The 130,387-nt window shown below is 36.4% G+C and overlaps 1 protein-coding gene and 2 long non-coding RNA genes across 6 annotated transcripts; 2 read left to right on the forward strand and 1 right to left on the reverse strand.

The window, feature by feature from the left end:
- Positions 1 to 2,436: 2,436 nt before the first annotated feature.
- Positions 2,437 to 75,917, reverse strand: LOC145678831 (chorion peroxidase-like). Of its 4 annotated transcripts, none has more exons than XM_081749377.1 (14): positions 75,782 to 75,917; positions 52,040 to 52,298; positions 43,945 to 44,203; positions 35,311 to 35,522; positions 33,236 to 33,409; positions 28,799 to 28,992; positions 26,350 to 26,542; positions 21,355 to 21,552; positions 20,637 to 20,781; positions 17,133 to 17,304; positions 14,516 to 14,686; positions 11,294 to 11,492; positions 6,618 to 6,732; positions 2,437 to 2,639 (listed from the first exon to the last, which is right to left on the reverse strand). In XM_081749377.1, exons 1-14 carry the CDS (start codon positions 75,881 to 75,883, stop codon positions 2,570 to 2,572), a joined length of 2,463 nt encoding a protein of 820 aa, XP_081605503.1. In that variant the 5' UTR covers positions 75,884 to 75,917; the 3' UTR covers positions 2,437 to 2,569. The 4 variants fall into 4 exon arrangements, with proteins under 4 accessions (XP_081605503.1, XP_081605505.1, XP_081605506.1 ...); XM_081749379.1 differs by lacking the exon at positions 75,782 to 75,917 and adding an exon at positions 66,467 to 66,609; XM_081749380.1 differs by lacking the exon at positions 75,782 to 75,917 and adding an exon at positions 66,441 to 66,579.
- A 17,084-nt stretch (positions 75,918 to 93,001) lies between these two features.
- LOC145679894 (uncharacterized) lies at positions 93,002 to 109,040 on the forward strand. Its single transcript, XR_014130601.1, has 3 exons — positions 93,002 to 93,148; positions 96,537 to 96,648; positions 108,936 to 109,040. It is a non-coding gene; the product is annotated as an uncharacterized LOC145679894 (long non-coding RNA).
- Positions 109,041 to 118,393: 9,353 nt separating this feature from the next.
- Positions 118,394 to 129,963, forward strand: LOC145679895 (uncharacterized). Its single transcript, XR_014130602.1, has 3 exons — positions 118,394 to 118,487; positions 127,189 to 127,321; positions 129,875 to 129,963. It is a non-coding gene; the product is annotated as an uncharacterized LOC145679895 (long non-coding RNA).
- Positions 129,964 to 130,387: the final 424 nt, after the last annotated feature.

The raw sequence follows: 130,387 nt of genomic DNA on the forward strand, positions 1-130,387 counted from the left end.
TCTCAGTGCTGAAGATATGTTGGGGTTCTTTAATTTCTGATTTACCAGAAAAACCACTTACGTTCACTAAACAAAAATAACAGTCGTCCAGATGATTGCGGGGTTCCCTCCATACCATAAGAACAGCAAAAGGCATTACTTTATGCATACCCTTTAACCAGCCTAACTAGGTCCTTTAACAGGAACTACAGCTAATTTTATGTGACCAAAGTTTGTCGTGACCACCCACATTACAGCCAAAGTAAAGCTCATATGCTTTCTTCATGAGTGGTGACAATGGCTTCCGTTGAGTTTTAAGAGTCAATTCGCCACAGATATAACAAAAACTGATTTGTTACAACACATACGAAGCATGATTGAAGTTACCAAAACACATCTTCGATTCTGATCGTTCACATTGATAAAATTCGTAACATGTCTTATATAAATCTATTTGTGACAAATCAGCAAGAGATACTGAAATTACTCTTATTTGTCTTCTCTTTTCATTAGTTTCACAAAATTGCAATGCGGAAGTTTCACTACGTAATGCATTATATTAAACTCAATGCAAACTTTCATTCCTTGAGATATGAGACTGAATAAAAATAAATTTCAACATTTATGTGCAGCGCCATCTATTGACAATATTTGAGTTCCCATGAAAACTGGTCAGCATCCTTGAAACTTTAGAAACTTTTTATCACAGGGAGGAAATCCGTGCAGAACAGTGTTATGGTTTATACTTACTATATGCACTCCCTAAAGAAAGTGGTCATTTATATAAAATTCCATCTCCCTTAACTTCTGGCCATAACTGTCTGATATTAAACTAAATATTTCATTTAATTTCATTTATATAAATTCTCATGAAATGCTCAACTTTAATACTTCAAATATTTAAAGCAAATTTTCAATGTGTGCAAATTCTTATGCAAATAGATGTGAACTCAGGTCCTCTAAGCAGTCCTTGTCGATTGCTGTGAAGAACCCCCCCCCCACACACACTGGCTGCTCAAACTTTCATTCACAGATAAGGTAAGGATGTTAATTTGTCTCTCCACCAGGTCCGTAGCCAACCCAAAAAATTAGCGGGGGCGACCCAATCATACTTCATATTATAGTTAATTTGCAAGCCTACCGCGAAACATAGGGGCCAGCCAAAGTGTAGGGGTGCCCCCGAGCCCCCGTGGATACGGGCCTGCTCTCCACTACACAATCAACTTTACTCTCAATTGCTCAATAATCAAATTGTTAGTGTGAACGTCTCCGTTACAAACTTAGATGTGCTTTAAAAGTTCTCCAGAAAGAATAGTCCGATAAGTATCTTGTACAGTATATTTACAAGATTAGACCCGAAAAAGCCAGAGAAATATGGTCTTATAAAAATTTATGGCCCGAGCCCGGAGTGATTTATGCTTTGTAAGCTTAAGGACTTGCAGACCTACCTCAAACAGAACTGAAGACCTCAAGTGATCTTCAAACTCGAGAAATAAATAACCTGATAAATGTCACGAAAATCGCCACACAACATCATGCTACAACAGTGATCCTAAAGTCAAATTTCTATTCAAAAATACATAGTACTACAAACATGTCACCAAATTTAAATCCACCTTGTTGAAATCATTACGGATAAATTTAGTCAACTGTTAAAAAAGGGAAGAAAAAAGTTTATAGTTTTTACAAACATTTATTGAATCTTTCCACTGTTCAATATTCTTAGAGTCGCTAAATGCTTTTACGGTTAAGAAAATAACATTGTTTCCAGTTTGCTGCTCCGTATAATTTCATTTCTTACGCAATTGTCAAATTTTTAGTCATCCTATTTTGCCTAGCCTCTAAAGAAAACGAAGTATAGAATTAGTGTACCGAATTCTAGGTACACTCATGTCCAAAATTATTGTCGCATGTCTATAACTGTCTTCTTGTAAGAATATAATTTGATAATGATTTTGCGGGGTACTTTTAATACTGATACTATGTGTATAATCGGAAAATGTATATTTGTGGTAAATTTCATAGGAAAAGAATTATAAATACGAAAATTAGAGTGAGTAAAACAAAATGTTGCTAAATGGACAAGAAAGTTTTATTTTCGTTTTATTGTTCTTATTTACTGCTCTTTTGACATGAAATTTACCACATACATGTCTTTGCTGATTATACACGTACTAACATTATAAGAAATACCGGGAGAATTCGTTATCAAATTATATTCCTACAACAACATATTTATAGACATGCGACAATAATTTTGGACATGAGTGTACATCCACCATAAATGCTGGAATATAGTAGACATTATCCACCAAAATAGTTGGGATCGATCCAGAGACCTTGCAAGAACGGCAAAATCTATTGGTAGGAACCGAAAGTCCTGAAAAATTTAAGACTTGCGCAATATTTTAACATTATAAAGAAATCTTGGGGAAAATTTTCGACCTAAACAAAGGGTTGAGTTTGTAAATATTTTATTTCAATATTCAAAAAGCAGAAATATTTACAACATTTAGTACAAAACATTTCAATATTCAAAACATTTCAACATTAATTCGACAATATTTTACAATTAAATAATGCTACTGGTTTACATTTCTTTCCAATGTATTAGATTCATCTTAGGAATGTGTGGATTGTCGCATTCAAAGACCATATTCCTGTAAAAGAATGTAGGAATTTTTAATAGATAGTTACAGATTAATAGGTTTTGAAAAGTACAGGTAAAATGTTTATTCACAAAGTAAGACTAGGTAATGTTTAAGGGTTTTTCTTATGAGGGCGAACCTGTAGCCTAAGTCATATATTAAGGTAAGTAAAGAACAAGGATGTTATAAATATAAAGGATCTGCCTATACAACAATCTTGAAACCATACGTCATGTTCACCATCCCCACTCCATCCAATAAAGATCGCAATGTTTTGAGGCAATATTCATGCCAGACTAGAGTAGCCAATCAGTTGTGCCGATACTTTGTTGTTTTTAGGCTTCCTTGACGTAATAGGATGAAGATACATATGGACAGATCGTCTATTTTTATAATATCCTTGGTAAAGACTAGCATTAAGCAACAGTCTAATCAAGTACATGATACCGTACTAATATGGAGTTAAGCTTTTAGTGAGCGACACTTGAGCACAGCTTAAGTATTTCTTGCACTTTTTGGCATGTAAGCAGGGACGTAGTGTCCATTAAGGCTATAAGGCTTAGCCTATCCATTTATTTATACATCAGCCTTAAATGTTGCTTTTGGATATTAATACAATTAATTTTATTAAAATGGATTTATTTTATAATACGCTATTTAAACATCAAGCGAGTTGAAGCGAAGCTTCTGCAAGAATGCATTGAAGGCTATCGGTGGCTAGCCTTTCGCTTCTCCCATGGAATTAGGAGAATGGGCGGTGACAATCACTTTCCCGCCACCCCCAGCAGACGAAAACTTCTTGAGCTATACACAAATTCAACATGATGCAACGAAAGTGGACGAATACTCACGAAGATGAATAAAGGCTAGCCTTTCGGATGTTTGGCGAAACAAAAGCGGCAGGATGCGGTCTTGTAAGAAAGTTTAGACCAGAGACTATGAAAAATTTAGAAGCTCACATTCAGTAACGAGTTTTGACCAAGAAAGAAAAAAAGAGACAGAGAGAATAAAAATGTTATGTTATTATGAATAGTATTAATACATCAGGGACCTTATTGCGTACAGGTTTGCGTTATCATAGCGTAAAGTTTACATTTTAGTTTTCGATAATTGACAGTAGTTATAATGGCTTGTATTTTTTTTTTTTTTTTTTTTTTTGCGTTGCTTTGCTATCCGCAAGTTTTTCGAAAATCAATACTGAAGGAGCCCTTAGTTGAGGTATGGTTTCTTTTTCTTCATACTTTCAATCTAAAAATAGCTTTTTCTGTAAAAATCATCAATTGACTGTGAGCTACTGCTCCACTGTTTTCCATTAGTATGCTGATTATGTGTTGTTGTGGGTGAAGTGCTTAAGTTTGTCTATGATTTCGGGAAGTTACAATTAAGATCGTCCTATAGCTATCCGTTTTTATTTGTTTCTTTGAAACAGAAATACAGTGTATGTGTGATATGCGAGTATCGCATATGTAAGGAAACTGCATATGTAAGGGAAATATGAAGCAAAACCACTCTTATACTTTTTCTTGCATTGTATGGAATTAGCATAAAATGAATTAGCATTTTTCTATCAAGCATTACAGCGTAGTTAGAACACTAAGACGTGATCGTTTAAATAAGGACGGGATAGTTTTTTTTTTGAAGGGGGGTAACTTAAATTCACTTTACACTCATATATACATACAGCAAAAAAATGCAAGTTTCAGGGGATTGGGCCCCTCCTAGCCACCCTCTAGCTACGAATCTAATTTCAGCCTACCCATTTCAAAACTTCTCGCTACGTCACTGCATGTAAGTTAACGCAGTTTGTAGAGAGATTCCGAGAAATATGAATAGGTGTTACGAGGATGAATTGAACTTTTGAACTACAGTAAAACCTTATCGGCAGAAGTAGATGACGCGGCAACCACGAATTGCAAAACAAACATGATTTTTTTTTCTATTATATTTACAGAGAATACATATATGCCTACAATTTTAAGTTTATAAACAGTTTCCTGTACTGCCAAATCTTTGGATTAAAAAAAAAAAATCGTGTAACCTCCTCCCCTAATTTTGTGATTGAAGTTTATACCATGCCGTAATCTCTAGTCAGAAAGAAGACTACAGATAATCCGTAAAACGAATAATTGAGAGTAGTGTAATTCTCTTGGTACTCAACTTTTACTTGAGTCAGATATGTGGATATGCTCTAACAAAGTGCACAAGTTACAGTGGCGTAGCACACTTTTGCAGGCCCCCCCGCAAAGTATAGAGAAGGGGCCCTAGTTGTGAAGCCGACAAAAGTAAGGTTGAAGTTTTACTTCTTTAAATCTTTATTCATCGCAAGACTTCGGGGCCCCCCCGCACTGCGGGGGTTGCGGGGGCAGCTGCTACGCCACTGACAAGTTAGCATTCACAGGGGGAAAAACTAGTAAGTATTCAATCAATCGAACTATATTTACTTTATACAGACATTAGCGCTTAAATGAAAGCAAGTATTTTCGTGCTTTTCCTTAGCAAGTGTGGAAACAGAAGAAAATCTTACTACAAACTAATTATCCTCACAAAGCACTAAATATTTCAGGTTTATACCGATGTAATAACTTCTGAAAGTAACTGCTTTTGTAAACATCCACGACTATTTTGATTTTGGAACAGTCTTACTGGTTTACACAATTTCGTAAAGGGGGGGTCCACTCATTTTCTTTTGGAACAAGCGTGATTTTTTACGTCCGTTTAAATGGCCCCCGAACGTGTTCCGAATTTTATTTAAACAGTCTCAAACGTTTGTGCGCGATTGTGCACAAAGCAGATTTTAAGTATTCAAACCCAATATTTCCAAGTGATTAGATTCAATTGCAAACAAGTTTGGGAAGAATTATAATTCAGTAAATGTTGTTAAACACAGTATTCGTTAAGTGCCATCACTTATTTGCAAAGTTGAAAAATAATGTAACTAATGTGAAAATAGATGGGAGTGTTACTAATGTATAAAATTTGCACTAAACTTGGACTTTGGGAGGTTGTTTACAGAACTTCTCTTGTTGAATTGTTGCGAGAACGGTCACAAAAGAAACATTTTCCTACCCCGGAAGTTCTGTCTTGTGGTAATGGAACACCTTCGATGAAGCCAAGCAGAAGTCTTCTGTGTCGAAGCTCTTTTGGAAAGGATTCCATGGCTAAAAGTTGACTTTTCGCTGGTTTTATCAACTCAAAAGTTTTATCATGTAGAAAATTCTTGCGTCTGACATTCTCATGTCCTTATTTGCTCTAAATATATTAAGATCATTAACACCAAGTATGTTCATCAATTAGGCATGAAAATAATGCCTTGTGGGCCAAGCCTACGAAAATCTGGTATTTTATTCAAATTGGGTGTTCATGAGTTTCTTGGCGTTATGGAATCTACATACCAGCGAGAAGGTTCTAATTCTTCTTTCTACCGATATAAAACGCACGTATGTCGAGAGAAGGTGGTGTACCAGGACTCATGACTTCAACACTGGCTTGTACTGCAATGTTTTCTTCTTCCGGTACAATGTCTGCTACATCTTCGGTATCACTGCACTCAACTGTTTATTCAACAAAATCTTCGAGATCCTTCATGTCTTCGATCCCAAATACACTTTAACAATCACTTTCTGCCTTCTGGAACCAAAGACGCACCTGTTCTCTGTCATATTCTAATATTTCAAATATATACATGCGTTATTCCGCAAAAATAACGTGAAAATTTAAAACGAAAGAAATCACTAATACGAAACAAACCAGTACATCAATAGTCGCGCGATCTACAATAGTAGAACACTAATGAAATCATGTTAAATCAGAGCAGGTGTAAGAATAAGGGCTGAAGATAGACTGGAATGTACAAAAGGTTGTCAGAGAAAGGTACATAACCGCTCAAGGTCGAGCGTGTTCCCAACTGCTCAGGATTTTAAAAATAAAACACCTGTTCTACAATAGTAGAACGCGCGACCACTGCAGTTATAAGTGGAACTAATTACTTACCCTGGGTGGTCTCTCCTCAAGAAAGCATTAAGTGGTTGTTCCTTCAGCTCAATTTTGTCGCTGTTATCGCAGATAATTCTTGCCAATGTTACTTTCTTGATTTCATGCAGTTGGGCTGCAAAAAAGTTCTACAATTAATGGATATTTATTACTTGTTTGTCAATTAGTATTGTATAATACGAAGTGATCTCTGAAATTTATTACAGACTAATACTCCAATTGTTCCGAAGTTATTGAATGGATCAGACATTCGCAGCAATTTTCGGGGGGGGGGACACCCAAAGCATTTTTGGGGGGGGTCTAAGTTCAATGAGGATAAATTATACATATTTAAATTCATAAAATCACCAATCAAATTAGATCATTTACAGAAAAGTCGGGATTTCGTGGGGACCGGACCCTCCTCCCCACGGCATACCTGCGTACATTCCTGATATGTGTAAGATTCTTACTAGTAGCTGAACACTAATTTGAATATGTGGCGACCTTACAACGATATGTTGTATAATTTTACTTGTAACAATTATTTTACTTGTAATTTTGGGCTATAATGTATTTTAATTATATACTAGGCAGATTCTGCTAAAAGAAACAAAAATATGGTTATAATGTTAATATATAACAATATTAGTCAAATGTTTTTATGTAATCTAATCTGTCTCGTCATGACAACAGGAAATAGAATTCTTGTGAGAGTTAAGCAGACATCTTAAAAAGTTCGTGTAGAAGTAAACTGTACACTTTTCTATCATATTTATTAAACTAAGTGTATAAAAGGTAATGTGTGTGTTTCAAATGGCTCAATATTAACGTTTAAGAACCAGTATCGTTCTAACCTTGGTAGATAACTACCTCAAACTAATTCGTAATTCGGTAGTTTCAGTGCTGTTAAATTTAAAACTAGAAATTCCCGTAAGAAAAGCGGGGGAAAGCACGTATTATAGGAAGTTTGTATGAGTTAGGATTCAACGTCTGTTTCTAGCATCGGATAAGTTGGATGTACTGATAGCTTTCAAAAAAAATTTCAATTACCACCGGGAATCAAACATTCCGTGAAAAGCAAGTATGCTAGTCATCCAGTCACGAGTGAATTCAGGAACGACCTGAACAGTCAACTTCAGAGAAGTGACCGGACTAACCTAAAAGTTAAGTTGAATTAAGCTAATTTAGGCAACTTCAGTAGTTTGCATTCTGTCAATGATTTACATATAGGAACTATCGCACGATAGCACCTAACTTGTCGGACATTCATTACTATTCTCATTGACTAACTGGAAATTTTATCTCCGTATACCCAAGAAGCAACGGCTCGGAAAAAAAAATTAAAAAACTTTCTGAACATTTCAATTTTAATGAAAGAAATCAGTATGTTCCACCCTGTAACATGAAATCTTTTAATTACTGCATTTTGAAGAAAAATAGATAATTATCACTCCATAGAAAACAAATCAGAGGAAGCAATGATTTTTCGTTAGAACAAATCGTAGAGCAATTCAAGTACAGGTTGTAGAGCTATAATCCTAAAGTTTTTGTGAAAATTTAATTTTTGAATAAAACATTGAGACTTACTTTAGCACGTCGAAAAAAAAAAAAAATGCTCTGAACATCGAGGTTTGAAACCTAGAAATGGCCATTTTGGAATGAACATTTTGAAACTAAGACACCCTCACAGTTCTTTGTTTATATCGAGACTAGATTGTAAACAACCTCCCAAACAAGTTTCAGATCTGAACCGTATACTGTTTTTTTTTTTTAAATTTTTAAACTGAGAATTTTCGAAAATCTTATTTTCACGATCAAATATCTCAGGAAGGACAAATGAAAATGCCAAACTTGAACAAAATAGATTATAGTTTTGCAGTAACAAGTGAGTAAAATTGCATCACAGACTATTAGTTTGAGTTATAAGTTGTTGCAGTCATGTGAGATTCACGATTTTAAAAACTGGTCAGATAAGCAGGCTTTGTGTTGATGTATCTCAAGGCATACAATTTATGTCTCATCAGAAGTAATGCTATAAAACAGCAAAGAAATTAGATTTGCTACTTGAAAATACCAGATCATATAAATTTGTACCTCTGACAAAAACAAATCAGATGTTATAAATACTCACGATCAGATGAATTTACTGATTGCTGTACTTCCATAACATAGCATGTTGTCATTTGCACCTAATGATACCGTAGCCTGTATTTATAATGGTGGATTGGGGGAATTTAAGACATCAGTCAGGGAAATAACGATCTTTAATATCTTTTTTCATCCCCATGGCCCAAGAACCTCTTTAACTATGTATGAATAAAAGTGTGGGTGCCTATCACTAAGGTTCGCCGGAAACTCACCCACAGAGTTTCCAACCCTTACAGATCGTACTTTCAATTATCAGTGCCAAACTGTACACAAATTAGTCAACTATTAACCTCACTCATGACAACAGCAGCGCTGTAGGCAGAAAAGAAATAACTTTCGTTTTGTGTACAAGATATGATTCATAAATTATGCATACTTTACCCAGTTAACATTTCTGTCGTGTTATGTTTACTTTTGCTACAAAGTTGATATTCACTCCAATGGGGCTTCATGACATTGAGTTGTAAGGTTTTTCTTCACTGGGACGTAAACTACTAATTTCTGCGATGCAATTTTACCCACTTTACTGCACAACTACCGTCTGTTTTGTACAAATTTGGGAATTTTTACTGCCAGTTCTTCCTGAGATTTGATGAAAATACAAGATTTTCGAAAATTCGCAATATTTAAAAATTTGAAAAAATCAAGTATATAGTTCTCAGATCTCAAACTTGTTCAGGGCGTTGTATATTATCTACTCTATGTAGACAAAATTGAAGGTAAGTCAATTAGTTTCAAAATTTACATTCCGAAATTGCAATTTCTAGGTTTACAACTTCAATGTTCCGAACTTCTTTTCTCGAAGTTCTGAAGCACGTCTCAATGAGCACAGAACATAGAATAATGTCCATTCCATTATCTTTCATATAGTTTGGGTCTGAACTATCTTTAAAATCTAAGTTACAGTGTTTAACAGAATGCACTAAAAAGTTCAAAATGCGCTCAGGCGCCTATACAAAATGGCCGCTACGACAAAACCTGTGCGGCTAAAAAAAAAAATGAATACCCGTTTTCAACTTCCTAAATGTGGTACAAACTTAGGTTTAAAAAAATTAACTAAATTTTGTCAGCAACCATCATTGGTAGATTTCATTTAGATTGACTGAATATATTAACACGATATAAAGAAATAAAGCTAAAATTATACGAGAGATGAGAGGTTAGTGTTAATTTTGCATTTGGTTTCACATACAATATCTGATTCTCAAAGTTTTTCCCGAATGGAGAATGACATTTAAGCGAAATTTTATAGCAAAACTTTGGTTTCTATCAGTTTCTGATAAGTTTGTCTACCAGTGGCTTTAGGCAACCCGTACAACATGTATGACAAAGTAACTTCCACGAACATAAGATTGTTAAGCAACCAACCTGACTTGAGTTATAATTGGACTTCATAACACTTACTAGAAACCAATAAAGCCAGCCAGCCCGAGAAGTGAAAGCTAATCAGTAGTTAATGGTAAACAAGTTTTGTAATGATAGAATCCACTATAAAAAAATGTGATTGTACTTGTACGAGGGAAAGTTAAAAATGTCTAAAAAGTATATTTTGAAGAAACTAATTTTTAAGTTTTTAAATACCTTGTCATTCCTGCAGTTTTAGGTTGAAATTTTAACGGAGGAGATTCCACATGTTCTAAACAACGTTAGTGGTAAATTTCTTTGAAATATTTTCATAAAACAAAATAAACTCTTGCAAGTATCCAGAAAATTCACTTAAAAAAATATATCGATGTCCGTATATTTTCTCTCGCGTCACCTCTATTTTCTTAGAGTTGAAATAGAGTAAACCGAAAGCAGTGAAAGAACGGGTTATCATAAGTTCAACTTTTCAACACTAAACTATATACAGTACTCATGAGTGTTCGGCCCAATGTGGCGGAAGGACAGGCCGGATAAATGAGTTCCATGAACTCATTAAGCATACCCAGAATAATTTACGAATAATTTACAGTTAATAATTAAGGACGAGTGGCAAGCATGCTGTCTTAAGGTCCGTTTACACACTGTCGAAATAAGGAGAACTGTTCTTTCCCTGTCAACTTTTATTTTGCATACGACACGTAGGAGGCTCGTAGCAGACGCCCGCTTCCAATGCCTTGGCAATGTTGCCAATGCAACGCCTTGCCTTCCACATTTAATTACGATAAGACTAGGCCAGATAGTACGGAGGCAGGATAGTCGCGAGCCGGATACTCGGGAGTCTACTGTATATTGCAAGTTGTTCCAGAGGATATTGAAAAAATACTACTAAATTATCAATGTTAGACATCAGGAATATGAATGTTTACATTAGTGTTGAAGGCAGAAACTGCTATGGTTCAATACCGATGCCTTCGAGAGAAAAAAGTGATGTTTCGGCATGTTTCCGTATATATTTTGCTTTCACTGATTTTTTTTTTTTGTTAGTAATCTAATTATGCAAGAAAAAAATATAAAAATATTATTCTACGTTAAGCTGATTTTTGATTTTAATAAAAATGTGGTAAGGAAAACAAATAACAGTTCGATAAAAATTTGGATTTGACTAAAGGAATTAGTCTTACCAGGTGTGAAGGAATGGGGTTGAGCTCCATGTTCGTAGAAGAATCTGTCACCTCGTCTCATTCTAGAGAATTGGTCGCCAATAATGTTGAGAAAAGTTGGTCCAACGATGGCCCCTGGGACATGCCTCTCGCTTAAGCCTCCAACGTAAAGATCTACATCGTCAACATCATCGTACAATTTCTCGAGAATAGCCACTTGCTGTAAAAGGATTTAAGAAATGAATTTATAGATTAAATTTATTAGGATTTTATTACACGAGTACATTGTAATTTAGAAGTCTAGATCTCCATCTAAAGCGTACGTTCTGAAAATATCTACTAATGAATCATGATCTTAACGTACACTCATGTCTAAAATTGTCGCATATGTATGTTGTAGGAATATAATTTGATAACTAGTTCTCCCAGTATTTCTTACAATGTATGTGTAATCGGCAAAGATATGGAAAATTTCATGTCAAAAGAGCAGTAAACAAGAACAGTAAAACAAAATTTTCTTGTCCATTTAGCAAGATTTTGTTTTACTCATTCTAATTTTCGTATTTATAATTCTTTTCCTATGAAATTTACCACAAATATACATTTCTCGATTATATACATAGTATCAGTATTAAAAGTACCCTGCAAAATCATTAGGCCCTATCAAATTATATTCTTACAAGAAGACAGTTATAGATATGAGACCGTGATTTTGGACATTAGTACCTCCGATGGGAATGTAGGGTACCCATTTATAACTAATGAGTCAACATTGTTTATATGCAGCTCCTATTCATAATATTTGTTGTAAGCCCTACGTATGGAATTCTTGTATAATCTTGTTCTGGCTATTGGTTCTGAGGTTACATTACAAATATTTACATGAGTAAGCTTGAGAAAAAGTCATTCCCAGAACTAAAAGAACTATCCTTATGGCAATTGGATTTCGGTACAATTGCTTGGAACTGACATTTAAACTTATGTCCAAAATGATTGTCGCATATCTATAACTGTCTTCTTGTAAGAATATAATTTGATTATGATTTTGCAGGGTACTTTTAATACTGATACTATGTGCATGATCGGGAAATTTACATTCGTGGTAAATTTCATAGGAAAAGAATTAAATACGAAAATTAGAACGAGTAAAACAAAATGTTGCTAAATTGACAAGAAAGTTTTATTTTCGTTATATTGTTTATTAGTCTTTTGACATGAAATTTGCCACATACATGTCTGCCGATTATACACATACTAAATTGTAAAAAATGCCGGGCGAATTAGTTATCAAATTATATTACTACAACATTTATAGACATGCGACAATAATTTTGGACATGAGTGTACATGTAATCATGAGGGAGTATCAATGAGAAGAACCACCCATCAGTGATTATTTGGCCACTACAGGGCCACAAGTCTTGCCCATTGAGAGACAGGAATCACAATACCTAGAATAGATCACGGTTTCAGTCATTCTACACCGAAATCCAGAATAGTTTTTTCGGCTGTTTTCGAAACGTGGCCTTGTAATGGCCAAACTGTCTGATTAGTGGTTGTGTCCATTAAGATTTTCTCGGGAACAATATCTACAACATATCACGGTTTCAAGCAATTCCACGAAAATACAATTTCCGTAAGGATTGTGCGGTCCTTTACTTTTTCTTGGGAAAGACCAAAAAGGTTTATAACCAGCACATACTGATACATTCAGATCTTGGTGCTCTTAACTTCTTTGTGGGGATACATTAAGCAGTAGTGTACAAAACTACAAAGTATGAATCTACGACTATTGAAGATTAAGTACATATTACAATCTCCCAGTTTATTTCCAGTTTATAGATGCGCTCTAGCAGACTAATACCGGTTCATTACTTCTGGACTGTAAAACAGATCTTAGTTTTGTTACAAATAAGATTCAGGTTATATTTTTGGCAGATATTCTGCGTTTTCTGAGTAGTGTTTAGACAGGGCTTTTATCTGCTACAAACTGTTCTGTAGGACCAGGCCCGTAGCCAGACCAAAAATGTAGGGGAGCCTAGGAGAGAGGAGAATTATCTAACCATATAGTTCATTTGCAAGCATACAGGGAAAATTTTAGGAGAAAACTAAGGGGGGCACTCACCCGTGCCTCTGGATATGGGCAAGTGTAGGACAGTATTCCTATATTCAAATATGTTCATTGTTTTTACCTCATATTTGTATATAATTGAATTTCAAGTTATATCTATGCAAATTTTATCCAAAGAAAACTATCACTGTACTTATATAATAATTTATTCCATAGAGTGATTCTTTTAAAACACTGATTTCATTCGGGTTTAGAATTTCTAACTGTGATTTTCATGCTGTTTGTGGAAAGGATCAAGTAAGGATGGGAGATTTATGGGAATTTACTGGTTTAAATTCATCCGGGGTAATATCCGCCACGCCTCAAGAAAAATATTCGCCAGTGTACCTTGCAATTGGAATGAAGTTTTGGATTTTTGAAGTGTTAGTGAGAATACAAATTAAGTGTTAGTGAGAATACAAATTAAGTGTTAGTGAGAATTTCCAAAAATCCCATGTTAAATAGTTTCAGCCGATTTCTTACGACAAAGATTTCTTGGGCGACCTAAGGAGTCTATATGAAGTTTTCCCACAAGAGTTACCTACAGGGTCCGATGCTTCCTTGTCTCACTCAGAAGCGGTCCTGTTTCTTCCAATTTATTCACTCGCGACCATAGGTATGTTACTATCTAGGGTAGAACGTGAGGCAAATTTGTTTCTAAATTACCTTCGCGAAGCAACAACAAATTCAGTTTACCAAAAACTTAATGATAAACTCATGTTGCCCCAAAGAGTACACTATTCTCACTGTCCTGATCATACTTTCACAGTAGTACAGCGCAATTCCCAATACAACGGTCCATTTTCTCATTAACCTTAGCAAGATTTCCATGTACGAAGAAAAATCTTCACAGCGCACCGCACTTGATTCCAATTGTAAGGTACACTAGCGAATGTTTGCGGTTTTTGAGACGTGGGCGATATTGCCTTTGCTGAATTTAAACCATCCTTCCTCTTAAAATTTCCATCCTTCCTTGATCATTTGCCACAAACCGCATGAAAATCTGACTTAGAAATTCTACACTCAAATGAAATCTGAGTTTTAAAAAAATCAACCTGGATAATACAAATTATTCAAGATTGACATTGCACGTACAGTATATTAGAACTTAGAATGAAAAAAAAATATATTACCTTTTGTTCCATAACATCCAAGAAATCGTCAAAATCCTCTGCTCTTTTGAGTCCAATTGCCTCTCTGTAAGTGTTGTAAGATTTAACAGCATGATCTCTGCCTCGAGCTATATTGAAGGATATCAGATCAACGCCAAAGGGATGACCAGCTCGAAACATGTATTTCGTTAACTGCAAGTAAAAAAAAAGATTTTAAATAAATATAAAAAGCACGTAATTTTAGATTGGAAATTAGAAGTGAGAATTTCGACAAAGTCTAGGACTTAAGATATAATTCCAGTATTCGCCTAGTATAATCAAAAAGGGAAGTTGAAGTAAGTTCAGTAGTTTCTAGGAAAATCTTAAGTATTCCGCAGATATTGGCAACAATGTTTCACTTAAAATGATGTCCCCTAGGGAGGAGGCGCGTCAGTGACGATGGGTATGCGCGTAAACTCTTGTAACATTTTAGTAACATTGACATTTTAACGTTCCACAGAATAAGAACGATCATATTCGAAACCACTAACTATTCTCTTCGTTATTTTTTTTTTCAATTTTTGAGTTCTAGGCAAGCACGAAGCCAGGATTTCGTAATAGGGAAGGGGTTTGTGACAAAATACTGTGGTTATCACAGCAGGGGCTCTATCATTCTGAACTATTTTACTAGCAACATATTGGTTCGTTTAGCCAGGATATCGTAATAAGGGGAGTGACATGAAATGCCGTGGTTACAACAGGAGCTCAATCAATCTAAACTATTTTACTGGCAACATACCCATATTGGTTTGTTAGAACAATAAAATGAGGATAGGTTAGTATTTTAATAAACTATGAAATCTCGAGTAAAAGAATATAAAAAGTATTGAAAAAGTCTTCTGGTTCGACCATTTCTTACCTTCGTTTAATACCATTAAGGACAGCAACGAGACCTTTTCAGCAGTAACGACATCTTATAAAATGGATTAGTGTTGCCGCGAAATTGAAAATTTCTTTAACTAAAATCTATGTTGCCAGGCTCAATTAGTGATTGATGGCATTTCTTAAGTTCTACCTGAGAATATCTGTTCGAACCGGTTTATCGATCGTAGTTTTTAGTCCCTATGGATTAGCATGGAGCTCGACGGAATTCGGAAAGCCCCGTTATAATAATATCCATCTAACTTGACCCCCTACCAGTTTCCACAAAGCTCCTCATAAGAGTAACGAAACGCTTGCTGTAGCTTTTTGTTTTCAACGCTGATTATTCTTTTTCTCGTTTGTTTTATCCTTTTTTCATTTCTGGTTCCGAAAGGGAGGTCCGGACCCCCCAGACCCACCCCTTGGCTACGTGCCTGCTTCTAGTCTACAGAATGAAACTAAAAATATTAAGACTTCTATTGGCAAGTAACTGATCTGAAGTATCTGTAGAAGATTTCGAAAGTAGGTCTATGAGCTTAACAGAAAGTGAAAAAAAATAACATTGAATCAGGATAAAGTAAACTCTGAAAGTAGCTTTCGAGGCCAATGCAAGATGGCAGAAACACAAAAGTAAGCTCTCGTCGCTCTAAAATTTATGAAATATTTCTTTTTTTGATTACTTAGGAATTTATTTCTTTCACACATTTTCTTTTGATAAAATTATTGTAGATAAAAGGGTATTGCAATAACTTAGTACATTAGCATCTGTTGCATATCCTAACACGCACATTTTAATGTACTCTGGAAAAAAAACTTAGTTTTGTCACTAATGACTTTCTGTACAAGATTGAACTTAGTTTCGATCAATTCTTGCAATTTACATCTAATTACTTCTGAAACTTCCGGTATAAGCAACTACAACAAACTACTCTTAGGTCCATTTCTTAGAAGATATGTTCGTAAAGGATCCATAAGTATTTATGTACAAAATACAGGTGTAAATGGTAACAAATTCATTAGATTTACAATAGGTCTCATTTCTATTTGCATATATTAGAATCACGCTCGACTAGCCATAGGAGCTAAATACACTGTTTTAATTGCTTGAAGTTATCCCGTTTCTCGTCACATAGTATGCATATAGCACAAATCAAGCTAAGTACTGTAGGTCCTCGTGGCCGAGCATGCTAGCGCAAGAATGAAAGTCTTCTGGTGTGAGTTAAAAACCCGACCAAAGGATTTTTTAAAATTTTAATAACACTTATTAAATAGTCATTTGCCCTTGTACAGTCCGCAGCAGAAATCCTGCAACATGAGCACGTAAGTTTATTGTGGAACTACACCTAACACTCCAAGGAATCAACATAAAGCTAAGTGGGACGAATCACGCCAGGAGAAACCTTCGCGTCCTCAACTGCACACTTATTTTGGATCTAAAGACTTCGTAGTTTCACAAAAATTACTTATCGTTTCTCTTTTACCAAAGGGTTTTTATTGTAACAAATAGGTGAGAATCAAAATTGCAATAATTTGCGAATGCGGTATTTTCCAAGTTATGACTACTTTGGTACAGTGGATGTTATGGAAAATTAAAAAGGTACCAAAATTAAATTCCAAATTCTAAAGAGTATTGCAATATCTTACATTTGACAATTTATTATTCAGCCCCAAAGAAACAATATTAACCATGTGAGAGTGCTTTACCATTTATAAAAATGGAAAAATGTGATTAAATTACCCCTTCGGTGACTGACGTATCAGCATCCTGCATAGGTTGTGTTGTCATACAATTCATAACTCGGTCGTAGAATTGCCTTCGCCGCATACGAGCAGGATTGAACATGATTTCCGGAAGATAAATTATTTCGTCTATGGTGTCTTTCTTGCCAGGATCACCTTTTTCCATTATCCTGAAAAAAAATTTGAAACCAATATATTAGGAAGAACTAAGTACAAAAGCTACGTAAAATATACAAATATTTTGAACTAAAATATGGTAAATAGAATTTCAATTTGAATCCTACTTATCAACTCAAATACAATGGAACCTCTGTGTCCTTTGCGTAACAATTCTCCGACTTCCACAATACTTATATGATTAGTTTCAACATGACAATTATAAGCAGTGTCCAGTTTCTAGAAGTTAATTTAAGCTTTCTGCATTAATATTATATATGAACTACATTGTGTAATGTTGGTTGCTATAGCACGACTAATTCCTTCTCACTGAGGCCATGTTTAGACTAATTGGAAATTTACCGTTAGAATGTTAATATTGCAACTTATTGAGTTGGTGGAATTCAAATGCATAACTGACTTATCACTTTCAAAGATCGAAAAGTTACGAGTACTATATCTGGTGTAGCGAAACTTTTGCGATCAACTAATGTGATGCGAAGTCCTCAACCGTATGTAACCTGGTCATCAAGGAAGTTAATACACTATCGAAATGCTAGAAGAGATGGTAGATCAGGAAAATAACAGTAATAATATTTGCGGGTAGAGGTTTTCGAAAGTGCCCTTAGACGGTAATGATTGTCTCGAGTTTAAATTGATAAAGCAAAAGGCTATTTTTCATAGTGAATTTTATGCAGGAAAAAATTATTCCCTATCCTCATGATGCAGACTGCGATCCTTATTAACAGTTATCCACTCATGTGTCAGCCTATGTAACAACCTTACCAACTGCGCGGAAGCGCAGAAATTCACTGGTGTATTGTATACTTACTGTAATTTACACGAACAAGTGAGGATCCGTTTCCACTTTTTTTCCTAGGAGTTTTTCAGAGCATGTAGGTCTGCGACTGCTGAGATTATCTGCATCATCTGCATGGAATTTCACAAACAAGTGTCTTATCACACGGGGTGCACCCACTCGAGATTTTCACCGTAGTAAACAGTCTAGCTATGAGCTTACGGAAAACCGTACGCGGAAAATTAACATAGGCCACCGATATTTTCCACTGTTGAGGTTACACCTTATCTGATGACTGCTACATGGAAGAGTAACATTTTAATTCTGACGTAGCAATAAGCTTTAATACTGTAATTGTAGTAAGTTTGTATCCATCGTACCACCCAGTATACAGGTCTCAACCAGTGTTCCAATTACTTCCACTTTTACTAAGTCCACCCGCAGTCATTTCCATCGTAGGTGATGCTTCGAGAAAAAAAAATGCAATGTCTGGTTTAAAGTTGTCACAGACTGGAATCACGAACTTTTGGCTGAGGGAAGTCAACGACGAAATTAGCCTGGAGTCTACGATGCGAAAGAGTCTTCAACTACATGTTTCACCACACAATTAAGAAATTTCTTTAAGTGATAAAACTCCGAAGAGGAGGTACTGAGAAATCAGGAAATACCATTAATTTGAAAGGGTTTTATGTGGCAAATCAGTGTGCACCATGTAACAACATTGTCATACATGAAGACCTGTGTTTACCAGTGCCGAATGCTTGCGGGTTAGCTTGCGGTACATTGCATGGAGTTAATCAGCAATGATTATTTCACCTCATGAGTGACATTAATCTCAGCATAGATCGCCGATACCAGCAACACTACTGGATGAAGAGGATTTAGGAAACTAAGTTATTCACTATCCAACTATTATTCTAACCACCGAGGCTTTACAACTATCAGATTACGTACTTTTGTCTCTAGTGACAATCCGATGTAGCAAACATGTTGTCATAACCTCAAAATTGCATATATTCTAACTAGTTAATTTACTTATACATATTTCTTCGTAGCACCGGGATGTTCGGCCTTAGTCCGTCACGTATTAGGGATGTCTTTTCTTCGGCGAACAAACTATCCGGGAAGAGGAAACAAGCTGTCTGGAACTTGCGATCCGTACTATCCGGGCATTTGCCTGGTGAAAGAAAGCCCAGGAAAAAGCTGTCAGCTTCAAAAATTGCTATCGTGGGAAAGTAGTTACTTTTGTGTTTGATAGTGTCCCCCCGTGAATCGAATGGGGGGAAACTATTGTGATTCTTGTTAGCCGATGTGATCACGTATCAGTCTTTCCCCACCTTACTGATTATACAGATCCGCCGAAAGATGTGTTATGCCTAACTCGTATGTACTGCCACGATCGCTTTTGAGGGTCTGCTTTAACGGCGTTCCTAAAGAGTGCATCAGAATATTCTGTGCCCACGGAGCCCCTTCTGTAGCACTCAGTGTAACAAAATTAAGCCAGAAGCAAATTTGAATCATTCGCAATTCCCAGCCTCATACTTTTAACGTTTTGCGGCCTGCTATGAATGAAAAGGAAACCAGAAACAAACTAAGTTATAAAAAAAAGTTTATGGAGCATGTCGTATGGATGTGAGAAACTCTGAAGAGTTAAGACAACGGAAACCTTTGAAATGAGCTATGGGGAAGTAAGTATATGGTTAAGGAATCTAATATTTGAAATGATATGACGAAATGTATACTGAATATTTCAAGAGAAAATGCCTTCACAGCTAAGGGATAGAGGAATCACGCTATTGATTCTGGATAAAATCGAAGGAAAAATCTAAATGACCGGGGCTGAAATATATCAACCAAGATGTAGGGAAGGAAGTGCAATGAAAACTGCGACTTAGGATAAAGAGTGGAAAGATCGCTGGCCCGAGGAAAATTACATTCTTTACACCTCCAAAAAGAAAGTTTTACGTCGTACGGTTATGCCGGCTAGGCTAAAGGAGACATGAGAAATGAATGAAATGGTGGAATGAAAGTGGGTGGAGACAGGAGAACGCTGAGGAAACAAGTACACGGTGTTTGTGCACCATTAAGTTCACTTTGCGGGAGCAAGGTTTGAACCCGGGACCCCATGTACCAGAAGTGCACGCTCTACCACAGCCACCGCGGCCCACTCTTTACACCTACAGTTTGAATATATATTTACTACGTACTGTTGAAGTTTTAGCCTGTAGATATAATCCTCCACACTTATAATATGACAAGTTTCTCACCTTTATTGAAAGACTCACAAAAGACACTGTCTCTGAACTAAGCTATGTTACATTAACGCGCTGCTTTTCAGTAAGATATCAAAGCTACTTTTCTCGTGACGCAACGCAACTAAAATTACACTTAAACTTACTGGATTGGGTGGGTAAGTTTTGCGGGGAAAAGCATAAATTAGTTCTATTTAACACTGGAGAACGGAAACAATCCAATCATTGATTTAATTTTTTTTTTTTTTTTTTTTTTTTTTTTTATAACAAACAAGCCTTTGCCACAAATGCTTACCTCAATCGCCCATCAACAGTGGAATGCCCGAATCTGAAGGCTGCTGCTGCGAATTCGTTTGTTATTGATGGATTCGTGTTCTGATCATAATCAAAGGAGTATTCGTGACGGATATTTAGATCGTAGTCTTCCATCGCTTGGTCACCTGAAGAAAATTTCAAAACTTTTGCTTTGTTTCATGCTTGGGACTAACTTATTAGCTAAATTAACACTTGCAGATTTTTAGCTTCAAGTTTTCACCAAACTTGTTAGGTATTGCCATTAAAAATAATTACGTATAAAAAGTTAGAACAGTTATGATTACTGTTAAATCCTAGTAAGTTGTCAATTACAATCATTCTATTATTTACTCTGTTTATTATCGCAAATAATTTATCCTAATTCTAAATATGGAACAAATTTAACACCTGTAGAAGTGCTATTTAAAGTGAAATACATGTAGACTACACAAGTGTAACAAATTACATTTTTTTATGGCAGTGACTATACTCTAATCTGATTCACTGTTTAAGTCACGACCTCAATTTTTCAAGTAAAGTAAGTTCTGACTTTTCAGTTACTGAATTCTGTGCAGAAAATTCTGCATCAGTCAATATAATTTTGTGCTCAATTTTAGAGTTTACACCCGAAATAGTGTAAGTTATTTAGTTCGCTTTATAAACTACATTTACAGGTCTGTTACAATTCTACTTTTAGTAGATTTGTTACTTTATCTTACCTATCACCAATGGTAAGAATTCGGCGTACGTGATATGCTGGAGAAAGGCGATAATGAGTCTTCTGGTTTCTTGGAACAGCATCTCATCTGTCCAATGAGGATTGATCTTGCTGAGTTCTGTAGCCAATCTATTGTGTTCTCGTAGGAACAGTAGGTGAACCGCAATTAATGTTATCTTCTGATTTGCTCTTGAATCACCTGAAAGATTATTTTACATTATTATAATTTTAAAAACTTTTATGCCATTATTTGTTTCTCTTCAAAAGTGGCCAACTTAGATGAAAGTACATAAGACAGGGCTCTAGCAACTGAATTAAATTCAGATTCCAAGGGGAGAAGAACATTGTCAGCAGCTACTTCAATTAGGACTTAGCACCCTACATTATTTATGGTTTACAATGAGCAAAAAAAAAAAAAAAAAAAAAAAAAAAAAAAAAAAAAAAACAATTAAGTCTGAACTAATTATAATGTTTGCATAATGATACATTTGTGCACGTGTGCGTGTAAGGATAGTCCTTATGAAAAAAAAAACATTTACAGCATGATTACACTGTCACATGAGCATTCTTTTGAGTTCTAATTACCTATTCGCTGGAGAGAGTATAGGGCCGTCGCGTGGATTGTAAGAGCCCGGGGCTAGAATTCCAGGCGCCCCCAGTCCAGCGTGTTATGAAAAACCAGAGTTTATTCTGTACTCCTAGATTTAAATATAGAATGTAAGTTAAATGAAGTTTGTATTATGTAATTTTTTTAAAAAGTGATTGGCTTTTGTAGTTAATGAAAACATGGTTTTGAATTTAAATTAAGTGCTATTCTGGTTTATTTTGAACTTTATACACAAGATAGTAATAGCATAGAATATACAACTAACTATACAAGTATTAAATTCCAAAATAAAAAAAAATCTTCTCGAAGAGGGCTGGTGAGAGTTCCAGTTGATTAATCCTGAACGATTATATTACCGGCAATTTTCAAGCTCAATACTCTATCGGGAGTCCCTCAAGAATCTAATGTAGGTCTGTTTCTTGTTAATGTTTCTCTGTTAAAGCTTAGTTCTTTTTGCCGACGGACTCAAATTATACTCCAAAATAAATTCGATTTTTGTAAAACTTCAACAGGATCTAGACAGAATTCAAATATGGTGTAATAATAAATTAGGCCTAAATGTGTGCAAAATGTAAATTACTTTCACGAGGAAAAAATCCAATTAAATTTACCTATACAATAAGTGCCACTTGCTTATCTACGCCAAATACTATCAAAGACCTAGGAGTTACATTTGACAGTAAATTAACCTTTGCTCAACACGTTGACGCAATAACTACAGGGTGTCCAATATACAATGCAACCCGGAGTTTGGGATAGAACTTTTGAACCTGAAGTGATACACGAATAATGATTATACCAAAATTAAGCCTTGTTCATGCATATATTTTTAAACTAGGCAGTAACGATTGAAGTACAATAGGAACTACAGTGTTGCCAGATGTAACCGAAGGTGTATTTTTTTTTTTTTTTTTTTTTTTGCGAAACATGTAAATTGACCACTCATACGTATGGATGTTCTGTCGTTAGTTTTGTTTTAGTTGGAGTGGCTTTGAAACTTGAGCAGAAAAGAATTTTTCATTTCCACCGATAACTAATTTGATGAGGCCTCTAAGGGGGAACTAGGGAAATCGTAGTTTTCATAAATTAACACACTGAATTGGCAACTTTGCTGATGTTTCAGTGCATCAAAAGGTGTGTTAAGGATCTGTCTACATTCACTTCTTGAAAACAATGAAAAAAATTATGATAAAACGTTTACTTACATGCACCCTGCAACACTGCTATCACAAATGAGTTACCAGCTCTACAGCGGATGCTGCGAGTGTCCCCTGTTATGATTCAAACCCTGGTTCACACGTTTCACCAGGTTGGCAATAACTTTACGAAGATTAGAAGTGTTAATGTTGTCAATGGCACTGCGAATGTTAGTTTCCAGGTCTTGAATAGTTCGAGAATTGTTCTTGGGATCTCTTGCTTTAAATAGCAACAGAAATTAATAGCAGTGTTGCCGGGTGCATGTAAGTAAACATTTTATCATGATAATTTCAAAGTTGTTTTCAGGAATTGCATAATGTAGACAAATCCTTAACACCTTTTAATGCACAGAAATATAAGCAGGGTTGCCAATTCAGAGTTAATTTATGAAAACCACGGTTTCTCTAGTTCCCCTTACAGAGGCTTCATGCGATTAGTTATCGGTGGAAATTTTTTTCTGCTCAATAGTTCCAAGGTACTCCAACTAAAACTGAAAATGAACGACAGAACATCCATACGTATGAGTTACGAGTCAATTTACATGTCTCAAAAAAAAAAAAAAAAAAATGCTTTACACCTTCGGTTACATCTGGCAACACTGGTTCCTAGTGTACTTCAATCGTTGCTTCCTAGTTTAACAATATATGCATGAACAAGGCTTCATTTTGGTATAACCATAATGTGTATCACTTCAGGTTCAAAAGTTATATCCCAAACTCCGAACACCCTGTAGTAGTGCGTATAGAAACTTCTATTTCCTATTTGAGATTTTGTTTGGTTCATTACTTCAGTGAGATTTCGGTGGAAAGATTAAAATGTGCCACACTATAATCCATAAAAAGTTACTCACGTTGCGAAACAACTGAGCGAATGAAGGGGGTAACTATGAAATTACTATGAAAGTATGAAATCTACCCTCACCCGCTTACTTGTGACCAACTTAAAACAGTTTGCTAAGGTAGCGCGTAAAAAACGCGCGTTTCATAGTCTTACGTTACATGTGTAAATTTTTGGCATTCCATATTACGGGTAAGAAAGTTGAAATTTAGCCACAATTATATGCAGTCCTCCAGAGGCTTAAACTCAATCAGTTTGAAACCAATCTGTTAGAATTAATGGCGTCCAATACAGGGACTAGAAGCAAGTTTATGAACTTCTTACATTTATTTCACAGATCTTTATCGGTGAAGCAAATGGAGCAAGGGATAAGAACTGGGAAGTTCAGGACAAGATTTGAATGAATTTGGAGTAGAATGCTACATTTTCCAGTCAATTACATGACATACCAAGTTAAAAATTCTAAAAATTTGATCGATTCCTTAAAATTAATCTAGTAATGGCAGACTGGTAGTTTTAGCTACATACATCTAATAGCTAGTTTTGAAAAACTTACTTGCGCTAACAACTGAGATTGAATTTGCATATACGAGGGTAGTCCCTAAAGTATTCGATCTAAAAGCAAACAAAAAATCTGGGGAAATTTCAATAGTTTCCTTTTAGTTCCATACTCTTTTTTTTAACTGTTCAATAGCCTCGATGTTCTGTTTATAGTGAGACCTATCGAGGTTCTCAAAAAAAGCCTCTTCATTGTTACTATGTCTTACCCAGGGGTGCCCACAAGGGGGGACTGACGCAAACTGCGTCATGAAATATTTGGGAGGGTTAAAATCTATATAAATATGTTTGAGGGGGTGTAAAAATTAATCGAAAATATTTTTTTTTTCATGGAACACCTACGGATAGGCAATTGAAGGGGGGTGCGTCATGTCCATGAGGGGGTGGGCACCACTGTCTTACCACAGCCATTTTTCCAAGTTCGAAAAGAAAACCCAAGGGGGCTAAATCTGGCTAATAGGTTGCGTGGGGAAGGAATTCGAACTAACTGATTTCGGCCATCGTGATAACTGGTAAGTTAACTCTTGTATTGTCTATGAAACTTCTTCGCCACAAGCGGCCCTTTTTATTTCACCACTCAAACGATGTATAATAGCCGCCGTTCATTGTTTTTTAATTTAAGATAAATTCCATTTGCATCCTAAAGACTTGACGCCATGATTGACAGATGGCATTGTCTCCTCCTTTGGAGCCGATTCGTCCCTTTCAGGCCATTGTTTTGACTTCATCTCAGGTATGAAGTTATGGACACATGTTTCATCCATGGTTATGAATCTACGCTGGAAATTCTTTATTGCTGTGAAGCTTCAAACACTATCGAAATATCCTCACGACGATGGAATATCGCTGTTTTTGTTCCATTGTGAGGAAACACTCATCTCACGCCCAGCTTTCTCATTTCGAAATTCTCACTCAATATGAGATATACAACACTTTTTGAACTGCCTACCATGTGTGGTAGCTCCTACATTTTCAACTGATGGTCATCCAATACCATTTTGTGAATTTTCTTCAAATTTTGCGTGGTATACCTAATTTGGTCGACCACTGAGATGTTTGTTTTTGCAGCTCGTAGGTCTGGTTTAAACTTTGCCATACAATATTCTACTGTTGTAAACTGTTGAGAAGACTTCTAGAATAGAATCTAGCTTTGCTTTGATACCGATTGGATGGAAGTCTCAAATGAAAGTCGCATAGCGATGACCCATTTTTACAAATTCACTGAAAGTTTAATATTGATGGCTACCAAACAAATGCTATACAACCTAAGAGTCTTTAAACGTAAGCTTTGTAAGGTTAGTACTTTCAAATAGTTTTTCAAACTATAGCCACCATCTATACGTCAGATCGGGTGCTTCTGGGACTACACACATTTCAAAGCTGTTGAAACTTAAAATTGCCTTTCAAAAACAAATTGCAAAGGATCTGATAAGCATTGACTTTTTCAAACTAATAATCATTACTTTAATGCGCAATTTGAAAATTTTGCCTCAGAATCTGACCACTGCTAAACTGCAACCAGAACTATGTAGGCCTACTAATTTAATCAATAAAAGTGAGATGCAAACTATGACGTATTAGTTGCAAGCACCATCAACAGATAAAGATAGAGGAACTAATTTTTAAGTTAAAGAATTTCCTTTTCTTGCTATCAGCTAAAGTACCATCGAGACATTTCTTGAAATTAGTTACAGTAATAATCTCCAACTTAATTCTTTTATACCTGAGATTATATCCTTTATGCGATAATTTCGATAATTAGGTTAAGTTTCAAAAGGCGCTCCTGACAAATTTTACCTGCAAAGAAACATGCTGATCCTTTCTCCATTGTGAGGCAGGCATGCTTATCTGGACTCAGAGGGAGCAACTCTCGTCCGTAATCCGTGAACACTCGCATTTTTCCACCGACGTGAGTGCGAAGGGTATTTGTAGTTTCCACGTCAGATCCATAGATCGCAGAACCATCCAGGAAATGAGTGACTTGATTCATCTGAAAGAAATCGAATTTAGGTACAATTTATTCATTTAGTGTAGAGCTCCAAGTCATACAACTAAACCTTTTATACAGTATAAATCCTATATAATGTAGTCAGAGATTTTCTTATCACCAGATGTCTGGAGTAGGGATCTGCATGGTAACGTAGCGACAAAACAAAAAGACATCTGCAGACAAAACATTTTGAACGTAAGAATAGTCTCAGCTCAGTTACAAAATACAAACTTCGTTGGGAGTCCAGTGAATGAGAGATTGAGAAAAGTTTGATACCTGCATTTTTTCAACAGCTCTATGGGGAACTGTCCTCTAATATTAACTGGAATTAAAATAGTTCGATTTTACCGATTTGCCCAGTACCATTTTAAGGTGTAATTTAGTTTCACGATCGCAAGACTTAACTATTTGGGTGCAGAAAGGTGCTTCAGAAAGGTTTGTTGAATAGCATTTTTTTTCCAAAGTCTACTCTAAGAAAAAAAAAGTTATTTCTAGGCTTGTGAAATCTTACAACTGCTACGTCCATCGCATAGTCCGCCCATTAAGAGGGTTAAAAGGAAGCTGTTATCCGGAACGGATTCAGCGTACCAAAAACTTTTCCCCTATTTCCTTAATACTTTATTGAAACGGGAAGTCCTAAAATTCTACAAATTTTCAGTTTCAACACAGTATAAAGTGATTGTCAGATTTAAAGAATTTGTTTTCCCACTTTCAAACTGTGTTGCTTAAAGTCTTATAGAATTATGTATGTCGACAGATATCAAGGAGATTGAGAAGCAGTTTCTTGCAACTTAATATGAATTTCCATTAACCCACTATTCAAACAGAACTGGTAGAAAACTATTTCTAGTTTTCTTGTTTATTACCAGATCGTGACATGCATTTCCCTTCTACTCAGCATCTTAAGACTACATACTATTATCACCTACAACACTATCAAATCCAGGATTAGTTACATTTTACTAGAACTTCCAGTTTCGATACTTATTTCCTCTTGCCAAAAAAAAAAAAAAAAAAAAAAAAAAAAAAAAAAAACTCCAGATTCAGCGTTTCGAGTGAGTTGTCGAGAGTAACTTTTCAAACTGGAGGTGGAGAACATTACGATTTTCGGCTACAACACCGATCGCATAATGAATAAAATAGATAGCGACAAGCCCTTTTTAAAAATATAGAATTCAGTACCGCAAGAATAGCTCATTTTATTCCTATTGTAATGAAAGTGAAACTTCTATTACCATTTCCGGTTCCAAAATTAATCTAGATTGAGCAAAATCAGTGAAAGCAGGCAATAACATTCATCATCCGAGGAAGAAGTTCTGATTTTATTCTCTATTAGAACCAGTAGTTAGATGTATTACTAAACGTGAGTTTGGAAGTCTATCCCGTAGTTTCACACGGAAACTTTTGTTTATACGGATGCAGTCACGAAAAATAAAAGGTTCTATTTCCGGCCTTAAAAAAAAACTGAAAGCTGTAAAATACTGAACTTCCATACTTTGATAGTCTACAATAGTTTCATATTACAAAACTAATTTTTATCGGAATATTACAGCTATAGTGTATCTCAAACTACGTAGGTTGTAAATTAGATTTAATTTAGATTGTTTACTTTGACAATACTGTGAGGTTCCGCATGTCTTAATATCGTGAGAACGTGTTCACAGTAAACAAATATAACGCAGACGACAGCACCGAAGAGGAGTCTCCCACAATCGCCAGCAGTCGGCAGGACGGAGATCACCGAAGGTAGCCAACATTTTAGGATAAAAGACAGGAGCACGCCTCAACAAGCATCAATCTATCCAGGTTGATCAAACCACCTAAAGCCCTAAGGCGCCAGGCCATTGGATTTACCTTACCCTGTCACGACGCTTGGTTAATTGAGAGATATCTATCCTTAAGCCCTAAGGCGCCCGACAATTGGGTTCCCTATTCTCACGACGCCCGGTCACCGAGAGACCTAATCGCACAAAACTTATCCCCTCTCACGACGCCCGGTCAAAGAGGGACCTCACCTGCAAAAGCCCTACGACGCCTGGTCATTGGGTTCCTTTCACTTTCTTACCTATAATTGTTAGAGGAACTACTTATTGTAATATATTTCTGTATTTAAGATCTTTTATAATAAAAGGTGACTGGAAAGAATTTCCGTGTACGATAATTGCTCTACCTTACATGAACAGAATTTTACAATCTTTAATGAAGAAACAATAGTTTTAAATAACAGCTACAGAAGTAATTAGATAATTAGGTTACCTGCTCAGCATATCCCATAGAACAGTCATATCGCGGAGTAACACTGGATCGAACAAAGTTCATACAAAGCTGATGAAATGGTTTGAAGAACTCGTCCTCATTAGGAACATCGATTGGGTAACAGGCAAAATGGTGCACTTCTGTTGGCAGTTGCTTTCCATCCTTAGTACAGCAGGATATTCCAGTCCCATCACCTGTAAGTATTTTTAATTCTTTAAGATCAGGAAACCTCGTAGCTGATGTGAACAGATTTAGAATTAGTGAAGAAATCAGTATAATAGACTAATTTTGGATAAAATTTTATTAAAGCTAGAGAAACTTATGTATTAGAAGGAATAATTCCTCTATGGAAAGTACTTTATGAACAATGATTAGCAAAATTATCTATAGACAATTTAAAACTAGGTTTGAAGCTCACATTAACAGCTTTACATATGTATTCTATGAAATACTGGCTAATACCAGGAAGCAAAATTTCAAAGTCAGACGCACTCGCCAATCCAAAAATTATTGTCGCCAGTATCTCACGTACAAATGAGAAGTCTTCCCCACTCCACCAGGGCTTTTTTTTTTTTTTTTTAAAAAAAGTAAAACTCAAGATTACATCAGGGCATAAAATTTCAAAGCCAGACAATTCGATTCAGGATTATCAATTTTGAACTGCACAATTCATACACATTATAAAATAATGTACCTTTTAAGACTGACTGTGACTGTTCTCTCTCTCTCTTCTGAAGTACGAGCTGTCTATTGCAGTTTTCGGATCAAAGTTCTTAAGTGAAGGGCCATTGATGGAAATTGTCAGCAAATCCTTAGTATAGGTCAGTCTTCAGTGAATTCCTGTAGGCAGTCTTAACTTTGTTGCGACTGTCGAAGCCTCTCTCATATGAAGCAGTACCCACAGGTTAAGTTGAACAAAATGTGACAATTGGAAGCAAATTTGGGAATCTCATAATAAAGTTTTCACTGTAAATCTTTTTCAGTGTGATTCAACGTCAATGAAGAAAAACTTATATTCTGCGTTTTCCACGTCCGTTGTGAAGACTTTACATTCCATTGTGAAGATTCATTCTCACTCAGTGATAGTTATTTTCGTGCGAAACAAACTGCGCAGTCCTGAGAGTTCACGCAGAAACCATTCCTATTGAACATTGGTAGCCAGCTCTAAATTTCTAGTCGCCTATGGCGACCGAAAATTTTGCGCCCTGCTAGTACTATTTACTTCCAGATAGTACACTGGAGATTATGGTGGCTGACGGGTAGAGCGCTTATCTCTTGTGCTCAGCTGGCGTCAATTTAGTTGTGGATGAAACCATGTGCGTGATTTCTTAGGACTCTCGTTCTACATTTCATTAATTTGTTCATCCATCCAGTCAGCTTCAAACTATAAGCTCTGGACGTTAAACAAGACACTGGTGGATGGTTATTACACTATACAGATTCGAATGGAATTCTCAGCATAGAATTATGTAAAATTAGCGTGTTATCTAGTTTCAAGGTACTTGACAAGGTATAGAGCGCACGTTGACTGTACGACGCATTCTGCAACTAGTTTCCAGATAATCCAAAAACGCGGAAATTGTGAGCCAATATCCCATCCTTCCACTTCTAGAACTAGATACCAAGAGACAAGGATAAACTAAGAAGCATTTTTGGAATAAGGTGTTGTAATGAAATCAAACTGCGAAGCAGTGGGGAAAAAGTTGTCTGAAAAATGGTTGTGAAAAGGCACTTAGATCATCCAGCAGTGGACTGAGGATGGCTTTTTGAATGTGTATGTTGCTCGGGAAGATATGACCTAGGCTCCAGTTAATATTAGGGGTCATAGTAGCAAAATATATAAATTTGCTTAAATATTTTGCCCTTAAAATATGTAGGCTCTATGGCGACTTTACGCCCGGACCTCAAGTGTACGTTGACTGTCCTGGTGATTCCTTCCCCAAACTAATCTTCCGGATCCGCTAGTGGTTAAGATTCGATTAAGTAAGTAGTGGTAATCTTCAGTCTACAATTACGTTCTCCAACACTTTCCTTATGGCGACACTAAGTACACAATTTTACAAGAGCAGTATTCGCTATTCATTTTTTAAAACTGGAGGATATCCTTCAGCGCTACAATATGAAATTTATTTTCAACAGTTTCCCTTACACAGTTTCGAGTTTACAACATTACGACATCTAGTATTGAATGTTATACGCATAAAACTGCAGACTAATACAGTTAATGTGCTGAACGAAAATTAGCAACACCTTGATGCTATCGCACGACAATCCATGGTGTAGAGACCCAATAGGAAATCTGTCACTGTTAGACTTTCTTGGAGAGAGTTTACTGTCGCGTATGGATCTTGGATTCGGTTAAAACTTGGAAAAGGTAGTTACCAAGGCTTAAACTTTATCAAAAACTAGGTGGATACCCCAATGGGGTTCGGGGGTACCATGGGGTACCTAATTTTTTCATTTTTAAATATCTAAACCTATGCCTGAAATGCAAAGAACATTACGGATACCTGTTTACCGAGAACCGCAACTCTGTACACATGGCTACCGAAATGTGAGGAAAGATACCATAGAGGTGTGGGGTTTGTATGCTACAATCTCGAAAAAATTGCCGAGGCTTCATAACCTCGAAAGTAGTTTCAAACCAAAACATTCCTATGAGGTTTGGGGTGCCAAGGGGTTCGAAAAATTTCCCTTTGTAAACAATACCGACACACATTCACCGAGGTCTAACAAAAACACTCACTCCAAACAAAATTTATACCCTATTGGAGTTTGGATGTACCATGGGGTACACGTACAACTCCCAATTTATACATATTTCCAAAACATATCTTAAAGTTTCGAAGAACGCTGCCGACATACCCAACGAAAACTAGAACTTGATATGTCTAACTGCCATGATATTCAAGAGAAGCACCTTAGGTTTTTGTATTAGATAGGAAAATTTCCAAGAGTTTTACAAATTTGTTTACCGAACACTGAGTTGGTACAACTAATTGCTGAACAGAATCGTGAAAGAAAGGCGTATTCGAGTTTCTGAAACAATTTTACAGCCCCACAGAAAAATCTGTAGACCAGACCCCAGGGCATGGATTCTATGGATTTTGTTAAGCAGAATCCAAATTTAGAAAGACAATCGAACATTTCGTTATGGCAAAAAAAAAAAAAAAAAAAAAAAACAGCGAATTTTGGTACGTAAGGCAGGTGTTTTGCCCTAAAACCAAACTGAAAAAGGTCAATCGTCCTGGGATTTCGAAATTTGGAATCTGTGTACCAAAATACATCGAATCCATACAATAGATACACTGCACAATTTGTATGGCTGTTACGTGTATCCCCTATCTAAAATCGCTAGTTTTTAGTAAAAAAAAAAAAAAAGGGCCGATCGATCGTCCTGGGGCTCGAAGTTTGGATTCTGTGTAACAAAAATCCAATCCATATCCTGATATTCGGTGCAAAGAACTTTTTTCATGTGGCTATGATTGATGCCTAACAAAAATATTGTACCCTATGGGTTAACCCTCAGTACCTTTTCGAAATTCACAGTTCTACCCGAAACTCAAAGACCAAACCCGACCATATACTCCTTTTATGCAAGTTTCTTGCAGAGTTCTCAAAAAAATTTATGATTAAAGTATCAAACAAGTTTTTCCTACGGTCCACTACTTTGCTGTTAAACATATATTTTGAGCTCTAAACGCTGGGCATATCTAATCCATTTCAATGCAGTGATCAGCTAGCTATTTCTGGATCTTTGGGGGGGGGGGAATTTTCATATGAATATTAGATAACGACAAAGTTGGCGCAATGTTGTGTTTCCTTAATCCTAAACATTTTGAATGCTTTTAAGACTGAATATCATTAATATACGTAACGAAAACTAAGCTTCATTTTACTTTTTACTGTGCCCTTATTGTGACAGTGGAAGGGCATATTGAGTAAGGAGAGAACGAACTGGCAATTAGCTCTTGCTTGGATTTGCCAGTGCCCAAAATTCATTAAATCTAACATACAAAGTATATATTACTTGTTCATAGCTGACATGTTCACTTGGGTTTTAATTCATAGCTTTTTATATTGGGTTATTCCGTAATTGGATACACTTCAGGCGTTAATTTTTCACGCAAATTGAATTGTAATGCCCCTGAAGAACAAGAACATTTGTAACAAAAACTCAATTACATCCTTCAATAAGAAAAATAAAATAACGCCAAGGTATAAATTTAAAAAGACTAGTCTAAAATTATTGAGGAGACAAGGTTGTTTCTAGTCCAGGTCCTTGAGCTCAATTTCTCTCAGTAGTAACATATCAAACTAGTTATTTCACATTGGGAACTATTCCATACTATGTATCCTATTTATATGAATTTACGAAAGTTTTACTACCAATCTCCTACCCTTATGTACGCTAATTAATACATTTTTAGTACTTACCATAGTTAAATGATGGAGCATTTGATATGTCGTGAGTAATGAACTGTCCAAACTGCATCAGCATTAGATTTAAGTGTTTGTGGGGTTTATTCTCATCAGGAAACATCTTTGTACTTATTAATCGTGGACTGGGGAGCTCTGTTCCTTTCTGAGACAGTCTTGGACCCCAAACTCCTATAAAAAGGAAAGTTCATGAAGTAACATTACAAGCTAAACAAAAATAGTAATTTTCAAATCACTACAGAGCGGGTAAAAGGTAACTAATATTTTATAAAAATTTCTTCTTTCATGTTGCCATAATATAAAATACTAAAAGTTCACACTGCCTGCTTCACTTAATTCAATCCTTGATCTCGGGAAGCAGCACGCCAATGTACCCGTAAATCATGGCAGGCCGCTGATCTGTTGAGAACTTTTATTACTGCGGGTTAAGTGTGGAAATCTCCCGTTTTAGTGTAGAGATTGTGGCATACAATGAATAGTGAATGCTACAATTCGTCCAGAGATATAGAGCTGCATTTTTGCCTATGGAAACCCATAGAAGCACAAATTCAAGACCTTTGCCTACATTCTCATTTACTTTTAGGAAAGAATTGTATCTTGGTCGTTTGAGAAGTTGGTTAAGATGTGTCTGCGTTGAGATTGATTTATTCTTTTTGTTTTCTTATATAACTAAGGACGCGTAAATGTTTTCCAAATAAGAATATTACACTACCGGTAAGTTCTTTAATAATTTGTTCTTTTTCAGCAGTACTTATAAATAGTATTTCTTCTGAAAAAATTTTCATAAAATTAATATAGCATGATTTACTAAGATCAAATTATGAACGTAAGTGTAAACTTAAAGTTTAAATTTACTGATTATGACAGGTTCAAACCAGCGATTCAGTACCATCTGCAATTATGTTCTCTACCATCTGGTAACATCATTAGCAAGCAAATTTAGGTAAGAGCAAATTTTGAAGGTTTCACGCGTTTTGAAATAGCATTTTGTTCAGTCATTTTACTTGTTATACTAATTTAAGATCTTATAGGGAAGAAAGCAATTTTGTTTCTATTATACACATGTTCCTTTGGTTGATTTCAAGTGTGATTTGCCGATAAAACTACATTTTATAAAATATTTACAGAATTCAGAACTGCTCATAGAACTTATAGGATACGTTGTGTAAAACAGCGTACAAATAATATACCTCCCCCTTCCCTGTTAAGAATCTAATATTACGCTGCAAAAGTAACGAACAGACCAAGTCAACAATAGAAAACCAATACGGAATTATCAAACGAATTATGGTAGACTATAGTGCCTACTTGTAACAATATAATTATAGAAATAAGTTTCTTACACAAACTCGCTTCAGATTTAATGCTTTCGAGTAAAATGCCTTAATGTAATGTTACACATGTTCTTCATTGTGTTCGCACAATCACAATTTATAGCTTTCCCACTAAATCTTAACAGTAAGGTAGAGATCGAAGACTTGAATGAGCTAGTGTTTCCCATAAGAATTTCTTTCGTCTCAAACATATTTCTAGTGGTCGGCACAAAAACCGGTTTTCGGTTTCCGGTTTTTAGAAAAACCGAAACCGGTTTTGAAAATTAAAAAACCGGTTTCGGTTTTCTTCAAACCGGTTTTCTTCAAAACTGGTTTTGGTTTTCTCCGAAACCCGTTGGGCTTTTCACCTGATCCGGTTTTCTTCAAAACAGATTCGGTTTTTTCCAAAATTTGTTCTATTTCTGACCAGAATGGGGTTTCGTTCTTCGGAAACCGAATCCATTTCCACAAATAGTGTGTGTTTTCGAAAAGTTTTCACCGAAACCAGTTTCCGTGAAAACCGAACCGGTTTCGGAGAAAACCGAAACAGGTTTCGGTAAAAAAAAAAAACTAACCGGTTTTTGGAGAAAACCGAAATGTCGGTTTTTATAGAAACCGGTTTTGCCCATCCCTAATTTCTACCTCGTTACGAATTGAAAAGGTAACTTACTCCCGCCTAGTTTTTGAGTCTAGACTAAAAATTTTTCGTTACATTAAAAACTAATTACTGCTTAAGCCCATATTGCTTTGTTTACTTACCGTCGCTGTACGCTGGTGGTAGAATCCTCTGCAGTGGAGCTCTTACCATTCCCCAACGGGGAGACCTCACGTTGTTGCAGGAACCGTCAATACTTCTGTAAATAGAGTCGTGGTTGCACGGAGGATCTGGTGGACATGTATCATCCATTATTGTAGACTTCAACTCGTAGCCATCCAAACCAATTTCAAGGTCTTCTTTAGTCAAACCAAGTCTACAGAAAAAAAAATAGTACTGTAGTTAAGGCATTGTTTATTATGCATTATTCATAATATCACTGCAAATTTTCAAAATTTCTTTGAAAGCTTTTCTTGGATAAGCATGAATCAAAGATTGTACTCGAGCTGGTCTATAATTAGGCGGCAGAATTATCTAACATTTATTAAACTATGTATAATGGCACTAAACTGATATATAAACAGTGTTATCTCCAGTTTTGGTAAACCAAACTCAACGCTTTCGCATGATACCATATGTAGGCCTAAGTGCATTTCATGGTTTACAAATTCCGGAAATTAAATGCCACTCGTGCCGCTTCTAGTGGACCCGCCAGGATAAAATATACCTGCATTAAATGAATTTAAACCTTAATACACATTCTAGGCTCTTGTTGAGTTTTATGGATGTTCGGTTAGTAAGTCTGAATAAGGTTTCTCAAAGGCAAATTTAAGAAATAAATTTTCCTATGTAAAATTGTAGCCCGGAAGATTAATTGCATAACACGCACAAATCGATTAGAGCCACATTACCAATTGAATAACCTTATACCAATCAGATGTTGCCGCTCAGTTTTAGAATTATATACTCCCGTATACAGAAGTCTTGTCGCACGATATTAATGTCAGTTATTAGGATTTATTCTGCGAGTAGAAGTTTTAAGATTTCAAATTTCAAAATTTGTAACTTATTTCGCATAAAACTATTTTCTTTGTAATAAGAGTGTCAAAATTACAATGAGTGTAGAGTCTGCATAATTCAAAAGTTTCATCGTTAGTTTGACATAATTGGTTAACAGAATCTCTATAATTTCCGAAAACAGCTGTAAGACCTACTGTAGAAAGTTACTATAGAACCTAGCTACTTCAGAAAATCTTCGTTAACAGTTAAGTTTAACGTCCCTTTCAGCAGCGAGTCTATATGAGAGACCTAGTGATTAACGTGGAATCCGAACCACACGAGCTCTCGCCGGGAATCAAACTCTGATCTTCCATGCCAAAGACGCGTACGCTAACCGCTTAGCCATGAAGGAGCTCCTTCATAAGAAGAGTTAGGATAAGTATGGATATGGTATGCAGTAGATTTGAAATTCTGCAGACATTTAGGACTTAGTAAAGGGTTGCTGGGCACGCTGGAATCTCAGAAGCACAGTAGTTACAGGGACATTTTTGAAAACATGCCATATTTATCCAGAAAGCAAAATTAATATTGGCGCAGATCGACCAGGTGATTTAAAGCAATTTTTCTGTTGCTAATTCTGATGTAAATAGAATTAACTATAATTAACCCAGATTACAATTTAGAGTAGGAAATTTTATGGATGCGCTAGCAACAAGACCTATTTGTCCCTTCAAGACAAAATCTAACAAGAAATGATCTGAAAAATTAAAGTTCAGAACAGGGCAGCATGAACACACCGAAACTGGAAAACTATGGACAAATGTCACAGCATGTAGCAGAAGGTAGAAAGACAATTCAGATCAAATACACCAACAGCGGATCGGATGTTAAAATCATGAATCTTTGCTGGTGTGGTACTGCTCGTAGAGATTAATGTGGATTTAGCTTTGATTAGTAGAAATAAAACTGAAAAAAGTACTAAAGGTAATTAAATGCGAAACATTAAAGGCAAAATTAATCAAACAGCAATAAAACTAATACCGGCAGTTAAAAATAGTAAGGTAATGAAAGTACGAGTAAGGACGTCCATGTACAAAAATTAAAGCTCATCCAAATCTGATGTGCTGCAAGACTCAATAAAATGTGGGTTATCGCAGGCAGTAATCTCAGGTCCAATGTGATGTTATGATAATCCAAGCTGAGCCAAAGCGGAGCAATCGACAAGAATAATATTGACAAGAATGAATCAGGATTGGGGCTGCAACTCAATGCAAAAAGAAGGATGTACGAGATTGCTATGTCCAATATGCAAGAGAGTTCAGTCTTCCTCGACGAGACTGTCGAAAACAAACACCTGAATGAGGTTTAATGGTACACAATTTATGTGAACGTCCCAATCAGGGTTGGACTAGCTACTAGCTGGCCCCGGTGGCTGATATTGTGTTTGCCCCGAATTCTTAATCCCCCAACTACCACTACCCAAACTGCCCACTGTTTCCCCACAAACTCTCACTATATTGTCTTAGATAAAGCACATTTCTTTAGTAGCCACACCGTACTAATATAATCAATATAGATCATAATATAGAATCAGGGTATATTTTATCTAACAATATTTGAGAACACAGTAATCATTAGATTAACTTTTTTCATCTTTCCTTGGGATTGCCGAGATTTGTAAATAGTTTAGAGAGAACTATGGTCAAATTAATTTAAAGTCTGCACTGGTGGTTTCAGTATTCGTGAACAAGGGATACGATAAACTGTAAAACAGCGGCCCTTGCACGTAACCCCAAAATATATTTCGGGAGGATATATCCTCCGGAACAAGCACGACAAAGTATTCTCATAAGGACATTATCAGTAAGCACTTGTGGTACACGAACTATGTCAAGTACCCAGATTGGGTGTATTTGCAAGTCGTGTGCACATATAGGTCTACGGGCTGGTCGTAATGGAATTACCTAATATAGTTGCGACATGATAAAGTATCAGGAAAGAAATTATCAATAGTAAATCTTAATATTGCTACCAGAAAGTGGTGTTAATACATTTTCCATTTCGATTTACGTAATTTTATTTCAGATTTTTGTGTACTCATGTCTTACAGTAACCCGGATTCAACAGCAGCCACAGTTTTACTTGAACACCTACATAGAAAGAATTTAGTAATTTTTCAGTTATCAATGCTGTAGATTCAAGAAGTCAATTTATAAGCCACTCGTTACAATAATACTAACCTCAGTTCCCATGGTGATTTTCAAAACTGTGATAATGACATACATTACCTCACAGTGACTGAATAACTGACCGTGCCTAGACTTCCTGGCTGATAAAATTGGCAACTACTGAAATATGAAAGAAAACGCTTATGAATGATTCAATGCCAAAACCACGGGACCCTGTTAAAAAGGCGACGATGGGATGCCGTGATATTACAAGTGACCACAGATCTCTTTCTGTTGAGTTTCAAATTGTTATTTTTCCTAGGCCAAGAAAACTAAACAAGAATTGTCTTGTCACCCCAGTATACTTTCGGTTTCCTTTTATATTCTGCGATAGGAAGCGTGATCATTTCACTAACGTTTTTGTTTGAACCGACATGACTGAAGCTGGCATGACCCATTCTATTTTAAAGGGGATGTGAGCTGCAAAGAAATTTTAATGAAACTCGAAGAGCTTGATGTATGCTGATTGCCGCCGTGGCTGTTCAGAATAGTTATCCCAAAGTTTTTCTATTCCTCCTGACCTCTCGTTAAAATTTTTATTTGCCCCCCTATGGGCGGCAATCGCCGCCTAGGCACCTGGGCCCACTGGCGCAAATCCCGGGGGACGAGGGGGACATGTCCCCCACCAATAATCAGACTTAAAAAGTGCTTTTTGGGATAAGTGATGATGTGTCCGACTGCCACAAAGGAATGTAAGATGAAATTCATTTCTCTTGGCTTTTCCATTTTTTTTTTTTTTTTTTTTTTTTTTTTTAAAGAAAGAATCTTATTCTGTAGTATTTCAAACTGAACTTCGAGTTGTAGTGCGTTTATTAGTCTCATCAATATGTATTAATTCCACTTCCGCTATTTGGGCAGAAATTGCAATAAATGCCAAAGGAAGATGTGCCCCTCTCCCCATGCTGGAAAGTTGTCTCAGCTGTAGGCACGGGCACAAATTCCGGGGAAATGGGGTGACATGTCCCCCCCAACATTGGAACTTGAAGCTCTCCCAATAATCTGATTTGAAAAGTGCTTTTTGCAGATAAGTGTGATTTGTGTCCAACTACCACAAAGGAAAGTGAGATGAAATTGGTTTCTCTTGACTTTTCCATTCTTAGTGAAAATGAAGGCTTGCGACTGTGCGTGATGTAACCTGATATGAAATCTTATCTCCTCCTCTCCTCTAGGCCCTAGCACACGAAGATTAGATAGAGCTCCTCCGTGGCTAAGCGGTTAGCGTACGCGCCTTTGGCGCAGGAGACCCGGGTTCAATTAACGGCGGGAACTCATGTGGTTCGGATTCCAAGTTAATCGGTAGGTCCACGTCTCATATAGCCTCGCTGCTGAAAGGGACGATAAACTGAAATTCAACTCAACGAAGATTATATAGACTATTCAATGTCAGTAGAACCCATCTTTTCAGTAAATGCGCATTTCATCTATTTGTAGTATCAGCCTAGGCATCTACTCATGCTTCGAAAGCTAAGACTGTAGCCTATGAAACCTGGAGCTTCAATGCCGCGTACACAAAAACTCTGCACTGACTTCTATCCTTAGCCACGTGGATCCAGTTTCTACTTTGTATTCCTATTTTTGCAAGATCCATCTTAATATTGTCTTCCCATCTGCCCCTAGGTCTTTCTAATGGTCGTTTTCGGATTGGTCTTACCGCTAACCTTGAAGGCGTTCCTACTTTCTTCCATCCTGGCTGTATGTCCTGGCCACCTAAGCCTCCTAGACTTGATGACCCTAACAATATTTGGTAAGCCATATAATTTACGTAGTTCCTCGTTATGAAGTTTCCGCAATTTCCCATTCCAGTTTCTCTTGGGTCCGAATATTCGTCTGAGCATCTTGTTCTCAAATACTTTCAGTCTATGTTCTTCCCTCAGAGTAAGCTATCATGTTTCGCAACCACACAGAACAACAGGTATGATTATCGTCTTTTATATTTTAAGCTTCAAATTCCTCGACAGAATTCGCGACAACAAGAGATTTTGAACTGAATGATAACACGAATTCCCTGTTTTTAGTCGACATTTAATTTCTTCGTGAATATGATTTTCGTCTGTTAATATTTATCCTAGATATTTGAAACTATCCACTTCATCAAAAGTGTTATTTAATATTTTAACGCATTCATAATTTGCCACATTACGGTCCCGACGCACTTCCATGTATTTAGTTTTCTCTGCATTTACTTCTAAACCCTTGTCCCTGCAAGCGTTTAATAAGACTTCTGAATTTCTTTCTATTGTTCTCCTATCATCCCCTATTAAATTTACATCAGCGTACGCATAACCTGGTGAACACCACTCAGCTCTAGGCCCTGGTTGCTATCTGATTTTCCTTACAGCATATTTCAGAGCAAAGTTGAATAATAATGGCGACAACGCATCTCCTTGTTTCAGGCCATTCTCGACGTGAAAGCTCGTGGCAAAAAAAAGTTCCTAACCGGACTTTATTTTGGGATTCATTTAAACATACCTTAATTGATCTAATTAGCTTTTTCGGTATTCCAAATTCTGTAAGAATGTTGTGAAAGGTTTCTCTCCTAACCAAGTCGTTAGCCTCTCTAAAATCAATAAATAGTTGATGTACCGGGGTATTGTATTTCCACTTTTTTTTCGAGTATTTGGCGAATGGTAAATATTTGGTCGATAGTTGATCGATTTCGTCTAAATCCACACTGATAATCTCCAATAATTTCATTTGCGTATGGGGTCAATCTTGCTAATAGAATGTTTGAAAGGATTTTATAGGATGCTGACAGAAGAGAGATGCCTCGATAATTATTAGTTTTGTCGCCTTTCTTGTGGATTGGAACAATGAATGATTCTTTCCTCTCTTGTGGCAATTCTTCCTTGTTGTAGATAAGGAGAATGAGTTTGTGTATCTTGTTTCACAATTTTTCGCCTCCAGCTAAAATTAACTCAGCCGGAATTTCGTTTACACCCGGAGATGTGTTTCTTTAATTTCTTTATAGCGATTTCTCTTGTATTCGGTTGGGTTCCTGAATATACGGTTCTGCGGTGTGTATCTCCCTTTCTCCACGCACATTAGGTTTTGGCTGTGTTAAGCAAATCGTCAAAGAAATCTTATCTATTTAAAATGCTATATATATGAGTGAGAACTGTTCCAATCTCGAGGTTGATAGCCTTTCTTAAATTCGTTGAGAAAACTCCTTATACATGTCGCAAATGTTTTTATTTTTTTACTATTATCTTCAAGTTCCTTAATTTTAGCTTTCAAAAAATCGCGTTTCTTTGTTCTAAAAGTTTTGAAAGTTTCCCGCCTGATGTCTACGAAATTGTGTAGTTATTTCATTCGAATTTTGTAGCTAACGTAATTTTGCGTTTTGTCTTCTTTGCTAGTTCGAACCATGGTTTGTTCCGTTTGTTCCTACGTATTTCCGTATTTCCCAAATTTTCTTTTGAGAGAGAATGCTTCGTAAGCAAAAAAAAAATAAATAATAAATAAATAAATAAATAAATAAATAAATAAATAAAAAATATAAAAAATTCAATTGCTGGAATATTTTTCTACATAATCTTAAGGTTACATCTGATAACTAAAGAGTATAAGACATGCGTCAGATTTTTGTAACGATTCCTGTAATGTTATTGAGATTATCATCATTTTGCTCAAAGAGTATTGTTGAGTCATACATAATTGATATTTTTTCTTCATAATTTTCGGGAAGTCATTATTTATATTATAAAACAATTTTAACGTGGATCTCTAATTAGAAACATACCAATTATAAATATGCATGTATTCAGATTTCAGAATGTAATCACGGCAGTGATTTGTAATACTGATATGTACTACTACTTCATCTACATCGCTTAATATATAATATACTCTACAACAGTTGAAACTCGTATTACGGTAGATGAATCTGATCATCTCCCTTCTCTAGAATAAGCTTCAGATCTGCCCACTCCCAATGTTGAAGACAACCAATGGCGTATTTAGAATTTTGTTTCGAGGGGCTATGCCCAACACAAGGAAGGAAGTGGGCAATTGCCCACCTGAGTTTGAAAATTAAATACATTTTAATTTATGCATAAATTGAAGTTATAATGGCAAGAATTGCAAGACTTAAATCACAACTGACAACGGTCGATAAAGTGTGATAGGCGAAATGAAAAAGTAACGCCAAGAAAAAGAAAGAGAAAAGTAGAAAGAACGAAAGAAAGAAAGAACAAAAGGACGCTGTTCTTACACGGAATGAAATTTGACAAATACAGTATTATTTCTGAACAAAGAGCATAAGAAAATGGAAAGTCAATGACATTCTTAGAAATGGTAAGAAGGATTATTGTTGTACGTGGAATGCGAAAAACAAATTTATTTCGGGGGGAGCTTGAGCCCGATAGCCTCCTAAATACACCACTGAAGACAATTCTGCTTCCTTGATCCTTCACAGCATTGTTTTTCAACTTCATAAATATTTTGAACATCGGTTTATATATATATATATATATATATATATATATATATATATATATATATATATATATATATATATATATTATAAAACTAAGATATTAACAAATAGGCATGTTCTTATATTCTTGAACTATATCTATGACGACTTTAATTTTATCGAGTATTTATCTTCATTATTTCGAGTTACATTTTAGTGCCTATTTTACTGTCTATTTTTTTAAATTTCAAGTGCCTATTTGCCTGCCTATTTTCCAGGTTTTTAATGCCTAAACATCCGGTCTCTAATGATCAGAATATGGGCAATAATATGGATAACGTAATCTAAAGCTTGAATGGCAAAGCAGCCAGTGCTGAAGATTGAATTAAAATAAGGGAGACTATCCACTGCGAGCATGGCCAATGAAAAACTAGGAGCCGACAGAGCAATTTTGCTTCGACATAGCTAAATTTCACTGTAGCACTCAACCCACCTCACAAATGTCTTCATAAAGGCGAGCTTGATCGAGATGATTATCTCTGCCAAGGTAAGTAAATACATCAACATCTTAACGGGTTACTGACTTCAGCGGTAGTTATTCATATACTATTTTCTACTATTGAAACGGAAAGTTACGCATTTCTCCGTTAGAAGTTACGCATTTCTCCGTTAGAAGTTACGCATTTCTCCGTTAGAAGTTACGCATTTCTCCGTTAGAAGTTACGCATTTCTCCGTTAGAAGTTACGCATTTCTCCGTTAGAAGTTACGCATTTCTCCGTTAGAAGTTACGCATTTCTCCGTTAGAAGTTACGCATTTCTCCGTTAGAAGTTACGCATTTCTCCGTTAGAAGTTACGCATTTCTCCGTTAGAAGTTACGCATTTCTCCGTTAGAAGTTACGCATTTCTCCGTTAGAAGTTACGCATTTCTCCGTTAGAAGTTACGCATTTCTCCGTTAGAAGTTACGCATTTCTCCGTTAGAAGTTACGCATTTCTCCGTTAGAAGTTACGCATTTCTCCGTTAGAAGTTAAACGCCGAGCTGTTGACATCTACTGGATGAAATTTAAGTTTTAGTGCGTGATCCTTTCTATTGTATAATATTTATTCTCAATTACTGACAGATCCAGAACTAATAGCTAACAGAATGAGTACTCACTTTTCCTTGACAAGTAATGTTGCCAGAACAACTTCCATCGCCTTCATCGCCAGTTCGTTGCTCTCTTTAGACGCATAAGTGTTCCTGAAGTGGCCAAAGCTTGGCGTTCCTTGTTCTACAACATATCCATTTTGATGCATCTTGGATTGGGCCAGAAGTAAATTTTGGATTTGATTCCGGTACATGTTGACAATTTGGTGCAAGTCTACGGATGAGAAACGTGCTCTCGACTTGCATCTTGCCTCTCGAGTTCTTGCATCTGAAAATAACAGTTTATTGGTTAGGAAAGAAATTATGCAGTTAAGTTGTTTAATATAAGTTAAAATTATTTAGTCAAGTATTTTAAGTTTCAATAAATGTCGAAAACAAACTTTTCTGGGAGCTTAGTTAAACTACTTTAGAGCTATATAATTCGAAGTTATTAACCCTTACGATACCAAGGGTGGTTCGTCGAACCTATAATTATATTGTGAATTGTGCTTCCGTGTGGATAAAAAAAAAAAAAATCAGAAATTAACATTATGTAATGGATTGTTAAGAAATCTTGCTTGATTTTGCTCTAAACAGGTTCTCGTTTATTTTGTATTTAGCAATAATGGGAACTGGGTTCAACAAGCCCCCTCCCTGGTAGTGCATGTTACCTTTTTTTTTCGTTCTGACGAGATATCGTTGCAGCTTGGTGTTCTGTGCTACAGAAACACTGGCATATCTGGGCCTGGCAATACTAACGTTTTGCAACACTGATTGGCTTGGCAACACTGATAATCACCTCGTTATTGTTCAACGTGGTCTGATTTTGCAGTACTGAAAATAACTAATATTTTGAACATCCTGCGAGTTAGACGTTTTATAGCATTGCAGTGTTTTCGCAGCTTCAATGCTATTATTCTGAAGTCGAATAGTCTTTCTTTTGTGTGTCGTATCGTGTAATATCAGTGAATTTAACCTATTTGTATAACCTACATGTATAATTTCATTTATAATTATGTGTTTTACCCGAATGTTCCTGGGCGAGACGAACCCATGGTGGTTTGCCATTTCCTTTATGATGTCCAGAGGACGGGACCTATAGTTTAACGTGAGATTCAAACCACTTGTGTTCCCGCTTGTGGAATCGAACCCAGGACCCCTTGATTGCAAGGCTACGACCTTAATCACTCATCCATCCGGACACTCATTTATAACTGATTTAATAAAATCATCTAAGAATTTAATTTGAAAATTATTTTTTCTCTATGGGTTCAACGAGCCCCCCCTTGGTATGCTACGTTATAGAAAACACCTTGATATCGTAAGGGTTAAAATTTGAAGATTAGCCCTGGTTTTGAACTACAACCTTTGAAATTTGTTTTTGCATTGAGTTTGCCACCACAGTTTGAAATACAACAAGAGTATCATTTATCATAATTATATATCTTCACATTATCTGCAATTCTCTTGCATTAACATTATGCGCAATATTGGTCTGATTAGTGTTAATGGGTTTCCTTAAAATTTCCTCTCGACTGAAAATTTTGCTGAGTGCCCAATTCCTATAACAAGTTTCTTGATAAAATTTAGCTATATTAAAAGGAAGTGTCAACCACAATTGTTTTATTCATTTGCTTTTCCTATTATTGTATTATGGTATTATTATTATTATTTACAAAAATCAATACCAGCCAACAATGAGTACAAACAAACTTGCTATTATATTGTATTGGTTTATTTCTGAACAAAAAAAAAAAAAAAGCATTCATATTGGTCAGTCAACGCAAGAATTTGCCTGGATTTTCACGTTTTATCGAAAAAAAATCTCTTCTAAATTTTCCTACGAAATTTCCCTCCAACTACGAATACGGGTCAAGGGTTTTCAGTTCGTGTACGACAATTACATAATTGTGACTAATTGCGTTGCGGTATGCTTTCCTAGAAAGTGTTCTGTCTTCTATAAAATTTGACTAGTATAGGATCAGGACAAAATTTGCTCATTTGCTGCACTGCATGTTTGAATATCAATCCCAGTCTAAATTTGTAATTATGCTAACAGTCTAGTATTCTGCAATAGGAAATAGTTATGCCAGAAGTGAAAAAAGTTGCTACGATTTTATTCATTTCTAATTGGGATTCTGATATTTGGGGAATAGAATGGAACCATTGTTAATTATATGTATGGAACATGAGAACCAAAAAAAATATATATATGTATCTGAAGTAGCGGTCATGACAGTAAATATGTACATGTTTGGATATGTTTTTAATTGCACATTTTGTTATGTTTTGAGGATTCTCAATCAAATTGAGAATTTTAAACATTCATCCATAGGACGCCTAGAAAAGAAATTTAAGATTTATATATAAACATTAAGTTTGAAGTAATTTTTCTCGGGATCCAAAAGATCGAAGTTTGGAAATAAATTTATTGTATTTAGCCCCATCAAGTTAGCATAAAAAGTACAATTAGTTTATCAAAAGTGAGTATTATTAGTATACCTTGATTAGTTCCTTATATTACACTATAAAGTTGATTGATGCTCGTTCCCGAAGATTCAACGCACAACAAAGATTAACTGCAAGCATTATTTCATGCAAACAAACAAATTTACGCTAATTTCATCAAATTATCAATTATTTGGAAATTAGTACTTTTAAACTATGCACGCCCTAGGTTCATAGAAGTAGAAATCGCTATAAAGAAATTTATATATCCGGCTGTGGACGAAATTTCTGCTGAGTTCATTTTAGTTGCAGGCGAAAAATTGTGGAACATACACAAACTTATAGTTATCTGGAACAAAGAGGAATTGCCACAAGAGTGGAAAGAATTGTTCCAATTCACAAAAAATGCGACAGAACATTGTAATAATTTTAGAAGCATTTCTCTATCAACGTCCTCTAAAGTACTTTCAAACATTCTATTAGAAAAATCGACCCCACACTGGAGATTATCAGTGCAGATTTAAACGAAATCTACCAACTATCGACCAAATATTTTTCATTCGGCAAATACTCAAGAAGTGGGAGTATAATATCCCGGTACATCATTTATTGATTTTAGAAAGGCTTACGACTGTTAGAGAAACCTTGTACAACATTCTTACAGAATTTGGAATGAATTCCGATGTAAAGTCCGGGTAGGAGAATCCTTGTCCACGAGCTTTCATGCCGAGAATGTTCTGAAACAAAGAGATGCGTTGTCGCCATTATTATTCAACTTTGTTCTGGAGTACGCTATAAGGAAAATCAAAGATAGCGACCAGAGCCTAGAGTTGAAAGGTGTTCACCAGATTATGGCGTATGGTGATTTATATTTAATAGGTGATGATAGAATAGGAAGAAACGCAGAAGTCTTAAATGTTTGCAGGGGCATGGGTTTAGAAGTAAATGCAAAAGAAAACTAAATACATGGAAGTTCGTCGGAATTGCAATATGGCAAACTAAATGCGTTAAAATATCAAATAATACTTTTGATAAAGTGGATACTTTCAAATATCTAGGATGAATATTAACAGACCAAAACTATATTCACGAAGAAAAATTTATTAAAAGCAGCGAATTCCTGTCGAGGAATTTGAAGCTTAAAATATATAAAACTATAATCATGCCTGTCTTGTATGGTTGCGGAACACTGTCGCTTACTCAGGAAGAACAAAGTGAGAAAATCCTGAGACTAATATTCGGACCCAAGAGGAACAGGAATGGGTAATGGCGGAAACTTCATAACTAGGAATTACATAATTTATACGTTTTACCAAACATTGTTAGGGTCATCAAATCTAGGAGTCTTAGGTGGCAGGTCATGTAGCCAGATTGGAAGAAAGTAGGAACGCTTTGAAAATTAACTGGAAGACTATAATCGGAAAACTACCATTAGGAAGACCTAGGCGCAGATGGGAGGACAATATTAAGGTTGATCACAGAAAGAATATTAAGATTGATTATATTTGGATCGGAGAAATAGGAATCTGAAGTAGAAACTGAATCCAGTTGGCTAAGGATATAAGAGATCCATCTCCAAGTAAATGGATACAACCCTTCCAAATCTAGCATTATTCCCTCCAAAATAAAATGTACAGGAGACTACTTGACTGTACCCTCTGCCGCTTTTAAAACAATCAGAATGTCTTACGCCTCCAACTACATTGTTTTTCTTTTGAGGCTTTAGTTTAACGTCCGACGATTTTGCACTGAGAAATTATAGTGATGCTGGAATGCACTGAGGCTAAGAAATGCTGAAATTAAGAAAGTGGGAAGAAAACACACTGCACCACAATCTCAGTTGTTGCGAGCCGGAATATAACCAGGGACCCCAGGGAGCTCTACAATCAAGCCCCTAAAAAATGTGTTCTTTTGTATGAACTAATTTTTATTCATAGCAAGTGCTACTTTACACAACTGGTCGAGAAATTAGATTGTGCCGTTTTCAATGGAAAATCTCCCAAAAATATATATCATGGTCGCATCCCTGCGGGTACCCCTGTTCTATCCGTAAGTTTTATTAGTGGTAAAGATGTGAATAGTGAAAAGTTATTTCGGAAATGTAATAAAGTTTTCTTCCAGAAAATTGTTTGCAAGTGAAAAATTGAAAGGGATGTAATTAGATGTCATTCGCTACAGGACGTATAATCGCAAGTTACGTTAAACAGGGGAGACTAGGGGCCATATGCATAGTCGACAACGTAGGGGTCCCCTAGACGAACCGTACCTGTGGGCTTCCTCAACCTTCCCCTTGACTGTGCAATGCATAAAGCTTCCAAAGTGATCCCTCAGGTACGGTTAACACAGAGCTGATTGGTCTAGTACACCTCGAGCGAGGCTAAAATTTTGTCAAAAAAAAGTTGAAGGTAGAACTCCGAAACTCAATTCTACTATGATAAAGAATTAACATCGAAGCAGCAACTGCATGGATACAACGTATGCTATATCAAAAAATGAAATAAATGTTCTGAACTTTGTTCTTGCCAAGGCGGAAAAATAATGGTGTAGATTAGGAATACAGTTTTTTTTTTTTTTTTTAATTTTCAGATAAAGTCTGTTAACTTGAAAATAGTTATAAAGTGATATAGAAAAGCGGAAAAATATCGGTGTAGATTAGCAATACATTTCTTTTTTCATTTTCAGGTAAAGTCTGTTAACTCGCAAAAAGAAATATGGATATGTAGCTAGAAAACGTGTGAGGCTGTAGCTTTACAATAGAAATCCCACTAGAAATAAATTACATATACACTAATTTTTTTTTTTTTTTGGACAAAATCAGCCCATAGTATTTTTGTGAATGTATTTTCTAAACAATTTGCCAATAAAAGTTAACCTTAGGAGGGCATAAAAGTTACATCTATAAATACAGTATTTTTGGGAGGATATTCCATGCAAATAGCGTAAAACTTCTTATGTATTTATTCCTAGAGTGTTATCTAATTGCGTACAATTGTATAAGACATACATACATACATACATACATATAGTAAAAGGCAGACGTCTCAAAACCACGCACCAAACTTTGCAAGCTGCTTATTACAAGCAATTTTTGCATCTACTACGGTTTAATGCCAAGGTGAAGCTGGAGGGCTACAGTCGAGGTCCGTCCGTAGGGAACGGGCGAGTTTGCGATGTTGTGTAAACGAATTAGGGGTTCACTCGAGCAGACACTTTTACGAAATAGAAAATTTATAGGTAAAATACGATGTGAAGCCCTACATTTTTCGTGAAGGGATGAAAGAGTAAATATAAGTAATTACCATCAATGGCAGCATATTGAAATGATTTAAGTGATAATGAAAGTATTGTATGTGTAAGTGTGCTCTTCCACTATCCTCGTATATACGTATATCCCCATCGCTGACGCGCCTGCTCCCTATGGACGCACCCGCTCACTATCACTCGGAGCCGCCTGATGCGCTCCTACCATAACTCAGTTAGGTAGCATTCGTGCTTTTAGCCACATAGCACAAATTGATTCGTATCTTATGTAGTTTTTATGTTATACGCCCACACTGTATTTATACTGAGCCCTCCTGAAGTTAATCTGCAAGTAGTAATGGAGCTCTTCATATAAACATACTTTGCTAAAAGAAATAGAAAGCTCTAACCTAACCTGAAAATGTAAGAAATGTGTCAAAATTTGATAGAACTGTCTACTCGAATAATGATCAAATTAGTATAAAAAATATGCATCTATCTGTAGTAGGTGGTCACTAGAACCTAGTTTTCCATTATAATTGCATAATTATGAGCCATACTTCTTAACACTGTTTCCATAATCACGTGAACCGATGCATAATTTGAGCAATTACAGCGCGTCGATAAACAGGAGTTCGATTATGTCCACTTGTCTTTCCTTATACGCATATCACCAACACTAATGTGCCTGCTTCCGCGGACAAAATCATGCGTGATCCCTCAAATTGTGCCCAGCTTGGAATCGGAATAAATGCAAACTTATCCTGTGTTGGGCATGGTTTTTCACATTTATTTATAATATATAAGTTTGCAAGCATATTATAAATGTGTACGCAGCTGGTGGTCAGGTAAGAAACCAAGAATGCAGAAAACATTAGATCATTAGTGAAAAAAAAGGTATGTTAGCGCTCCTCAACTTTACCTATGCTAACCGAGAAATGTAAGAAAACACCAACAGGGAGAAGGATGTAAAACACATTAGAATAACATTTTCACGATGAAATATGTGTAACTATTGAGTCAATTTTTCCCATCAGTGATGATTCCAGTTTTTTTTTTTTTTTTTTTTTTTTTCTCGATTTCAATATACTGCGGATGAAATGTATTAGTAACGAAAATACTGAGAATTCACATTGAGCACGATAGGCTATGTGGTCCTGAGGGAACGTAATGGTTCTCGGGGAGAAATTCTCCCCCCCTCCGGCCGATCCTTGAAATCACCACTGGACCCCTAGAATCAATTCTGAAGCTATTCTACAATCTAATCTAAAATCTACTTCAGTACCAATACTGTAACAACAAGTATCTCTCGCTTATTTTGTTTCAGGTAGAAGTTGTTAGTCCATTCTTTGACCTTGTATTCAATATTTGCACGAGCGGAAGCAAAATATCCTGCAATCTTCTTTCAGGAATTGGTATATATTTTTAAATTGGATGCCATCAATATGTCTATTATCTATCGCTTAATCAGCTCAACGAATTCGGTAAACTCATTAACATATTCAAATATTTTGTCAGCACGGAGCATATGAATTTTATACAACAGAAACTGCTACGGGCTAGCAAAGGGTGCGTTGAAGCACCCCTAGCCATCCCCTTGACTTACGGGAAGGTTGCGGGCTTGTTTGACCCTGCGGGAGAACTCTGCAACGCAAATTATCACGTGTCCCGTACGTAGCCCCTAAGTAACCCGCAGAATAACTATGCATACGGCCCTAGGTCATTTCCGAGGGAGTGACTCCTTTGGAAATGTGCTTTGAGAATTTTTTCCACAATATACACCTAAGTACACAAGGCACCGGTGAACTATGATCATGGAGTGTGAACATGTTATAAACATCTATGTTATACATAAAAATACTTTCCAAATTTGTTTAGAACTAATATTAGCATGAAGACACGAAGTCCACGTGTCGAAAGGAAAAAACAATTTCTAATCTAACACTAATAGTGTCAAACTGGTTTCACTGTTTTTTAAAACAAATTTTTAAAAAAATATTTTCCGAAACAATTTCTAAACCATGGATGCAAATAAGTAAATTTTACTAGCACAAGGAAAGAACTGGCCCACATCCCACAATAGAAATCCTTTCCTTACCTTTGGTATGATATTAAATACTCGTCCGCACCGATGAATCACTCACCCCGGGCGAGTGGCTATTTGCATCCCTGTTCTAAATTAAACTAAATTTTTCATTGTTCTCTTCATGAACTATGAGTCTCTTGTAACTATTGTCTATGGTAGTCTGAAGGCAAAATAAAGCCTTCAACGTGTTGAAAGTATTTGGAAGTTTCTATTTGACCTGGGAAACAATCATTTCTTTATTGAACAGAAAAGAACTTACGATCACTGTAACAAGTAGAATTTAATATTTTATTCATTTACTACTGTACACACGTAAACGTTGAAATTAGAAAGCTAAGCGGTTGAAATTACCTGTATGGTTCTGTCCAGTAATGCAGCAAATTCCCAAACTTCCGCTGTGCAGCACACAGTGTTGTCGCGGCTTAGTTCCTGGACACTGCAATGGAGGTACGCAACGCCCGCTACTGCCATCTTTCATAGTACAATGGTTTGAGTGTTCCGAAGATCGCCCATGGTGTTCGAATTGGGCAAAATTCCTATAATGGATGGACCTCGTACATAGCATCCCATGTACGAGAAACAGAAATAGTAACGCTTTTATCTCCCACATCTAGAATAGAAAACAAGATTATAGTAAATCTAGAAAATAAATGAATACATCTAATAGATTTGTGAGTAGTATTCTGATCTATGGGATGAATACATTACATAAAAGCTATGAATATCTGGAGACTCAAAATTTGAGTGTGAAGAAAATAGAGGATTAAGTGGATGGAACGGATAACAAATTTTAGAGAAAAAACACATTTTAGCAGTAATTAAAAAAAAAATGCAGGTTGGGACATTCAGGAGGAACTGGAATATCAAAAGGTGATTAAAAGCACAATGGAAGGAAAAACGGGGAGAGACGAAGGAATTAACATTATTGGAACAAAACTCTTATATGAAGTTAGCTGAAGGCTGATGCATTGAAGCTTAGTTTTGGCAAGTGACTTACCAACAATGACAAAACATGCCCTTAGGCTAAAAAAAAAAAAAAAAGAAAAAAAAAGAAAGAAACATACTCCACAACCTCTGCAGGCTGATATGAGCTAAGGTTACCTAAAAGGTCCGTATCCTAAAGTCTCTAAGACGCCCTGGCCAGGCACGTAGCCAGGATTTCGTAATAGGGGAAGGGGGGGGGGGTCCGAGACATGAAATACTGTGGTTATCACACCAGAGTTCGATTATTCTAAGCTATTTTACTGTTAACATTTGTTCGTTTAGTCAGGATTTCGTGATGGGGGGGGGGATGTTTGATATGAAATATTGTTACACCAGGGGCTTGATCAATTTTACTAGCAACATATATTCGTTTGTTAAGACTTTAAAATTAGGACGTTAGCAAGGGCGCCGATTTCTCTAAATTTGGGGAGTCCATTCAGATGCAGAAGACAAATTGCATTCAAATTATGCCAATATATTGTATATTCATAAATACAACAATGGGGCCCACATGACCTTTGGGGGATCGGGCCCCCTTGGCCCCCCAGGATCGGCGCTCATGCATGTTAGTATTTTAGTAACAAACTATGAAGAAATCTCGAATAAAAGAAAATTTATATATATTTTTTTTTTTTAAATTACAATATCTACGTTAATTCTTTTGTTCATCCAAATATAATAATTTTCCTTTCATTATAACCTCAACTATTAAAAAAAGTACGTATCCAATAATGTCTTGTAAAATATTTTACATCTGCGTTCCTTTCTCTGTTAAATCAAATGTTAAAACAGTTACGTGGAAAGAAAGTCCTGTTATTATTCCGTCAACTACTGTTTGTTCCAAATGACAAGTTAAAGGAGCAATAGAAAACAGTTTCTGAAATAACATGTTTGATACTGCAAGGATGCGATGACGAAAAATTATTTTTATTTTTAGGTTTATTTTATCTTTATATTTTATCTTTATTTTTAACGCTGATTCTTCCTATTTCTTGTTTCTTTTTGTTTCGTCTATTTTTTATTTCTGGTCTCGAAGGGGGGGGGGGTCCGGACCCCCCGGACCCACCCCTTGGCTACGTGCCTGCCCTGGCGGTTGCTATGAACTATAGTTCCCGCATAAAAACATTTACTTCCTTCATCTCACTTGTGAAGGATTTTGGCATTCGCTTTGTAGACACAAGGACTGTTTAATATCTTATAAAATAGGTGACGAGCTAAATCCCGGGCTGTTATTGTCTACCCAAGTACACATTATAACATGTTCGAAATTTTGCAAGGTTTCCACACCAGGAAAGATTACAGACATTTTTAATGTTCAATATTTTAGAAAAGAAATTAGAAGCAAAAATATTTAACATTTTTTTATATATCTGCAGACTTAAAGCAAAAAGTGAATATTATTTATCAAAAGGGACGAATTGGAACAATCAAATTAAAATCGTGACTTAGTAGAACAGACATGTAGCATTAAATCTGTAGCCTGCTTAGTTAGCGCGAGAATGTAGAAATCAGTAAATGTGGTTGAAGGTGGTTCAAGTTTCGTACAGTTTTACTATTATTATTATTATTTTAGGTTTTGTATGATAAACTACACATGTTTAAAATTCGTATCAAAGTGAGAAAAATCATGCCTGTACCTGTATTACTGGTAATTATTTTTGTTTGCAAAGGTTCCGCAATTATTTTCTGTAACTATTCCATCATATCTTATAACCGCCACCAGGTTATAGAAGTATTTTTTGTTGACGCTCTGTATATTTCATAAAAAGACTGATTTTTTTCGATTAATACTTTATTCTGCGACGCAAATAAGTTCTTTCTTCGGTGGGAATTCCTTCCTTCCCACGCAACTGGACAAGTCTTTCATTGTTTTTTTCATATATATATATTTAAAAGATTGCTTTTTCGCGAGAAACTTTCAGTAAGCGACGAACCTTTTCAGTGTTTCTGACTTATTAATATGCACCGTATATATTCTACTGTTATTTGGAACTGAATTAAGTGCTTTTTTTAATCATTTATGGAAATATTTCAGTAGATTAGAGCAGAACAGGTGTCCAAGCGTCTGCGCCAGTCACTTCGCTTTTCCAGTTCGTTATTTGGTCTTTCCCCACAGTCAAGTTATCGCAATGTCTGGTGCGTTGTAGCCAGTGGACTAAAATTAAATTCTTTTCCATATTCTGTTTGCATGTGCATGCAAATGATTTAACTTAGTGGTTTTTAGAATGAACTGCCAATATTCTTCAGTGAACAATTGTAGCTCGTATCTCGAACCTTTGTGCTCGAGGAGTGACTCCAGGTTTGGAAGCCGTAACTACGCACGTCGCGTCAGGAATCAAGTATGACTGTTAAGGGGCACAAGCTATTAGCCGGTGAAGGACTTTCTTACGGCTAGCCCCAACTAGTGAAGTCCCAGGTTCACATACCCTGTGCGTATAAGTTATAAACGCGCCCTCCAACATTAGCATTCCACTTTGGAAACATTTTGCTGAAGACAACTCCTCAGGACTGTTTGGAGCAGCAACTAGATTATTACGTGGGATTATCCCGGCAACTTTTCCCCCAGTGCTAATCCCTCAAGTGCGTTAATGGTGAGAAAAGAATTTATAGCGAAGTCTCAATTATAATTTTGTGTTTACAAATCAAAGTGATAAAGGGCTACAATATGGTGAAAAGTAAAGTGCGATTTTGATAATGGAAATAATTATATATATATATCTTGTGATCATTTCTCTTCATTATTTTTCTTTTTAATAGTATTCTGATAAAAAAAAAATTATAGTGTCATTTAACCCAGTGTGTTTTCGTTTGTGTGAATGTTTGTGCGCGTTATGGTCTGGATGACCGTCTGATCGTCCGTGAGGGTTTCGAGACTCGACATCTGAACCCTCGGCGTCTAATGCTCATCTCGTCATTGAGACCGACGAGCAATTTGGAAACAATTTGGTAATCCCTTCTGGGAAAGGTCCTTCATCGTCCTACCCAGGTAAGTCCAGGTCTCCAGCAAATACCCATTGGCAGGACCACGGAGGACAGAACCACGAACAGTGACCCGATACACGAATCGATTACAAATAAATGGCCGCCCGAACAGAGACTAAGAACCCCGGGTTGTTACAGCCTTTTACCCCGTATTTTGAAAGTAAACACTGTGCAAGGCTATGTGATCTATGAAACAATCATGTCAGTCTCAACAATAATAGTCTTCAGACTTCCATTCCTAACTAAACCCCGTTCGGCGTAAGCTCTAAACTGCAATAAACAAAGCCACTTGAAACTAAATCTCGCCAATTTGCTGTTGGCCTACCAACGCTTCTACTCCTCCGCAAAATAGTTCATATGATTTGATTATTATTTTTGCTATGAAGCTCCAAATAAAACTGCTACATTATTATAAATGACAAATATAATATGGATTATCTAATAAAACTACAATGGAGTGTGGTTAGTGAAACAATAGAAATAAACACTAAGCATGCGCAGTAGTTATGGCGCCAATTCAACTGTGAAGGCGTGTTCTGCTTTTAAGTCTGAAAGATGGCTGACATGAATCCCGGTTCCGCAAGTGTTATGGTGAAACACGAACAAGGGAAACTTACTAAGCAACAATTATTTACCAGCGAAATTCAAATATATTTTTTAATCTTTCGAGTTTTTTTTTCTTTGCTGCTGCAAGTATCTGGACAACACAAGACAGTATTGTCAAAGGTGCAGGTGTATAATTTGCTCCTCCCCGTGGGGAGTGGGAGTGATTCATCACTAGCCAATCGTATCTGTGACAAGCGGATTGATACAAATATTTCGTTTATCGGAGTTTAGAGCTTACGCTGAACAGGGAATAGTTGGGAGTTATTTCCTTATACTTCTCGGAGATCAACTTTTAATGAAAGACCGGAGCCTAATTAAAAGTTCTCTCCGAGAAGGTGTGACCAAACTCCTAAGTAGGACTTGTGTATTTTCTGTGTGGTCTTTAATGCATCTAGAAGGTTTTCCAGTAATTTCTATTTCTTAGAAGCAGTAATGCAGGGATTCTATAATTAATTTGCACGTTACGTATAGTCAGTGTCGTAATAAGGGCTTGAGGACCACCCCGCAGACAACGTGGAGTGTGGCCCCATCTCTACGTCTTACTTCACGACTTGGGGGGGCCCCATGATGGCTTGGGCCCCCGCAATGCGGGGTCTGCAGGGCCCTTATTTACGCCCCTGCGTATAGTTTCGAAAATTATGACTCGCCTTGTGGCAAACTTTTTCCTCTACTTGTTTCAACTTCCGTATTAAAATTTTTTTCTGTAAATGTTTGAGGTGGAAGTTCTATGATTCAGGGAGTAATCTACACCCCCCAACACCCCCCAAATTTCTTCATACACACCCCTGGATGGAAAATCCAATTGTATCAATCAGTATCATATAGGTTATTTATTACATCAAGTTAAAAAAGGTTTAGCGTTTAGGAAGGTAGGCAATATTCTTATTTATTTCACTTCAAAATACGAAGCGAACTCGTTCTCATGTACGGCTTCGAGAACCACACGACCTCATTGTTTCGGGGGGTGTTTCGATTGAAACAATTGACAAAACAGACCGCTGATACCTACCTTCCTGTGCTCCTCAGTCGTTTCCGAGAAAAGAAATTGATGGACAGATGCAGATGACTGAAATTGGCACTCCTCAATAAGGAAAAATGTGACAATATAGTAATAAGCTTATACCAGATTCAGTTGGTTAAGCGCTACTCTGCAACAGGCTCGTAACCAGAGGGGGGTTGGGAGGGCCTGGCCCTCCCTAAATTTTTCATGTCCCGTCCAGACCTCAATACAAAATGCACAATTTAGATATTTGTAAGAGAATTTTTAATGACTTGGCCCCTCCTAACATATTCATGGCCCCCCAAAGCTCTGTGGCTGGTTTCGAGCCTGCTTTGCAAGTGGTGTATCAACGGACGGACGTTAGAAGGGTGTAGTCAAAACGTTTCTAAAAATGAAGAGATCGATTGAAGTAAAAATTATATATATTTTAGAATGAGTCTAGCGTTATGCACGAACGCATTTGGCGCTAGCTTAATTTTTGTAAAGTATATTTTTATTCACATAAATTCATTGAGCGGAACAGGTCTCATAGCGAGTCACTTTTTTAACTAAAATTTACTTTTTTCAAGTTGGTCACTAGAAGTTATTTTTTCAAATTTGTCACTAAAAGTTACTTTTTTGAGAGGTAAAATGACCTTTTCGTGTGATTTATGTTTTCATTGGCAGTTTTCTAAGAAAAATATGAAAACAAACTGAAAAAAACAGAAACTTGTTACTCATTACTCTTCTGAAAGCTTCAGTATGTGAAACAGTCAGCTTCATTCCCACTTCAGCTTTTACTCTTTCTAAAGCACAGTGGACGGTTGGTGGATGCTTAAGTTCTCAAGGTGGGATTGAGAACCCTTCTATGTCTATTGTTTCTTCTATCATAATAATCTTTTTCTCTCGTAATATTTAACACTTCGTTCAACGTTGTGTGTATGTGTGTGTGGTTCATCATGTTCGTCTTGTGTTATGGTGTTTGTATGATGTTCTTAAGAGTAGGTGATGAATTTGAATATTTCACGTTTTTGAGAACACTTAATGCGAAGTTAAATATAATGTCTGGGAGGGAACAGATCAAAACTCCCACAGCCAAAACCCCCACACTCAAAAAATGTCAAAACGCCCACACAAACGGTCATAACCTCCACACAAATGGACAAATCTCCCAAATACACGAACGGTCATAACTCCCACAGCCAAAACCCCCACACTGGTAATCGGTCATAACCTCCAACGGTCATAACTCCCACACATAGCAACGGTCACAATCCCCACATAAATGGACAAAACCCCCACACAAATGGACAAAACTCCCACATGCAGAAATTGTCACAACTGCCACACAAATGGACAAACTCCCCCACACAATCGGATAAATCTCCCACACTCTGAAATGATCCTGGTTGCATGTCTTGCCCTTGTACTTTTTATTCCACTTAAACTGATGTTGCAACTATTCTTCTTGCACTGTTTTCTAATGACAGAAATACTCAAGTGGGCGTCATAAAGAGCCGCAACGAAGACGTGCAATCACGATCATTTCAGAGTGTGGGGGATTTGTCCGATTGTGTGGGGGTTTTGTCCGTTTGTGTGGCAGTTGTGACAATTTCTGCATGTGGGAGTTTAGACCATTTGTGTGGGAGTTTTGACCATTTGTGTGGGAGTTTTGACCATTTATGTGGGAGTTTTGACCATTTATGTGGGAGTTTTGACCATTTATGTGGGGATTATGACCGTTGCTATGTGTGGATGTTTTGTCCATTTGTGTGGGAGTTATGACCGATTGTGTGGGCGTTTTGACATTTCTTGAGTGTGGGAGCTTTGGCTGTGGGAGTTTTGACCGTTCGTGGGTTTGGGAGATTTGTCCATTTGTGTGGGAGATATGACCGATCGTGTGGGCGTTTTGACCTAGACCCATCTGGGATGAAGAAATTCTGAAATAGGCCAGAACTGGTTCCACTTACTCAGAAGCTTTTTACATCTGCTAAGTCTGCTTACCGTAACTACAAAACATACTTTGAAAACCTAAGAAAGGATGAATCTCAAGAAGAAGTAAAGAAGAAACAAAACAACAAAAAGAGCGAGAAATTGACAAAGGAAAAAAAGGGTTATGATGAGATTTTGTGTGCTTTTGACCATTTTTGGTCAGTTTTCAACTATTTACACGAGACCAAACCACTATGAGCCCTGGGATTATTAAAATTAGGGTATATTAAAGAAGACAAAACAGTAAGATACAAAATATTTGTAAATTGAAAAACTGGATTTCTGGAAAATAACAATCAATGAATAATTTTCTTATGAAAGATATTCAGAGCGAATAACGTAGCCAGGAAGGGCAGGAACGGAGATTAGGAGATCAAATAATATTACAACAATTAACGTTAACTACAGGGTTAGAATATTAAAATAATGAAATTGGAACTATGTACAGTATTAATTCCTAAACGAATATGATTTCAGCATGGAACGAGGGAATTTTTCTCAATTAATATTTTGGAAAAAAAAAAAAAAAATCACCCACTAAAACTTGCTGGGGGTAAATAAATTGAAATAACAGAATTTTGCAAAATAATTACAATAATTCGTATGTAATCAATTTACATGTAGGGGAATTATTGGGTAAAATAGTGGAGATTAGTTCCCAATACAGTGAAACCTCTCTTAACGGACATCTCTCAATAATGGACATCTTCATAAGAGGACAAACTTTCTTATTCTTCCATGCCATAAATATGTGTGGTGTGGTGTTATGAGAGGTAACCCTTCCTTTTAGGGACACCTCTCATTTACAGACAAGTAATCGCTTCCACCGATGTCCGTTTTGAGAGGCTTCACTGTATTACTTAGTTTAATAATAATAAATGCTCAAATGTGTGAACTTACTTTATTGAACCTACCACTGCGAATATTATTATTATTATTATTATTATTATTATTATTATTATTATCAGTAGTAGTAGTAGTATTGCAATAGTTGCGTAACAAAATATACTGTTTTCTTGTTTGAGTGTTTAAAAATTATATCACTATTCTGAGAGCACACCCCCCTTTTATTTTGAACACACCCAAGTAAAAATTTCTGGCGTACTTACTGCTATGATTAATAATTTTATTAGTGATACTTCGAGAGTCAATTTTCGTGACGAGACAGCATTTTTACGAGATTCGACTCGAGATTTTAAGCAGTCGAATGTCGTGCCAACACTGGTGATGCAACGAAACAAGATATCTATATCTCATGTATCGTATTGATAATGGAGACTTCCATACGAGAAGTTTTGATATAAGACTGCCTACAATCTTGTCTAGACTCATGTCAATATGAAATTAGGTAACTGTCTTACGGAAATTAAATATGAATAAGTATCGAAAAATTCAATAAATGAAAAAGTAAAAACTTTCAAACAAATGAATTTCTCACACCGCAACTCGAACACTTGGAACGTAGTTATTGACAATTACAGGAATGTCACAGGTGGAAACTTGGGGTAATTTATTGGAGACTAACATTGAAACTGGAAATATTGGTGGATTACCACTTCCGGTTTTAGTAGAGACTTCTGGAAACTATTGAGACTAGATTTGATGTTCTCCATAGAGATCACCATTTAAACTAGAATTGGTTATTTTTCTGCCACTTAGATTAAGAGATTCGAGTTTATAGTATTCTTCGTACGCTTAATTCTAGAAAAAAAAAAAAAAAGTTTTCACTAGGTTAAAACCGGAAGTTGTCAATGTGTCACTTCGGGGTTTAAGTTAAATTGAATGTGTTCTTGGGATGCTAAATTGCAGAAAACTGCCATGTTTACAGTTTTCGCTAAAGATCAACGTTGAAACCGGAAATAGATCATTTCTACCACTTCCGATTTGAATATGTGCTCCGAAAATAAATTTAACTTCACTACATTGATCAAGTAGATCTTAAGATTTTCTGTCTCCCAGATAGACATACGGACAGGTTAAGTATGAAGAAGTAAACCAAGTTCTTTAACTAGCGTTATTATATGAGTTTTGGTAAACCAAGTTATTAAAAAAATAATTAGTGTTATAGTATGCGTGTCGGATTTAGAGTATGACTTAGGAATTTAACCTGGGATTTCGTGCTAGCCATTCAAGCTAAATTTTTTTGGATACTTCTCCATGCGGGATTCATCAATTATGAACAATTACAGCAATTTAAATTATAGATCAATCACTAGTATAACTAGTCGTTTCTAAAGAATACTAGTGAAATCTAGCTACGAAAAGGGAAACTAACGCATGGAACAAGTAAAATGTTCTCTTGAATAAATAAATAAATAAAAAAAAAACTGTACAAGTTAGACGCATCAATGAAACCAGTATATTTCTCTACACGGTTACGAGAAAAATTACTTCAATTTGTATGTTTCTATGCCAGCCTTCAGATCAGTTTCCTCGTGATTCCATCAAAGGATACATTTGAACATCCTAATATTGAATTCAACACCCTCAAAATTATAGAAAGTATAATTAGAAAATTATCAAAATTTGTAATTATTTTTAGCATTGGTATAAGCTATCTGATTCATACTAGCTTTGCTATATTCAATAAAACAAATACAAAAAGAAATGCTGAGCAAAGCCACGTTTTATTATAAAAATAATAAAATTGACAGTTTCGGATATCTAACATATCCTTCAGACATTATCAAAAATAAATATTTCGATAGTGTCTGAAGAAGGGTATGTTAGATATCCGAAACGATCAAATTTATTATTTTATAATAAAACCTGCTTTGCTCAATATTTGTATTTTAGTGTGGTATACGCTGTAGTTCAAAGATCTCAATTGTGATAACTTTTGTCACCCCCTTGGACGGAACATGTTTACAGGTGCTATCATTGGATTGAGGATAATGTAGTTTTTTTTTTTTTTTTTTTTTAAGAAATTCCAACTTTATTTTTTATTTTTTCTTTTTTTTTACCAGTTGCACGAGTTCGATACGATTTGTTGAACGCTTCTACGCCTTTGCACCCAGAAAAATAAATTTAGTTTAACGTCCCACAATTATGCCCTCTAGGCTAAGGGAGACATGATTAAGGCAAGTTAATTATGGAAGATTCGGTGGAATGAGAATGTGGGAAGAAACTACCCCGGAAAACACATTACTTACAGTGTTTACTAGAAACTTGGCGGGAAGATCGAACCATTGACCCCACGCACCAGAGCTGAGCGCTTTTCCATTGAGTCACCATGCCCCTTCTCTGCACCTAGGGGAAATTACTTTCGGAAATAGAAGTAATTCATATCCAATATCGTACTGTACGGCACTTTTATCGAAATTAAATACCTACCTAACTTGTAAGATTACTTCGAGAAACTTTCTTTCGAGTGGCACAGTACGTGTCTACCACTGCGCTGTTTTTTTTTAAATCAGTTTCACATCTCACGGTTATGTCGGCTGAGCAAAAAGACTTTTTTCATTTTCTTAAACGCTAGAACTGAAAGAATAGGAAGCCACAAGTAGAACCTGAAATTTGGGTTATATACGTAAATTCAAATCGTACACTCACCTTCAAACTTCTCCAGCAATATCGTGCGCCTGTGAAACAGTGGCGTAGAAAAATTTCTTTGTGGGATACTAAAATATTTTAAAAGGAAATCTTTTAAGAGAGTTTTACACTTTTCTTGTAATAAACTTTAACCCTACTTGCGCATAATGGGTAACACGTATGCCTGTGTGTACGATATTTCGAGTTTGATTCTCTGTGCGAAAGCATCGAACTCACTACGGTGATTTGGATTCAATTTTAAACCTTAGATCGAAGTCTCGTACAGCCTCGAGGCTGAAAAAAAAAAAAACCTTGAAACTAGCATTAATAATCTGAAAAGTAATATTGATATGCAGTTTCTCTACAGCATTTGTAGTTACAGAATTTGCTACATAAGGGCTACATAATTCATAGACTAAAGCAAATTATTCGAAAGAATATAGTGAATAATTATACATTCCCACGTTTGATTTTTATTAAAATGCTCTGTCAGCAGCGAGGTGTTAGGACGAATGTTAGTGGAAAAATTTGGTATGTACCACTGTAGTATTTGAGCCTTAATTTGAAATTGAACCCGGAACCTAATACACTAGAGATCCACGTGCTAGCTTCTAGGGATATTTTGATGAAATGGTGGTATAAATAGGCAATGGATCTATAAAATATAGGACCGAAACACTTGCTCTGCTGTAACTATAGACTAATTATTTCGAGGAACTATGAAGACTGGTTAAATACCTCACCTAATCACATTCATACATTTAATCACACACACCTAATCACCTAATCACATTCAGTAAGATACGAACTAGTTACGCAGATAAATGGTAAATGTGCTGCAGTTTGTGCTAAATTGAATAGACTCAAGAGTCCGAATATTGGATTTGTTGAACCCAAATTGAAAGTGACATGAAATCTCAGTTTAACTTCCCACGTTTATGCCCTTGAAGCTGAGATGGGTGATTAAGCCAAGTGAACGATGTAAGAATTTGTGGAATGAGGGTGTGGGAGGAAACTAAACTCGAAAAAACCCACCGATACGCTCACCACAAAGTAACTTGGCCGGGATCGAACCAGAGACCCACGCTACCGAGGTAAGCGCTCTACCACAGAGCCCCCTTCCCCCCCTCAACCAAAATTGAGGGCCTACTTGTAGGCTCTATTGTAGATTCGATAGAAAATCAAAGATGTCAAAGAGAATCATAGCAATATACTCTTATAGCAGTAACAGTAACTTAAAAAACGTTGCATTGAGTTTCTAGTGCTACTTTTCTACCCACAACGTTCTGATTATTATTTTTTTTTCTATTCACTAATTTAGATACCAGATGTATCAAATAGGGGAGGCCAGCTCCGTTCGGTAAGGATACGAAACATGTAAGTTTCTGCAAACAGGTGTTTAATTTAAAATTTTGGACCTTTACCAATCTTATCAGTAGTTTGGACTCCACACTGGTAAAACTTAAATGAAAAAGCTACGTTTCCTATTCAGCAAACTGAAGGGAACTTAAGGGAATTCAAAATGAAATATTTCAGATTAACGGTCCCACAATTGTTCTTGTGAGGTTAAGGGAAACTCATGATTAAGGCAAGTGAATTATGGAAATATTGGTGGAATGAGAATGTGGGAGAACTGGAGTAACTGGAAACCCACGAATATGATTTCCACCACGAACTTCGGGCGGGAATCGAATCAGGGTCCCCTCGCAACAAAGGTAAGCACTGAACCAGCTAAGGTAACTGAAAAATCACATTGGGCACGTGCACGTTATGTGAGGGTAACCTAGTGAAGGAAACCCTTGTTATGTGAGGGAAAATCCTCAGTTTCTTAATGTTTTATTGTTATGGTTAGGGCTGAAGGGAACCGCTTGCTTAACTGACAAAGCTGTCATTTAACATAACTGGTTTCACCAGTACGAAACCCAAAATTGTTAGTGCGATTGGAAACCTGGTTTAGACTGAAAATTACATATTCCCAACAGCTTTCAATTTTTCGTACATTTACCCGTAACTTAATTGGGCTATGGCCCCGGATTTGATACACCCTGTATATTACTACTTCCAATACAGTTTTAATCTGAACACTACTTCGCTGTGGTGTCTCCCACCGAAATGTTAGTTTACAGTTCATTCACTATGATCTAGCGCAGGGGTTCTCAACCGATGTGTCGCGGCATTGGTGTCGCGCATTCCTCTGATGTCTATAGCGAAATTTTAGAATTTAAAAATGAAAGAATTTAACAATAATTAGTTAAAATCGAGACAGACTGTACAATCCGCGGCAAAAAACCTGCAACATGAGGATGTAAGTTTATTGTGATACTACGTCTAACAGTACAGGGAATGAACATAACGTCTAAGTGGAACGAATCACGCCAGGATAAACCTTGTCCTCCTCCCGTGCACACTTATTTTGGAGCAAAAGACTTCGTCATTTCACAATAAACTTATATGCTCATGTTGCAGGTTTTTTGCCGCGGATTGTACCAGTCAACATTTTCAGCGGTAGCAATAATGTTCAGTGCTATATAGAGTCATTATAAAAACTAATAGGTTTCACTATGATATTTATAATAAAGTGTGTTGCAATGTCCTTGACAACTTTTGTCTTTAGCCGAACTACGCTGATCGATCAGACTGAACAGACCTCCCTCCCCAAACAATCTTTCGATTCAGTAAATTTATCGTGTGATTAATAGGAGTACTAAGCTCCTATGATCCATAAGCCGAAAGTGACGAATTCATTAAAATTTACCACAAATCTAAGTGAAAACTCCCGTTAATTGCGATAGGAGTCTGGTGTTTTGTGACCACAAACTTACAATCACGCGACAGGCGCACATTCAAATCTGTTGGAAGAGATCCGAGCTTTCGAGGGTGGGGTCCAATGCAAAAAACTACGTGTAAGCAATATTGAACTATAGTATTATTCTGCACCAGAAAACACTACCGGGTAAGTAATTGTAAATCTATATTTTCAGAAAAACATAACTAAATTGTTTTTATAAGAGAAAATTAAATTCAGTTTTACGTCCCACTGCTATGTCGGCTAGGCTAAAGGAGACTGATGAGAAATGAATGAAATGGTGGAATCAAAGTGGGAGGAAAGGAAACAACTCTGAGAAAACCAACTCTTTGTCCACCATAAAGTTAAATTGCCGTGAGTGGGAATCGAACCAGAGACCCCACGCACCAGAGGTGAACGCTCTACCGCTAAGCTACCGCGCCCCTTATAGGAGAAAGTACAGATTAAATGTACGACCAAATTGTCATGCTACTTTAATAGTTTCCTTGTTCAACTAATTTCACTGAGAAAGTGTACAGATGTATGTTGAGTTAGGAAGGTTTCGGGGAGGGGTCTGCACCCGGTGGACCCCTATGCTTACGCACCTGCATCTGGAAAAATTAGACTTCAGAAAAGTTCTCAACCTATAAATTGAAAAATAATTTAAGGAATAATTCAAGGTAAGCCTCGAAATCTTATGTAATTTTTCTCCTTACATTAGCCTTTGAGTTTCAATACCAAGGAGAAGTTTCAAACACACTGAATTCGGAAATTAATACGACTATTGAATACAGTTCTCCAATGAGGATCAAATTTTCTTTCACAATTAAGTTACATCTTTAAGATAAGAATTGTGGATCTGGAAAGTTAAAAACTTTTGTTGCTGACTGTACCTAAAAGTTTAGAAGTTTTTACTCACGATCTCCAATTGCACTAACTATAGCTCTTCTGCCATTGAAGCATTTTCACGTACCGAGATCCACTGAATTGAAATCAAGAGTTTTGTACACTTTTTCCACTTCCCAGTTTTAACAAGGTGTCACAATTAAAACTGTTCTTTAAAAGCATCCCTGTAGGAAGAAACTTTGCTGAAAATAACCCCGATGGCTACGTGATCGTGTGCAAACCGCTACTTGTGGTGAATGACCTGTCGATATCTAAAATCTTTCGTATTTGGTAACAGTTCAAGGAAAGACCGAACAAAAATACAACTTTTTGGTTGCAATTGGGTATGACTTAAGCTCAAATATTAAGATTTAGGTGAAGCGAAAACTATTCTGGGAAGTGTGTATAAGGCTGTAAATTCAGTCCGCTCAAAAGAAAGTAAAATGAGTATTTGAACGTTCCTTTCAACAGCGAGGCTATGAGACGGGACTTACTGATTAATGTACAGCGGTGGACACTTCTAAATGGTACAGCCATATGGAGATTTACGGCTAAGGTGTACCATTTAGAAGTGTCCACCGCTGTACAATCCGAACCACAAGAGCTTCCGCCAGGAAGCTAACCCGGGTCTCATACGCCAAAGGCACGTACGCTAACCGCTTATCCATGAAGGCGCTCCCCCCCCCAAAAAAAAAACTAATCACTTCCCCCCTTGGTAAATCTTGAAATTAAAATATCCTGCCTCATGCTTATGGTCTTGAGGGGGGGGGGAAAACTCATGTTAAATGGAAGTTAATGATCCTGAAAGAATTTGCAAAATGAGAATTAGGGAGGAATACTGATTAAAACCCATGCACAATCTTTATCACAAACTCGTACGCCTGGGAGAGAACCAAGGACCAGCAGAAGTGAACACTGCCATAGCCGTCGTGAGGAAATTTGAGTTTCAGAAAACCCTCAGGTGGTGCCAATATTAATTTTATATGGCCGCTAAGCTCAATTATATTTCAAAGGGGGTGCAGTGTAATGTCACGGGGAAGTCTACCGTAAGGTGCTTGAATTCAACACTGATCTAGTAGCTTTTCTCTATCAATTATCTAGTGATGACAATTTAGAAATACGGTGCGTGTAAACATTTTTGCGATTAAATTAAGTAACAGTGAAGTTAGTAGCAAGCAGGAACAAATGATTTGTCCTTTTTGGTCAGCTAAGCGCAAAACCCCAAATTCAACTGCCTGTAAGCATGCAGGATCTTAACAGGACTAGAGCGAGAGCAACAGTCCCAAGTTAAGGACTGGCCAAGGATCTATTCCCGCTGCAAAAATTGTTTCCCTATTTTGCGTAATCCTAACCCATTTAAGACATACATGAATTGAGCTTAGGACCTTCATTGTTTGTATATTTAGAAGACCTATTACTCAGAATGCACTGTGTCCAGAAGGAAACTACAATTACAATGTAGTAAATTTCAGTATCTATATTTAAAACCATAATTATAATACCAGAACATTGTATAATAACTTGCATTTCTAAACGTTGATAAGCTGTTTCATTGCACTGTAATTACAATCTATTAATATATAGTTTTTGTACTATAAATCTTGTACCAGTGTGAAAAATTAAATCTCTAATGTTCCATGGTTATGCCCTTTAAGCTAAGTAGGTAAGGGCATAAGACTTAAGGTAAGTGAGTAATGGAAGAATTTAAATGAAAATGCGGAAAGAAAATACACCGAGAAAATACATTTTCACGATGTTCACCACAAACTTACTTTGTCGGGGATCGAATCCTACGTACCAGAGGTCAGCGCTCAACAGTTCGCAGCAACCTGCAACATGAGCATGTAAGTTTGTGAAACTACGCCTAACAGCGCAGAGAATCAAAATTACGTTTAAGTGGCATGAATCACTCCAGGAGAAGCCTCTGCGTCCTCCCCTATACACTTATTTTTAGAACAAAAGACTTCGTAGTTTCACAAACTTACATGCTCATGTTCCAGGGTTTATGATGCGGACTGTACCACAGTCACCATGCCCCCCCCCTAACTGTTTCGAATTAAGAGCTGGGTGAATTCGTGCTTTCCCCACGAGAGTAGTGAAATTGCCTAGTTGCCGTTGTACTAGTTTCTGAAACTAGACTAGCAGTCACATTTTAGTTTAGCTTAAGATTTAAACATTTACTTCTCATCTCGTGGGCAACAGACGTGGTAGAATTTCTACCGTAGAAAGCAAAAGAACAAAAATTAGTTTTACGCTTATGTTCTTTACGTTAAAGAATACTATTAAAGTTAATCATGTAAGGTTTGCAGTGGCGAATCTTGCCCGGGGCTGGGGTCCTAGTATTAGTTTGAGTGAAATAATCTATATTGTTTAAATTTTACTATAAACTTCATGATATATCTATCAGTCTGGGTTCAGGCTCCCCTCCCCCCTTCAGTTTTAATCTTCAAAATCTGCTCCTTAAGGATTGGTGAAATCCAATCTTGGAAACAACCGAGAAAATCTATGGAAACTGTCCAAACACTTACGACCTTGAATTAAGATACAGATCCCAGCACCACATGAACGCAATACCATAGGCAACGTGAAGCTTCGTGACCCCAGCAAAGAAAAATCTAAACTGCTAAGGCAGTATTACTCAACTAACTTTTATGAAAAAAAAAAAAAAAAATTCAAGTTATGCCGGCAGTTGAAGCGATCAGCATCCCATGTACAGTCAGCGTCAAAGTTCCTTTAGTTTGGTGAAATTAGTTTCGTAACTACAGAATGGAAGGACAATTCTAGTAGTTTTCAGTAAATTAAAAATAATTTACTTATAAGTTCCAGTCTTGAAACAAACTGTTCCATTTATTTCCAAACTAACTTAAAGAACTTGTTGCCGACTACGAGGAATAGATATCCATCTTTACCCGTCAATGTTAGATTTACTCCATTAACGAACTTGGCCAAGAATATAGCTATTACACACACACACACACAAATCTGTTCAAGAGTTAACCATATTTACCCAACTATAACACTACAATTCATTTTGAAGAGCTTTCTTGAGAATTATTTAAGTAATCCTGAGCATATCATGGACCGAAAGGAACAGGAATGAAGACTTACTAAAGGAAGCTAATGAAAGACGAGAGATCATGGTAGTAGGAAAAAAGAACAGTATACTTGGCCATCTTCGGCACTCCGATTAGATCAACGTGCAGATAGAAAGGAAAACCAGGAAGAGGAAGACCAAGGACAGAATATTTAGATGCAGTTATGAAGAGAAAGCATAGAACAGCTCTCCCAAGGGAGAGAAGTTTTGATGAGAACAAGACTTCTAAGGCATGTTCAGTGCACGAAGATGGCAAAATAAAGAGGTCGCTGAAAGAGCCACCTCAAAATCCTGAAGAAAAAAAAACCTCAATTCTCACTTTAATGTCCTTCGATTATACCCTTTAAGCTAAGGGAGACATTATTGGTGCAAGTGAACGATGAAACAAATTGGTGGAATGCTAACCTAGGAGGGAATGGAAGTAAGTGCCCCGAGGAAACCGCGGACATTATGTCCACCACAAACTTGCTTATCCAGAGATCGAACCAGGGACCCGACACACTAGAGGTAAACGCTCTTTCTGAGCCAGTCCCCCCTATTGTTACATCGGAATTTTACTTAAACACTACGTACAAGTCAGTATTAATGCTATTTTTCAAAAAAATAGCTTTATGAGCTTCCATAGTGCTATCAGCCATCCGCAAAAAGGGAAAAAATATCCACAAAAAGTTATGTTGTGCTGGTGCACTCTGATATCCGCATCTGCGCCGACACTCAACTTACAGCAGAAATATTAAAATACCGTTGCAGAATTAAAAAATCAGCATCCCGTGTTCATACTTTCAATTACAAACTCGAACACTGTAGGAGCTGAAATTTAACCGGTCAAGTACTAAGCATTGGTCTGGAACTTAGGTCATATCAATTGGAATTATCAATTCATACAGATTTTTCTGTTTACATCTGCACAATTTCGCGAGCAAATAGTTACTTTATTGGTATTAGGAGGAACTAAAGATAATGAAAACCAATGTAAAGTGCACTTAAAGTTTTTCGAAAATCTTAAGACCTAATAGGTTACGATGATCCTCTGAACTCAACGCAATGGCAAACTTAATTTACTTTAATTACTTTCTCATACAAAAAAAAAAAAGATTTATCATGTAGGCTGAAAAGACGATTAGTGAAGTAAACGAAAAAGATGAAACCTTACAGTTTAAGGTATTTACGTTAAGAGATGGATGATTAAGGCAAATGAAAAATGGAGTAAATGCTGTAATGAAATAAGGCGAAAACTGGTACCCTGAGAAAACCCATGGACACTGTTCTCCACAAATTTACTTGGCCGGGAATCGAACTAGAGATTTCACGCCGAGGCAAGTGTTCTACCAATGAAAAACCGAAAGTGGCATAAGTTAATAGTGGCATAAGTTAATAGTGGCATAAGTTAATAGTGGCATAAGTTAATAGTGGCATAAGTTAATAGTGGCATAAGTTAATAGTGGCATAAGTTAATAGTGGCATAAGTTAATAGTGGCATAAGTTAATAGTGGCATAAGTTAATAGTGGCATAAGTTAATAGTGGCATAAGTTAATAGTGGCATAAGTTAATAGTGGCATAAGTTAATAGTGGCATAAGTTAATAGTGGCATAAGTTAATAGTGGCATAAGTTAATAGTGGCATAAGTTAATAGTGGCATAAGTTAATAGTGGCATAAGTTAATAGTGGCATAAGTTAATAGTGGCATAAGTTAATAGTGGCATAAGTTAATAGTGGCATAAGTTAATAGTGGCATAAGTTAATAGTGGCATAAGTTAATAGTGGCATAAGTTAATAGTGGCATAAGTTAATAGTGGCATAAGTTAATAGTGGCATAAGTTAATAGTGGCATAAGTTAATAGTGGCATAAGTTAATAGTGGCATAAGTTAATAGTGGCATAAGTTAATAGTGGCATAAGTTAATAGTGGCATAAGTTAATAGTGGCATAAGTTAATAGTGGCATAAGTTAATAGTGGCATAAGTTAATAGTGGCATAAGTTAATAGTGGCATAAGTTAATAGTGGCATAAGTTAATAGTGGCATAAGTGTGGAAGGTTTAGTTTTAGTGTCCCTTTCAGCAGAACCAAGCTTTGAGACCTGAATCTACAGATTAACGTGGGATTCGAACTACATAAGCTTCCACCGGAAATTAGTCCAGGTCTCTCACGCCAATGTGATACTAACCACTTATCCACGATCTCTAGTACGATCTCCGAAAGAGCCCATGGACATTAAAAAAAAAAAACTCGTAGCTTGGGTCGAATTAAGGATCCCTTGCACCCGATTTGAGCATTATTACTGAGCTTCCATTTCCCCATTCTTTGATACGACTAATACAAGGAAATTGTTTTGAAAAATGCACGAATAGCATTTTTCTTTCACACAACCGTGTAGCAGCGTTCCCAAAATTACAATATATTTCTGACAAGACAATGAAGTCCTATCGCACAGCTTCAAAATTCTCAATTACGATACGGTCAATTTCAGAACAATGTTCAAGGTGGTGTAGCCAATTTATAAATCCCGTGGGTCTGAATGGAATAAGGAGAAGGGAGATACTTTGGGGAAGGGAGATTAAAACAATGAAAATAAAATTTGACCCAATATTACTGTAAGTCCTATTCTTGGTAACTTCCTTCTAGTTTCACGTGGCACTGCCTACATAACGAACATTTTAAGTAGCCACGGAGAAGTTTATTCTTCTAAAAATTCAACTCGTCCAAACGCCCTTTTGCACGATGAGCTTAGTAACAAGGTTAAAGTGTTGATTCATTCATATTACGATCATTTACAACTTTTCAGCTTGTTGACAAGTTTCTTCTCCGAGGCTAAGGGAATATAAATTATGGAAAGAGGAAAGCTGAAACAAAATTTAGAACCCCAAGAAAACCCACGAACAGTTTTTATTCACAACAAAATTCACTTTTACAGGAGATGGGACAGCCAGGGACTCTCCACACACCAGTCCTTTGATGTCTAAACTATTAGTTACGGATAGTTAAAGGAACAAATAAAATTTAAATCATTCGCAGGACGCCATTTGGGCATCAGTACTTTAAGTGTTCAAGTATAATGAAGCCGCAACTGGCAGGCAAAATCATATGCACATCCACACCAGGCCCGTATCCAGGGGATCTAGGGGGCCCGGGCCCCTCAAATTTTCACGGAAGGCTTGCAAATGAACTATAATAGTGATGAACTATAATATGGTTGGATCGCCCCTACATTTTTGGGCTGGCTACCGGCCTGATCCACACTAAGTATGAATTTCAGGGAACACGATGGTTCAGTAGTAGGGCGGTTACCTCGAGTGAGTTCGATCCCCGGCCAAGTTAATTTCAGGTTGACAACAATGTAAGTTCTCAGGGCGCTCCCGTTTCCTCCCACATTCACATTCCACCAATTATTCCATCATTCACTAGCCTTAATCATCCATCTCCGTTAGCGTAAGCTTATGACATTAAGATTTCATAAGTGTGAATTTAAAACCGTTCAGATCAGAGGTTCCCAACCTGGGAGCATAAAGACCGAGCAAGGGGGGCACAAGCTACTAATTGAAAATTATACATGTAGGACCATTTGAAATTACTATTTACAATTTTGGTTTAGCAAAATTCAGACTACATTTGACATTTTGAATTGGGAGGAAGGCCAAGTACGCAGGTTTTACAAAAGGGACCACAAAGTAAACAAAGCTAGGAACATTTAGGTTAGATTAACATTACTATGTTCATTTTCTAATTAGTGTTAAACCTAAACATTGGAAGTAAAAATAAAGTGAAAGGTTTGCGTCCGAGAGTAATTCCGGCTAGGCTAAAGGAGAAATGAAATGGTGGAATGAAGAAGTGGGAGGAAACAAGATTTCAGAGAAAACCCACGCACATTTTTTTTTTTTTTTTAAAGTTCCAAAACTAGTTTTCTGGGCTATATGTTTATACTGTGGTTTTCTCAATTATTAATTCCATTTCAATTACCAATTTTACATGTATACTTCTGAACCTAAATAAAAAAAAATGACCATTAGTTCATTACGAAAACAGCCTGGAAACGAGGACAATACTCAAGATATACAACCTATCCAGTTTAAGGAAAACTGGATTCACTCCATAACACAAACTGCTTGTTAGAATAGTTCAACGATTCTTACTAGATATTATCTATACAACGCATATTCATTGACACCACATAAAAGCAATGAAATCATTGGCGTCTCTGGCATGTAAAATTTGGGGGGGGACATCAAAGGAAATGATCTAACTGCTAGTATCTCAGCGGAATTTTAGATTATGTCACTCAAAATATTGGGAGGGACGCGTCCCCCCCGTCAGAGACGCCCACTAGTCCAATTGAAGACTGAAGGAAAGGAAAAAAATATTTGGAATTTAGATTCTCATTCAGTACCGAATGTTATACAAAACCTGAAACTACAGCTTTACGAGATCCAAATCCCAACGGAATCTAATTCTGGCCTTTCGCCCAGGAAAACAATCTAAGTGGCGTAACAATGTATAGTGGAAAGACAAAGAGGGAAAGGGTAAAGATGTTTGGAATTTAGTAACAAAATTTTGTCCCACTGTATGCCCTTTAGGGTAAAGGAATGTTGATGGCTGAAAGTGAATGACATTTGTGTTCAACCAGAAAGACCTGATTTATTACCGTTATTAGTGAATTCGCCCGTTAACTACTAAATCTTTGGGGGAAGATTCATTTAGGGTTACTTTTCAGCATTGAGTATTATGAGATTTTAGTCTATAATATAAAAAAAACACCAAGAATCGAACCCAAGTATCCAGTGCACTGTAATCATGAAAGTTTAGGGAAAGACTAAACAACTAGTAAAATGAAATTACTTTTACGTCACATGGTTATTCTCTTCAGGCATAAAGACTTTAATGATTACGAAAGAATTTTTCGAATGAGAAAGTTGGACGAAACGAAACTTTCTAAGTCCAATCGTACGATGTTATCTACCTCAAACTTACGCACCATCGGGTGGAGGATTCTCTAATTCGATGCCCAGGCTAACATTCTACCATTGATACCCGTGCCTCCAGACTACAATTTATAAAATTCTTAAGACGTGCAAAAAAAAAAAAAAAATAAATAAAAAAATAAATAAATAAATAAATAAATAAAATAAATAAATAAAAAATAAAAGCAAACCGCCAATTAATTGTAGCGGAATAATTTCAATCTCTTGGAAGTTATTAGGAATCTGACAAAACCAACGCACAGGGTGTTGGTCCACCACAAAGCTCACTTTGCGCGAGCTGGGATCGAACCAAGGAGACCATGTATCAGAGATGAACGCTCGTTATAAAATTTCGATCCCAGCTCCTGAAGTATTAAAAGGAAACACTACAATCCTGGAAATTTCAAACCAAGATACTTCCAAGTTACAAAAATAGCGTTTCCACAGTTTTACGAAACACTACTAAGTTAAAATTTAGTTACTCCAAAAATGAGGCACTAAAGAAATTTTTGCTGCGTGTACATGGTTACATATTTTCGAAAGGGAAAAAACTTTATGAAAGTCTTCAAAACTTCATAAATTTATATCAGTAACTAACTTTAAGCACGAAATAACTTATGTGCAAAGTACTATTAATCATTTAGGCCTATAGTTAAAAAAAGGGCTGAACTTTTATAATGCCAGCTCCAGTTGGGATCCCTACGAAGATACCGATTACACTAATGTTGGCGCGGGATGCCCGGGTTCGATTCCCGGCAGGAGCTCCTGTGGTTCGGATTCCCCGTTAATTAGTAAGTCTCGTTTCATATGACCTCGCTGCTGAAACGGACGTTAAACTGAAAATCAATTCAACTATTAATGTGAACATAATTAGTCCAAAACTTCCCGAACCTTTAAGCTACTTCTACAAAGCGAACCTACTTCTCGATGGGTAACGAAGTATTTTGTGAATTTTACCCCAATTCAATAACAAAGCATTAAATATGTTGTGTTACAGTATGACCTACTAACCAACTTGAATTATCAGTCGGGTAAATTTTAAATGCAGTCTACAATTGAGATTTATTAGGAAAATTAAAACAAAACTGAAGTTAGCTGTAACGGCATTTAGCTTACAATAAGTAAAATATTGTCCCTAAGTAAAAGTAGTTTTATTTAAATCTGTAGTTAAAAGCACGAAAAGTAAACCACAAAATCTTAAGTAATAGTAGCTATATATTATTCAAATTTATTCTAGAACAAAACTAAACACAATTTCATTCAATACTTCTATACTACTTAAGAAAAACTTTAAGTATTTACCTTTGCCCCCTTTGATGGATTGAGCTGAAGTGAAGAAAAAAGCACTAGCGATCGCTGAACGTAAACTTTGTCCAGCACAGAAGAGGGCAGGTTTCTACTCATAACGTCAAGATTCACGTGATTTGATTGCCATTTGGTCGAGGCGCAAGAAGCAAAATGAAATTTGTTAAACGAAAACATGACAAACATTGAAAACAAATATTTGTCTTTTCTATCAGCCGAATAATACTGCCACAAACTTTTTTTAGAAAATTTTCGCGAGCAAAGTGAAAAAGTGTTAGTTAATGTTTTGTTGCAAAAAGAGTTTTTTATTATTCCTAAATAGACACAGGAGGTTAAGTTCTCTTTCTAATTTATATTGCAATAAACAGTGGTGCCCACCCCCCCTTATGTCTATGACGCACCCCCCCAATTGTCTATCCGTAGGTGTTCTTCCATGAAAAAATCTTCTTTTCAATTAATTTTACCCCCCCCTCATCAAACATATTTATATAGATTTTAACCCCCCCCAAATATTTCAATGACGCAGTTTGCGTCATAGCCCCCCCTTGTGGGCACCCCTGCAATAAAAATGTTTTGAATTGATTAGTGGGTCAATTTTTCTGTCATATTTTAATACAAATATCAAGCAGCGATGAATCCATGCCGTGACTTCGGGTAGGGCTGCACCTACGGAGGGATTCACCGGGTCCCCTGCCCCAACACTTTTGTTTAAGCAGAGAAATGATTAATTTAGCATGAACATTTGATCTTACACTTCATCTGTACTATTTCTGTTCTTATTAAAAAAAATAGTTCGGTCATTTTTTTCTGAAAATGTAGGACACTGTAAATCAGTGGTAGAGCGTTTACCTCTGGTGCGTAGGGTCCCTTGTTCGATCCCAGCGAAATAAGTTTGTGATGGACAACACCGTGTCCGTGGGTTTTCTCGGGTTACTCCCGTTTCCTCCCACATTCCCATTGCACCAATACTTACATCATTATTCAGTTACTTTAATCATCGTTTCCCTTATCCTGAAAGGCATAATTGAAGGATGTTGAAGTAAATTTTTTTTTTTTGAAAATATAAGTGGAAGTACCGGTACTTTACAATTACTTATCGTTTGTTCAGGTGTAAAATAATACTTGTTCAACACTGCATAGACGTAGTGGATTCTAGTCTGGAATTCCTTCGAAACCTTGAATTCCTCACAACAAGTTCTTTTCTCCCCGACATTTCTAATACCCTCTGATCCATTTACAGCGCGACGCAGCAAATTCTATCAATTCTTCTCTACACCCACATTTCGAAAGCTTCCACTCGGTTTTCATCATTTTTTGCACAATGTCATTTTTTCCAAGCATGTTCTAATGAGCTCCTTACGAACACCATAAAAGTGGTTCTTCGAAAAAAAAAAAAAAAAAAGAGCTTGTTGTAATACAGGCGAGCTAGATATAACACATCAACATCGATCGGCAGCTTCGCGCCTTCGATAAGGTTAAAAAGGTGGATTTATTCGTGACACGTGACTTTACATCAGCCAATGGGAATAGCCGTCTGGAGATGTCCAGTTCTTTCCAAGGATGTTATAAATAGACGATCAACCCATACGTATCTTCATCCTATTGAAGCCAAAAAACAACCGAGCATCGGCACGTTTGATTGGCTACTCTCGTTTCTGCCATTGTCTGATTGGCTACTTTCGTTTCCGCCATGATTGTTGACTCAAAATATTGCGATCCTATTGGGCGGAGTGGGCAGAGTTGGGGTGGCGAAACTGTGACGTATGGCTTCAAGATTTTGTTGTAAGGGCAGATCCTCTATTTTATAAGACCCTTGGTTCTTTCAGTGTAGGAAATGGCAGGATAAGTTTCCGGTACCTGATTATGACAGCTGATCAAAAATAAATCTGCTACTACAACAAGATAGTGGTTGGATCAATGTTCGGAGCGGTTTCCTCAAACTACGCCCCCATCAACAGAACATACTTTGCTGTTATGATGGTCTAGAGTAGAATAAAGAGAACTTGAAGAGGCAGATAATTTCAAGAATCAGGGGAGTATTTAGGCGAAAGACGCTTACTGCACCAAAGATATCAGGTCAAGAATGACCATAACCAAAGAAGCATTCAACAAGGAAAGATCACTCTTCACTATAGTGCTGCCAAAATGTCTTGAACCGTGGCAAAAACATGTGCTAAAGCTCACTCATCCACACACCCACGCGTTGAACCAATAAGGGTTTAGCTGTTGCTAAGCGAGAAAGCCTTAGCGCAAGGGAGTGGAATTCCTTCAGCCGATAGCAGCGCTTGGAACGAAAGACTAGTTGTCAAGTCAATGTGGTATATCTATAGCAGGCTTAATATTAGGCTAAGGAAGAAGTTGGTCAAGTGCTATATATGGAGAATTGGACTGTATGGCTCAGAGACTTGGTCACTACAGAAGTTAGAGAAGAAATGTTTAGAGAGCTTCGAAATGTGGTGTTGAAAGAAGATGAGAAGATAAAATGGACAGAGAAAGTAACAAACGATGATGTTTTAAAAGGGATAGGAGAGAAGAGGATGCTTTTAGCCAGCATCCTTCGTAGGAAGACCAATTGAATTGGATACATCTTAAGAAAAATTGCCTTTTCATACCGCCATAGAAGGAAAGATAGAAAGAAAGGGAGGGATAGGAAGAAGAAGAACACAACTGATCGATGATTTGAAAAATAGAAGAAAGTATTGGGAGTTAAAAGAGGAAGCTGAAGATCGAGAAACGTGGAAGAAACATTTCCATGTCAAAAAAAAAACTTTTCAAAAGCAGAATAGGCCTACTTAATAATAACAGTCGAACTGATTTATCATGTCTTTTACCGTTGATGCAAACTTTCACTACCGATCGGTACAATATTCAACTCCATAAGATGCACCGCAAACTTGTCTGCAACCCTTCAGTAATGATCAACAAACATTCTGTTCAAATGTTACACTACAGTGGACACTCATCTTATGCCACTAACAGGATGGTTCAGACTCTGTATAAGTTCCAGCATGAAACCCTTCCTCATCCACCGGATTTTTGAAGTCTCTCCCATCGACTAATTAAAAATACATTTAAAATGGCCGGGATCCAAGCGTTTCTACATTTAAATACCCCCCAGGTCTTTAAGTGTTACAGGGAAGAAGAGCTTGCATGATGAATCCTATCGTTGGCTGAGAGATAAAAAAAAAAGTATTAGCTGCATCTGGAAATTATTTTGACTAACCAAACAGAAAGACCTGAAAAGTGTTTCGTAGGGAAGTGAGGGCAAAAGACTAACAAACAAGCAAAGTCGCGAATTATACACACCTTCATACAATTAAAACTTCATTTAAAACAATCTGTACTGGGTGAATAAGTAAATCTAATACATTTTCACATGTATTTCGAAAGTGACGTGTTGCTCGTCACGGTTTCATTTGCCACGACTCGATTTTCGTGTTGATTGCAACGATTTTGCCACAGTATTTGCATTCCTGTTTTATCAGATCTCATTATCGCGAAGATTCACACACACACCTGATGTAAAAGGTAAGGGTTGCCAGACATCTCTATTTTTTATCCCTTTTGAATAAGTAGAAGTGTTCTCGCCTTTGGGTCGAGAGAAGTCCCATTAGCCTAGTTGCTGACAAAGAAGCTTAAGCTCCAAGCAAACGAAGACAAAACTTCATTAATACCACAAGTGTTTCACAAATTGATATACTTCCATTTTTTCTTTTAACACGGTTCTTAATATTACCTCTTGTTATAAATAACGTTATATTTTCCTTTTATGTTATACGACCAAATAACTGGGTTTTATACGCTTAAGGGAAAAGAAATGAAATGCAGTCTAAAGGAGTTAGTGATGATAATTATGAATGTAAAATGATGGAATGAAGAAAATGGGAGAACCACGAGAAAGGTCACGTATACGGTGTTTGCCTACCACATGGCAACTTGATGTGAGCTGGGATCAAAGCAGAGACCCAGTGAACAATTAGCTAGAAAGAGTGAATACAATTTTAAAATGATTTTGTGAATTCTGTGTTATAGGAAGAGACGGACAGAAACGTTCTGTCGTTTGATCATATAAAACTGGTTAGTGGGCATTCAAAAGGGTTCTCGGTGTTTACTCCCCCCCCCGTCTTGAACAAGACACCATGAAACAAAGCAATAATTTACATTATTTCGATAAGTATTCAAAAGTTTGAAACGATATGAACTTGGGAGTTTGAGCCCTCTCCCCTTAATAAAATTCTATGTACGCTAATGAAACTATCTCTACATTACATCGGAACATAACAATCTCATATAAAGTGATTTGGTATCAAATTGACAAATTTCACATTACAGATATTTTATCAGTAGAGCCCGGATTTTTATGTAATATCAACTCCTAAAATACGTACTCCCATGCGCAAAAAAAAATTGCGCGTATACTGTAACTCACGATTTTTCTCAATTATTTCATTTTCCTTATGTTTATGGGTAAAATTCAGTTATTAGTATGTGGAGATAATAGAAAGCAATCCATCTAAGGAGATATTTCCAAAAAATATAATAAAATAATAAAAATATAAGCAAAAAACAAAATTATGTTCGGTTTTGTGTATACTGGCAATAATGTTTTCGAGGGAATTTTTGGAGTAGCACAGCACGATTGTAGAGGGAATTACAGAATTGGTAACAGAACAGTTGAATCAAGGAACAGGAAAGTGGAGTAAAGTATTGCATTTATTGGCTTAAATCTAGGCTGTAAATTGTCTGCCAAATATAAATTAGCTTCTGTAACCAAGATGTTGTACGGAAATATATAAACAAAGAGAAAAACTGTTGTCTTAAGTTTGGAAGTGACATGCTCTATAGCCATGAGCACTTATTTCTTAAGAAAAACATAGGCAATAAAAGAAAGTCTGTGTGGTGAAGTGGGTGGAGTGACGGACTAGTAATTCTTATACTGTTTTGACCCCAGATCGAATCTCATCCGATTATGTTCAATTTTTTTTTTGCGAAATATTATAGAAGTGTATAATTTGTATGTTAATAAAAACTGAAACAATACAATAAAGAAATAACTTTTTGTTTCCTCTGATGACGTATTTATTTAGAATTAGTGTACTATTAGTAATAGCCATTGCTTTCAGTTTATGCTGTTATATAGCTTCTTTTATCATCCTCTTTTCTTGAAAAAAAAAAAACAAAAAAAATTATCTCCAATAAAGTATGAAAAATATATATAGACAGAAACAGACATCTTAGTATCAAACGTGATTTATCATGATGAAATAAACAAGTTTCCCGTTATTAAAAAAGAAAACTATAGAAAATCATTGAATTTGGTCTTTAGGTTTTTAGCATGCTATATATATTATATTCTTAATAAGACTATACTTTATAAGGCAAGATGTGCGATCATATCCACAAATTTAGCTAGTGGATGAGAGATGTTTTCGGCACAAATATTTTACAGGTCTAGGTGCATGAAACACCAATACGCCATGGTCTTGACCTTCGTTTATTTCACATTATTATCCGACATATCATAGCAGGTAAAAAGCAGCATCAATTGGCAAGAAAAACTGCAAGTTGTGGTCTTAGTCTGTTTTTGATGCTCCGGACTCGATCGCCTAGCACGCCCATCTATACCTTGATTCATACGTCTATCATTCAGTGCAGGCACATATCCAGCTTTACTTTTCGGAGGGGGCCCGACGCGAAAGCTCGTAAGCACGTAATTCTAATGTTTCAAAAATATCAATAATAATAATAATAATAATAATAATAATAATAATAATAATAATAATAATAATAATAATAATAATAATAATAATAATGCAACAGTTCTGTATTTCTCTTAAACATTTCTTACTTCTCATTTATGAACCGGTCAAACTGCATTCTAACACAAACGAAATCAAAAAAATATTTTCTAGAGACATGTAAGGAAAAGTGTCTGCTACGTATATCACATCACAAAAATAGCAAATGGCAATGAGTGTATCGTTCTAACACAGTAATGTTATAAACAGAACGGAAACGAAATTGTAATCCCATTTAAAAGTGTTCTTTAATTCCACCTGGTATCAATGGCATTACGGTATATTCTTACAAGTAACACTACCCAAGTGTAACACTCCGATTTTGATAAAATTTGACAGGCAGATACTACACATAAAATAAACTAATACATGTTTTTTTTTATTTTCTGCGGAGAGACGGTTTTAGGGGGAAAAAGCCCTCACCCAAAATTTTGAAAGTTAACGCCCGAAAGACAAAAAAAAAAAAAAAAAAAAAAGTGGACCAAAGTGAACGAAATTGTGCACAGATATGGCAGACGTAAAATGAAGGAATACGTGTTTTGTATTTTCCTGGAGAAACGGTTAGGTGGGGCACAGACCCCTCCAAACCTTTGATCATGAAATATCAAAAGTGCTAGTAACAATATGTCTGATGTGTGTAAATGACGAAGAATTCCAACGACACTTTGTGTATGGACAATACGCAAAAACTAAACGAATACCTGTTTTTTTATTTTCTGCGGAAAAATGGTTTTAGGGGACAAAAGCCCCCATCCAAAATTTTGAAAGTTGACGCCCGAAAGGCAAGAAGAAGTGAACCGAAATGAATGAAATTGTGCAAAGATATTGCAGACGAAAAATGAGGGAATACGGGTTTCGTATTTTCCTGGAAAAAAAAAAGAAAAACGTTTGGGTGGGACTCAGACCCCTCTAAAACTTTGATCGTGAAATATCAAAAGTGCTAATAATAGTATGTCAGAAGTGCTTAAAGGACATGAAGAATTTGAACGACACATTGTGTAGGGACAATACGCAAAAAACAAACGAATACGGGTTTATTTTCTGCAAAAAAAAAAAAATGGTTTTAGGGGGCAGAATTCCCCACCCAAAATTTTGAAATCGTGCATAGATATTCTAGACGCAAATTGAGATAATTGTGTTTCGTATTTTCCTGAAAAAAAAAAAAAAAAAGCGGTTGAGTGGGGAACGGACCTTCTAAGCTGTTGATTACGAAATATTAAAAGTGCAAATAAGTATACGTCAGAAGTTCCTAAAGAGTATGGAGAATTGCAACGAAACTTCGTATAGGGACAATTTGCAAAACAATAAATGAAATGTGTTTTAATTTGTACGACAAAACAGTGTTGGGGCCTAGAGCCCCTCCTAAAAAAAAAAAAAAAGTAAATATTACCGTAAAAGTGCAAGAAGGAATGGACCGAAGCAAAGGAAATTGTGTGTAGATATTGTATAGACTGTATGTAAAATAAGGACTTTCGTGTTTTTAAGATGTCCCTATCAATTTTGGCACATCAACAACAAACAGGAAATTAATCGGCACGTGTTTTTGTTTATGCGGAAAAACATTATAAGGGTTAAAGTTGCCTCGTGATATACTACAAAATACGCTAACTGTTTGTGCTTGTTGATCTGCCAAATTTGAAGAAATCTCATGGAGACGCTTGTGAAACACGAGAGGCTTTATTTTTCATATCCAATATCTACAGACAATTTCATTCGCTTCGGTCCTCTCCTTCCGACTCTCAACGCCTCGGTCCACTCAACAGTTTTTTTTTCTTTTCAGGAAAATACGAAGCACGTATTCCCTCATCTTACCTCTACAACATTTGTGAACAATTTCATTCAGTTCGGTCCATTTCTTCTTGCCTTTCTTGCGTCCAATTTCAAAATTCTGGGTGGGACCTTTTGCCCCCTAAAACCGTTTTTTCGCAGGAAATAAAAAAGCCGTATTTGTTTATTCTTTGCTTATTGTCCTAACACAAAGTTTTGTTCCAATTCTTCGTGTAAATTTAGGCACTTCTGGCATACTGTTATTAGCACTTTTGATATTTCATGATCAAAGGTTTGGAGGGGTCTGTGCCCCACCTAGCCGGTTTTTCCAGGAAAATACAAAACACGTATTTCCTAATTTTATGTCCGCAATATCTGTTCACAATTTCGTTCACTTTGGTCCACTTGTTTTTGCCTTTCGGGCGTCAACTTTCAAAATTTTGGGTGAGGACTTTTGCCCCCTAAAACCGTTTTTCAGCAAAAAATAAAGAAGCACTTATTTGTTTATTTTATATGTAGTATCTACCTGCCAAATTTTATCAAAATCGGAGTGTTACACTTGGGAAGTGTTACTTGTTAGAATTATAACAACAACGCATTGTCCACAGTTTGGACACTGACTCAAAGTAATCTGACATAAAAGAACCTCAAAAAGGAAAAAGTAGGTTTATTAAAAAGTGCTTGAGGTTTGGTAAGGGACAGCTTCCAGGACCTCACGCTGGATACGTCACTGAGTCAATGCATTGTATTTGTTTCTTGCAAAACATGATAATTAGATGCGTAATATGTAAAATTATATCATAGTTTGACTTTTAATAGGTCTTTCCTTAATACATCCATATTATCCGGCGTTCTGCCTGCCTGTTTCATGTCGGATAAGCGAAACTCTACTGTATTTTCAAAGACAGCATATACACAGGGGCTAGAGGTCTGCACGGGCCGGAATTTTTAGAACGGACCCGTCCCGTCCCCTTTAATTTATAATCTATAGGCATTAGCGGATTAAGGGCGGAGCCAATGGAGCCCAGGCTTCAGGGCCCCAAGCTCAGGGGGCTCTTTAAAATCCCTCTGTTTAATACTAAAATATAGTAATCAACTTATTATATTATAGGCTTCAGACCGATGCTATTTTTTTTCCGTTCGTTACGCTCACGGTATCGCTAGATTTAAGTCTTTCTATCAGCAGCATTTACCTGTTAATAATGAATGCAATTATTTAATTGTTAATAATGAATTTCATTAAATTAATTATTCTAAACTTGGAGCACATTCAAATATTACAGCATAGTTCTCAGTAGTTCCATAAGCCTATGAGGCTGTGGAAGGCAGAAAAGAAAATTTATGCACTGGAACTATTCTTAACATAGGGCCCCCTTAAAACAGTCGGTTCTAGGTCCCCAAAAGCCTTAATCCGCCCCTGTCTATAAGCAATATTTCACGAAAAGCTGGTATTTTTTAACAAATGTATTCATAAAGTAGTCCCTTTCTCCTTTAAGTAATTTCAGAGCCCACGGTGTTTAAGTGGTAGAGCGTTCACCTCTGGTGCATGGAGTCCTTGGTTCGATCTATGCTCGCGCCAAGTGAACCTTGTGCTGGACAAACACTGTGCGTGGGTTTTCTCGAGGTTCTCCCGTTTTATCCCACTTTCTTCACTCGATCATTTAATTCATTTCTTATCATCACTGTCTCCTTTAGCCTATCCGGCATAACCGTGGGACGTAAAACTTAAAGATTTCATTTCAAATCATTTCAATCAAAAAACAGTTGCAGGAAGTATGTAATTTCGAATAAAACAAAATACTATATACAATTCTGAGTATATTATTATTTTATGAAATTCTCGCGAACCTTATTTCTAAATCGAAGGGTAAGAAGACTAAATTCACTCTCTTATTATTATAGATCCATTTCAATTGAAGCAGTTGGAATAGTTGAAAAAAAAATAAAAAAAAAACACCCTATATTCCAGTGTGCTACAATCGGTATAACGCGGCACACTGGTGTGTCCAGCAAAGTGAACTGTGTGACGAAAACTTTTTCCAATTATTTGCAAGAATATTTGTCGAGCTTCTGTTATTTATTATTATTATTATTATTATTATTATTATTATTATTATTATTATTATTATTATTATTATTATTATTATTATTATCAACGATTCTTCCATGGATCAGCTGTATGTATACGGTTAAGCAACCACAAGTATCACATTGAAGGAATGAGTATAATTATTTACTTTAATAGTAATACAAAATAAATTTGCTTGTATATTCTACCGGGAATAACTGCATCCGTCTAGAAAGCTAGGACTAACAACAAAGGGATCGGAAGTTGTGACCACACACCGCCCCAAATCGTGAGTGCCACAAGTTCCCTTCTACGCCTTAGCACAATAAGGGCTGTTGCGTTCAGGGAAAGAGAGAAACAACTTAATTCCATTGCAGTTATATGCTTATTAAATGTTAACTTATATTTATAAATTATGTAAGTGATCGTATCGTTTTCTGTTTATTATTATTATTATTATTATTATTATTATTATTATTATTATTATTATTATTATTATTATTATTAATTCTTATTATTATACATTTCTTATTACGTTGATTGCCATGTGTATGGAATTCCATACACACGGCTCTCCTGTGCAGTAGAGCGTGATTATTTTCCATACGCAAACAATGTAGATATTCCAAGTTTGTTGTGTTCGTTCTTTAGCTGTGTATGTAATTAGATACATATGGCGTAGAAATCAAAATTTAATGTCCATGCCACGTATATGCAAAACCATACACAAAGACATTTATGAACAAAGACATTGAGTTTGAGTTTAACGTCTCGCTCAGCAACGAAGCTATATGAGACGTCGGCCTACTGATTAACGTGGACTCCGAAGCACGTGAGCTCTCGCCGGGAATCGAAGCCGGGTCTTCCACGCCAAAGGCGAGTACGCTAACCGCTTAGCCACTAAGGATCTCATGAACAGAGACATTTAAAACAAAGGCGAAAACAAAGATGTGTGATGTGATTTTGAGTTTAACGTCCCTTTCAGCAGCGAGGCTATATGAGACGTGGACCTACTGATTAACGTAGAATCCGAACCACATGAGCTCCCGCCGGACGAAAACAAAGGCCTTTGGAATTGACAATAATCGTTTGGACATTTCAGTCGCACCTACCTAATATTAACAACATTTCTACGATAATTTCGTAACATTGTATTATTTCTTTTGTTGATTAGCTTGGTTAGGCTTATTTAAACACTTTTTTCTTTGCACCGACGTGTCACATCTCTTGGATGAAAATACACTAGCTCTCACTGGAAATCAAATCCAGAACCAATGCACTTGAACCATTTGACCACAACAAGGCACATTTAAAAAGAAGTTTCGATTTTGTTCGGAAAATTGTGATTAGGTGTAACATTTAAAAATATATATTTAAGAAAGGATACGGAGCAAACGCACTGTACTTTTTCGCTCGAATTTTTTACACTGACTTATGTTAGGCTGTAACTATTATTGAAACATTTATTTGGGAAATTGCGAATAAAATAATGTTTTGGAAAACTTTGGTAGAAGAAACTTCAGGCCCAAAAGTAAAGTACCCATTAGTCATATTTTTGTTAGAAATAACTTGATCCATATATTAGAATTATTAAGGATATAATTGTATGTGAACTATAAGCAAAAGCGTCTGAATAATTTCTGAGAAAATCATGAAAAAAGTCACCCCCAAGAATAAATGATCCCTTGTGGATCTTTTCAGGACAAACGAGATATGCTATATTGTTAGTGTTTTCGTAAAACATTTATTTATGAAATACGAACACAATCGCCTGAGTCGTTCTTGAGAAAATCGCAGGGTAAAACTTACTGTCAAAAGTAATATACCATTTCTAGTTTTTCCGGATGAGGGAATTATACCATATAGCTAGGTTATTTATGTCACATGTATTTATAAAATATGAACAACAAACATCTCTTGAGTGTTTCTTAGGAAGGTCATCGGGAAAAGCTTACCCCCAAAGGTAAACTCTTCTATCAGTAATTTTGACAGTATATCGAGTAATTTTTAAGCAAATCGTCGGGAAAAAATTCACTGTCAAAGTATCTCTTTTGGATTTTTCTTTTCGAAACAAGCGAGTTATACCATATTGTAAGATTATTACAGAAAATATTTTACTGAAATTAGAACAAATTTGTCTCAGTTATTACTGAGAAAATTGTCCAAAAAAATTCAACCCTTGAGAAAACCACTTCTTCTGTATGTTATCGGAATAAACAATTTATGCTGTATGTTAGTTTATTAATGAAACATTTCTTTACGAAATATGAACAAAATTGCCTGAGGCGTTAATGGGAAAACTATCGGGGTAAAGCTCACCCTAAGATTAAGCTACTCCTTCGAACGAGTTGTTTGTTAGGTTATTAATGATACGTTTATTTATGAAATGTGGTTGAGAAAATTGTGCAAAAAGAACGCATACCATACAGTAAATTACACCATATATATTTTTTCAGAAAAATTATTCATATGCGGTGGAGGTTCGTTAATAAAATATATATTTATAAAAAGTAAATAAAATCGGCACAGCTTTTTTTACTTGAGAAAATTGAATTGTTTTAAACTTTAATCCTTCAGTAAATTACCCTTACTTTTAGATGTCGAAGGACATAAAATTCGAAAGATAGTATGTTATTAAAACGTTATGTCAAGAATTCGGTCCACATACGTTGAACAGCATGGCCTCTATTTGAGTGCGTGTAAAAGCGTGACGAACCGAGAGACGAATAGATGGACAGACATCGAAAAATCATTTTTTCGATATGTAGGAGCCATGTAACTTGAATTCATTGAAATCTGGTATTCGGTTTTTATAACTATAACCACACTTTCTTCTTTCGTCGCCCGAATGTGAAAACGAATAGGCCTACACCGACACGTAATGTGATAATTTGTAATCCCAAAAATTTAATTTGTTATGTTTAATGTGTTGTCACGCTAGAAAAAGAAGCTTAAGCATGTTAGATCATTTTATTATCAGTTTTTCACGCTACTGTGTAATTCGTCGGAGGCATTCGTGTTATTCACAAAGAGAGCTGTAAAATTTAGTTTTGTTTAAAGAAAGCATTCTTGATTTTTTTTTACACAGACTTGCATTTGTTGCACTTGTTGATATGAAACAAAAGGAGAGAGAGAGAGAGAGAGAGAGTCAATACTCTAAAAAGGAACACACACACAGAAACACTAGAACAGACAACGAGCTATGGCTGTGATTGTGTTCCTCACGCTGTGTATAAAGCTGCAGGTCGCGCTTGTTTTGTTTTTTACAGACACACTCGCAGTGAGTTGAAGTTTGAAGTTACTTCTGCTGTGTTAAAAAAAACGGAGAGGGAATGATTAAGCATACTATACCATAAACTAAAAACAATCGCTATTAGTAATAAATAGTAAGCTAATTCTAAATAAATACGTCATCAGAGGAAACAAAAAGTTATTTCTTTATTATATTGTTTCGGTTCTTATTAACATAAAAATTATACACTTTCTACAATGTTTTGTAAAGAAAAAAATTGAACAGGATCGGATGGGATTCGATCTGGGGTCAAAACAGTATAAGAATTACTAATCCATCACTCTACTCACTTGACCACACAGACTTTCTTTTATTGCTTATCTTTTTCTTAAGAAATAAATGCTCATGGCTATAGAGCATGTCACTTCCAAACTTAAGACAACAGTTTTTCTCTTTGTTTATATATTTCCGTACAACATCTTGGTTACAGAAGCTAATTTATATTTGGCAGACAATTTACAGCCTAGATTTAAGCCAATAAATGCAATACTTTACTCCACTTTCCTGTTCCTTGATTCAACTGTTCTGTTACCAATTCCGTAATTCCCTCTACAATCGTGCTGTGCTACTCCAAAAATTCCCTCAAAAACATTATTGCCAGTATACACAAAACCGAACATAATTTTGTTTTTTGCTTATATTTTTATTATTTTATTATATTTTTTGGAAATATCTCCTTAGATGGATTGCTTTCTATTATCTCCACATACTAATAACTGAATTTTACCCATAAACATAAGGAAAATGAAATAATTGCGAATAATCGTGTGTTACAGTATACGCGCAATTTTTTTTTTTTTTTTTGGCGCATGGGAGTACATAAATATGTAATAAAAATGTCTTAACAGGTTGACTGCCATGAGCATCATATGTGGTGCTCACCTTATTTTTCTGTGGGGCATGACCACCATATATGATGTTCATGCTCGATATCACAAAGTACTAACCTATTCAGGTTCTTGAGCATCATATATGATGCTCATTGTCACAAATTACTGTGAGACCATGAGCATGACATATGGTGCTCGGCTCCCATTGGTACATTTTCGGGAGAAGCAATATATCGCGACAAAAATGTGACATGACTATCCATAATTGAGCCAAAGGTAAGAAGAAATTTATGGCCTCCTGGGAGCAGTACCCTCAAATCACCTTGGCAGTCAACCTTTAAATATGTAAAAATGTAAATTCATGAGGAAATATGTACTATGAATATTTATTGTTAGCATTAATTTTTATTATCTTTTAAGTTTATTTCCTCACAAAGGGATATGTTTGTTTTAAAAGGACAAAAATCCAAATTACAAAAAATATTAGAATGCTTGCATTAAGTGTTCTTGATCTTTTACAATGTACATTCTGATATTAGCCACAGTTTTATATATTTAATTATTTAATATACATGTCATAACCAGATACATTTCAAAATGTTCAGAAATAAATGTTCGTTGTCCACATTTTTCACTCGAAAAGCACTTATAAAAATTCAAGATGGCTTTGATCTTCGGGCAGGTACTGTTTGAATATATTCAATTTGCAAACATTCAGAAGCAAGTGTTTGTTACCGAACTGATAAATATGTTCTTGTACGTAGAGAAACTTCTCTATGTCGCAAGAAGTAACCGGAGCATACTTCAAAAGGTGAATGAGGTTGGGGAAATATCAGTAGGAGGGTTAACTGTTTCACCATTGAAAATGTGGATCGCTGTCAATAACCTGTTGTAACCTGGGTTCATTTCAGTCACTGCGTCAGATTTTCTTTGGATTGTCTCTTCCACATCTCCTTCGACAGTAGCAAGTTTCTCTCCTGCATCCTCCATGGCTCCCAAAAGAGAAATCTCAACAGTTTCAAGTTTGTTGATGCTCATAGCAATCCAATCAAGATTACTGTTTATGTATATCATATCGAAAGCAAATTTGGAGTTCTCGAAGAGATTTTGAACAGTGCGTACAGACACAGCTGAGTTCACCGAAAGTGAATCAAACACAGACTTCTTTAAAATATTCGTTGTAAAACTTGCTCTTATCTAAATGCCTGATCTAGTAATAATAGGTTCCGGAGGAAGTGGTACTCTTGGCAATTGTTTTTTTGTAAATTTATTTACTGACCTCAGGAAACTTGGCTCTAATCTCCTCAGCAACATGTTGGAAAGCGTGTGCCATACAAGGGAAGTGGATCAAGTTACGATAAAACACTTTAAGTGCCGTAGCAGCTTTTAACATGTATGACGCACTGTCTGTACAGTACATAAGAAGAACTCTCTCTTCTTGTACGCCATCTGGATACAATACTTTAGGACTATGATTCACAAATCGTGCTATCGTGGAATGATTTGCACGCTCTAGAACTTTGCATGCAATGAGATGTGGTGTAGATCGAGAACTAGTATATAGCTATCCAACTATGAAATAAGCTGCATACCGTCCCAAAACATTAATTGTCTTGCCGACGGAAATCCGTACATATAAACTGCCTATTTCTGCCTTAATTGATTCTAAAGCTTCTTTGAAGAAAACTGAAAGATATCTCTTTCGAATGATTGACTCGTCAGGAACTTTGCGGCCACAATATTTTCGAAGGAAATCCAGGAACTTCGGAATTTGAATTTCGTTCCAAGAGATGTTTGCTGCAATCTTTTCTTCGCACATTTCTTTGTGGAGCACATTGAATGAACAATACTCTTGCATCTAGGTCAGTAGAATTTGTTTCTTTTCACTTCGTAATTGTTTGCTTTTAACATGAAGTGCGAATATATTGCTCTAACTGAGACTTCAGAACAACGAACTTTCTTTTCACCGTACACTCGACGAAAAAATCTATGCCGTCGGTGATATATGCGTCATGAACTGCTATCCAAGACCGCAACTTTTGAGATAACGTGAAGGCAGATGGAGTGATTGTGGCTTTGTCCAGCTGAAACACGGATTACATACTGAGGCAAATTCTTTTTAAAAACTCCATGGTTAAAATGAAAAGCCGATAAATTATATGTACCAAATCCCACGGTTGCGTTCACAATGCTTCAATCAGGATTTGTTGTCGCCAGCTGCAAACATGAAAACTCTCACAACAAGGAAATAGGGATGAAAGATGTGTACCGCTGAGCTTTGTACTTGCTCGCTTCCATTGTTCGTTCTTTTTGCTCACTGTGCTTTGATTATCACTTCCTGTTTGCGAGCTGGAAACTAAAACACTATCGACTCCTGATGTAATCGTTACGATGCGGCGATTTGATTTGATTTAATTTTGTATGTATCGTCCCTTTCAGCAACGAGGCTATATGAGACGTGGATCTACAGCTTAACGTGGAAACCAAACCACAGGAACTCCCGCCGGAAATCGAACCCGGGTCTGCCACGCCAAAGGCTCGTACAATAACCGTTTAGCCACGAAGGAACTCAGGTTGAAATTTGCCTACGTAGCAGGAAGGTAGGTTCAAGTCCTCTTACCTAAGGTTAATTATTGAGGTAATAATTCGGTAAAGTAAGGGTAGGATACGCAAACCGCTTAGCCACGTGAGAGCTCTACGATGCGGTGAACCAGAGGCTCCTGTGTACGTACAATGTAGGCAAATCGCACTTTTAAATAAGTGTATTGTCGGGAGTTGAAAATGGAAAGAGGGAAGGAAGAAGAGACTGCTTAAATTTTACATTTTATCTATCACACTAACATGTAATCCAAAAAGCCAATGGATTTTTCTCTTAAAGACTGTTTAATGTAAAGAATATTTCATATCTTAAGAATATGTAACATTGAGTAAAAAAATATATAAAAATATGTAATAAAAAACTTGAATATGATATCCCTACTGACGCATTTCGTTAATATTTTTTAATACCACTGATGTACATATATTTAAAAAAGTCATTACATAGAAATCCGGACCCTACTTATCACACTAAAACGAACGTTGTGAGTAATCCATGCCATCTATTTATATCTGGTTGTAAACCTTAAACTGTTTTCTTTAATTAGAAATTGTTAAATTTGTAAAAGCAAAATATAGGAATAATGTAATAAAGTTTTCTGCTCTGCTCGAAATCAATGTTTATATGCTTAACATGAGACAATGTAAAATTGTGGATATCTTTGAGTTAATCGCCAGCTGTGTATTAGAATGCCTTACGGAGTAATAATTCATAAATAAACTTAGAAAATTGCCAATTACATAAAAGTGTATTCTTATTGGGCAATGACATTCTAACAATACAGTAATATTTCCATATTGTTTTAATGTTCCATATGGACAAAAGACCAGAAAATTTTTATCCTTGTGGACAGTGAACAGAAAATGAGAAAAAAGCGGTAATCAACAGGCGAAACCTTGAGACGATGGTATTGTTTATTGTCGTTGAATAAGACTGGATATATAAACATACTTGAGACTTCAGAAACAAATATTTCGTAAGTTGAATGCTTTACATCAAAGAATTCGGAGGTAAGTTTTATTTTAAAACGATAATTGTTGTTACATGGAGGTATCAAGTTTCATTATTATAAATTCAAGTTTTTCGAAACCTATGAAATATAAATTAGAATTTATTTTGATTCGCATAATCTTGGTTCAATTCCTAATAAGGCTCAATAGATAAATAAGGAAATATTGAATAGCCAGTAAGCCCGCAGTAATTTGAAAGCCGATTATTTGGATTTGATCTTACACTGTATACCGGCGTCTTACAAAGTAATGTCAGAAAAATAAACACACTGCTGAACAAAACTGCACTTATTTAATATAAAAACACATTTACACGTGACGTTTCGATCTTCTAGCCAAGATCCTCATCAGACATACACTCTAAGTGTACGTCTGATTAGAATCTTGGCTAGAAGATCGAAACGTCACGTGTAAATGTGTTTTTATAATTAAAAAATCCAGTCTTGTTCAGCAGTGAGTTTATTGTACTGATTTTATTTGCAAGACGTAAGACTATGATTGTGTGAAAGTAAGATTTAATATCATTTCAGATTTTGTTTGGGAGGTGGGAGAGAGCAAAGTTATCCATCGAAATAAGCTTCATGTTTTTTTATTAGTATACAATTGATTAGAATGTTCATATATCGGGTGTTCTAAAAATGGCACACACGGACTACAGAATGCTATCGTATAATTTTAAATAAAGCGGAAAACACATAATTGTGTACCTTCCGGGTTCTCGTCCGGAGACACGATTTGCACTATGTGGCAACGTTGCAGATAAATAATCATGCAGTAGATATACCAATTCATCAAATAGTTATTTCGATTCTTTCCAGATGGCAGTTAAAGTCGATAGATGATGATACTAGAATCACTTATTAGTGTAAAAATTTGTGTAACTTCTTGATGAGTTCGTAGAGCAATGCTAATGGTTCCAACTTAATATAGGACGATGCCACACAATGAAATTTTTGATTTCCCATAGTGGCTGAATGAGGCCTCGGAGTGCATACCATTATATAGAATTTTCGCTTTATTTTGACCTGTAGAATAGAGCTCTGTTGTCCGTGGGCGCTATTTTTAGAACACCCGATATATTACACAAACTCAAGGAGGACACGTCCCTCGTCCTCCCAAATGAAGCCCCTGGTCTTATATTAAATTCGAGCTGAAAAGGAACGGTGAACTTCAACAAAAAAAGAAATCACTATCATTTATCATCATTTTCTTTGCTCATCCCAAATAATAACCAGTTACACACTCGGTTACATAAAAAAAAAAAGTTTCACATCACAGATAAACAATTTCTGCCAGTGTTTTCAATTTCGTGTTTTTTCCCGCTAAATCTGGTGCTTTTTTTATGCTTGTTTGGGGAGGTTTCAGTTTCTTACCCCGTATAGCATATTTTCCAGATGGTAATTTATGCGTGTACTAAATTCGTTTGAAATACCTCAACGAGTACATGTTGCACCGCACGGTCCACTGCACTTTTTTTCTGAGTAAAATGTTTCTAAAAAATATAAATATATTACAATAACAATGGAATATTATGTTACCGGCCGACTGTTGTCATTGTGCAAAAGTTCATAAAGATAGGGCGTAGGGAAATAACTTAAATTAAGGTTATAAGATTTAATATCAAATTAAAACCTCACAACATATTAAAAATATCTATATACGTATATAAAAATGTAATGACAAATATCATATTTGAAAATTTTGGCATAAGCTAGCAGCGACTACATTTAATTCAAAATTGAACTTCTGGAATGCACAGTATGAACGTAGTTAAAAGAAAAAAAAAACAATAAGACGGCGGGATTTAAACCTATGTCCAAGTTGGTTTATATCCATTCACTAACAGATCATGATGCAAAAGTGCTGCTTTTTAAACAAGTATTCGTTCACATCCATGTGACACACTTATGCGCATTCCCACTGCTTTTAATCAACTTTTTCTTTTCAAAAGTCTAACATGTTTACGACGATATGTTTTATTTGCCATTAGAGCTTCGCAGAAGGTGTTTTATGTCGGAGTATTTGGCACTACTTTATCAGATGGTTCTAACGAAAATAACTCAATTAACACTAGTGACAAACTCTTACAGTAACAGCCTCCACCGAGTTATCTTTTGGAATATTCCACTTTGTTAGTTTCTCAACGTAGATAAAGGATAAGTAAACGAATGACTGTGTAGAGTTATCCGTGACTGAATGGGTAAAATCATGGGTCAATAGCTAAGAGATTCGTGGTACCAAACACGTCATAGAAGCTGAAGATTTTTTTTAAAAAATCTTAATTCCGGAGATCTTAAGATCTTTCTCTCCCTTCGTAATCATCGAATGCTCTCAAAAGAGTTCACCTCAATTCTACCACTGTCTGATATGATTCTTAGAGTTCAGCAATCTTCCTTCTTTTGTTTCACAAAATCAAAAATTTCGTCAAAATATCAATGATGTCTCCACCTGTCTGATCATATTTTCTCCAATTCCAAACTTACATATGTAAATCATCCCTCTATGCCTCCATATTTGAGTCTCTCTTTCTCAATATCGTCCACTATGATCGCACATGGCTTGGGATCAAAACTTCGACTCTTGACACCAAATGTAAACGCTCTAGCAATGTGCTATCATAACTCTATAGGCTTGTTGATAAGAGCAGCGTAATTTTAGATTTTTCGGGGGGAATTCTCCGCCGACATGAGAGTTTGGCCTTTTGTATCAGTGTTTTATTATACATTTGATCAAACAATATGTGTTTATCTCACTCAAGGGAGGGGGGAATTACACCCTCCTATCCTGCCCAAATGACGCTCCTGGAACATCTGCTTGCAATTACTGGTTAAACAAAATGAAATTAATCATTGAATAACACTCATTTCTGTTAGTAATTTTTAGAACTCTACGCAAGCAATACAGACTCAGAAGTACAAAACCTACTGCTAAGATTGACAATTTTCACAGATTTCACAAGTAGCACCTTCGTAGCTTGATGTGATATATAGTCTTTAAAGAAGTGAATGAATGCAGGTAAAGCCTTTTATGAAGCAATGGAAACATTTTGTGACTTTTAAAATTCAGGCTCTACAAAGGGATTTCAGAACAAATGAATGAAAGAGACGGTTTTAGAGCTAAAAAGCTTGTAAACATGGTTCCTGTTTTTTTCGTCTGAATGGAAAGAGTATATTACATCGCACAGACTGCTTTAGACAAGAAGAGGGGGACGAGTTGAATCGAATACCGTACCAGGAGCATTTAGTCGATCGAGACGTGTGTTTCTGAATGCATAAGCACACGGCTCAAATGTTAGTAAAATGGACTTTTTTGTAACATTTTCTATGCCACGAACTGTACTATTTTGATTCCACAATTTGTCATATTTTTCTTGCTTTGTTCTTTTCAGAAAAAGAAACAGAGAATTGCTGAAACTATGACTGGTAGTACAAAAACACTTGTGTTTATTCTCTTCACCTTATCCCTCGTAGTGATTGCATATGCCGGAAAGACATGTAAAGGTAACAGTTTCATTAACTGACTATTTGTAATTATTTCATTGTATATTACTTTTCAGTGATTCCTGCAACTTTTCCTTCTAACAAGTTCTCCTTGAAAGAGTCTAATTAAACTTGTTATGATGTTTTGTATCAGCCTAGCCGGTGCTTGTAAATAAACCTCAATTACAAATTGGGTCATAGCTTAAAGAATTATGAGTTAGGAATATTTACCTTGTTTAGGTTGAGACTTACTTCGGGGTTGGAAGGCAGGTCCCAGTTCTTTTGCCTAATCTATTTATTGAGGCGAATAATTCAGTAGAGTAAAGATAGAATAACCAGTTTGTTTGCACTGGAATTATCGAATCGAAAATACAAGGAGCTGGATTGTCCAAGAAACTGGAGTGGAGAGGTCGATTGGGAATTTGGAACAATTATATAATATACTAGCCGAATACCCGTTCTTCGCAGGCGAGAATACATGTCATTTTGGACATTAAGCGCTGAATTTGGATTTAAACGGCATTGGAAGTGTCACTGTTCATATCAGTGGCCCCAAAAACTATGGATTCTACACTAATATCGGTCATTTTCGACCATTTTTAAATATTCCCCCTCCTCCTCATCTAAGTTGCACCATGAAAGTGAAATGATAAAAAAACATCCCAGGCTCGATCCTCATCTACATGGCAAATTTGTTCGAGATAGGTCTCATGATTCAAGAGTTATTAAGTTTAGTTTATTATTATTTTCCCCTTCCTATCCACTATATTGTACCGTCAAAGTGAAATGATAAAAAACATCCCCAGCCCAAACCTCATCCATGCTGAAAATTTGATCGAGATTGATAGTGTAGTTCAAGAATTCTTAACTCACAAACGTAGTGACTTTCATTTTTATTTATTTTTATATACCTCCCCTTCCCCTAAGTTGTACTGTTAAAGTAAAGTGATAAAAATCATCCCTGGCCCGAATCTCATCTATGTAGCAAACTTGATACAGATCGGTCGCGTGGTTCAAGAGTTACCAAGTTTTATTTATTTTTGTATATCCTCCTCCTCCCCCCCCCCCTAAGTTACACCGTCAAAGTGAAATGATAAAAAAAAAAAAAACATCCCAGGCCCGGAGCTATGTTGAAAATTTGATCAAGATCGGTCGGTGGTTCAAAAGGTACACTCAAGTTCAAAATGATTGTCGCATATCTAGAAATATAACTGGCTTCTTGAAAGAATATAATTTGATAATGATTTTGCAGGACACTTTTAATATTGGTACTATGTGTAGAATCGGGAAATGTATATTTGTGGTAAAGTTCATAGGAAAAGAATAAACACGAAAATTAGAATGAGTAAAACAAAATGTTGTTAAATGGACAAGAAAGTTTTATTTTCGTTTTCTTGTTCTTATTTACTGGTCTTTTGACATGAAATTTGCCACATACATGTCTTTGCCGATTATACACATACTAACATTATAAGAAATACCGGGCGAATTCGTTATCAAATTATATTCCTACAACAACATGTTTATAGACATGCGACAATAATTTTGGACATGAGTGTACGAACTCAAAAACATAGTCACTTTCATTTTTATATACGTATATATATATATATATATATATATATATATATATATATAGATAGATAGATAGATAGATAGATAGATATAGATAGATAGATAGATAGATAGATAGAGCTCCTTCGTGGCTAAGCGGTTAGCGTACGCGCCTTTGGCGTGGGAGACCCGGGTTCGATTCCCGGCGGGAGCTCATGTGGTTCGGATTCCACGTTAATCAGTAGGTCCACGTCTCATATAGCCTCGCTGCTGAACGGGACGTAAAACTCAAAGTCAACTCAACTCAAGATAGATAGATAGATAGATAGATAGAGATATATTCAAGAGCTCAGTTACAATAGCTTCGTTTTATACACATATATTCACTGTTGTTTACTTTGTATCCCACCCTTTTACTCTAAGTCTAAGGAAGAGGATGGTGATGATATTGAACGAAATGATGGAATGAAGAAAGTGGGAGAAAACGGAAGAATCCCAAGAAAAAAGCACACATCACATAACGGGAGCTAGAATCGAACCAATGATATCACCATATAAGGTGAGCGCTCTACAATTGAGCCACCGTGACTTGTAAGTTATTGGCTTGAACACGTTAATTAATATATGGTACCCTGGGTTCTAACAGTACGACAATGACAGTGTCTGTATCATTATAACAGTTTCACTAAAATAGACTTGAAATGATGTAAACAAATGTAGATAAAATCAGTGCAATTCATAGGGTAATTGAAACACTAAGTGTGTGTGAGGAAGGGAGCAAGTTATACTTCTTGAACAGTAATTAAGAAACTGACTGGTGTAAGAGTATGACGTAAGAGGGTCTTTCTGAGAAAATCAAAGAAACACATAATGGGATCAAGAAAATTAGGAAAACCAAAAATGGATCAAAAGATTGCGATCTTGACCAATAATTACTTTTTGGATCAGAGGTCACAAAAGTTTTGAACGTCCCCTAAATCGAGTTTTCGAATTTTCTACGGAATAAGCACATCATACTGAGTGAAGTGATAGTTTGAGTTTGGCTACACTATATGTAGTTCTCCAGATGTAAGGCCTACCGCTCACTGGCAACATTTTGTCGGGCAACTATCTTGTTGCTCTGGCTAAATGCATTGAGTCTTATGGGAGTCCGCTCACTGAGGCGACAGCGACAGAAAAGTTGCCGAGGTGTCGCCAAGCAGGGCGACAGCAGGGCAACAGCTCGGCGACGGAACAGTTGCGCAACATCTAAAAATGCATTGAGTCTTATGGGAGTCCGCTCACTGAGGCGACGGCGACAGAAAAGTTGCCGAGGTACCTCCAAATAGAAAGGTAAAAAATAAATGTTTTCTACATTTTTTTCACGTAACAGTTCGTTCCGTGTGAAAAGAAGTGTTCGCAATGGAAACTAATACATTCATTGATTAGTGGCTATCATGTTTTTAGTGATAAAGACTATGAAAAATTGAGGATATAGAGAAACGCTCAGCGTTAAAGATGAAATATATATATAAAGAAGAAACTATGGGAGGAAGTGTGTTTCGCTGTTATAAGAAACTAGAATGAGGTTTCCAGCCAAGAAAAAACAACACAGGTAGGTACATTTTTCGATAATGACATATCGCTGTCATACTACACACTACTACTTTCATTAATTTCCCACAACTAGAAAAAAATACAGATAAAATTATCATTCTCAATTTTCTTTCCATTTCAAATATAAAAAAGAAAAAACTGTACTGTATAAATATGGCCGATTTTAAAACGAGAAGAATACGCGGGAAGGACGAAGAAAGCCAATTTTTATTTTATGGCTATACGTAGAACACCTGAGAGTAGTTACGGTACAGTGTTGTCGGATTGCCGCTTTTGTTAGTTTCGTTCTCCTAGTTATTTCCAGTCGTTTTATATTTTCGTTATTCTTGTTATCCTTTGATTCGAATAATTGTTCCCGTTCATATTAGCATACACAATGCTGTTACTTTTGTCACTCATTGACGTTCAGGGACGTCATTTAGGGGGGGCAGGAGGTGCAATTGCTCCACAAGAGTTTGAGGAATACATATACTTTAATCAAGTGTCTACTAATATACTAGTACAAAACGTGAAAGTCTTATGTTGGTGGTGCTCTTGCGACCCTCAAGTGAAGTCTGAAATAACGCCCCTGTTGACGCTACCTTCGAAAGTTTATTTAAATTTATTTATTTATCCATTGGAATGGGCGGTAGTTTTTTTCTTTTTTTTTTAATGTCCGAAACCAGCGATTATGTGAACTGTTCCGGTTGCCGATTATGTAAATTGTAAGGCCTACCGCTCACTGGCGACAAAACAGTTGCGCAACTATCTCGTCGCTGTCGCCTGCAGTCAGCAACTTCAAGGAGACAAAACAGTTTTGTTGCCATACCCTCGCTCACTGGCGACGGCAACAGAAAAGTTGCCGAGCATTTGATATCATAATTTACATAATCAGCAACCGGAATAGTTCACATAATCGCTGGTTTCGGACATAAAAAAAAAATACCGCCCATTCTAATGGTTAAATAAATAAATTTAAATAAACTTTCGAAGGTAGCGTCAACAGGGGCGTTATTTCAGACTTCACTTGAGGGGGACAAGAGCACTACCGACATAAGACTCACGTTTTGTACTAGTATATTAGTAGACATTTGATTAAAGTATATGTATTCCTCAAACTCTATGGACCTCCTGCCCCCCCTAAATGACGTCCCTGAACGTCAATGAGTGACAAAAAATAACAGCATTGTGTAAGCTAATACGAACGGGAACAATTATTCGAATCAAAAGATAACAAAAATAACGAAAATATAAAACGACTAGAAATAACTAACAGAACGAAACTAACAAAAGCGGCAATCCGACAACACTGTACAGTAACTGTACTCTCAATGTTCTACGTATAGCCATAAAATAAAAATTAGCTTTCTTCGTTCTTCCCGCGTATTCTTCACGTTTTAAAATCGGCCATTTTTATACAGTACAGTTTTTTTCTTTTTTATATTTGAAATGGAAAGAAACTTGAAAATGATAATTTTATCTGTATTTTTTTCTAGTTGTGGGAAATTAATGAAGGTAGTAGTGTGTAGTATGACAGCGATATGTCATTATCGAAAAATGTGCCTACCTGTGTTGTTTTTTCTTGGCTGGAAGGCTCATTCTAGTTTCTTTAACAGTGAAACACACTTCCTTTCATAATTTCTTCTTTATATATATTTCTTCTTTAACGCTGAGCGTTTCTCTATATCCTCAATTAATTTGTCATAGTCTTTATCACTAAAGACATGCTAGTCACTAATCAAAGAATGTATTAGTTTCCATTGCGAACACTTCTTTTCACGCGCTACACACGGAACGAACTGTTACGTGAAAAAAACTTGTAGGAAACATTTATTTTTTTACCTTTCTATTTGGAGGTACCTCGGCAACTTTTCTGTCGCCGTCGCCTCAGTGAGCGGACTCCCATAAGACTCAATGCATTTTTAGATGTTGCGCAACTGTTCCGTCGCCGAGCTGTTGCCCTGCTGTCGCCCTGCTTGGCGACACCTCGGCAACTTTTCTGTCGCTGTCGCCTCAGTGAGCGGACTCCCATAAGACTCAATGCATTTAGCCAGAGCAACAAGATAGTTGCCCGACAAAATGTTGCCAGTGAGCGGTAGGCCTAATATCAAATGCTCGGCAACTTTTCTGTTGCCGTCGCCAGTGAGCGAGGGTATGGCAACAAAACTGTTTTGTCTCCGTGAAGTTGCTGACTGCACGCGACAGCGACGAGATAGTTGCGCAACTGTTTTGTCGCCAGTGAGCGGTAGGCCTAAGATCTACAAGAAATTCTTTTTATTGAAATATATTGGATCTTTTGACCCAAAAAGGGGAAGAAGTAAGTGTTGACATTGTACCGTACGTAATCTATAGTGATGAATCTACACGCAGATGATCTAAGAAAATAGTTAAATGACACAAAGAATCTTGTCAAAAACGGCTCAATTCTTCTAAAATTGTAGCTAAATTTATGATTAACAGAATTTTGGAATAGAGCCCAAAATATGTTATAGTTTTACTCTGCAGTTACAATATACTGTAATATATTTCATAGCATTCTCAAATAAAATACTCTTAACGTTAACCCACGCTTAAAATATTTACAGCACCGTTTGCTTGTTTCACTGATGACGTGCTACAGATTCCTTAAATTATTTTCCTCGTCCTTAATGTTTGAGGTAATAATGCGGAGAACATTTAAAGTACACTGTTCACACCAAACACACTCACCATTCTCATCTCTATTGCCTATGGGGAGGTGAAATTATCACAATCCCGCTTTGTTGACTTTTCTATTTCAAGTGTGCTCTCGGAAAATATGTGAAACATACTTCGGCCCCACCCCCGCCACACTCTTGCGCAGGATACCTTCCCTTTGCTTTGAGGAAAGAAGCGAATGTCCTTGGCTGTGTTACCAATTTGTGTTCAGTCGTTTGGTCTTGGGGCGAGTGAAGATCAGAGGCTACTTAGAATGCCTAACAACACGGTACACAGTAAAGTCCGTGAAATTATTCCATGTGGCAACGCTTCCGCATCTAACTATTGAAGGACCTCGGCCATAGCAACTTGTCCCTCCTCTTTTGAGGGAGGTGCGAGAAAACACACATCGACAGCAGCACCAGCAGAGGCACACTTGAAACAGAAAGTCTCTAGTAACTGATAATAATAAATCGTTGCTGCGTCTTCAAAAACCGCTATGTGCAAAATTCAAAATTTTATAGAAAGAGAAATAAACGAGTGCATTGTTTTTGATGGTTGTTAGGTGGGAATTAAAAATATATGTGCGACTTTTGGGTGTGCATTATAGTTAACATTTTAGTATAAAATGATCTCTGTATCTTTAAGAATATTTAGCGGAAAATGATAAGAATAATTTCACGGTAATAACACCATGGTGAGGTTTTGTTTTATGACGGAATTATTCCTTAAATGAACGATATCGCATCAAGTTCTTTTTAGAAATACGCTCTATAACAACATGATCTTATATTAGTAAAAGTCACATTTTGAGCAGAAATTACACATAGCGCTTTTCGAAGGCTCAGCGATGAAATAAGATACACGTAAAATAGGTTGTGAAGTGCCAGTGTAAGTTTTACAACGAGGAGACAGGCCCGTATCCACGGGGGTCTAGGGGGGGCTAAATTTTTGCTGGCTCCCCTAGAATTTTCACGGTAGGCTTGTAAATGAAGTATATATGGCGATGAACTATAATATGGTTGGATCGGGACCCCTAATTTCAGCTGGGCCCCCCTTACATTTTTGGGCTTTCTACCGGCCTGCGAGGAGAGGATTACCAAAATAGGAAATAATATTTTATTATATTCCTATTAATAATTCTAGAGAAGCTTTGATTGGAAAATGTATTCAATCAGAGCTATGCATAAATGGTTAGCAATCGGCAGCTTTGAACACAGAATTGGCTAAAATTAAAGCGAAACTACATTTTTGTTAGCTAGCAACCATGTTGAAATGGGAAAATTCACAACACTAGATCCACGGGTAGTATACCATCGGCTATGCTATCGATGTTACTGTTTATCGGTTACTACTGTCGATTATTATAGTCACCTGCACGTAGCATGGCTGCTCAAGGTCACAATGTGCTGGCCAAGGCGAGCTCCCACACTTATTCTGTTTTAGGGTTGGCAGGGTACTTAGCTACTTTGCACTGCAGAATGTACGTTGCAGTGTCTCAAAGTTATGAGGTAATCACAATATTCTAGTAAATACGCGAAAATATTGTCACTCATATACTACATGTTATTATATGTTCATACTACTACATGAGGATTTATATATTCATGTTACACAGTATTGATTAATGTAGGGACGTGAAATTTTCCTTTATTTTCTGCCCAAAGGGAATGTTCTTTGCGACAAGTTGGTGCTATTGTTCTTGTTAAACTTAAGATATACAGAGTTATTTATTTCAAATCGTAGTATTTTTCCGGATAGTTGTAATAAAATTTAAATATATTACACATTTTCCCGGATTAAAATAACAATGGTTTATAAAATACAAATGTCATCATTTTGAATGAAATGATGCCCTTCAATCTCAAAATAAATTTTAAGACAGAAATACACGCACACATGCACACATGTCATTAGTAATTTATATTTATTATTTCTACTTTAAGGATTCTTTTTTATCTGTTGTTAATCCCTCTGTGATTGACTGTACTTCTTCTTATTGGATGCTTAAATAATTGTGTGGGGCTGGCAGCACTGTCGGTTATTGGAAAGCTGATTGGCGGTAGGATCGCTGTTCGAAATTCGTCTTCTTTTGCAGTGACCTTATGTGCGAGTCATTATAACACAGGTTTCTTGCTTGGCCTTTCCCTTCTCCGGCTTCCTGAAAAGTGGATCAGCAATCTATAACGTCAGGAAGCGTTCAGTGGGAAATAACAGTTTGTAGATTAAGTTAACAGATCCGTTATATATATGTTCCATTAAAATTCTTGTGCGAGTTCCACAGTGTATTAGTTGTTAAGAGTGCTGATGATTGGTATGAGAAATCTACTTTCAATTTCCGGAACAATTACTGCATATACTTCATTGCTTCGAGGGTTTAATAAGAGCCTTAACAGCAAAATTATTCTTTGCTCCCGTCATGGTATAAATCATCAAGCAAAACAGCAATGCAAAAGTAGACAACCAAATTAAAATCAAATATTAAGACGTAAATTATAAATTTATATAAATAAAAATGAATGTGACTGTTCGTGACTTAATAACTCTTGAACCACCCAACCAATCTCAATGAAATTTTGAACATAGATGAGGTTTGGACCTGGGATAGTTTTTATCGTTTCACTTTGAAGGTGCAACTTAGGAGAGGGGATATATATATATATATATATATATATATATATATATATATATATATATATATATATATATATATATGATCGAAAATGACCGATATTATAGTGTCGAATTCATAGTTCTCGGGGTCTCTCAGATGAACAGTGACACTTTCGATGCCGTTTAAATTCAAATTTAGCCCCGCAACTTCAGGGGAAGGGATGACTGACTAACGGAGCATATTACAATTTTTTTTCTTATTTTAACCTTTGTGAAGCGGATAATTGACGCTAGTAAATAAAAATAAAGAAAAAAAAATAGAAGCACCAAATAAAATTTTTAGTGAAGATGATAAATAAATACAGATAGTGGACAGGAAGTAAAGTAAAAACTGATTACATTTAATAAGGAATGTTAGTTCGGTCCCTGGCCAAGTAAATTTGTGGTGAGCAGCATCGTATCCACGGGTTTTAACATGATACTCCAGTTTCCTCCCACATTTCTATTTCACCGATTTCTCCATCGTGATTCACCTGCTTTAATCATCCATCTCGCTTAGTCTAAAAGGCATAAACGTGGGACGTTAAACTGTAATTTTTCATTTTTTTCAATTAGAAATGTTAAAAGTAGGTAAATTATTGATTATTATCGGTAATGGTATTCAAAATAATAATAATAATATTAATAATAATAACAGAGGAAGAAGATTTTTTTTTATCAAATAGGCTAAACAATGCAAATAAAATGTGGGACAGTGCCTTAATACGAGTACTCTGACATTCTTTAATGCCTCAGAATTCCGAACGTTCTTCCATCCTCAGGGATACGTTTTAATCCAATAATAAACTAGTTTTCCAACTTATAAATCTCATTTTTGGTTGGATTAGAGTTCAGCGACCCGTTCAGCAGCGAGGCTATATAAGACGTGGACCTACAGCTTAATCTAGAAGCCTCTCTTACATGCAGCACTACTCACAGGTAAAAGTGCACAAAATGTGACAATTGCAAACAAATTTGGGAATGTTGTAACGAAGTTTTCACTGTAAGTATTTTTCAGTATCTGGTTCACTGAAACCATTTTGATTGAGGGTGGAAAAGAAAGGGCTAATTACAACGTTGTGAAGACTTCACTTTCCATGTGCGTTGTGAAGACTTCACATTCCGTGTTTTCTCTCACTCAGTGACAATTGTCTTCGTGCGAAACTGAAACTGAGCAGGCCTGAGAGTTTAGGCCGAAACAATTCCTACTGAACACTGGTCGCCAGCTCTAAATTTCTAGTCGTGAATGGCGACCTGGCGACCAGAAATTTTGCCCTCTGGTTTAATTATATAGAGTTTTTGCTCGTAAGGATCCATACTTTTATTTCCCAAAATATTGCCCTTTCCTCCTGGGACACTCTGTATTTTTAAAAGTTTTAGTAAACTCACATTATACCTATCATAGCCTGGGTTCTGGTTGCCCCCGTTTTTACCTTCAAGTTCCATCTCTGGTTATACTAAAGCCGAAAATTAAACCATAAGTATTTTTTAAGTGCTGACAATTATATTCTCACGGAAAATGATAATATTAGTCTGCTTTTACCAGAAAAGAAAGTACAGATTATGAGTAAGATCAAATCTTTAGTCTACATGAAGTATTTGTCAGTTAAATAAGTATAATTTTATTAAGAAAGTGCGCAAATGTATGAAGAGTTACGAAGTTTAGAAAGGGGGCCCGGACCCTTGGATGATCCCCCCCGTGGGTGCGCTCCTGGTTATAGCCTATACCCAAAGACATCATAGTAAAACGAAATAGAAGATATTTTGATATTCCATAGTCAAAATGACCGGCGACCAGATTTGAAGTCAGGAACTTTGCGAAGCCTACTTTTAAAAGGAATCACCTTAACAGGGACCTGAATCATTTTATATTATAGGCGGTGGATTCATAGTATAATTAGTAACACTGTACAGTGTGGTTTGTTATGCAATTAATCTCGCAAATACTGTTTAAATACAGTATAATAAATCTGTGGGATATTAAAGATGTCATTTTAAAGGGGTTTGGTATGGGATACGGGCAAAATCTCGCGGGAGAAACATCGCGCCCAAAATCTCGCCGCCCAAAATTTCGCATTGTCAAAGCTTTGCGGGATGAAACCTCCTCCCTCTCCTCTAAGTTGCACCGTCAAAGTGAAACAAAAAAAAAAAAAACTCCCAGGTCCTATCCTCATCAATGTGGCAATGATTGAGATCGGTCTTGTGGTTCAAGAGTTATTAAGTTTTATTTATTATTATATATCTCTCCCTCCCCCATTCCTTGGCCGTACCGTCAAAGTGAAATAATAAAACCCATTCCAGACCCGAACCTCATCTATGTTGAAAATTAGATCGAAATCGGTTGGGTGGCTCAAGAGATATGATATCACAAACATAGTAATTTTCATTTTTAGTCTATATATATATATATATATATATATATATATATATATATATTCCAAAGTGCACGTTAGAATATTTTCTCCTCGTTACTTTAATGCAATTATGTGTTATTTGTAAATATATACATATAGCAATATATAGAACATTCTACATTGAAGAAATCGTCGTGACCAGGTTTTATACTGACGACATTTCTTCAAGGCGAGATTACGTCTCGCGTAGTTTAGGCCAGGCGATATTCTGTGTCGCGAGATCAGGACCGCGAGGTTTTGACCAGGCGAGATTTTGGAACGCGAGGTTTTGTACGACGAGGTTTTGGCCCGGCGAGATTTTGGCCCGCGAAGTTTTGGCAAGGCGAGATTTTCGTCGGCGAGGTTTTGATCCGGCGAGATTTTGTCCCTTGAGGTTTTGACCAGGCCAGGTTGAGTCTGCGATGTTCTGGCCGCGACATTTTGTACCTAAACCGTTAGGTATATATATTTACCATGTTCGTGTGTCTGTTCGGGAGACACAAAACCTCAAGAACATCAAATATCTCTTCTTGGATCACATTCAATTTTGACCATAATGTAGAGTATCAAAAATTGGCACAATTAAAAGTTTTCTATGGGTATAATTATGGATATTACTTTCGCTTGATATACTATCCTTAGTGCCGTTGAGATGTGTGGTTTAAGAGGCTTAACCACTGCGAAATTAAAATACCGCTAATTTTACGGTAATTATGTGATATCTTCAAATAGATAAAAGATAATCGAAATGTGGAACAAGTGCTCGCTAGACAATATTCTTTTGCATGAGGTACCGTTATCACGAGTCACGTAGTAGCTTTCCGTTTGTAGCTATTTAGGAACGCGAAAACAAATGCCGATTTTCTAAATACCTGAAAACCGAAAGCAGATAAGTGAGTCGTGATAACGGTATCTCATGTAAAATAATATAGTCCAGCGTGCTTCCCCCTCTTTTCGATTATCTTTTATCTATTTGAAGATATCACATAATTACTGTAAAATTAGCGGTATTTTAATTTCGTTGTGATTGGACCTCTTAATATAAATCTCATAATGTAAAAATGTTAAATTAAAATGAAACTAAATGAGTTTGTACTCGATAACTATTAAGAGTTAGTTATTTTCTGTTTTCATATGTTCATTCATCTTAAAGTAGGTCTATACATAATTGAATTTGAGGTAGAACTTACATTTTAACGTAGAATTGGTAAAATTTATCCTGTTAAGGAGTTTGGTTTCTTGTAATATTGCTAGTTGTTAATCGTACAAGTTTACGTTAGCCGCCAAGCCAAATTTTGGGGGTATTTTGGACCCCACTATTTGTGCATCAGAATTATGCACATGGCGGCCAACGTGTTAATTAGTTATATTCAAAAGAAAAGGATATTTCAAATAAGTTTTACATTGCTTGAATTGTTGTTCCTTTACTTTCTATTTTATTTGCTTTTTTTTTTTCAGGCAATCTTGATTGTGCCTACGATCTTTCAGCTTGCATATTCAAAGGCTATCAAAATGTAGTATGCAGCGATCATCTCTGTAATTGTATTGGTATTGTACTCGAATAAAAGATGCTAATGTCTTCAAGTTAATTTCTGCAAATCTTTTACCCTTTGTAAGTTATAGTTATCGATTAAAATAACATTTTGAACAAGCAATAGATAAATAAATAAATAAATAATAAAATTAAATAAAAAAAATAAAAGGATAGGGTACGTCGTACATGTGCTATTATTGTTTTTCAAATTATTGATCCGAATGAGTTTTTATTTAATTGATGTGAATTTTAAAGTTTTGATCCTACTCATCTTTCTTGAAAAATCAATTTAAATATAGACTGTTTTATAAGCATGAATTGCTTTTGTACCGTATATAAAAATGTAATCTATCTAAAAAAAAAAATAAAAAAATAAAAAAAGGAAACGTCTCAGTGCGTCACGCTAATTACTAATAATATACAATCACGCTAATAGATGGCACCACTTGTGCAATCGCTCGCCTGTCTCACGCTTATGGATGTCGTTAACCTACAGACATTTTGCCGATTTAAAGCTGTTGTGACGATTTAATTGGAACCAAAAACGTTGTTTGTTTCAACTTAATATTTCAACGTACAATTTGTCGATTTAAAGCTATCGTGACGATTTAATTACAACAAAAGAAGTTCTACTGTTTCAACTTAATTATTTCAAAGTAAAATTTGTCGATTTAAAGCTATTGTGACGATTTAATTGCAACTAAAAAAACAAAGAAAATAATTTAATAATTTTAGATAATACCAAGATAATATTTAATAATTTAATAATTTAAAATAGTTTAATAATTTTAACGTACAATATGCAGATTTAAAGCTCTTGTGACAATTTATAAAGGTAACCAAGAAAATCTCAATTGGCCCTCACACCGTGAGTTGAATGCGAATGAAGATAAGACCAAGGTCAATTGTTGGTGTGGGTATATCCAACATATTACCTGGTTGTGGCAGTTCAGTTTAACTGTGATTTTCCGTAAGGAAAGAGTGAACATGGGACCTCCACAGAGAGTTATAAGTGTGTGTATGCTGTACTAGTTCAAACTGGGGTCAAACGTCGCTGTAGCGGAGTGGAAGATATGCCAGGCCTATAGCACCCCATACACGTAAGCACATGCCTGAAGAAACAGCCCGACTTGTATGAAAAATGATAAAACCACAGGCAAGTTGATCGTGTATGGCCTCGTTCATTCATGTTAAAAGTTTTCAAAATCTTCTGAAAACATGTTTGATGTTTTTGCCGTTCTGCGTGCATGTTTACCGTGTATGGGCTCGTTCATGCAAGGTGGCTGTTTTATATTTAGGTCCGCCAATCACGACAGCGGAAGAAATCACGTGAGTCTCTCCTCCGTCGCATGCCAAGGTCGTGCAGTTGCAGAAAGAAAAAGCACGCGTTTCCTCGTCCTCCACATTTCTCAAACTACTTTCAGTATGTTGGACAGCACGTTGGTACGTGTGTGGGCAAAAAATTCTTTCAAGATGCTTGATGAAAGAAACCTTTCATACATGTTGGTAATGCAAGTGCGTGCGTCTATGGCGCGCTTATGATGAGGGTGTCGTGACTACGCGGACAGTGCAGCTGTGGCTTAACAAGTTAAGGACGATGACACTCGAAGACGCACCACGTGCCGGAAGACCAACACATGTACAAAATGAAGATCTTCAGGCAACAATTGAGGTAAACAGTGGTCACACATGTGAGGAAGTGGGACTACAATTCAGTGTAAGTTGAGAAACCATTCGGTAGCACCTCCATTAACTTGGGAACCACTACAAGTTGGGTCGATGGGTGCCACATAATTTGACTCCGGACCAGAAGGCAACGTGAGCAGACACCTGTGTTTCTTTGCTGTCTCGTCTGAGGAAAGAGCCATTTCTGGACAGGGTGTTGACATATGATGAGAAGTTGGCCCTGTTCGAAGCTCCACGGCGCCGTCATCATTGGTTAGCATACTACTAACCGGTTCCAAACAACCGAAACCAGCACTGCACCAGAAGAAGGCCCTCCTGTGTGTTTGGTAGACTGCTCATGGCATCGTGCATCGGAAACTGCTACCAGCTGGTCACAGCATCAATGCAACTGGGTACTGACAGCTGTTCAAGACAAACTCGGAACTCGGGAGCCAGCACTTTTGAATCGCAAAGGGGTCTTCCTGTTATTGTTCTTTTACTATAGCTTGGCGTTGTGCTTTGACACAAAAAGTGGTTAGCGAATCTTAGTAGTCCTTCCCCTTCTTTCCCTTAACACAATGGTAACAGTAGTACTAACTCATCAACTTTAGCACTAGTAGGGTTTGGTATTTGGAAGTTGTGCAAAATTTCGAAACAAACAGTTTACTTCTTTTCTAATATGAATTTATTGGTACAGTTCTGAGGTTGGTCTCTTTAAACCTTGAACCGTGGAGAGAAACGCAGTCTTACAGGAGGATAGTATTCGGATTTTAAGCAGATGGAGAAAAGAGAGCGAGGATGAGCAAGATGAAAACAAGAAAGAAAGAGAATTAAAGAAGTACTTCTACATTTACTTCATAACGAATTTAAGGAGTCATAAAACGAAAAAAAAGGATATCGGTACCCACCACCACAATATTTGCGAAAGTGTTGGCAACATAATATTCTGGCGGAATATATCTCCCGCCAATTCTGGAACCTCAGTGTTTGGCCCAATTCTGGTCTTACAGAAATTACCATCTTGGCATTCCCCTTGTGGGACTGAGGGAAACCTTAATAAGGAAGACCGGTAGGAACCGGGTCCATGTTCAAGCTCGATCTACCTATTTTAATGCCTTTTTTTGTGTTGGACAGTGTCTGGTAAGGGCACCCAGACAATGAGGGCAAATCTGTACTGCTTAAAAAGGTTTACATGTTAAAATTCGCTTTATACTGTACTTTGAACACACAATTCAATGTATATTCTTTCTTACAGCAGCAGGCTTTATTTCCTAGTAGGCAAGTCTATGGTTGTTAGTCATTATAATTATTGCATCATCATCCTTCTCGAAGCTCGTTCAATTAGTGTGAAATTCTAGACTTGGCAGTTTGCAACATTGCAAACCTTCACCAACAGGCAATATGTGGGGAGAATATTTCAATCCACACTCGCATCGAAATTCCCAGCCCCTGTTTACAATCAGTATAATATGTTTCTGTTGCCTTATCATAAAAACAACGCTGTCCACCGAACCTAATGGTCTTTGCTCTCTCCCTCTCTGTTTACTGTTTACAACACAAACTGCAACTTCCAAATATTGCCAGGCACACAAGGTTTTCGCACACTTTCGAACAAGAACACTTGGGTAAAATTGAGTTGGCATTATATGTAAGATTGTATTACATAATAAATAACTCGATTTGTCATTACTTTAATGTTTCAGTTATCTCAAAAGTAGAAAAATATGTAGTAGTAGTAATTGGTCCATGACGGTGCAGAAATAGGTACATTCGGTTCGACGCTTCATGTGCCTGGCAACCAAGAATTAACCATGTAGGTTTGAGAAGCAAGGTTTTGACGCTCGCACTACAATTGTTGTTTGTAAACAATTTTCCATCCTAGAGTGAACGGACAATAAAGGACGTCTCTCGTTGCTAGGATGACCTGTAACACCATTCTACGCCTAGGATGGGAAACACTACTACATCCGTCATACTCCCGGACATTGCACCGTCCTATTATCATCTGTTGCATTCCTTATATAATCACCTTAGAGGACGCCCGTTCAAATCCCTAGTAGAGGTGCAAAATGCTCTTGATACCTCCTTCGCTTCACGGCTCACCAAGTTCTACGGCAGTGGAATCCATGCCCTTCCAGAACGTTGGCAGGAGGTCGTCGATGCTGATGGGGACTATTTTTGATTATCCAGGTACCTTTTGAGTGATGTATCTATATTCGAAGGTGGTGGGTGAAAAAATGACAGAACTTTCTTGGTTACTTTTATAATTGCAACTAATAAAGCTGTACTATTTCTACTTAATTCTTTCAACGTACAATTTGCCGACTAAAAGCTCTTGTGACGATTTAATTGCAACTAAACAAGCTGTACTGTTGCTACTTAATTATTTCTACGTACCGTACAGTTTGCCGATTTAAAGCTATTATGATGATTTAATTGCAATTTAAAACTACTGTTTCTACTTAATTATTTCAACGTACAATTTGCCCATTTAAAGCTATAATGACGATTTAATTGCAACTTTAAAAACTTTACTGTTTCTACTTATTTATTTCAACGTTCAAATAGATGATTTAAAGCTCTTGTGACGATTTAATTGGAACTAGAAAAGCTTTGTTCATTCAACTCCATTATTTCAACGTGCAATTTAGTCATCTAAAGCTACTGTGATGATTTAATTGCAACTAAAAAAAGCTGTATTATTACAACTTAATTATTTCAACGTGCAGTTTGCCGATTTAAAGCTATTGTGACTATTTAATTGCAGAACTATATTGTCTCAATGATATTTAGATTTAAGCATTGACATTAGTGTGTTTCTGCAGTTATATGTTGTGACAATTTAATTGGTATTTAGAAATTGTATTGTTTCAAATTAATTGTTTGAAAGTAGATGATTACTCGATTCTCCACATGAATGTGCTTTGCTATTCATTGTTAACATAACAACCTTAATCATAATTAGTCTTTATCATCAAAATTGGTGTATCCGTATATTGGTTGGTGGTCAAACTCGAAAAAATAAGTAGGATCCTCTGTGGCTCAGTGGTAGAATGCTTACATCTGGAACGTAGGATCCCTTGTTCGATCCCAGCTCTCGCTAAATGGGCTTTGTGTTGGACAAAAACTGTAAACTATGTGATTTTTCGGGGTTCCTCTGTTTCTTCCCACTTTCTTCATTCCACTAGTCAGTAGCGGATCCAGGGAGGGGACGATCGAAACAATTCTATCCCAGAAGAGGAAATTTTCTTATTTTTTATATATATAAATAAAACCCATCCTAGAGTTTGGAGCTCTTAAAAGTAGCTCTAAGTAGCAGTATTACAACCCACCGCTTCCCCAGAAGTTCGTCCTGGATCTGCCCCTGCCACCATTAACACTCATTTCATCATCACCGTCTTCTTTAGCCTCGGTGCATAATTGTCGGACATTGAACTAAAAAGAAGAAGTAAACAACTCTAGAAGTTTCAATTAAGCTCTTTTTTCTTTTTCTTTTCTTTTCTTTTTTCTTTCTTTTCTTTTCTTCTTTTTTCTTACTTGTTATGTTCAACATGTTGAAGGTTGGGGTGCAGCGACTAGTACTACTTAAAGCAAATTTAGTTTATACACTTTAAAAGTACAATGTGACCAAAAACCCCCTTTTAGGGATGCGCACGAGACGAGTCGAGACAAGATTTCCCTGACAAAATTCGAGTCGAGACACGGTTCTTCCAATAGAGAAATATACAGTTTTCGAGTCGAGACATCACTTTTACAGCACATTTTCGAGACGAGTCAGCCATAAATCTTGTCTCGTCCGCATCCCTACCCCCTTTACACCCGAACTAAATGCGTGTAACAATATAAGATGTTAAGATACTTCAGAACTGAACTTCTCATTTTGATCATTGATATGGCAACAGTACATGAATTGCCGCGTAACTGCCAAGTGATATTCCGCGCAGGGAGGAGAACAAAGTCTGTGGATTAACCAGTTTATTGTCTCGCCTTTTCTTCTTTGCTGAATAACGATGACAGAGACCAGTGATTTCACTTTGGAGGAGCACTTAGTGGCATGAGCGTGGTTTCATAAATGGAAGCACTACAACCTAAATATTTAGCAGGTGATGGATAGGTTTTGGTAAGAAAGAAGCGGTACGTGAACAATGATGCTGTGCAGGCAAGTGAGCTTGAAGTCTTTCCAGCTTGTGACACCGCAGCTGCTAAAGCGGATGAGTAGGCGAGCACGGAAGCGTATGAAACTGTGTATTGATAATGGAGGTGCACATACGGACGTTTTGGACTGATAACTATAAGTATTATTAATGTAATAATGAAATAAGTGTAGGTGTAAAGTGGCTTTGTGGCCATCCTGTATATATAGCACAAAATCTAATGGAGTAGTTGAATAGATCTAGAGAAAAAAAATAATAAGAAAATCAAATCATAAAATAATCTATGAGACATTCCAAACATATTCACATCGGAACCAATGATCCTAGAATCCAAGATAGCCCAGCGAATCAAAGCAAACTTAATTAGTACAGCACGTTTACATAATAGAATTGCAGTTCGGGAAATTTCTTTCAAGTCCCCATGCTGACTTTCACATCATCCCTTCCTCCCTTCAAATCTCTTTTGACCGCATGTACGGGTTGCAACATCTTAAGACTCAACTCTTAACTGTATCTGTTCTTTCTTCCCAATACTATGGCTAAAATGGCTAATATGAAACAGATGTCAGACAGCTGGTCTTGGGAACATGCAATCGAGCACTGATTTAAAGACCAGCATTTGGAACTGTTGCAACTAAGACTCCACGTGGAGTTGACAAGCGACTGTCAATTGTTTGAAATTAGGGTTCTGGCTGGCCGTTTAATTATTATCGGAGGTGTTTTCCGCAAGATTCCTCCGACGATGACTTGTTTATGGCACGAGCTACCACAAGTAGAAGGCGGCATTCTTTATATACAAACTGCAAATCCATTGAAGAAACGAACTATACAATATATCTATTTAAGAACTTTATTACTTTTATCTTACTGTAACTTCCAACTTTGTCCTAGAATGAATTGTTAAAATAAATTAATAATTTTCAAAAAGTGTTTTCATAATAAGTCCCGTTAGCACAGTGACAGCCAAATTGACAACCCTTCAAATTAAAACAAATAACTTATTATTTCTCTGTGAAACCGTTATAAGAAAATTTTGACGAACATAATTGTTTCTCATTAAAAACAAATTTCTAAATTAAGAAATGTTTTCCTACTTTAAGTCCCACGATTATGCACTGACAATGAGTAAAATGGTGCAATGAATGAAAGTGCCACAATACCGAGAACAGTCATACACACGGTGTTTGTTTACCACAAAGCCCACTTGATGTACGCAGGGATCAAACAGGTGATAACCACATATACGGTACGTACGAGAGGTGAGCGCTCTGTCATTGAGCTTCCGCAGCACACTAAACTTAGTTTCAATCAGCAATGAGTTTTGAGAGAGGAAGAACACCTGCGAAAACTTCACTTTCATCCTTAGAAACCAACGAAAGTAAACTTATCTAATATCCTTATTATTGCATACTTGAATTGGAACGATAAGATTATAATTTCAGAAACTTTATGGTAAGGAAACTTCTATACTTTTAACTGCGTGGAGCATGAATACTTCTGAAAGACTTACCAAGGAGGACCATTAAGTTTTAAACAGAGAGTATAAAATGGAATAGGCATTACCACCTGCTTTGGGATTAATGGAACTGCATGTAAATTACAACACATCGCCGTATATAGTAAGCAAAACGTGTAAGGTCCACGTCAGTTGGTCCAGTGGCTGGCACGTTTCGTGCATGTAAATCTGGGTTTTATTCTCGGTTGAAGAACTATGAACACCTTACAGTTTCTTAAATTACACCTTAAATTGTTCAACCTCCTCTCATACAGTGGTGAATCTAGAAAGTGAAAACTGGGAGGTAGCCAGAAACCAGAATGTGATATATCATGAGTTTAATATAAACTTTCAAAAATATATAAATAATAGCTTCTATAATTTTGTCACTCAAAATACTGGTGGTTAGGCTCCCAGGCTATATTCGCCACTGCTCTCATAGTCTCGGTGCTAACAAAAAACGATAAAATTTGACAAACAAACTAGAAGAATGTGTGAGGATCTGTATTTTTTCTAACATGGGAGCAGGTTAAATATAGCTTATTAAATTTCTTGAATAACAAGTTGAAATTTGATATAGATGTTGGCAAAGATTATTTAAATTACATATTAGAATCCCACAACTTCTTCATTCGCATATTGGAAAGTGTCCAAATGTCCGAAGTAATTGATATACGAAGTCTGGACCGTGCTAAATACTTGAGATGAACCGGACTAAATACTTGGTTAGCGTGCCGCTTCTCACTGTTAAACCTGCTATCTGCGTTGCTAGGGTTACTATTATTATTGTTTCAAAATCTTCCTTTAACATTCGATGTTTATGCTGAAAAGAGAAGAACTATTAGCGAAAAATGAATGCTTGTGAAATAATTGGTGAAATGGCAGTGTGGGAGGAAATTGGAAAACTCGGAGAAGCTCTATGAACAAGATATTGTCATCAGAAACTAGGAGGCTGGGATCGAATCGAGGATATTTCGAATAAGAAGAGAACACTCTACCACCTTTAAAGGAGCTTAGATTAGCAACCTACATTTATTTATATGTATATTTGTCCTATCTGTCAATGTATCCACATCCACATGTTCAGGAAACAAACAAACAAAAAATCTCAAAAATTACTTGATAGAATATATCAATCTTGACCACAGTGCAAAGGTTCAAAATGTTAGGAATTGATTTTGTTGATGGAAGCGATATATGAAACCGGAAGTGGTACTAGTCAACCATTTCCGCCTTTCACATTGATCACTATAGAGCTAAAACGGTAATAGATAGCGAGAAGCGGTTTTCCACGATCGATTAAGTGTCTGAAGAATACCTTCTCGTCCCCATCCTCAACATTCTACTGAAACCGGAAGTGATCAAAATTCACGACAATTTCCGGTTTCAGTATTGATCTATATAGAACAATAGAAGATCAGATACAGTGGAAATCAGCTTTTTCTTAAATCGATTTAGCTCTCTGAGAATAGGAATACCGTTATTTTCGTAACCCTCTATTCAAACCGAAAGTGACATAAATCTCCCACTTCCGGTTTGAACTTGGATCTTTGTAGAGCTAAAACGGTAATAGATAACGAGAAGCGGTTTTCTGAACTCAATTAAGTACCCCAAAAGTATATTTTATTTCCATTCTAATCTCGCTACTAAAACCAGATAATACTACTTCCACTTTTAATATTAATGAAGAAACCATCACGCTATACAAACCACACTCACTCACGTGGTGTACACGTGACACTGTTTTTTTTTACGAGTTTTACAACAGAAATTAAGTAACGCATTATCAAAATTTCATAATACATTGAATAAACAGTAATTTACTTTCAAGTGTTAGCAGAGAAAACTTAATGAACAGTACGATAATACAGGGAACAACAATAAGAATTTTAAGCTAAGTATAAAAACAAACGTGACTACATAATGAGTAAGTAAAGAAACACAATACGAGTCATAAATTCATTCGTAAATTAGAACAATTAGATACTTGTCAGAGCTCCTTGTTTTTCTGGTGTGAATTGAGTATTAAAGTAGTTGTCGGTCGTAATTTATTCATAAAATCTGAACCAATGAGTATTGTTATTTTGGTGATCTTCAAGTGATTCTTAGACCTTTTAATTAATAATATCACACATTTTCAAGTGGTTTTTAGTGGCTTTCAGGTAGATCTTGAACTTTTTTAATTAATAATATCCCATTTAGTGAAGCGTTTACTATTTTATGATGACCTTTTAAAGGTTTTTAATTAGTTGAGTGGACATTGAAAACGAAGCAATTCAAAAGATGGAAAAGCAGCTTTGCTTACCGAGGTTTTTATCTTAGCAGCACAGATGAATAAGCTCAAAAATTGGGAAATAGTATGCTGGCCAAACTACTAATGTTGGGTTGGCCCTATGTTGTATTTGGTTGCTTTTCCGACCGTTTGCCAACCAACTGAATCAGTGATTGCAGAAAGGCCCAATGTACATTCTAGTTTTGGAGAAAATGAAAAAAAAAAAAAAACTGTACACACGATTGCATCAATCATTGAGGCGTCCAGTTTCTGAAGCGAAACGGCTCTTGTCCATTTACTGTCCCAGAAATCTTAGAGGGAAAAAACGTATGATCTGTATGTTTTGTAGAACTGCGAATACTTCAGTGTGTTCATGTGAAAAGCTTGAATACCCTGAAATATTTCCAGTTCTACAAAACGAATCGAAAGAAAAAAAACCTCATGCATTTGATTTGCATCTAGAATTTCTAATTGAAGTCCGATTTTCATGTGGTTTGTGGCAAATGATCAAGAAAGGATGGGAGATTTATGAGACTATGTTTACTGATTTAAATTTATCCGGGGTAATATCGGCCACGCCTCGAGAAAAACAGCAAACATTATTCGTTTCTTATATCCCACTTTCCTTATTTAGCACCATAATTATGACCTCCACTTACAACGGTACGTTTGTATATTTTCTTGTATTAGTATTTTCTTGTAACTTTGGGCCATAAGTTATTCGAAATATGTACTAGGCTGGCTGCAGAAGAAGAGAAAGAAATGTTTCAAATAATATGATTGTCGATAATGTTAAAAAGATATTTATATGTTAAAATAATAAGGCTTTGGATAGTATGTTGTCAGGGGCAACCAGATATATAATATAAATAAATGGAATCAATATAAGGGACGAAGTGTGTGTTATTTTAATGGCTCAAATATAAAATTAAAAAGGAAGAACCAGTGATATTATCGTTGTACACTCATGCACGAGAAGTTACATTACATAAGTGAAACCTACATAGCTTCAAAAGTTTAGTATCTATGACAAATTAGATTTTTTCGACACTTGCAACCAAGGACGATATAAAATAGAGGATCTGCCCATACGTATCTTCATCCTATGAACTCAGTGAAGCCAGGAAACAACCGAGCATCGTCTGAGCCGGCACTTTGATTGGCTACTCTTGTTTCCGCCATGATGGTTGGCTCAAAACATTGCGATCTTACTGGCACAGAGTGGGCAGAGTAGGTGTGGCGAAGCTGTGACGTATGGCTTCACGATTTTGTTGTATGGGCAGATCCTCTATTTTATAACATTCTTGCATGCAACAACAGCAAGTTAATATTTTCATGGCAGCCTACATTGCCTTGGCAGGGTACTACAGGACACTTTCGGTAGACGTCACATTAGCCGATTTTCCTCTTTCTCTCTCTCTCTCTCTCTCTCTCTCTCTCTCTCTCTCTCTCTCTCTATATATATATATATATATATATATATATATATATATGAGAGATGGACTAGTGCGAAAAATCTATAAATCTGTTTTTCATTTAATTGCGACAAGTGGTTCATTGATTCGTTTGAAGTGGACATCTTTCGTGTTGTGTTGCCATTTGATAGTGGAGTCCCCTATCAGAATGGGATATGAAGTTTTGGTAAACTTACTGCAAAGAAGCGTTAAACTTTCCCTATTATATTTAAAAAAATGACTGGTGATTCAAGGGTTACTGTAGGGTAAACCCAACATAGGAGTTTATAGGTTTGGATGTAGTTGAGCACTGTTCGCTACAGTTGCTGAGATGAGGTAAGGCGTCGGGAGTTTCGTAGAGTTGACGTGAACGGAATATCATGGTCAGACAATTTGGTGGTAGGTGGTACAAGGTAATGTGTTATTTCTGGTGAGGTAATGTATAGGTAATATGGAATACTTTTACTGTTTGGAATACAAAGTTTGCTGGCGCCCTATATGAAGTTAAAGCGATGTCAACCAATAGGTTGTCTTCTGTATGGGGTGATGTGAGCTGTGCTGTGCGTTTGGTAAGATAATTTCGATAGCGGGTCCAGTTTGCTATATCGAAACAAAAGAACATATTAAGAGTGCTAGAAGACAATTGCGAACGTTATGGTGCAGTAGAGTGCATCCGAAGTGTGAGTTTAACAGAAGTGTGGTTATTACCTATTGTGACTAGAACAGTAACGATGCTACATATTACCTATTGTGACACATAATGTATGGAATTGTTTTGGAAGTGCATCGAATAGGCTCTGGGAGGTGACGAATGATCTCAGTGGCATGTGATGTAACGAAAACCTCAAAATTTGTACGATCCTGTTGTGAACGACTGTGCATATGAAAATCGGCCATGGTGATATAGTAGCAAAAGTTGTTTGAAATATGTTGTAGGGTTTGAGTAAGTAGAGGATGGCCAGGCTGTATGTAAATTATTACAAACGTGATGACGAGCGATTTGAAACACACAGTGATGATGTATTGTGGCAACGGATTGCTACTGGAGATGGATTAAGTACGTACCGCTTAACCTATCGCTACCAACCGCTACGCCTCTATTTGCTTGCTGGGCGGGTATGAAATCATCTGCTGGTAGAATGGTGTTTTTGGTTCATGATATGGTGTTAACTTTGCTGAGGATGTTTCATTCATGAGAAGAAGAATGATTTGTTGCCCGAGAAGTAGAGTTTTAAGCAGGAACCAGGTTTTTGATATTGATCTGATATTCAAAACCAAAAGAAGTTTAGCGTCATGACGGACTAGAAATAAACAGGTGTGATCTGTTGGAAATATATGATAGTATTGCTGAAGTATGTTCCAGAATTGCTGCCAGAGTGAGTGTTGCTGTGCTGAGCTTTCGTTACCATTCAGCGGCAACATCTTGGCACCAATCCCGAGAACATTGGATTAATAGTAGACGCCAGCAAAGTTTCAAGATCATATGTTCCAGAAGTTGATATGTTGAAAAAGCTGATATGAAATGTCCTTTTGGCTGCGAGGGTAATTTGTTGTAAGATGTGTAGCCGTATGAAGGGGTAAATATTCTGCAGTGAAGGAGTTAGAAAGGTGAGTTCTTGATTAAAAGTGACTAGAACGTCAGGGGTAGACGGGATTGTGGGGACTTCTGATATTGCTTTATGTAAACTATTATTATTTTTTAGGGGTAAGAAGAAAATTCGACTCCACTCCTGGAGGATCACATAAAAGCCCTAAATTCAAAATTTGGTATCGATACCTTGGACGGTGTGGCCTCAAGGTCAGTGTATATCAGAGCGAAAAGACGAACAGATGAACAGACGAACAGACGAATTTGACGGACAGATGTCCAAAAATCAGTTTTTTAGTATTGACGCGTCTTCGCCATGAAACGTATAAATTCGTTGAAATCTAGAATTGGATTTATTTCTCCTTACGTCACTTGAAAGTTAAAAAGCCAAGAAAGCATCTCTACAACTTAATATCAATCACGTCTTCAGCTGAAGTGCTCAGCGTTGCAAACTATGTAATTAAGAAAATAAAAGAAAAAAATGTACGCATAATTGGAGTTCTTTTCAATCCTGTAAATATAAGTAAATGATACATCTAATTAAATATATATATATATATTATAGACGAATCTATAAACATCAATAGGTGCTAAATCTATAATGATGCCATGAATAAATATTAATAGAGTTAATTACAAAAATTAAATAGACTACCAGCGTTGGTGTACTTTGATTTAAAAATACGTAATAATTATATATTTAATTACATATAATTACATACCTGTATACCTATACATATAACCTATATAAAAATAGCAGACTACAAACTACGTCACTGAAAATTGTAGGTCCACTGTATTTTTGGAAACGAGAAGTCCATATTGCCTGAAATCACAAATCCAAATTTAAAGTTTCTAGTTTAACCCACAAACGCCCAAGACCAGTTTTATTCGTTAGCAACTGCCTTGAACAATACCGTGTTACATCGAAAACCTGAAAAGAAAACTGAACGAAATTCGTACAACAAGACAACGGGTAGTGTGCCTGAAGTGGAACAACGGTGGTTTGGCTAAATGAATGATATAGCCCGTGTAACGTAGTGAAAAATAAAGTGGGTCACTGGTGGCACAAGGGGCGTTTGTGGGTTAAGATGGTGGTCTAGGTGTTCGGCCAGTCCGTCAGTCAGTTAGTTATGAGCAGAGATGGAGTGAGTGGTGGGTCAAGGTTTGTGACTGAGTCAATGAGTCATGTGTCAACAGGATGTGACCCACTGCGACCCACCACGCACTGTGACCCACTTTGACCCACCGAACAACTCAGTTCAGTGTATTCTAGACAGCATCTTCTAAACACTGGTAAATTTGTCTCAGTTTTACTTTCAAGGTCTCTTTTTTCTTCCTTTTTCATTTTTTCTATTTACTTATCTGAGATGAGTAAGGGGGAGTTGCATAAGTTGAGACGGCTCATAAGATAGGACGTTGACAACACTGCTCTCCCAAGGGAGTTGCATGACGCGCTATAGGTTAGTTTGAGTGTTTGCGGCTATAGGTTATATGAAGAAGTGGCATAACTACTGAATTGTTATGAGGTGCTACAACGAGAAGTACATGTGTAACAATTCCAAAAATAAAATATTCGAATGGTATATAAAATTCGCCTGTACTGCTATAAGCAAGAGTTTTGACCTAGTTTTTCTGTTGTGGCAACTATAGAAGTATGTGAATGTTGGGAAAGCATGAAGGCGTCATGGATATTATGGTGCCTTGTAAAAGGTTATAAAGGTGGAACAGAAGGCAAGTTCGTAAGATGGGACAGTTTTTGAAAGCCTAACCTGGCTCAAAGCATATATCACAATCGTGAAAAAAGTGTAGAACGAAACATTTCACATTTTAAGCCTAGTAAATAGGTAAAGATTCCCTCAAGTAGCTTTCAGTCTGCTTAACACAAGTTTATTTACTGAGTATAGGCAATCGAAATAGTATATTTCGGATAGTGGGAGAATTTAATTTTATTTTAAGTCAAACTGGCATCTATGACATATGGAACGTTTGGTCACCATAGTATACAACCAATACCAATATCTGTGTTTTGCATAAGCGTAACTTTGTCCAGATGTTTGAGTGGAGGTGCAAAGAACTTGTTTGAAGGGGGAAAGAAAAGATCAAACTTCTCATTAAAACTAAAGCAAAAATGAATTGTAAGTTACCGTTTAAAAAAGTTATAGGAAATTTGGGGGAACAATTTTCTCACCTCGCGCTCTTATTTGTGGATTCAACAATGAAAGTGTTAACAAGATTTTTGAGATTAGAAAAAATGTGTAACGAACATGGATTTATTCCTGGTAAATATCTACAACTCAGATGGAACAGACATAAATACTGTATGTAACCCGTCGAAAGTGCAGGTAAGAAGGGAAAGAAACAAGTAGGTGGTTGTGATGGGGTCAAAGCGTGTGGTGGAAATGTTCCACGGCATCTATTTTCACAAGAAAAAGGGAGCTGCTAATATTATAAGACAAAGTCCCAGCAGGTTCTATTGTCAGTAAGAACGGATGGATCACTGCAGAGTTGTTCTTTGCATACATCAAGCATTTCACTACTCATGTTCAATCATAGCAACAGAATCTTGTAACCGCTCACTGTATACAGACACACGTCTCACACTTCACAACTAGCTACATTGGATTTTGCTTCTCAGAACAGAATCATCCCTCACATTTTACATTGTGCTTCTAAAGTGCAGCCGCTGGATGTTTCCATACTTGGGCCATTGGAGAAATACTACCATCAGGCTGTTCAAATGTGGCTACGGCAAAATTCTGGCAGATGCTTCACAGATCATCAACTGGCAGACGGTTTCAATACCGTATATTCTATGACAAGTCAGCTACCATAGCCAATGTTGGAAGTGGCTTCCAGTAAACAAAACAACATAAAACGGGCATTTTGCCTATTGATTGTACTGTATTCTCAGACCACGATTTACTTGCTCCTTTATGTATACTCCGTACAAGAGCTTTTTAGTACGCTCATACTCAAAGAGTGTTGTGAATTAGCTAATTAAAAGAAGTTTCCCATGAATAAAGTTTATTCCCTCCCCATCTTTAATATGATCACAATCAACGATTGTTCGACGACTTTTTTAATATTTCGGAATATCATTCCTCTGAGTTTTCATTAATGAAAACGAACCAATTAAAATAAATTAATATGATCACAACATAGCTGTTCTACGGAGTATGCTTTAGCACACGCTCCAACATATATGCTGGGTTTTCTTTCATGAAAAACGAAAGAATAAAGAAGATACGATCCAATTAAGAATATTATGAAGATCCCTATTAAGAAATCACGTGATACAGGCCATTCACCCTTTTCTAGAAACTACTCCATTCCTCCTAACAATCAACCTTTTCCAGGAACCAGTCTGACCACCTAACGGTCAGGGTAATAAATCTTCCTCCGCCAGGGACCTACCCAGGGCTGGTGCGGCCCCACAGACATGAAATGGTTAAGTAATAAATCAATTAATCAAACAATAGCCCTATTGTCTATCACTATGCGCTTCTGTTCTACTATCTTTGAGGGCAGCCATCTCGAAATCCGCCATTTCAAATTAAAGGGAAGTTTGAAAAATGATAAACATAGTATGTGACTCTTCATTTTAATACCAAATTTTCTCAAAAAGCTAATTGTATGCTTATTTTTGTGGTATAGTTAACCGGTATGAATTTAGGACTGCTTTAAATGTGCACCATACGTCCATTATTCGATCTTTCAAATTGGCAAAACTCCTACTTTCCACCACATGTTTTAAGATTCCAACTGGCATTTTGCAATTATTGCCATGGCTCATGTTTTCTAAATTTATTACGTTTTTTTTAAGGGTTGCGATTTGCCAGTTCATGAATAGTGTTGGGATAAGCATCCAGCAATATTTCTGAATTCTGAAGACATGACATGTAATTTTTTATTTCCTTTGCCATGTAAGTATTTATTTCCTATACCTGCCATTCAAAAACTCATTTACTTACATGAATCATCGCACAACGAAAGAATTCCAACTTTGCATTCAGCTAATACCGAAGACGTAGCTTGTAATGGATAGTAGATGAGACGAGAAACCAAATGAAAATTCACTTCAAAAAGAAAACGAGATATGATTGTTGTGTAAATCAATGGTCTTTTGTTATGTTTTATATTTATTTCTTTATTATATATTTATTTATTTATTTTCTATGGCAATTTGTTTTAGCCAGCCAGACAAAAAAGTCATTCGTTTTCTAGCGATTGTCTATGGTTCATGTTTGTAAGATTTAAAACCAGTTTTGATCGGGAACTCTTTAAGTTACACTTCTTTACAAACCAGTTACCTGTTTTCATATTATGTTCATGGTACAAACAGCGTGTTGGGAACAATCATACTATGCCTCTTTGATATTTTCTATCACTGCTGTTGTTCCTTTAAAGTTGTATTTATTAAAAATATTTTATTGTTTGTCGTTTGTGCAACATGTAGGATACATTTCCTGATAATTTTGTCTTCGTATAACACCAATTTGTTATAATTTCATTTGAATTTCTTTACGTCACATTGGTCCATGGGCTTCTCAGGTCTTCTGGTTTGAAATAAATAATTACAAATAGTGTCTTCAAAATTCAGAAAGATTGCTGGATGCTTATCCCAACACTATTCACGAACTGACATATCGCAACTCTTAAAAAATGTAATAAATTTAGAAAACATGAGCCATGGCAACAATTGCAAAGTGCCAGTTGGAATGTTAAAACATGCGGTGAAAATTAGGAGTATTGCCAATTTGAAAGATCGAATAATGGACGTTTGGTGCACAATAGAAGCAGTCCTAAATTCATACTGGTTAACTATAGAACAAAAATAAACATACAATTGGCTTTTCGGGAAAATTTGCTATTAAAATGAGGTGTTACATGCTATGGTTTTCATTTTTCAAACTTCACGGTAAGAAACTTACTCACGTCGTAAGTACAAGCAATTAATATGTCTGTAACTTTTCCACAAATGGTCGTATCTTAAAACTAGCTTCACCATTGTCTTCCTGATTAAATTCTAGCTCGAAATTATGTATCATATTGCCCTATTCCTATTTAAAAAACTTGCCATTAATTCAAAATGGCGGATTTCAAGATGGCTACCGTCAAAGTCATACCTACCATAAGACTTCCCCCCAGGGCTTATATATATCTAAAGCAAAAAAGCAAAATTCATTGAAAAATTCATTGAAATCGGAGCCGGACAAGTGGTGACGACCTTTGTTAGGATTCTTAAACATATGTTTTTGGATATAGTACATATTAGTTTCTAAGTGAAGTTTTGATCCGACTACGGTAAATCCCATAGTTTTGAAATTATGGACCAAAAGTTCATTTTTTCATGTTTTCCGCAGCCTATAATTCCGAGGGGAAGCATTTGTGCACACAGGTTAGTCTATACTTTTCGTCTTATCTTTGTGTAAGGAATCACCTCCCAAACGTTGTCGGTGTTGTTTTGAAACACCCTAAAAAAAACTTACTTTATAAATGTTTACCTATTAAATTTAGAACTGAGTTCATATCATTACACTTTTCAGAGACCTATATAAGGACGATATAAGATGATGGGAATTTCCAGAGAGAGCTGTTATCTACTCATCTACCTAATTATAATGTTTTCTCAATTTCTAACAATATTTTCCTCTCGATTTTTAAATAGAGACTGTGAAGGTAAGTCAATTTCCTTGCACTCTATTTATGTGTTTTCTGCGTATCAGAAAATTCATGTTCTCTTCCTAGCTGAAGTATAGATGCAGAATTAAATTTTACTTGTCTTTTTTCTAATGTGAATTAAGTGCTATAATTTTCCTTACCTTGATGAATTGTTCCATCTCTTTATGTGTATTGAAATTCACTGTTTCATATACAATCAACGCTGGATAAGTTGTTAATAACAGAGAAATCTCTATCACTGGAAACGTTTGCCTCTCTAAAAGTCAGATGTCGGCTTTTTCAACCTAAGTAAGAAACTCGATAAATGGGCTTTGTCTGTAAGTGGGGTCTAGTTGGTGGTCCCGTGAAATCCCACTTATCAAGCGTTGACTTTATAAATAGGAATATCTATCTATCTATCTATCTATCTATCTATCTATCTATCTATCTATCTATCTATCTATCTATCTATCTATCTATCTATCTATCTATCTATCTATCTATCTAGATAGATAGATAGATAGATAGATAGATAGATAGATAGATAGATAGATAGATAGATAGATAGATAGATAGATAGATACAGGGTGGTAGGTAACTCTACCGACAAACTTAGGGAGTTCTAATAAACATACGTTGAAAAACGTCTCCTTTCAGAGTTATGAACCGCTTAAGGAATTACAAAGGAACTAGTATGCACTCTATCTAAATATCTATATTCTACTATGGGCCTTTATCGGCGAAATGAACTGTAAAAAGGAAATTAAGGTAGATCTAGAGGGATACTCCTTTAAGTACTAACTGCGCGTTCGTTTCGCCGATAACGGAGGAGGGTAAGACACAGATATTTAGATAGATCGCATACTAGTTCCTGTGTAATTCCTTAAACCGCTTGGGATAGGTTTCTATAGTTTCTAAGGCAGGACGTTTCGAAACGTGATATTCAAATTTTCGGCGGTTCATAACTCTGAAAGGAGACGTTTTTGACCTATGTTTACTAGGACTTTTTTCTTTCATTTCATATAAGGAATAACCTCCCACAGTTTGTCGGTAGAGTTACCTACCACCCTCAGGCCCGTATCCAGGGGGTCTAGGGGGGTCCGGCTGCCCCTAAATTTTCGCGGGCCCCCCTAAAATTTTCACGGTAGGCTTGCAAATGAACTATAATATGGTGATGAACTATAACATAGTTACATCGGGCCCCGTCTAAGTTCGGCCGCCCCCCCTACATTTTTGGGCTGGCTACCGGCCTGACCACCCTGTATATATATACTGCTTTGGTCAGTTGGATTTTTGTTAGCAATCTAGAATTTTCCAAAGCTACAATGAATAGTTTATTAGTTTTCACGTTTCGCTAAGCGTGGTGAACACAAATAGCTCCCTCTAAATTTTAGTTACCCCATTATTGCACTCCTAAAAATAATCCTAGCTATGCTACTGAGCATGAAAGGTCAATTTGACAGGTAACTAGTATTTACAAGTACTATTCCAGTATTCACCTGATGGAACTGAGGAAAAATCTGAATAAATCTCATCTTGTCAGTCAAAATGTACTCCCTCCGAAGTCGAACCTTCTGATTATAAAGTCGTTGAATTGATAGATCTTTCACTGATGTCTTTGAATAGTCATGGTTCTCGATATCACGTAAGTTTCTTTATAGTTCATCTTTCAGTTCACTTGCTTATAATCTGTGTCAGACGTGCAGCCAGAATTTTTTATTGGGAAAGGGTTCTCAGTTTCCGGTGGTCCAATACGACAAGCTACTACGTTTATGTACTATTGACCCAGTATTATTTTGTATACTGAGGAAAATCCATTATCCGGACAGTGGTATATTGTAGAAATATACGGAGTCCTATTGCTTACTTCAGAAATCTGTAAGGAGCATACGTTATAGGCACTGCTCTTAGATGGTACATCATGCCGTTGCAAGATGTCTGAGAGTTTTCCTTATATTACATACATATATGTATGTTGCCTTCGTCAGCTAAATGTTATATACGTCCATTTGTATGTGAGATCCTGACCGCCTATATTGTTTCATACCGAAAGTACGTACAGATGGAACACTTATACAGAAAATATTATAAAACATGCATTTTCAGTTATATGTTTCCTGTACGTTAAGTCCAGAAACTACAGGATTTACAAATGTAACATACGATTTTACGTACGCCACATTCATTTTTTTCTCAGTGTGCCCGATAAGTAATTGCAAAATATTTCCACCTTAATTTTCAGAAAAAAAAATAGAACTAGTTTGCTTTTATAAGAGGAAGAGTACAGATGAAGTTTAAGATCAAATTTTCGTGCTACATCATATCATTTCTCTGTTAAACAAGTATAGTTTTAAGACATTTAGCAAATTTATGATGAATTAGGAAGTTTTGGGGAAGGGGGTCCGGACCCGATGACCCCCTCGTAGGTTCGCCCCTGGTTCAAGCTATAATTTTCGTTTCCTCAATCATTTTACTCCCGCATTCTCTTTTCAGCTATGGGAAACTCACAGAAATTAAATCCAAATAACATTATCTTTCAACGTACTTTAATTTTCGTTTTCTTATTTTCAGCTCAGCGTCCTGATTGTGACCCGGAGATCACCACTTGCCTAATGAAAGGGTATGCTGACGTCACTTGTTACCAAAAGAAATGTGTGTGCATGGATTACAAAAAATAAGAAGTTACTACAATCGAAAAAATGTATCTTTCACTCCTTTAATAATAAAAATAAATCAAATATTAAAACTATTAGAATATTAGATTGATAATTTTAGCCTGATATATGCTTTCGGCACCTTATATCGTTATTGATATACATCTGCCCAGTGTTTCTTCCAGACATGTTTTCAGGGAGCACTGCCCCTCCCCATCCCCGGAGCTCTGAGAATGGCCCCCGGAAGAGACCAAAATAATACGTCTATAATATAATAGTAAATAGAATAGTACCAACAGTGCCCCCCGGAATACGAAGTGTGCCCCCCAAAACATAGTTTCTGAAAGAAACACTGCATCCGCCTTCTCTCTCTCATGCTTCACACTGCGAAAATCGATACTCACAGTCAGTTACGAAACAAATCCATTCG

This window comes from Thermobia domestica, chromosome 2 (assembly GCF_964235325.1).
Source record: "Thermobia domestica chromosome 2, izTheDome1.hap1.1, whole genome shotgun sequence".
NCBI lineage: Eukaryota > Metazoa > Arthropoda > Insecta > Zygentoma > Lepismatidae > Thermobia > Thermobia domestica.

Bases quoted from the DNA above. Each gene is read 5' to 3' on its own strand.
- LOC145678831 (XM_081749377.1), bottom strand. From the start codon at position 75,883: ATGAGTAGAAACCTGCCCTCTTCTGTGCTGGACAAAGTTTACGTTCAG. The intron at 21,553-26,349 runs GTAAAATTTGTC...ATAATCTTTCAG, and splicing joins ATCAGCATGTTTCTTTGCAG to GTGATTCAAGAGCAAATCAG. The intron at 6,733-11,293 runs GTAAGACTAATT...ACTTTTTTGCAG, and splicing joins ACCCCATTCCTTCACACCTG to CCCAACTGCATGAAATCAAG.